General features: G+C 33.8%; 5 protein-coding genes, 1 non-coding gene and 1 pseudogene across 10 annotated transcripts; 5 read left to right on the forward strand and 2 right to left on the reverse strand.

Annotated features, from left to right (window-relative positions):
• Positions 1 to 7,444: 7,444 nt before the first annotated feature.
• LOC131593815 (small nucleolar RNA R71) lies at positions 7,445 to 7,550 on the reverse strand. Its single transcript, XR_009281194.1, has one exon. It is a non-coding gene; the product is annotated as a small nucleolar RNA R71 (small nucleolar RNA).
• Positions 7,551 to 28,413: 20,863 nt separating this feature from the next.
• On the forward strand, positions 28,414 to 29,747 carry LOC131661126 (probable indole-3-pyruvate monooxygenase YUCCA10). The gene is made up of 3 exons (XM_058930553.1): positions 28,414 to 29,025; positions 29,134 to 29,493; positions 29,571 to 29,747. Exons 1-3 carry the CDS (start codon positions 28,414 to 28,416, stop codon positions 29,745 to 29,747), a joined length of 1,149 nt encoding a protein of 382 aa, XP_058786536.1.
• A 6,139-nt stretch (positions 29,748 to 35,886) lies between these two features.
• LOC131657933 (uncharacterized) lies at positions 35,887 to 54,441 on the forward strand. The gene is made up of 6 exons (XM_058927279.1): positions 35,887 to 36,053; positions 36,287 to 36,504; positions 52,146 to 52,361; positions 52,460 to 53,052; positions 53,198 to 54,141; positions 54,204 to 54,441. The coding sequence occupies exons 1-6, from the start codon at positions 35,887 to 35,889 to the stop codon at positions 54,439 to 54,441; spliced, it is 2,376 nt and encodes a 791-aa protein (XP_058783262.1).
• A 4,142-nt stretch (positions 54,442 to 58,583) lies between these two features.
• On the forward strand, positions 58,584 to 64,692 carry LOC131661124 (O-fucosyltransferase 38). 4 transcript variants are annotated; one of them, XR_009301117.1, is made up of 12 exons: positions 58,584 to 58,902; positions 59,406 to 59,505; positions 59,708 to 59,775; positions 60,325 to 60,413; positions 60,508 to 60,685; positions 61,318 to 61,476; positions 61,576 to 61,704; positions 62,477 to 62,613; positions 62,727 to 62,940; positions 63,165 to 63,234; positions 63,706 to 63,801; positions 64,090 to 64,130. XR_009301117.1 is itself a non-coding variant. In XM_058930550.1 (12 exons), exons 1-12 carry the CDS (start codon positions 58,651 to 58,653, stop codon positions 64,226 to 64,228), a joined length of 1,746 nt encoding a protein of 581 aa, XP_058786533.1. In that variant the 5' UTR covers positions 58,591 to 58,650; the 3' UTR covers positions 64,229 to 64,692. The 4 variants fall into 4 exon arrangements, 3 of the variants coding, with proteins under 3 accessions (XP_058786533.1, XP_058786534.1, XP_058786535.1); XM_058930550.1 differs by having other exon boundaries at positions 58,591 to 58,902; positions 63,050 to 63,234; positions 64,090 to 64,692; XM_058930551.1 differs by lacking the exon at positions 61,318 to 61,476 and having other exon boundaries at positions 58,592 to 58,902; positions 63,050 to 63,234; positions 64,090 to 64,692.
• Positions 64,693 to 66,119: 1,427 nt separating this feature from the next.
• Positions 66,120 to 76,001, forward strand: LOC131661123 (probable inactive ATP-dependent zinc metalloprotease FTSHI 4, chloroplastic). Its single transcript, XM_058930549.1, has 17 exons — positions 66,120 to 66,527; positions 66,606 to 66,861; positions 67,437 to 67,815; positions 68,899 to 69,157; positions 69,807 to 69,938; positions 71,345 to 71,419; positions 71,483 to 71,608; positions 71,704 to 71,813; positions 71,891 to 71,969; positions 72,064 to 72,201; positions 72,296 to 72,407; positions 73,410 to 73,573; positions 73,690 to 73,795; positions 74,422 to 74,498; positions 74,811 to 74,954; positions 75,063 to 75,230; positions 75,345 to 76,001. The coding sequence occupies exons 1-16, from the start codon at positions 66,297 to 66,299 to the stop codon at positions 75,204 to 75,206; spliced, it is 2,532 nt and encodes an 843-aa protein (XP_058786532.1). The 5' UTR covers positions 66,120 to 66,296; the 3' UTR covers positions 75,207 to 75,230; positions 75,345 to 76,001.
• Positions 76,002 to 78,066: 2,065 nt separating this feature from the next.
• On the forward strand, positions 78,067 to 81,987 carry LOC131661127 (cell wall / vacuolar inhibitor of fructosidase 2). 2 transcript variants are annotated; one of them, XM_058930555.1, is made up of 2 exons: positions 78,067 to 78,664; positions 81,821 to 81,987. In XM_058930555.1, exon 1 carries the CDS (start codon positions 78,122 to 78,124, stop codon positions 78,662 to 78,664), a length of 543 nt encoding a protein of 180 aa, XP_058786538.1. In that variant the 5' UTR covers positions 78,067 to 78,121; the 3' UTR covers positions 81,821 to 81,987. The 2 variants fall into 2 exon arrangements, with proteins under 2 accessions (XP_058786538.1, XP_058786539.1); XM_058930556.1 differs by lacking the exon at positions 81,821 to 81,987 and adding an exon at positions 80,572 to 80,586.
• Positions 81,988 to 91,039: 9,052 nt separating this feature from the next.
• LOC131661128 (zinc finger CCCH domain-containing protein 38-like) lies at positions 91,040 to 100,063 on the reverse strand (annotated as a pseudogene).
• Positions 100,064 to 144,179: the final 44,116 nt, after the last annotated feature.

A 144,179-nucleotide genomic window follows, 5' to 3' on the forward strand; every position in this document is an offset into this window, starting at 1 on the left:
TCGCCAATTGATACGGGCGCGTCAATTTTTCATACAAGAACCTTAAATAAAAAACATAATTAACATTAGACTATTCATTGAAATGAGTAAATAAATTGTTCAATTAATAAAATAAACTTGATTGGAGTTCCTGATGTTTGTATTGGTAACACCCATGCCTAATTCAGCATGATTAAAAATTTGTTCCATATCCTCTTTAGCAATTGTTTCAGAATAATCAAAACCAAAAATACCTTCCTCCATAGGTTTATCACGAGCAGCACCATCCATCAAATTTGTTGTTCTTAGACATGGATGTTTTTTTAGGCTCGGTCTTTGCAAGATCTTTTTTTCTTCTGAACATGTTGCTAACTGCAGGCTTCTTATTCCTGCTGACTTGTTGCAACTCTTGAGCATGAATCTAAATATCATATAATTAGTTAGGAAATGTATAATATCATGAAGCTTTTGATTTCAGAGGATATAATTAACATTTTTTATGCATATATATCAATGTACCTTTTTTTTTATGCAACTGACTCGTTGTGCCTTGTAATCTTCTTATTTTTTTATTTGGATTTTATAGGAGTCTAACATTACCATGTAAATAAAATGTACATAAATGTAAGAATAACTAACATGGATCGTAAAATATTTGAATAATCAAAGGTTCATAATGTTTTTCAACATACCTCTTCATCTATGCAAATGAGATTTGACGGCCATGCAACATACGATCCTATTGCGTCTCCGACCAATGTTGCATCTGAAATATCGTCAGGTATAGGTAATAGTGCATCCCCCTATAAAGTAATGTCAATCGATATTTTCAAAAATCCAACAGGGAGTGGTTTATGGTGAAGTACATCTCCCAAAGTGTTATGCACTTTTCCCTTGCCAACCATGTGATAAGTCGGTGCCGATAAAAATAGCTGATAAGGTGAAATGCCCTAAACCAATAATACATTTGAAATTATTAATATGTATATATGTCAATTAAAAAAATTATGCTAATTTAATTTCATAATAATATATAATTACCTCGGGAATTTTTTGTTCGAAATTACAATTGATACTATCTTTGTCGCTAGTATCTTTAAACCCTGAATCTCGCCCTTCTGACATATATATATATATATATATATATATATATATATATATATATATATATATATATATATATATATATATATATATATATATATATATATATATATATATATATATATTTATTTCTCTATCTTTTTCCAATTCAGCAACTTTAGCTTTTAATTTTTCCAACTCTTCCATCACTTATTTATTGCAAAACTTTTACTCTTTGGTTGTTTACCCAAGGATGTTTGAGTGATCCCAAATCTCTCACCCCTCACATGACAAGAATACTCACGAATATTTAATACTCGGCTTATTAAGCTCCTGCAATCATGGTTTTCAGCTATATATAAAGACCTAGATAGATTCTTCTGAAATTCATATGCATATCGAAAAAGATTAGCGGTGATTAAAAAGCATAAATATTATATTTTTATAAACTTTTAATTTAATTAAAGAAATAATGTTATACTTACACATTCCTTTTTTTTAATGTTTATAATACTGCAAAGTAAGAAAAAAATAATTGTTTATAGAACTTTTTAATTTTTTTATTTTCATAATGATTTATTAATTTTTTAGTAGAATAACACTCAATAATTTTTTTTTGAAATAATGAACTTTTGATTAATTTCAAAAAAAATAAAATAAAATTACAAGTGATCCAATAGGGATCCAGCTACTAAATAATAAAAAAGTCTACAGGAAAAAGATGAAACTATCATCCTTCTATCATAAGGATAGCTATGTATTTCCTCAACTTTTTATTATTCCATCCTCTGTAAACAATGATGTCTATAATTGTCTTCCCTATACGTGTGATGTCCGCCATTTTGTTGAAAACTTTTTGATTCCTAAGATTCCAAGCTTCATAAACCGTCTCTGCTACTGCCATTTTGAGGGCAACACCTTTAGCACCTTTTCCTTTCGCCATCTGAATTAGCCATTTGATCTCCATTTTCCAATCCTCAGGCCTATGCAGAATTAGGAGCCAGTTCAAGATCTCAATCCAAATCTTCCTTGTAGTAGGACAGTCGAAGAACAGATGATTGATCATTTCCTCGCCTGAACAAAAGCAACAACTAATGTTTCTGTAATACGGTGGGAGAACTGACTTTAAATAAATGTTGCGAATAACAAGAGTCGCCACCGTAAGCAGATCCAATGGCTGAGGAAATGAAAGCACACCGTAAGCATATGAGAGAGATACATCAGATCCAGCGTCTCCTTAGTCTGCACGCGCGCCAAAGGAATTTGAACTGGGCCAATCCTGTGGCGCCACGACTCCGTCTCTTTCTTTGAAACAAAACCAGGGCTTTACCTACGGACCACCGTCGTAGCCAAAACCTACAGCAACGGTTTTAACACGTAGCTATATTCTCTTCCCCCTGAACCTGGAAATTATCAACAAAAAAACACAAACCAACAGCCCAGATCGACTAATCACAGCATTACGAACCTAATGAGACCATTAATTTGGTCTGAAATCGCCTGTAGTCAAAATTCCCAAAATTACGAACATGAACCCTAACAATGGCGTGGCACCATTCACGTGCCAAACCTTGCAATTGACAATTCAAAAACACTCCACACAATCATATGAACATGTATGTATGCTTAAAATTCATTTAAATCACATGAATTAACAGGGATGTGTTTGAGAAAAATTGTGCAAACCGTGGCTTAGAAGTGACGAGTCTTGAGGCTCCAGGCTTGGAAATTGATTTGAATCGCTTCACTACCTCCCAAGGATTGAGTTCTGATGATCAAAAGTTCCTGAATTCTCCTGCAAATGCAAAACCGATTTGGAATTTCTTAGAGAAATTTGAAGCTTTTGAGCGAGTTCTTCTGGCCACCAATCCTTGTCATCCTCCCCTTTTCTCATCTGAATGACTTGTATACTTATAATATTATGATTTAGGGTTATAAAATTGAAGAGAATCTCAATGAATCAATTATTGGAAATTTGATTGAAACATGATTTCAATCTTTCTAAATTAAGTCCAATTTCAATCCTTCTTTTATCCAATCTTCTTGCACGAAATTACATGAGAAATATGCTATTTAATTCATTGAATTTGATTGGAAATTAAATCCAAATCAACTCTTTTCTATAATTCATTGAATATTTGATTTTAATTGCTTTTTTAAATGAATAAAAATTCATATAAAATGAAATAAATCATATAATTTCGTGGCCATTGGATTTAAGGCTCTTAGATACTTGGGGAACAAGTTTGGACCTTAAAAAGTTGGGCCTCTTTGGAAGAAAATCCATTTTGAGGCCTTTTATTTCACATTTTTTCCTTTGATGTTGCCCAACTTTGACAAGGCATATCTCCCTCAATTTTTAAGATATGGAGGAGTTCTAGGACTTTTTGGAAACCTCAAGATGTCCTCTACAAGACACTTTGGAAGCTTTTTTCCATTTGAAGAATTTATCTTGATGATATAGACTTTGACAAAAAACTGCTTTTGGTTGACTTTCGAAAAGGACTTATAATCTTTTGGTCCATATCTCTCAAATGAAGCATTTTTGGACTTGACTTGTGAGAGACAAACTTGTATAGAATTCAATTTCCTTCAAAATGAGATTTGGATGGGAAATTTTTGATGTCCCATGTAGGAGTTGTGGCTGGTCAAAGTTCAATTGAGTTTCTCCTATGAAACCCTAATTTAGAAACTTTTTGAATTTGTTGATTTCTGATATTTTCTTGATGAATCATGATCAATCCTTGATCAAATGATGAATGATACTTCAAAATAAGGTTGTTGACAAAAAATCAGGAGTTTTGACTGTACTTTGACCACAGTTGACTTTTAGGTCAAACTAGTCGACTGTACTTTGACCACAGTTGACTTTTAGGTCAAACTAGTCGACTGTACTGTTGACCACAGTGGGCAAATTTTGGGGTATGACAGCTGCCCCTGTTTAATATTATTAAACCAGAGGATGTAGAGTGGTTTGTATGCAAGTCAGTATCTGAAGGTGGAAGAGGATTGAACACTAGAATACCCAATAATTTGCCCTTGCTGAGGTAGAGACCTTTTTGCCGGAGATGGGCTTAAATATGCCATCCTGATGTTGACAGAAGGCTATCGGGGATGGGCTTGAAGGTGCCATCTGGTTTTGATGATATGAGAGTCAGAATGAGTCGTACGTTAGACTGTATCTGAGCTCAGAGTCCTGAGAGGTGATTGTTGGAGATGGGCTTATAGATGCCATCTATTGATGTATTGACGTGCTTCGTACTGAGTCATACATTAGACCGTATCTGCGGTGTCAGAATTAAGTTGTGGGCCCGATTTCCCTGAGCTTCTAGGTTATATAAGTGACTCTATTGTTATGACTCCAATGTCGTGACTCAATTGTCATGTTCGTTTGAATACCAGGATTAGATTTGCGACTTAACTGTCGTGACTCCATTGTCGTGGCTCAATTGTTGTGATTCCATTATGGTAACTCAGTTGTCATGATTCCATTATCGTGACTCAGTTGTCGTAATTCCATTATCGTGACTCAATTGTCGTGATTCTATTATCGTGACTCAGTTGTCGTGATTCCATTATCATGACTCAGTTGTCGTGATTCCATTATCGTGACTCAGTTGTCGTGATTCCATTATCGTGACTCAGTTGTCGTGATTCCATTATCGTGACTCAGTTGTCGTGATTCCATTACCGTGACTCAGTTGTCATGATTCCATTATTGTGACTCAGTTGTCGTGATTCCATTATCGTGACTCAGTTGTCGTGATTCCATTATCGTGACTCTGTTGTCGTGATTCCATTATCGTGACTCAGTCGTCGTGATTCCATTATCGTGACTCAGTCGTCGTGATTCCATTATCGTGACTCATTTGTCGTGGTCTTTTCTGAATTGAGTGTCATGATTAAGTCTGTCTCTTTCTTTGATTGTGTCAGCACCGTTCATGGTGGCCGAATTAGATCTTGCAGAGATGATCGTGTCTATATCGTTCGTGATGATAGAATTAGATCTTTGAAGGTTGATCGTGTTAGTACCGTTCATAGTAACTGAATTAGATCTTGGAGAGATGATCGTGTCAGTATCGTTCGTAGTAACTGAATTAGATCCGAGATATTGTTCATCTGCTTGTTCCTGTATCCTGAAAAAGGTAAAGATAGTCTTTATGCAATGTCATGATGCATGTATTATGTGACGAGTTTCTCAAAATAAATGAGAAACTTGCATGTTATGTATGAATTTATTATGAGGTAATGTATGCAATGTATGAATATGTTTATGATATATGATGTGAGAATATGATTTATCCTGTCTTGATTGATAAAATAAATCTCTGTGTCATCGTGATTTTGTTGTCTGATTTTGTTTTGACGATGCTCCGCTGGGGATTTATGATTTCTGCTTGGGGATGCGAGCCATTTGAATGATTGACCTTGATGTACCTTGGCTGGGGATAATAGAGATGAATATCCCTGTTTGGATAAGAGAATAGTATCGGGGAAACGGTAGTGTCGAAGATATAAACTCAGTTGAGGAACTAAGTATTTGTTGGGATGAGAACATTTGAAGATATTTTCTTAATGATTACTCTGTGGGGATATGATCCTGTGAAACCGACTTTGTGGGAAGGCATGGATGTCTCGAACGTTGCCCCTAATATTATATTAATTGTCATTTCTGGACTTGTATTGATTGGGACACACCAATGAGTATTGATTAAAGTGTCGAATATGCTTTGCATAGCTTTGCCCCAGCTAGTAAGGAATTTGAAGAGATTCGCCTTGTGAGGACCTTTGGACATATACTATGGGTGATGCCCCTAGTACTCATAAACTTAGGGTGATGCCCCTGACTGATCGGGAAATAGCTTCAGACCCACTTGGGGGCATGCCCCTTGTATTCATTGACTTCTAGTCAACTGAGTCAGTTATAAGGGATGCTGCTGCTGGAATAGTTTCATCTGTCGGGACGACTTTTGATCATTAGTCGTACCCTGTGCAGATTCTTTCTGATGCTAACATTTGAAATTATGTAGCAGAATATGTTTAATAATGAATTCATGAGATGCGATGCATATACCTTGTCTTGAGTTTGTTAAAAAACATTAAAACTGGAGATGTAAAAGCGTGATGTTTATAAAAACGTGATGTTTGTAAAAAGCGAAATACCAACTCAGCGTTTGTGGTAAACCTTAAGGAGTCAGGATACCTTTTTGGTGACAGTATACTTTCGAACTAACCATGCTTCAGTTAGGACTTTCAAGGGTTGTAACGTGGCTTGGTTCACGGTTTAAGAAACAAAGGATAATGGCTCGAAAATTTATTTGTACCCATCCCAATCTTCGTGATGTTCTTCGATCCTATGCTCAGTTAATTCTGCGTTTAAGCCTTTTAACAAAGCTTGAAGTTGTAACATTGATGTTTGATGATGGTTAAAGTATCAGAGGTTTAATTTGGACAGGCAGTCATCCTTTGTTGTAATACTTTCTTTTTGTCGAGGATTTGTAGTGACCTCTTTTGAGATGTTTTCTTTTGTCGAGAATTTTTAGTAACCTCCTTTTTGACTTTGTTATCCCTAACTTTTGCCTGAACTATTTATTTTGAGATTACAGTCAGCGGGATGTTTCAATTTTTGATAAGTCTCCTTCATAGGTTTTGACTTAATAGCTTTTTTCTTTTGATAGATGTTGACTGCCTGACTTAATGGTTACAGGAACCCATCACTATTTGTGTAAGCGACGGCTAGTATAATTGAGTTAACTGAGTAACTACCCTGCCCCAGGTTATGATCAAGGGTTTTAATTTGTACAAGAAAGAAACTTCTACTCCTTAGGCTCAAAGGGGTTGACAAGGGATTAACATCCTTATGTCTCCACTGTTTAGGAATTGAAACAATGCCTGTACATCGTCAGCATAGTCTGTTCAAAAGCATACTGTATGAGGTTGCGGTATCATTTTCGTCATCCTCCCTTAAAAGGTTCACAGCTTTAGCGAGAGTTAAATATCACAAAATATATGCAAAGTAAAAATATAATTTAAAATGAGTGATAGCGAAATAATTTATTCAAGACAAACATATGCAATGCACTAATGATGATTATTAAAACAGATAATGTCTATCATAAGTCGAATGTTTAAACAAACAAAATAGAAATCAGCAAATGAAAAGTAAACTAATGATCTGAAAGTTCCTCCTTCTAGCCATCCACTAATAAGCTTAAGAGTAATGACGTCGATCCCGAAGCCATTCGACTCCACTTATTTCCATTTTCCCTTAGGGATAAAGCTAGATCATGGCTACAATCTCTCCCGTCTAATTCAATTACGACATGTAATGATATTAAGAAACTGTTCCTTGCTAGATATTTCCCGCAGAGTAAGACGACACAACTTAGGAATCAGGTTACCTGTTTTAGGCAGATAGACGGAGAACCGCTCTTCGAATCATATGAGCGATTGAAGGAGCTAATGATAGCATGCCCATATCACGAATTAGAAAAGTGGTTAATAATTCATACCTTCTACAATGGTCTGCTCTATAACACGAGAATGACCATAGATGCCGCTGCAGGATGGGTTTTCATGAATAAGTCGTTCAATGATGCCTACAAGCTTATAGAAGACATGGTCCAAAATCATTACTAATGGGGGAGCGAATGCATTCCCATTAAGAAAACTCAACCAAAAGGTAGAATGTATGAGGTTAGTAACTTCGACCACATGAAAGCAAAAATGGATGCGCTGTACCAGAAGTTAGATAACCCGAGCATCACTCTTGCGTTTTTCATAACCGTTATGACCCCAGTTGCGATATATGTGGAGCCCCTAGATGTTGTAATTTATTACAAATGTGTTCTAAAATGACAAAATGGTGAAAATGAGTAAATGCTAATAAATGCATGTGATAAAGTCCCACATTGGAAGATTCACTCATTTTCAAAGTCTTTATAAAGAGTTAATAACATTAACTCAACAAAAGGACAAAAGAGGATAAAGTGCCACATTGACATATATGGTGGTCCCAAGCATTATGCCACTTGTCCCAATCCTACAACCACTCGTCGGTGTCGCCACCGGCGAGACCGGCTCCGACTCCGGGTTCGGGGCGTGGGCGTAGAGGCGCTAGTGGCGGCTTGTAGACGGCACTTGAGCACTTAGGCACGTCGCATCGGAGCGATCGGGCTATTCGCGGTGTTAATGAGGCGGCTCCGGCGGGCGACGGCCGGCCTTCGGCAGGGTGTTACATTTTGCTCAGTGTACGTGATTTGAATTTTGAATCGGAAAGGTGGCAACTGTTCACGAAACATGCAGAAATGAAACCATGCAAATAGGTGCATGAATCTGTACAAGTGCAACAGTCATAACTTTTGAAAATATATTGTTTCATTAAGGGTCGCAACCTTTGAAACTAATATTTTCATGGCCTATAAAAGGATGGTTCCGCATTCAGAAATCACATCACAAAAATCCGAAAATCCTCTGAATAATTCCAGATCGTTCTTCGCTGCATTCGAGTTTTCGCCGGTCTTGCGCAAACTCGATAAGGCTGAATTATCCTGGGTATTCCTGCATCAAAACTCTAAGACATTTCGGGAGTGCTTGAAATACTTTAAGGAAAGTGATTCCGTTCACGATTCCAGCCTCGGTCCTCTCGATTGAAACACATATTTCTAACAATCTTAAAGTATATCAAACCATGGCCACCGACGCTTCTGTTTCAAGCATCAAACTCATGAACCAGGATCTTGTGAAACTAGATCGCTTTGATGGAACAAACTATACCCGTTGGCAGGACAAAATGACTTTTCTCCTGACTACTCTGAAAATTCAATATGTCTTGGATCCTGACTTGGAAGAAATTCCAGAACCAACTGCGGATGACACCAATGAAATAAAAAAGGAGAGAAAGAAACGTAAGGAAGATGAATTGCTTTGCCGTGGACACATTCTGAACACATTATTCGATCGTCTCTATGATCTCTACACTGATACCGCATCTGCAAAGGAAATCTGGAAGGCACTTGAATTCAAATTTAAAGCCGAAGAAGAAGGTACGAAAAAGTTCTTAATATCTAAATACTTTGACTTTAAAATGTTGGATTCCAAGCCTATTCTTGCACAAGTACACGAGTTACAGGTTCTCGTGAATAAAATAAAGGCCGTAAAAATTGATGTCCCTGAAGCTTTCCAAGTCGGTGCAATCATAGCAAAATTGCCACCTTCATGGAAAGGATACAGAAAGAAATTGTTGCATAGTTCTGAGGATCTCTCGTTGGAGAAACTTCAGAAACACCTTCGAATCGAGGAAGAAACGAAGGATCGTGAAAAGACCGAGTCCGCTGGATTTGCAAAGGCAAATACTGTTGCTGCAAAGGGAAAGAAAAAGTATGATGGCACAAAAAACCATCTTGGTCCAAAGAAAGATCATAACAAGTTCAAAAACTCTGGCGGACAAAAGGGTACTAAAAATGGATGCTATGCATGCGGCAAACCCGGACATTATGCTCGAGATTGCAGGCACAACAGGCCCAAAACTGAGGTTAATGCTGTTCATGCCAATGACGACATAATCGCTACTGTAAGCGAAATTATGGCCATCAAAGGAAAAGTCCAAGGATGGTGGTATGACACATGTGCAACTGTACATGTGTCTTATGATAAAGCGGCATTCAAAACCTATACCGAAGTCAATGATGGACAGGAAGTGCAAATGGGCAATGAAGTCCGATCAAGAGTCGTTGGAACAGGATCCGTCGAACTCAACTTCACTTCTGGAAAGAAAGTCACTCTTGTCAATGTTCTTCATGTTCCCGACATGAATAGAAACCTTGTTAGTGGGGACTTGTTGGGAAAACTGGGCATTAAATCTGTATATGAATCGGGCAAGTTAATATTGACTCATAATGGTATATTTGTAGGAAAAGGATATTCCGCTGAAGGAATGATCAAACTATGTACTACCGATAATATTATTAATGAAATTTCTAATTCTGCTTATATGCTTGAATCTATTTCATTATGGCACTCTAGATTAGCACATATTGGTATTAGTACTATGAATAGACTAATTAAATCTGGATTGATATCATGTAACATTCATGATTTTGGAAAATGCGAAATATGTGTTAAGTCTAAAATGATTAAGAAACCTTTCAAAAGTGTTGAAAGAAAAACAAATGTTCTTGATCTTGTGCACTCTGACTTGTGTGAATTCAATGGAATGTTGACCCGTGGGGGAAATCGTTATTTTATAACATTTATCGATGATTGCTCTAGGTTCACACATGTATACCTTTTAAAGCATAAAGATGATGCCTTTAATGCTTTTAAAACATATAAAGCGGAAGTCGAAAATCAATTAAGTGCTACCATAAAAGTACTTAGAAGTGATCGAGGCGGTGAATACTTCTCAGCAGAATTTGATGCATATTGTGAAGAATATGGCATAATACACGAATGTTCTGCGCCTCGCACACCGCAACAAAATGGCTTGGCCGAAAGAAAAAATAGAACATATCAAGAAATGATTAATGCTATGTTAATGCATTCAGAATTGCCATTTAATTTGTGGGGTGAAGCATTATTATCCGCATGTCACATAATGAACAGAATTCCATTAAGAACAACTGGAATATCTCCATATGAAAAATGGAAAGGAAGATCACCTAATATTGATTATTTTAGAGTGTGGGGGTGTGTGGCATATTACAAAAATATGGATCCCAAAAGAACAAAATTAGGTCCTCGAGGGATCAGATGTGCCTTCATAGGATATGCACCAAACAGTAAAACATATAGACTTTTAAATTTAGAGTCTAATGTAATTGTCGAATCTAGAGATGTGGAATTCTTTGAAAATCTTATCACCAAGAATAAAGAACCAGAGAATCCCACGATCAAAGAGTCTTGTGACAATGATTCGACTCGGATGGTTGAAACACAACCCGAACCAAGAAGAAGCAAAAGGGCACGAAAAAATAAAGGTCTAGGACCGGATGAAATCGATTCTCAACTTATTTCCGTTTTTCTAATTGAAGGAAATAACAAGAATGATGTTCATAAAATTCCAATTATTCTTCAAATTGAAGATGATCCTAAAACATATAAAGAAGCAATGACTTCTAGAGATGCTTCTTTTTGGAAGGATGTTATCCAAGATGAAATGGATTCAATTATGTCAAACCATACTTGGGAACTAGTTGATCTTCCGAAGGGATCAAGACCCATCGGATGCAAATGGGTGTTTAGGAAGAAGTATCACAGTAACGGTACATTAAACACCTACAAGGCCAGACTAGTTGCAAAAGGATTTAGACAAAAGGAAGGTATCGATTATTTTGATACATATGCACCAGTAGCAAAAACTACGATGATTAGAATCTTGTTTGCACTAGCTTCCTTGAACAACCTTATTGTACATCAAATGGACGTTAAAACAACATTCCTAAATGGCGATCTCGACGAGGAAATCTATATGGAGCAACCAGAAGGCTACACACTTCATGGAAATGAACAAAAGGTATGTAAACTTGTCAAATCTTTATACGGTTTAAAACAGGCACCAAAACAATGGCACCAAAAATTTGACACTGCCATACTTTCAAATGGGTTCATTCCAAACTCTTGTGACAAATGCTTGTACACAAAGGTGTGTGGAAATGCTATTATATTTCTATGTCTATATGTTGATGACATGTTGATTATTAGCAATGAAATGAATGGAATCTTATAAACAAAAGGTTTTCTAACTTCCACATTCAAGATGAAAGATCTTGGATTAGTTGACACTATAATAGGGATCAAAGTAAGACGAAATAGTGGGGGTTATGAACTTAATCAAACACATTATATTGAAAAAATGTTGGAAAAGTTCAAACACCTTAATTTCAAGGAAGTAACCACTCCGTTCGATCCTAGTGTCAAACTTCAAAAGAATAATGGTAGATCCATGGCACAATTGGAATATGCAAGTGCCATTGGATGTCTAATGTACTTAATGCAATGTACTAGACTAGACATAGCATTTGCTGTTAGTAAAATGAGTAGATTTACTAGCAATCCAAATGATGAACATTGGAAGGCAATAACAAGGATTTTTGGATATTTGTCAAAGACTAAAAACCTTGGCCTTCATTATGGTAAGTTTCCTGCCATACTAGAAGGATATACCGACGCAAGTTGGATATCAAGTGTTGGAGATTATAAATCTACAACTGGGTGGATATTCACATTAGCTGGAGGTGCGATTTCTTGGAAGAGCAAGAAACAAACATGCATTACTCTCTCAACCATGGAATCGGAGTTTGTGGCCCTTGCATCTGCTGGACAAGAAGCAGAATGGTTGAGGGATCTCTTATTAGAGGTTCCATTAGCTAAAGATAATGTTTCAAAGGTGTTGATACATTGTGATAGTCAAGCCACCCTGGCTAGAGCATTCAGTGAAGTATACAATGGAAAGTTTAGACACATAGGTCTTAGACATTGTCTCATGAGAAAAATGATAAAGGATGGGATCATTTCACTGACATATATACAAACAAGCTATAATTTGGCTGATCCTTTTACTAAACCATTGGCCAGAGATTTAGTAAAGTCTACCTCGAAAGGTATGGGATTAAAACTCCTTGAATGAGGGTTCCGACAATGATAGCAACCCAATCTGAAGTTAATACATCTTAACCTAAGATTCAATGGGTAACAACAAGTCATTGATTTGGAAGTTGGTGCAACATTTCGTAATAATGTTGACTATTACATAATTGAGGGTTGAGTTTTAAGGAAACTCTTAATGAAGTTCTATATCGAGGATATGTATCTAAAGAGATACTAATAAAACTTCACCTATATGAATTTCGAGATGGTGCCGTCTCAAAGTGAGAGTTGGAGTTTCTCTCATGAAAAATTCATGAAAAACAGGAAAAGCACATGGCCATAAATAGTGCTAGGCGAGATATGTAGGCGAAGAAACCTTAAAAGTGTGTGTATAGCAATGCCGGTCTGATCACATGGGATAATGGTTCAAAGCATAGCTACCTAACGTTCCGATTAGACTTTGCGTTGTCTTTACTAAGGTTAAGTTCAAATCGAAAGATACCTAACTGTATTAACACTTTTATCTTCTATATTCTGGAATTGGATTTTTCATTATTAGAACAAGTGGGGGATTGTTGTAATTTATTACAAATGTGTTCTAAAATGACAAAATGGTGAAAATGAGTAAATGCTAATAAATGCATGTGATAAAGTCCCACATTGGAAGATTCACTCATTTTCAAAGTCTTTATAAAGAGTTAATAACATTAACTCAACAAAAGGACAAAAGAGGATAAAGTGCCACATTGACAAATGTGGTGGTCCCAAGCATTATGCCACTTGTCCCAATCCTACAACCACTCGCCGGTGTCGCCACCGGCGACACCGGCTCCGGCTCCGACTCCGGGTCCGGGCCCGGGCCCGGGTCCGGGGCGTGGGCGTAGAGGCGCTAGTGGCGGCTTGTAGACGGCACTTGAGGCCTTCGGCAAGGTGTTACATTTTGCTCAGTGTACGTGATTTGAATTTTGAATCGGAAAGGTGGCAACTGTTCATGAAACATGCAGAAATGAAACCATGCAAATAGGTGCATGAATCTGTACAAGTGCAACAGTCATAACTTTTGAAAATATATTGTTTCATTAAGGGTCGCAACCTTTGAAACTAATATTTTCATGGCCTATAAAAGGATGGTTCCGCATTCAGAAATCACATCACAAAAATCCGAAAATCCTCTGAATAATTCCAGATCGTTCTTCGCTGCATTCGAGTTTTCGCCGGTTTTGCGCAAACTCGATAAGGCTGAATTATCCTGGGTATTCCTGCATCAAAACTCTAAGACATTTCGGGAGTGCTTGAAATACTTTAAGGAAAGTGATTCCGTTCACGATTCCAGCCTCGGTCCTCTCGATTGAAACACATATTTCTTACCCTAGACACATCAGTTTCGAGGTGGTTAACTACTTTAGAAAGTTAGTTTGAATGATGGTCAGAAGCTTGTGAGGGGAGAGGGGAGGTGTTGCAGTATACTAAATGTAGTATAACTACTTCACAAAATTAGTTAAAAAGGTGATTAATTACTTTGGGAAGTTAGTTAGAATAGTGGTCTGAAGTAGTTAGGAGAGTTAGTTAAAATAACTAACTCTTAATTAGCTTGTGTAATAAACTAGTAAGCTTGGAATATACTTCTATATACAATAAGATCTTGAGAAATTTCTCTTTCCATGCATCATAGTTCATTCATTACTCATGAACTATTTTATCATTTTGGATAATTAATGAAAATTTTGAACAAGATCTTTATGGGATCGATATTTATCTAATGCTATTGAATTGACTATAGATCTTTGCACATGATTTAAATTTTCATCTATTCAATCAATCTGGTAATTTAATTCATTAGAACATTTAATTTATTCTTTGATCATGTTTGAATTTCACAATAAATCTTAACACTTTTAGTAAGTAAAAATCTAGTATTAATGTGAAATAAGTTGAATTTAACAATAAAAATTAATTATTATATTTTTACATAATAATAAAATATTTTCAACACTTTATATTTATAAACAAAAAGTATTTAAAATATTTTGGAAAACATTTTAATTAATAAATTTTTATTTTTTTCTTAAAATAAACAATTTTAAAATACAATTGTCTAGAAATCGTAACTCTAAAAAAATTAGAAATCCTAACTCTAAAAAATGTTAATATTATTAGCTTGAATATTATTACATGGATTCAATCTCGAGGCCTTATATACCGACGCAAAAAATATTTTTAATTAAAATTGTTTTAAGTTTATAGACTTGCTAGTTCTTCTCACCACCATAAGATCACCTCATTTCTCATCTGCCAGATGTAATAAACTATTTTAGTGATGCATACAATGCTCAAGTGCCAGCCTAAATAATTTAGAGGTCCTGTTCTATTTTAAAATTAAGTCTTTAATAGATGAAACACGACAAATTAAAAAAAAAATCGTATTTCGTTTAAATTGTAAATAAAATTAAATATAAAAAAATATAGATGATATAGAAATATTTTATAGAAATTTGACTCATCGAAGTTTAGATTTTTCGCATTTTTCTAATCTTACCATCTTCGATTTATAGAAAAGTTCATACTATTTAATGAAAGGAAATAATTCTTTGAACAATTTCAACAATATTAATAACGAAATAATTTATTTAATAAACAACCAACAATATAAAATTACAAATTTTTAAGTCTCAAAACTACTATTTCAAATTTATTGATATGTTAATTCCTAAAAATTGAAAATATTAATATTTTCAAATTTACATTTTAAAAATTTTCATACATCTATAAAATATAATAAAAAAATTGATAAAATTAATTACACCATTAAATTTTAAATAAATAAAATTCATTTTATTTAGGCTGTGAGATAAAGATTTACTACAATATATTAATAAAAGTAAATGTTTTTGTAAAGAAATAGAAAATATACATAAAATGAAAGACTAAAGAATTGAACACAGGTCTTGCAACTCCAAAAACAATTTAATTACCGATCTGCTAGACAACAATATATTCATAAAATCGAAATTAAAGGTATATAATATATATGTTAAATTTATATTAAGCCCATTTTTCAAATTTGAGGCCCTAAAAATCGGAGGCCCTGTGCGGTAGCACTCTTTGCACCCCCACAGGGCCGGCCCTGCAATGCTCTTTTCCAGGTTTTTTTATGTTTCCAGAGCAATCCAGATCCGTTCCATATCCCAATTTCCAGCATTTCGATTGTAACTGATCCATTGTAACATCTTTTGCCAAATGTCTTTGGTATAGCTGCAGGCAAAGAAAATGTGATTCAATGTTTCATTCTGATTACAAAAGCTGCCATCTGTTGTAATGCCAATTCTCTTAAGTCGATCCATAGTAGGAATTCTGCCAAGCATTATCAACCACAGAATGAAACAGGGTCGAGGCCTAGCACAATTTTGAAAAAAAAGTTTCTTCCATGCGGTAGGGATATTGTCACCTCTGATCTCCATGTGCATGTGTTTGGTTTGATGCACCCTTTGAGTAATGTTGTCACCCCAGTACACACTATTTAGAAGCAGATTCCTATGTTTCATAATCCCTTTTATCATCCTAGATCTTGTAGGTTTAGTTTCCCACTACAAGATAGGGGTTCCTTTCATATAGTAAGCATTCAACCATCTTATCCAAAGCTTATCAGTTTTCATGTGAAGGTTCCACAAAAATTTTAGCATGGCCGCTTTGTTCCAATCCTCAAGATACTTCAAATTAAGGCCACCTGCATTCTTTGGTTGATGTTCGGAATTCTATAGTGTCACATGCAAGTATACATGTTTGAATTATAGCAAGTGATAAATAGGAGAGTATTGTACCCACAGGAAGTGCTACTACACAAACATGACTTTTGTATTAACACTCTTTTCTATTTTAAGCATAAGTAGGTAAAAATAACAATAGGTGTTGGACTTGAATCCAGTTTTCTTATATTATGGAAATAATGTAAAAAGACAACGTGTTGTAAAATTGATGATAGAGATATATTTGAGCTATGATCCGTACACATATATTAGTGTGTTCATGTGCTAATGATGTGTGAAGTTGTGACATGCAAGGTCAGAAGGATCTAAATGTGTATTTCTACAACAATCAGTAACGTACATAAAAGGGAAAGGAAAAAAATCTATAAGCTCCACTTTTAACCCTAATACATGTCTATTAAAAGTTATGAATTCCTTAATGATTATAGTTACTTATGTCTAAGCAACTAATTCAAGTGAATATATCTATTATACTCTTTCAACTATTTTTACTCATGAAGTACACTTGTTGTTGGATCTCTCACAACAACATGCTTTTAAATATTTCCAAGGTGATCAATCAAAGAAATAAATATTATAGTTATAAACACATGGTAAAGCATGTACTAGTCACACACATTTAACATAAAAACACTTATATATTAACTTCACATAACTCAACTAAAAGGAGTTTAGCTCATAGTGAGCTGAGTACAAACAATGAACAAGGTTCTCAAGAGAAACATCTTAGAACAATAAATTGCACAAAGATAATAACCTAAGAGAGACTTGAAGTTGAACTTGAGACAGCTAAGTCTTCAAGAGGTAGCTTTAGTCGCGCCAGTGTTCATCAACAAGCACAGAAGGGAATGAGGGGAGAGACTTCAGCACACTTCTGGAACACGCTTCAGGAAATTGTAACTTTGTAACAAATGTTGAACTCCTTCAAATGATTCTTCTAGCTCCTTATATAGGCCAATAAATTAGGATTTCCAATGTGTCTCGGATCATGGGCATAGGATCAAGAATATCACCCAGCCCAAAGAATCCTAAACGTCTCTTCAGTAAGGACAAAAAGGAGTTGTAGTACTAGCCGACAGTAGTGGGGAGACAAGGCGAAATGAGTAATCTGACTCAACAGGCGGCGCACAGTGTACTTTTGCACAAAATTTTGTCTTGTAGCGTTGCTTACTTCCATCTTGTGTTTGAATATTTACCACTCTCATTTTCAGCGCCCAATAAGCTTTTTCCCTCCATTATAACTCTCTCTCCACTTTTATAACAGCTTGCATTTCATTCCTTAACGAAATAGACTTTCTCCCTCAAAGCATACTTTCTGACTTGCCCAGTCATGTCTCATTATGCCTATTTGCTAACTCCTGCATACAAAATAAACATTATATTAACAAAACGGAGCACCTAATGTGCTCCACACTAATTTGATTAAAACAACAAATAAATACTAAAACTAAACACACTAAGATGAAAATATAATTAAACTAATTACTCACAAAGGATGTATTAACTCACAAAATGTGGGTTAACAGCTAACACACATCCTCCCATGCCACATGAGCTTTCTTCTTTGTGGTTTTTCCAGACCATAGAAAATTATGAAAAATGGTGTTAATGCGCTTTATGGTAGTTTTTGGCATTGAGAAGACCTGCATCCAGTATCCTAAAATGGTCATGAGAACACTCTTCACCAACTGTTGTCTTCCTGCATAAGAGAGAAGCTTTGTGGACCAGTGTTGCATCTTCCTTACCATCTTGTCAATAACAAATTGGTATTGGCTAATGGTTAACTTTCTGTTCGATAGAGGAACACCAAGGTACTCGAATGGTAGCTGTCCTTTGGTGAAATGTATTTCCTCCATAATATCATGTTGCTCTTGATCCTGTGTTCCTCCAAAATAAATTATGCATTTAGCAGGATTTGTTGTCAGTCTTGTAGCCTCAGAGAACTATTGGAAGACTACCATTAAAAGTTGTATTGATTTCACATCTCCCCTAAAGAATAAGAGCAGATCATCTGCAAAACAAACATTGGTTATTCTAAGCTTGGCACATTTTGGATGATAATTGTAATCAAGATCCTTATGCAATTTTGTCAAGCACCTTTGGAGATATTTCATTATAAGGACAAAGAGGAGGGGTGAGACAGGGTCTCCTTGTCTCATACCCCTCTTGGCTTCCAAAATACTATTCATTTGTCCATTGATCAAATATCTATAAGACACTGAGTTGATAACTATCATGATCCACCTAGTAAATTGAGCAGGGAAATTTATTTCCTCCATTACCATCCCCAAAGCATTCCACTCCATAATGTCATATGCTTTTTGTAGGTCAATTTACAAGGTGAACCTTGGTGAAATTTTATTCCTATTATAGCCTCTTAACAATTCATAAGCCATGATGATATTGTCTTGAATTGTTTTTCCAGGTATGAAAGTTGTTTGGCTATCATCCACAATAGTATTTATCACATTGCTCAACCTATTTATGAGGATTTTGGATATGTTTGTATAAGGTAGTACAATAAGCAATAGGTCTCACCTCTCATAGTCTTTGCCTCTTTGGTTTTAGGGATAAGTGTGAGCACTACATAATTTGCAGCCTTGTAAAGTCTGTTGTGCTCAAAGAAGTCTTTGACAGCCTCTACAACATTTTTTATCACACTCCAGCCAGATTTGTAGAACTTTGCATTGAAGCCATCAATGCCTGGTGCCTTGTTATCCCCGAATCCCTTAACCACACTCCAGATTTCCTCTTCAGTGACTGGTTTGGTTAGGATGTCATGTTGATCCATTTTTCAGTTGGGCTCCTTCTCTCAATGCAGTGAGATCAACATGTTTAAGGGTGGTAGAGGCTTTGCCAACCAGGTTTCTGTAAAAATCCAGAACTTCTTTCTTAATAAAAGAACTTCTTTATTAAATACTTCATAATAATAATAATAATAATAAAAAATACTAATTTGATTAATATATGAATTAAATGAATAAAAGATAATCTTGCCATAATTGAAAACAAAATATTATTTTTCTAAAATTTCTTTAGATTGCACGGGCGAAAGTCCGTACTCCCAGAATGTATGTAAAGTTTGACCATAAATTTCATTTTTCTTTTTAGATATTCTCGATAGATTTGATATTAACCACTTGGTATGCGTATGCTACACGGGTAAAATAATATTATGACACTTCATTAAAATACACGAGTAAAATAATATTATGCTACTTGAGTGAATCCGGCTCTCAACCTAACATATTAATGACCAAATCCAATGCATGGGCATGGCTCCAAAAACTCATTCTCCCAAACCAGGAGAGGTCGTCTCCACCTAGAGCTCCACACCCAAACTCCCTCTCCCAAGCATCCATAGAATCCAAAACTTATTTTTTCTACTCCAAAACAAGAAATAACCGCTCAAAAGAGACTATAATAGGGGTGATCCAACCTAGATGTTATGCCAAAAACTAATATTTTAACTAGCCCCTTCCATGTTGGCATAGAAAAAGGCAAACCAATCCGACTCCAAATCAGGAGGAGACCTAAGAAGTGAAACCCCTCTCCACCACTAAAACATTCTCCTAAGGTCTCCTACCCTACGCCCCTAATGGGGAACCGAGCCCTAGAGAACCATACCTTGCAACACAAACGTCTCTCCACAATGAAAGCATATTCAAGAGAATCATTCACCTCCACCTACTTATCAAATCAAGATTTACGATACTAAGATCCTTAACTCCTAAACCACCCGCCCTTTTGGGCTTTACTCACATCTACCCACTTACGATCCTAGATGATATAAAAGATTAGTGATTTTTCATTGTATGATTGTGTAAAAATATTTTTCATGATTAGAACATGGCCATTAAATTCTAATATATTAAATATTTTCACCCATTTCAAATTATAAATTTTTTTTTAAAATTACAAGAAAAAAATTAACTTTTATATTTTTTTTTTAGTGTTACTTGGTCTTATATTCCTAATAATTAATAACTAGTTAAAGTTGTTTTAATTTAATTATAATTTTAGTCTATTTACAAATTAGTTTTGTATTTTAAATAAATAACTCATACACCTTTTTTATTTCTAAAGCATGTGTCATTGGCTTAGGGTAATTTTGTATCTGTGCTTGTCCATACTAAATTATAAAACAGTCGCAGTCGCTACAAAATTCTCTCATACATATAATATTTCCACATAGGGTGCGTTTGATTTGTAAAATATGAAGTACTGGACAGAACAGTACTAGACAGTACATAACAGTACAAGACAACTTTTTATATTGTACTGTGTTTGATTATTACTGGACTGAACAACTGTTTTCCCGATTTTGCTTGATATGTCTAAGCACCAAACAAAATAATATAATTTCTAATATAATATTATTTATTAATATATAAAATATAATATTTATGAGTCAAAATATTAACTAATGAGTAAAAAAGATGAAGAAATAGTTTTTTTACTCTACTTTATTTAATATGTTTATGCAGCAGATAAAATAATATAATTTCTTATATAATATTTTTTATTAATATTTTTGAATCGAAATATTAAATGATAAGATGAGAAGAAAAATAATAAATTGAGATTTTTTTCTTTACTTTATTTGATATGTCAATGAACTGAATAAAAACAGTATAATTTTTATTATAACATTTTTTTATATATAAAATAGTAATATTATATTTATGAATTAAAATATTAAATAATAAGAAAGAGAGTAAAAATTAATGTTTTGATTTTTTTTTTGATAATTAGTGTTTGGGACAAAAAGTTGTCTCATGGTTTAGTGGGGGACAAGAAATTATAGTTTTGTCCAGTACCTTACCATATTTTTTGTCCAGTACCATAATTAGTTTTTGCATCAAACAGAATACAAAAAAGTTGTCCTTTCCAGTACCTCGTTTTTAGAAAATCAAACGCACCCATAGCAGATTGATTGTTGTTAATCAATTAGTTAAATTTATAAATTTTTTCTGTTTTTTAATAAAATATAAATAACTATAATAAATAAATTTAAATTAATTAATAAAAAATTATATATGAGACAAAACCTTATAATTAAAAAACTAATTAAAGTTACGGTTTTTAATATCGTGAAAATAAAAAGAAAAAAATGTAATACACTAATATTAATTTTTTCACACTTCAATTTTATTCATAATGTTTATCTACAAACAATTTACTTAGGAAGTCGTTGAAATGTACGAATCTTACCCAGGGCCGGTCCTTTGAATTTGGGTGCCTTGGGCGAATCAAAAGAGTGGTTTCCCTATGATTTTATAATAATAAATACATAAGGATAAAAGAAATAATTGGATAGAAATATTTGGATAAAAAACACATTTTCATTTGACATTATGCAAAAAGAATAGAAATATAGATCTTTTAATCAATGTTTATACTAAATCCAAACATAAACCACTATAAAGAGACTTATTCTTCTTCTTCTTCTTGATCCCGTCTTTTTTCCTATAAAAAATTGACCAAGCCTTTAAAATTATTTAAATACCATCCTCTTAGCATTTTTTGTTGCAAAATTGTTAATAATTTATTCATAATCAAGGTTCTTCAAAAAATTATTTTCAATTGAAATCAACGCAAGACTATTTAATCTATCTTGTGACATAGTAGACCTCAAATAAGATTTTAATAATTTTAATTTAGAAATACTTATTTCAACAGACGCAACACTGATAGAAATAGTCAATATTACTCTATAATCTATGCGTGCATTAGAAAAACCATTAAAAGTTTTTAAAGAACTCAATATCATATAGCTTGATTTTGATTCAACTGTTAAAACTTCTCTTTAATAACTTTCAATTCTTCAAACAAAATTTCACCGTCAAGATCAAGAGAATCGTCATGTTATAAACAAGTTTCAAGATGTTTACAACATGTTTTCAAGTTCCTATCAAATAATGATCTAAGCCTTTCAATACTAAACAAGAATCCAAAAATATTTTCATATGTGCTATATTACTCAAATCTTCTATCAAGTGAGTCAATTGTTTGATTTACAATATATAAGAAATAATGATCTCGAAAAGACTCTTCAGTAAACTCAAGATTCAGTTGTGTGGGTTGAGATGGATTTTCATCAAAGTGTTGTTTTCTACTAATTTGACGTTTTTGAATAAACACACATTCAATCTCTATTTCATTCTCAATCTTTTCAGCACTAGCCTTAACTTTTACAAATCCAGATTCTCTATATTTTTTCAAATACTTGATCAAACATTTTACTAGTTCTATAGCCACATCAATATGTCTTTTTTTTGGTAAACTTTTGCTAATTTCATTAACAACAGTTAACAATTCAAACCAAATAATCATAGCTACTAAAAATACAAAGTTTCCAATTTTATGAGTTGCTAAAGATTCGACTTCACTCTTATTTTAGGAATCATTATCTTGTTCAGCTAGTTGAAGTAGTGCTTCTTTCTTAATTTTGGGATCAATAATATAAAATATTTTTATATCATTGTTTTAATTTTACTGTCTCAATTAAACTCTTTAGTTGCTAAAGTTATGGATATATTAATTGATTTTATTTTAGAGAAATTAATTGATTTTATTCTACTATATATTTTATTTATGAGAAATTACATTCTTTTATTGAGTAGTGCCCCTATAATTTTGTTAACCAATTTTTTTAAAAAATAAAATATTTTTAGCAAGTATTTTTGTAATAGAAAATTCTCTTTTAATATATATAGGTGTAAGAATTTTTTTTTTGTGTCCCTAAAATTATGGGGCCCTGGGCTCCCGCCCCGCGAGCCCGTGCTCAGGGCCACCCCTTACCTGAAACAAATATTCGTTGCTAATCAATTAGTTAAATGTTATATAATTATTATAAATTAATTTAAGTTTAATATCGACTTAAAAAGTTGTTATTAAATTTATGACTGAACTCTTAAAGAAAAGTCTACATTTTATGAAAAAAAATTCACATCATCTAACAACAAATCGAGGTAAATTTTGCTTCTATTTAAATCGATAGGTAAACTAATTTAAGGTATATGCATCGAGTCCTCTCAAGTGCCTTTTTTTTTAAAAGGTGGTGTTTAAGATTTTATTTTATTGTTAAACATTCTATTTCCTCAGTTTTTCAAATAACCGAGGAATATAATATTCATATTTTACTATAAAAGGATTATCTCACTAAGTTTTGCCCTAAATCTAATTCACATGTTCAATTGCTCCATACTCTTAAATATCATTCTTTCGAATGGAATGTGAGAATTTTTTTTTTTGGTTCTGTGTTGTTGTTGTTCTTACACCAACATTTAAAAATTATTTTTCTGTTCTGGCAATCTATCTCACCTAATATTGTTGTTGTTTTTGTTTATTTTGTTGTTGTTGTTTCCACGTCATGTACATGTTTAATGGAATAATTTTCCAATATTATTAATCAAAGAAAGTTTTCTTCGCTTGACAACATTGAAAAATTTATTCTTAGAGTCTGTTTGGTAAAAATAGCGGCTGACTGATAAGCTAGTTGATAGCTTATAGCGGATGGCTGATAACTGATAGCTTATAACTTATGGCTGATGGTTGAGACTGATAACTGATAAGCTAATTGAAGTGTTTGGCATAATTATTTAATTTGAAATTAAAATAAACTATGAAGGATAAAAATGAGTTTATACTAAAATAATAAGGATAAAAGGGAAGAAGAAATGATAAGCTATAAGCTAAAATGTTGTTTGAAATAGCGTCTGGAAAATAAGCTATAAGCTAGTAATATAAACTATAAGTTAGGGATGAAAAGACTGTTACCAAACAGTTCTAAATTATCATATGAGCTTATAAGCTATAAAATATAAGCTCAAAATTATGTCTTACCAAACAAAGTCTGAATCATATTACAGCACACAAATATTAGTGATTGGTAAAAAAATTAAAATAGGAAATAATACATATTACTTCAATTTTTTTTCATTCACCATTATTTTTTTTCAATATAAGTAATCTATTACCTCGGGTATTTTAAAAACTGAGGTTAAAAATACCAAAATTTTTGTATTTTTTATTTATAAAAAAAAAATTTACCTCGAGTTTAAGGAAAAAATAAACGTGTTTATTGAATTTCTTCGCAGTCCTTAAATAAATTATTGGGTTCAAGATTTGTGTTTTTAAATAATCATATAATTGAATATTTATTTTATTTAGAGTGAATGTCCATTTTAGTCCCTCACAAAAATTGTAGAGGTCAGATTAGTCCATGAGAAAAAAAAAAGTCCCTATTAAACCCCTTACAAAATTTAATCGGGACATGTTAGTCCATCTACTAATATTTTTTTCAAATCGATATTTTTCTTACTTTTGAACCATGACTGGACTGCCAATGAAGATTCATTTTAATCCCTCACAAAAAAGAGACAGTCCAAATTAGTCCCTAAGAAAAAATTCCATATTTAATCCCTTACAAAATTTAAATAGCCACGTTAGTCCCTCTTTTAATTTTTTTCAAACGATATTTTTCTATCAGAATCCTATCAGCAGAATATGAGTCATCAGATTCTGATCTTTCATAAGCTGAGTCTCAAGCTTCTCTTCATATGTTTCAATCAGAGTCAGAGCCCGAAAAATTCTTTGACTAATGATCCTGCACACTTGAACATATGTTAGTATACCTAATTGTTCATTAAATACTTTGTTATCATCAAAATCTAAGGAATATGGTATAAACCAATTTTTTCCGACATATCATGTGTATTATTTTTGCCTCAAGTATTATTTACAAAAGTAAGAAATTAGCCTAAATTTATCCTAAATCACCACAGTAACAGAACTAAACATTCCTAAAAGATCATTAACAACTGAAACAATAACAACACATAATACACAAGAATACATAACAAAAAAATCGTAGTCACCCACCCATAAGACTGATAATAAAAGAACATTGTGGTATCACGATAATTTATCTACAATCCCTTCACAAATAATTTCAAATAACCGTAGTAAAATAAGAGTCTAGTCACGGTTTAGAATAGGAAAAAATCGTTTGAAAAAATATTAAAAGAGAGACTAACATAGCTCAGTTAAATTTTGTAAGGGATTAAATAGGGATTTTTTTTCTCAGGGACTAATTTGGACTCTTCCTTTTTTGTGAGGGACTAAAATGATTCTTCACTGGCAGTCCTGTCACAATTCAAAAGTAAGACAAAAACCAATTTGAAAAAAATATTAGTAGAGGGACTAACATGACGTGGTTATATTTTGTAAGGGATTTATTTGAAACTTTTTTTCTCAGGGACTAATCTGACCTCTGTAGTTTTTGTGATGGGCTAAAATGGACCTTCACTCGAGTATTTAATCAACAATCAGGTAAACTAACGTATGTTCAAGTGTGCAGGATCATTAGTTAAAGAATTTATCAGGCTCTGACTCTTATTGGAACATATGAAGAGAATCTTGAGACTCAGATTATGAAAGATCAGAATCTGATGACTCAAATTCTGATAGAAAAATATCGTTTGAAAAAATATTAAAAGAGGGTCTAACATGAATTTTTAAATTTTGTAAGAAATTAAATAGAGACTTTTTTTCTTATGGACTAATTTGGACTGTCTCTTTTTTGTGAGGGATTAAAATAAGTCTTCATTGGCAGTCCAGGCATGGTTCAAAAGTAAGAAAAATCGATTTGAAAAAAATATTAGTAGAGGGACTAACATGGCTCAGTTAAATTTTATAAGAGATTTAATAAAGACTTTTTTTTCTCATGGACTAATCTGACCTCTACAATTTTTGTAAGGGACTAAAATGGAGATTCACTCTTTTATTTATCTAACTTTTTTGGTTTTATATCATAAACAAATGCATGAAATATCAACATTTAATCTTTTCCAAGATTCAATGAAATGAGAATCTAATATTTGATCTTCCCAGAAAGTAATGACAATGAATCAAATTCAAAATTTGTTATATATTTTTAATTTAATATTCTACGTAAACAATGTAATTTATAAACAATTTAATTTATTATTATGTCTAAACAATATAATTTGTATATAAAAAATTATTTTTCTCCTCGGTTTTGATCATAAACCGAGAGATATGTGGCGTTAATTTTAAAAATATAAAAATATTGTTGGGATCAAATCAATGACCATTTCAACTATCTTCTCGATTAATCAAAAACTAAGGAGTAAAGTGTCAAATTTTCATAACGTCTTTCGTTACATCCCTAGTATCACCAAGGTAAAATTCTTTTTCGTGTCTGAGGTAACATATAATTTATAAACAATTTAATTTATTATTATTTGTAAACAATATAATTTGTATATAATTTTTTTTTGCTTTTTCTCGATTTTGATCATAAACCGAAAGGTATGTGACAGTAATTTTAAAAATATAAAAATATTGTTGGAATCAAATCAATGACCATTTCAACTATTTCAAACATTGTACTACATTTTTAAATAATATTAAATTAAAGAAATAGTTTACCACATTTCTATTTATAATGCTAAATATTATGAGGGAGACTAGCACAAATATAGACGACTGATGACTTTTATTTATTTTCACAATCTAATGAGTTAAATTAAATTTATAAAAGGTAAAATCGAAAGCACCATCATCCAACCCTTCTTGGTATTTTGTGCTTTATCTCTTTCCCAGGTTTTATTGTGTATCAACATCATATTCAACTACAACTATGTATTTTAATTGAACCAGCAATTGAAATCTACATATTGACTATATCAATAAATAAATAATTAATTTTATTTACAATGATAACCGGAAAAAATATTTCATAAAAATACAAAGGTTTTCAAAACAATAGGTAGTCAATATATTTAGAACAATGCAAGAATACTTGTATATTTGATTTAAACTAAAAGTTAAATTCAAATAATTTTTGAGAAAATAAGTTTTAATTTATAAATTAAATAATATATTTATAAATTAAAAAAAATCAAGAACGTGTTTAGGAGTATTGAAAAATATGCATGAATATTTCTAAATAATTTTAAAATATAATTTGAAAAGAATGTAATTTTGACTGACATAAAAAATATAAATTACTCAAAAAATAATAATAAAATTGATATTATTTATAGAAGGGTGTTTTATCTTAACCGATCATCGATCCGGTCAAATTATCGAATTAAAGAATTATTGGTAGGAATATTATGTCACTAGTCAAACCACATGACTGTTAATATGATTTATACTAATTAAAAATAAAAATATGGGAAATATTAACCAGTGTCCTCAGGGCTGGTTAAACCTTTAAAATAGTAACTTTATGTCGGTAATTTGCGTATTTAATTTTTTGGAAATTGAAATATTAAAATTTTTATAGAAATATTTTATTTTTTAGGAATGCTTAATCATTGCCCTGAGGCACTGGTTAGCAAGACCCTGAAAGGATTTACAAACCTTATTTTTTCTTTAGATTATTTTTACTCCCCACTCAAAATTAAATTGTTTTGACGAATTAAAACATTACCATAACATATCAACTTGGCGGTTCAAGAATTCATCGAATTATAGATTTAATCGATGAATAGGCTAAATCAATTGCAACTACGATCTTATATCTTTATCAGACTGTCGTATCCTATTCTCTGTCTAACTAGACTAACCGACTGGTTCGGTCCGTATTTTAAAACATATAAGTTTGAAATATTTTTGCCACGTATAGAGGATAAATAAACATTGTATTTAATCTTCACCTAATCTTATACCATTTTTAACATGAAGAATGCATTGCATGCATGGAGAGAAAGAGAGGAAAACGATGAATATAGACTTTTTCATATAGAAAGTTTTATAAAAGAAAATATATATAGTAATTGTCCGAATGCACGGTCAAATTCAAATATTCAAATATTATGGACAAAAAGTTTTTGTATTACATTCATGTACCAACGTACCAAAACATATTCTTAAGCTTCCATACATGCTTATAAATTCTAAAACTTTTAGTTGATTAAAAACATTGAAGATACTTAATTCTTAGATTACCAACAACAATATGCTTATGCAAGAATACACCGTTGTGATTGTTGGCGGTGGTCCTTCTGGCCTAGCAATTTCAGCTTTACTAACCCAAAACTCTATCTCTCATGTTATTCTTGAAAAAGAAGAGTGCAATGCTTCTCTTTGGAGGAAAAATGCTTATGATCGCTTAAACCTCCACTTAGCTAGTGAGTTCTGCTCTTTACCTCTCATGCCACACCCTTCCTCTGGCCCAACATACCTAACCAAAGATCAATTTCTTCAATACATAGATAAATATGTCGATCATTTTGACATAAAACCTCGTTATTATCGCGTCGTTGAGTCTGCTATGTATGATGACGTTAGAAACAAATGGACGGTTGAAGCACAAAACACCGTAGAAGGTACATTGGAAGTTTATGGGGCAAAGTTTCTTGTGGTTGCCTCAGGCGAAAATAATGAAGGTTTTATTCCTAATGTGTCTGGATTAGGGAAGTTTGAAGGAGAGGTGGTACACTCCAAATACTACAAATCTGGAAAAAATTATAAATCAAAAGATGTTTTGGTTGTTGGGTGTGGTAACTCGGGAATGGAGATTGCATACGATCTCCATAACTGGGGTGCTAACACTTCCATTGTTATTCGAAATCCGGTAAAGACATTTCTTTATGCACTTTTTCATGCAACTTAGGTCCAATATAAGTTTAATGATAAATATATTGGGTATCATGATATTAATATTTTAATGATTTTTTTGTAGCTTCATGTCTTCACCAGAGATATGATTCGTACAGGAATGCACTTGGTGCAATATTTTCCTGTTTATATTGCAGATACAATCATTACACTTCTTGCAAAATTCAAGTATGGTGATCTGTCAAAATACGGGATTTATCGTCCTAAAGAAGGACCATTATATCTCAAAAACATTACAGGCAAATCTGCTGTTATTGATGTTGGAACCATTGAAAAAATTAAGGAAGGAGCTATAAAGGTTGTTCCTTCGGGTATAAAGAAAATTGTGAAGAAGAATGTTATCTTTGAAAACAACATGGAGAAAGAGTTTGATGCCATCGTTTTTGCTACCGGCTACAAAAGCGTAGCTAATGGATGGCTTAAGGTACATTTTTTTCCCATGCCATATATTCTTTATTTTCTCATACTCCTTGAATTATAAACTGATTGATTTTTTTTAAGGATTACAAATATGCTCTTAATGAGAAAGGATTTCCTAAAAATCCTTTTCCAAAACATTGGAAGGGAGAACATGGATTGTACTGTGCGGGACTAGCAAGAAAAGGTTTGTTTGGGGTAAAAAAGGATGCTGAGGCAATTGCAGAAGATATCAACCAAACTCTTAAGTTGGAGAATTAATTAGTATTATCCACTGAATAAGCCTTTTATGCCCTTTATGTTCTACTATGGTTAATAACTATGGACCGAGAATTGAATAATGAGTAGTTGTTACTATCTAGTTATAATAAGTACTTATAATCTATAATCTATATTTATATATATGTAATGAATCTCTTCTTAGAAGACTATCATGTATCACTTTTCAAATATTGTTTCACTCATTTAATAAAGATAGTGTATTTTTTATTTCTCATATATACGAATATCATTATTCTATAGTTAATAAAATTTAACCTTCAACTGTAAAGAAGAATAAAAAACTTTAGAATTAACATATTTGAAATGTGATATGTGTTAGTTTAAATTCCATTTGAATCTTGATATTATAATTTTTATAGTTTTATGAATTTCTGTCAGACGGACATTAACAAAACGTATCCAGATTCATGATGTCAATTCTTGTTTGGTTTTTGATTATTTACTTGGATTTTTCTCTCCTCTCCTCCTTCATACATTATCTATCTTTGATTATGAAGATATATAGTGATATTTTATTTTGTGAGAAAGGAGATTCTTATGTATGCGTTCTATTCCTTTGATTCCTATTTTATAGACAAAAGTTTCAACAGTCTTATTTTCAACAATCATAAAAAGAGAGGAGAGGAGTTCGAATTTTATTTTGAATTTCAAAATAAAAACTCGATTGGATTAATTACCATTAGCCCCAAAAAATCATCACATTAGGACACCTTTCATCTAAAGTCAAACAACTAATCACATAATCCAACGGTGTCTCACTTGGCTCATGTGGCAACTTTGATGTTTCAGTCTTATATCATAATTGTGCACCATTAATTGAAAGCATAAAGTCATTATCTTTAATGAACTGAAATGATTGAATCACGGCGGTAAGAAGTTATTAATAAACTTGATTCCTTCCATCTATCACATATCATTCTAATTCAAATAACCATAAGGGATACAATAATTTTTCTTTCATGTGTCTTCAAAGACATCTTTGTCGTCACATATTAATAATAACGTATACAACATAATATGGATAACAAAACTTAGCAGAAACATACCTTTAGCATAATTATTTAAATTTAATCAATATCTTAATTAAGGAAATATCTCAAATAATTATAATCAATATTTTAATTATATATAAATAATAAAATCACTATAATAAATATTTTAATTATATATTATATGTAAGTAAAATGTATTCTTTTAAAAATAATCGTCTATTTTGTTTATATACTATTAGAATATATTATTAATTATTGAGAACAAAAATATCACTTTTAGTAAATAGTGAATATTTATAGAATATATTATTATTCCATGTGAAAATTTAGGATTATGAAATTTTTTAATACATTTTTAGCTAAGGTTTTATATGAACAATTTGTTTGTTAATAATTTATTGAATTATAAATAACATTGAAGAAATATCTCAAGGCAATTATAATAAATATTTTAATTACACATTATATATAAGTAAAATGTATTTTTTTAAATAATAAATTATTTTGTTATATTATAGTGAAGATTTTTAAATTAGGAGATTTTTGTAAGGATAACCCATTAGCATGTGATTATAATTTTATCTAAGATTGTTATCATGATAACTTTAAATTTATATTAAGTAGATAGATGATAGAAAGATTTTTCTTTTTGTCTGATTCGCCCACATTCAATATTCAATATGTTTCTATTTTGTATATACACTCGATAGTAGATTTTTTTTACCAATAACCAAGTTTTGAAATTAAAATACATCAGTATCAGGTTTCAGAATTTGTTAAAGCGTGCAAGCCAGTTGAAATGGCGCATGCACCTAATTTTGTATGTTGGCGCCAGATGAGATGGCGCATGCATTGCATGTAAGTCACGTGGGATGGCGCATGCATGCATTTTTTTATAGAGGATGCGTCATCTCATATGGCGCATGAGTGTATGTTAGTTTTCTATGAATAATTGCTCATTCCTCCACCATTATTCACACATCTACTCTCTTTCTCTCAAATTTCTTTCTTCAGACATGTGAAATAATTTTCAAAAGGGATGAATATATTATTTTTTTGGCTATTAAACCCCTGATTAAAATGAAACTTTGGAACATCCATTTGATGGACCATCTTAAGAGATCCTTGATCCGTTGGACCAGATGATGTATTACCACTAAAATATACATCTTATAAATAATTTATTTTTAGAGTTATCATTTTTATTATAATTTTTTCTATAAAGTTTATTTGGAAACTATATCTGGGTCTAAACCATCAACTCAACCCTGAGGATGCAGCAATTTGGACTACAAAAACCATGATCATTCGATTCAACAATGTGGAGATACACCATAGTAACCGTGTCAAAATGCAGTTCGACATGCATTAGGAAATCCCAGCCAAACCAACGCGTTTGTCACCATGGCATCTCCTTAGAGTTGACGCCCAATGGGCTTAAGCCATTTCAGGTAGTGGCATAACTATGGATCCATCTGAAGTAGATGCAGTGTTGCAGTGGGAAACTCCGAAATCAGTTACCAAAATTAAAATCTTTTTGGGATTGGCTGGTTAAGATAGGAGATTTATCGAAGGCTTTTCTAAGTTAGCACTTCCATTAACGCAACTGACTTGTAAAGGTAAAGCATTTGTGTGGGATGATCAGTGTGAGGAAAGTTTTACCAAACTGAAGAAGAGATTGACTACGACTCCGATTTTGATATTACCTAATCCTGGAGAACCTTTTGTGGTGTATTGTGATGCTTCTAAATTGGGCTTAGGTGGTGTGCTCATGCAGAATGACAAAGTAGTAGCATATGCATCGAGGCAACTGAGGATTCATGAAAGGAATTGTCCTACTCATGATTTAGAACTTGTTGTAGTTGTGTTTGTGCTAAAGATTTGGCGGCATTATCTTTATGGTTCTAGATTCGAAGTATTCAACGACCACAAGAGTTTGGAATATGACGCAACGAAGGTGGTTAGAATTGTTGAAGGACTATGATTTTGGATTGAATTGCCATCCAGGTAAAGCTAATGTTGTAGCTGATGCTTTAAGCCGAAAGACTTTGCATATGTCGGCAATGATGGTTAAAGAATTGGAATTAATCGAACAGTTCAGAGACATGAGTTTAGTTTGCGAGGTGACACCATAGAGTGTTATGTTGGGAATTTTGAAGATGAACAATGATTTTCTGAATAATATTAAAGAAGCCCAGAAGTTAGATGTAACGCCCCGAATTTAATTAATTATTTAATTAAATTGATCAAGGATTTATTCGTTGGAATTAGTTGAAGTCGGGATTTATCGGTATTATTCTAAAGGCATAATTAGATTAATGTGTTGATTGGAGCAGTTAAGTTATGGTCGGATTAGTCGGAGAAATACAATTGCGAGTTGGTATTATTTGCGTTATGGATCGATTGTAGTTGTGGAATATTGTTGGAAATAATGTTCGTTATGTTATGTGATTATTTATTTAGGTGTGTTATTTGGCTTAATTGAGTAATTAAAGGAATATTATGAATTGGGCCTAAGTGGAAGAAATATAACACAATGGATGGGTTATGGGTTAAGCCCATTGGTGAGATAGTAAAGGTTAGGGTTTTAGAGATTTAGTCTCATAACTTTCATTTGGGGAAAGAAGAGAAAGAAGAGAAAAAAGGGAAGAAAGAGGAAAGCTATGGCATGAAGAGGGAAGACTCCATTGAAGAAGGTGAAGATTTTGCTAAGGTAAGGGTGGGGTTCTTACTCTCTAAGGGTTGGCATGATGATGGGTATGGTAGAGATTAGACTTCATGATTGAATATCCATGTTTTTGTGAGAATTGCAATCTTGATGTTGTTAATGAACAATTTGTGGAGCATTTGGTGGAATTGATAGAGGTTTATATGATGGGGTTTTGATTGTATGTTGTTATCCATGATTGTGTGAAAATTGAATTTGAAGTTTTTAGGGTTCATACTAGATTTCTATGAAATTGTGATTCTAAGTATGTTGGATGATGTTTGTATGTGAACCCATGGTTAGGAACATGTTTAGGAACCTTATATGTGTGCTAAATTGTTGTTAATTGATGTATAAATTGTATGAGGGTTAGTAGTTGTTGTATGAGGTGAATGGGGAAGGAAAATGCTGATTTCTGGGTTTTTACGCAGCGTAGGTCGACCTACACAGAAGCATGGGTCGACCCGAGCAACCCAAAAAGGCAGAAAATCTGGTTTTCTTCAACATGCGTCGACCTATGAATTCTATGCGTCGACCTGTAGAATTATTTGCGTCGACTCATGAGTCAACCTGAGCTAACCCGAGGGGGATAGAAAGCATCCATGCGTCGACCTATGAATTCCTTGCGTCGACCTGAAGACTTCAATTTTTGACATATTTTTTGTAAAGGCCATAACTTGAGTTTCCGAACTCCGATTGATGCACCGTTCGAAGCGTTAAAAAGCTAACGCAGTGAACTATACCATGATACAATGAAATGGTTCATAGGATATAGTCTCTTATTATGTTTATTAGGATTAAGTGCTGAACTATATTGTGTTAACATATGAAGTATGCTCTTTGCTATGAATTGACATAACCATGTTGCGGTATAACTTGATGTATGTTTTTCTTATGAAGATACAATGCTATTGATATGATGATATGCAATTTCCTTATGATTATATAATTATGTATTGTGATGAAATAATAAATAAATATGCTTTTAATTAAAAAGTTGAACTAATCATATTATGTCATTACTTGAATTGTGTAATGTGATGTTTGTTGTTAACATGATGAATTTGTTGTTGTTGTTGTCGTTAACATGATGAATTTGTTGTTGTTGTTGTTAATATGATGAATTTGTTGTCGTTGTCGCTAGTATGTGGAAATTGTTGTTGTTGTCATAGACCCTATGGTCAATGTTGATAAGTTGTATTGTGATGTATTCTGAAGTGAATTAATGTTGTATGATGATATGACATAGCGACGTGATTGAGAAGTGATGTATTGTTGTATGATGATGCAACATGGTGACGTGATTGTGAAGTGATGCATTCTTATGAATGATGATGATTTTGTTGTTTTTGAAGTTTGACATTATATTGATAATGTTCGATGGTAATTTAGACGATGTTGTGACATATTTTTTATGTGGTTTGTATGGATGTTTCATTTATAGAGTCACATCCATTGCATAAAGATACGGTGGCCTTAATGGCAAAAGCGACGGTGGCCTTAATGGCAAATAGCGACGGTGTGCCGAATGGCAAATTTTTAGACGGTGGGAGTTTTACTCCAAATGGTACCACATGCATTTGCATAAGTTTGAGTCACATTTGAGTCGCATTTGAATTGCATTTGAATTGTGTTTGTATTGTTAAAATGATGAGATGTATGTCGTGATGTGTTGGAATCTTACTTGTGAATTGCATATATTTTCATGGTTGATTGTTGACATTGTTTCCATTTCATAAGTTGATTATGTGATTTGAATTGTTGAGAAGATGATATGTTTGTTGTGACGTGATGATAATATAATTGTGAATTTGAATATGTTGTCTTAATTGATTAATGACATTGTTTTCGTTTTGAAAGTTGTATTATATTGATAAGTTGTTTTGCGATGAAAATTGTTGTAAAATGTTATGTGATGCGAAGTGGTGAAATTATGTATGATTTATATCTCCTATATTATTTATCATGCATTCCTTTATATTGTAAGATATCTCACCCTTTTACTGATATTTCCCCTACCATGGGAAATGGGCAGGTACTCAAGATTAGCCATGGATGTTCGAGGTTATTTATGTGAAGTTTTTATGTTGCTTTATGGAAAGTCGAGTTGGTGTCCATTGCTCTGATATGTAGCACTCGGGGGGATTATTCGTTATTATTTAATTGTTGTATTCTATGTTGACATTTGTTTTAAGTTGAATTGAAAGATGTTTATAAGTTGAAATTGGAAGTTATTGGATAAATTTTTGTTTCTGAATGTTATGTATCTTTGTTAAATGCAATATAAGTATGTTTGTCTGGTTAGGTCGAAATGTGGCATCCCATATTTTGATGAATATTGTTAAATGCACTCTGATTTTCACTTATAATTGCAGGGTAGAAATGGGGTGTTACATTAGATGTGAAGTTAGTGGACGCAATGGTTGGAATTGATCAGTCTGAAAACAATGATTTCAAGATAGATGCGCAGGGTGTGTTGAGATTCGCCAATCGAATTTGTATTCCCGAAGACACGGAGATGAAAAAGATGATCCTTGAGGAAAGTCATAAAAGAAAGTTGAGTATTCATCCAAGAGCTACTAAAATGTATCAAGATTTGAAGAATTTGTTTCGGTGGCCTGGAATGAAACGTGAGGTAGCGTAGTTTGTGTATGCGTGTCTGACTTGTCAGGAGTCAAAGATAGAACACTAGAAGCATGCGGGGTTGATGCAACCGTTAAAAATTCCAGAATGGAAATGGGATAGCATATCGATGGATTTTGTGACGGGATTACCGAACACCTCAAAGGGCATGATACAATTTGGGTGATTGTTGATAGGCTTACGAAGTCGGCTCACTTCATTCCTATTAGCATCAGTTTCCCAGTACCAAAGTTGAAAGAGATTTATATAAGTGTAATTGTGAAGTTGCATGGTGTTCCATTTTGTATTGTTTCAGATAGAGATCTGAGGTTTACTTCTGATTTTTGGAAGAGTCTGCAAGAGGCGTTAGGTTCTAAGATGAGATTGAGTTCAGCGTATCATTCTCTGACAAAAGGTCAGACTGAGAGAACTATTCAGTCCTTGGAAGTTTTTTGAGAGCTTGTGTTCTTGAGCAGGGAGGTTTGTGGGACAGTTACCTTCCATTGATAGAGTTTACTTATAACAACAGTTTTCATTCTAGTATTGGAATGACACCTTTTTAAGCATTGTATGGTAGGAGGTGACACCTCTATGTTGGCATGAATCTGGAGAAAGTGTAGTACTTGAAGTCGAAGAAGCTCACTCCTTGATTTATTGGCCCGTATCAGATTTCGGACAGAGTTGGAAAAGTTGCTTACAGGGTGGCCTTACCACCTAATCTTGTGAATTTACCTGATGTGTTTCATGTGTCGCAACTCCGGAAGTATATTTCAGATCCATCTTATGTGATTCATATGGATGATGTGCAAGTAAGGGATAATTTGAATATAGAGACGATGCCTATACGAATAGAAGATCGTGAGATGAAAACACTAAGAGGCAAATAGATTGCTTTGGTAAAAGTAGTTTGGACAGGAGCTGCCGGAGAAAGCATGACGTGGAAATTGGATAGCAAGATGCGGGAGTCTTTTCCCGAGTTGTTTGCATGAGGTAATTTTCAAGGATGGGAATATTCTAAGTGGGGGAGAGTTGTAACGCCTGGTTATTTAATTAATTATTTTATGGTGTGTTTCCGAATTATTTAATAAAATTATGAGCTATTTAGGATTATGTTATTTGGTTAGAAGTTAATTAATTATTAATAATATAACGAGAATATGAACATCTGGGCCTATTATGGTGTTAGTAGTAGTATTAGTGGGAGTGTGAGGAGAAGCCCATTAGTAATATTGGAAATTAAAGAGAATAATAAAATAAGAGAAAATTAGGAAAAAGATGAGAATTGGGAAGTTTGGAAGAACGTAGAAAGAGAGAAGAGCAAAGAGCTAGGGCAATCCCATTGAAAGCTTAGAGCAACCTTCAATCCAAGGTAAAGGTGGGGTTCTTACTCTATAAGGGTTGGTATGATAATGGGTATGGTAGAGATTGGGTTCCATAATTTTGTATCCATGTTTGTATGAAGAATTGAAATTTTGATGTGTTTATGGTGTTATGAATGATGTGTGATTTTCTGTGAGATTGATGGAATTAGTGTATGGATATGAACAATTGCATAATGTTGGTGTTAGAATTGAAAAATTATGTTTTATAATGATTTTCTAGTATGTAAAAGATGGGTTTTTAGGGGCAAAAGTCATAGCAGGAAAATTGTAGAATTTTGGCTCTACAAAAGGAAGTAACCGGTTACATGGTTTGAGGTAACCGGTTACCTCACAGAGAATTGGGAAATTTGGCCTTTGGAACTTCAAGTAACGGGTTACTTTGTCTGAGGTAACCGGTTACCTGGGACATTTTTTGGGCAAATGGGTCACGGTTACAGTAGAGTAGCCGGTTACCAGACTTGAAGTAATCGGTTACCCTGTAGCTGATAGCACTTTTGTATAAATTTAAAAATTCGTAACTTTCGACTCGGGTGTCCGTTTGACGCGCCATTTAAACTTTTGAAAAGCTAAAATTATTTCCTATCCAATGAAATTAAATTGGAAACCTTTTGGAATTATTTTTGAAACTCGTATTTTCTGATATTTTGTGATGATGTGAAGTATGAATGTTGTTATGTGATTATGTTACCAAAATGAGGTAATTTAGATTGCAGAATTATTACGGTGATGATGATGTTGTTGTTGCCATTGATTATTGGCGATTGGGATGGAGGTTTTCCTCGTTGATGTTTGGTTGATGTTGTTGCATTTTATGAGGTCGCATTATTGAGTCGCATACATTGCATGTTTACGATGGCCTGGATTGGCAAACACGTTGACATGGATTGGCATGTTACCCTTATGTTGGTAACGTGTACGTAATCAAGAGTGAAGGCTAATTACCTTCGGTAGATTGAGTTGGTGTCGTTGCTCTGATATGTAACACTCGAGGGGATGAACGCTAATTTTTTTGCTATTTATATTGTTGCTGGATTTTTAAATTGTTTGTTGAAGTATTTTTACAGCCTGGCGCTGATTATGTAGGATTAAGATGTTATGATGTTTTTGAAAATGAATTATGTGAATTATGCTGCTTAATTAAAAGTTATTTTTGAAGACTAATTATGTTGTGTTCGGTTCATCCTAGTTAATAGTGTTATGCATCTGATTTAATTGTGGTTAACTGGCGATGTTTATGAAGAAAATGTGACATCCTATATTTACGATTAATTATACTTTGATTTTATTATTATTCGACGGGGTAAATTAGGGTGTTACAGTCCCCATGTGGATCAACGTGATCATCCTCACGTGCAGGTATATGTGTGGTAGGCGAGGTGTGCAATCCCCCAATCTATTGAAAGGATGGGGACACCTGTATCGACTGTGGAGTGTGGGATCCCTCATTCTGCTAGAAGGATAAGGGCACCTATGTGGGATGTGGAGTGCAGGATCCCCCAGTCTTCTGAAAGGATGGGGACACCTGTGTCGGCTGTGGGGTGTGGGATCCCCTAATCTTTTGGAAGGATAAGGGCACCTGGGTGAGATGTGGAGTGCGAGCTCCTCTTGTCTGCTGGAAGCCTGGGGGAAAGCTAGGTGGAAATCTAGGTCCCTCAGATGGGCTAATAAAAGATGGTGCCCTAGATGGGAACATAGAACACTCATGAGAGGAGAGTAATGGCATAAGAGGCTGAGTATTGGCCATGGACATGTGATCTAACTGACTCTGTGGGGGAGGATACAATGCCGACTAAGGTGACTGGCATACTACTATCCTTGGGCGCCGGGTCTTCTAACCCTTACCCTTCTCAGATCGGGTTGGCATTTTACCTATTTATAGAGAATACACAATTAGTCGTATATATATACATCAACACAAATTATGAATATTCAATAGATGGTTCATTAAGTAAAATTACAAAAACACATTCTCATCAATAGATTGTTCATTAAGTAAAATTACAAAACACATTCTCATCAAGATACATTTATTATTCTAAATCTGCATGTTCTTCATCCATATCATTATCATAAAGAAGAAACAATTTTGTTTCTCAACAACAAGCAAATGAGAACATTGAAAATTGGGAAGAGTGTTTATATAAGCAAAACAGCAACGTGGGAATCACGTCACAACTTTCCCACATGCTTTCCACGTCGCTAAGTCCCCAATAGTCAAAAGGTATAAAGGCGTTACCGACGTGGGAATCACGTCGCGACATTCCCACATGGAGGCCACGTCGCAAGCTCAAACGGTCCTCTGCATTCACTATGCTCCCTGCACCCATTCAACTCAACTCTGCAACTTTATTTTTGAATTTTACGAAAACGCGTTGCGACGTGCAAGACATGTCACAAACCAAAATTTTAAAATTTTAGAATATCTCCCATGTGAACACCTGAGTCTTTTATTTATTTTATTTTAATTTCTAGGTTGCGACGTATTTACCACGCCACAACGTAATTTGTTTTAAAAAATTTCTTACATCCCATGTGCTTAGGTTCTAGTTATTATTTTAATATTGAAAACACGTAGTGACGTAATAATCACGTCGCTACTGTCCTTTTTTTTGACACGTGATTATCACGTCACTAAATCACTTCACATGATTAAGTTTTTCTTGTAGTGATGGTAGTGAAGATCAAGAAGAAAATTAAAAAAATTATTCGAACAAATTTCATTCCATTTGTATAATTCTATACAATTCTAATAAGATTGATTTTAATTAATAAAAATTAGAGTCACTCATTACATTAGTTTTAACTAGATCGTCGACCAGTGCTTTGCACGAATATATTAGAAATAAAGCTATGTTTTTTTTTATATAAAATTTAATATTTAATTTTTTATTTGCATATAAAATAAAGCTATTTAAATTATGTTTGTAATTATACTATTAATTTTTTAATGCGAAAGCATATAGAATTATCTTATAAGTCATTTAAATTATGTTTGCAATTATACTATTAATTTGTTAATGTGAAAGACAATAAATTAGAAAAAAATTACTATAATAATTTAAAATGCATAAATTTAAAGAAAGAAATATTAATTAACTAAAAAATATTATTAAGGGTTAAATATGTTTTTAGTCCCTATAATTATGCAACCCTGCATTTTTAGTCCCTATAAAATTTTCCTTCAATGAATGGTCCTTATAAAATTATTATGCACCTCGTTTCCGTCTCTACTGTCAAACCAATGTGTATTTTAGAATGATTATTTTGTAGACGTGTTCATAATATTTTAAAAAGTTCCTGGAATAAAAAGAAACTCAAAATTTAATTTCTAAGTTGAAATTTTCATTACTTTTATCATTATTTTTTGAAATTTGAAAAATTCATATTTAATTTTTCTCGTTTTAAAAAATTCTAAAACTTGGTAAATAAATATTTTACAGTATTCTAAACATATATAAAAAAATTATTCAAAAATTTAAAAATTAAAGGGTAATTAAACAGTTTTTAAAATTTTAGAAAATAACAGGGGCTCAAATTGCATGCATAAAAATTTTAGAAAGACTATTTATTGAAGGAAAATTTTATAGGGACTAAAAATGCAGGGTCGCAAATTACATTATCTTCAGATTCATCATTAGTCACCAATATATCCAACCCTTAAATAGAAATAACCCTTGATATGACAATATATATAGTTGATATATCCAACATGTTTAAGTGATTGTAATAGTCGTGCAAATGAAACATCCAAAGGAAATTTGTGTCTTTGAAATTTAAACGAAATTCTTTTATCAGAAGGATAATTAAAAATATAAAAATAATTAATATATATATATATATATATATATATATATATATATATATATATATATATATATATATATATATATATATATATATATATATATATATATATATATATTAGAGTTGTTACTCAAATTTGATTGTCTCTTGGAAGTCATCATATTTATCATATACGTAGATTCTTTTGCATGTATATGTAGATGTAGATTTGTATTTTTATTTAATTTTATTATTAAAACGATCAATTACACTTCAAGACATTTGATATGTATAAGACCGTGATCCAAGACATACGAAAAAATTTATACATATATATTAATTACACCGCTTATGTAAAATATCATAAAAGAATAAATGATACTTTTTTTAGGTGATAGATGATTATGTAATTTTAGTTAATATAATAGTGTACATAATCTCTATCCAAACATAATACATGTTTCTTCAATATACACTTTTTATGATGTGATCTATAAGATGAAAAAGAAAAAAGACATAATAATATCACAAAAATTTGAGAAATCATTATACTTATTCTAAAATACTTACATCTCTGCCGAATTGAAACATTACACCCATAAAATAATAAACTAAATAAAATTATATTAATAAAATAGGATTTTTATTGATGCATATATTAGAGTTAAAGACCTTTACTTATGTGGCAACATGAACGATCATTTCACAGAACTCCCAAGCAAGCAACAATAATGCAACATAAATTTAAGACCTTCTCCTGATTCAAATCATCCAATAAAAGATAATTAGATAGAAGACAAAAAAAAAAGTTGTATCAATATAAAAGAAAATTTGAATATTTAGAATATAATAATTTGAGTCACTATTTAGTATAAGTTAAGAGAAACTAAAACTTTTACAATATAAAATTGAAGAGCACAACCAACTATTTGTATGTAGAACACATTGACAATGCAATATCAAAGATATATATATACACAATGATAATTAAACAGAATAATAATAATAATAATAATAATAATAATAATAATAATAATAATGACTAATTAAATTATTAATTAAAATTTATAATAATCATAATAATGAAAGAATATGAATTACAAAATATTAAAAAATATAATTCATAGGTTAAGAATATGAGTTACACAATATATCTATTTAATGTGTCAAAATCTTGTAGTAATAATCTAATAAACTACAAACAAAAAATACTAATGTAATAGTTTGAGTTATGTTTTTTACCTCAATAAATTATAAAATTAAAAATGTTTTAATAAATACATTTATACTATGATAAATTATGAATATAATTTTTTATTTTAATAATAATAAACTATAAAATTAAATTTATTAAATTAAAAATATTCAAGTATAGAAATGAAATTAATAAAATTTAACATTAATAGTTTAATAATATTTAAAAATATAATTGTAGATTTAATAAAATATTGTACTAATAATCTAATAAGTTTTAATAAAAATAATTTAATAAATTGCCATATAAGATTTTTCTCTATAAATTATAAAATTCAAAATGTTTTAATAAATGAATTTGTACTATAATAAAATATTAATAGAATTTTTAAAATATATATTTAACAATGAAATTATATTTGTTAAATTTTAAAAATTTGTTACTACTCATTTATGATGTAACATTGAGAAACTTAATAGTCTATTAATCTTTTGATGATGTAACTTCCATAAATTAAAGGTATTGAAAATTTTTGAAATGGATTTATATTTAATATATTTTGTATATATTTTATAATTAATTTTCTAATATAATTTATTTATATAAAGGATATTAACTCAAAAATTTATGAGTATAAAATGTGAGTACTAAAACTATATTTAATTTATAATTTAAAATTTTAATGTAATATTTAAATTTAAATCTGAAATGTAGAAGAGAGAGAGATTTAATAAAATTTTACATTAATAAATTAATAATATTTAAAAAAACAATTGTAGATTTTAATAAAATCTTATACTAATAATCTAATAAATTTTAATAAAAAATAATTTAATATATTGGAATATGTGATTTATCTTTATAAATTATAAAATTCAAAATGTTTTGAGAAATGCATTTGTACTATGATAAGCTATGAATCGAATTTTTAAAATATATATTTAACTATGAAATTTTATTTATTAAACTATAAAAAATTTCTTATAACTCATTTATAAATCATTTATCATGTAACATTCAGGAAAATAATAGCCTATTAATCGTTTTATTAAAGGTATTGTAAAGTTTTTGAAATGGATTTATATTTTGTATATATGTTTTTTTATTACTTCTCTATTATAAATTATGTATATAAAGGATCTTATCACATAAATTTATGAGTATAAAAATTTGACTACTAAAACTATATTAAATTTAAAATTTTATTTATAATTTAAAATTTTAATTTATTATTTAAATTTAAATTTGAAATGTAGAAGAGAGAGACTTAATAAAATTTTATATTAATAGTTTAATAATATTTAAAAATACAATTGTAGACTTTAATAAAATCTTGTACTAATAATCTAATAAATTTTAATAAAAAATAATTTAATATATTGACATATGTGATTTTTCATTATAAATTATAAAATTTAAAATGTTTTGATAAATGAATTTGTACTATAATAAACTATGAAGTTAGTTTTTAGGCTAAATTACAGTTTTGGTTCCCCTGCTTTAGGTTTTTCACGATTTTGGTCCCCCTATTTTTTTTAAACAGTTTTGGTCCCCATCCCAATTTTGTCCATGAACAGTACATGTCCGTACATGAACAGTGCATGAAAAGTTGCATCAAAATTTGGATGGGAGACCAAAACTGTTTAAAAAGAAAATAGGGGGACCAAAATCGTGGAAAACCCAAAACAGAGGGACCAAAACTGTAATTTAGCCTAGTTTTTAAAATATAAATTTAACTATGAAGTTATGTTTATTAAATTTTAAAAAATTCTTATAACTCATTTATAATGTAAGGTTTAGGAAATTAATAGTCCAGTAATATTTTTATTATGTAACTTCCATGAATTAAAGGTATTGAAATTTTTTGAAATGGATTTATATTTAGTATGTATATATATTTTATTACTTCTCTATTATAAATTATTTATATAAAGAATCTTAACACATAATTTTAGAAAATTTCTCACCCTACCCCATGGATCTCTTAAACACCACACGAAATTTCATTTTTGCCCCCAGCTTCCGTAGATGCACATCCGGAAGCACCCCATATTTTGAAAAAAATTTAATTCCTTCCGTAGATGCATATACAGAAGCGTATAAAACATAGTGAACCTACGGAACACTCTATTGTCAAACCCTATCAAACATTTCCGTAGATGTATCTACGGAAGATTTTTCCCAATTAATTGAGAATTTGGGATTTTCTCAATTAATCAAACCCCATCAAACCTTACGGAAGATATTTCCCAATTAATTGAAAATTTGAGATTTTCTCAATTAATTTATAATTTAGTTGGAGATTTTCCCAATTAATTGGGAAAACCCAGTTTGATGACATATACGTAATCGTTAAAACGAAAGTTGAGATTCTTTCAATTAATTGGGAAAATCCCAAATTAAGTTATGTTATGAATAATGATTAAAGTGGATGTCCATCCTTATTCTTATTTTTCATCTTCCTATTCCCCATTAATATATGTGACTTTCCATCTCACTTGGATCCTATAAATAAGACTCACATTGTGATGTAAATGATACTTTTGGAAGAAGATAATACAATATTAGTTTCTCTAAAAAAAAATTGTAATTGTGATTGAGTTCCTAAAGAACTACAAAAAAAAATGTCTTAAACTAATGTTAAGATATCTTAGAAGGCTTGCTTAAAGAATTATTTTTCTTAATCGATGTGAATATTAGTGGCATGACTTTGAAGGGTTTTTTTTTTTAGCTTCCTAGGAGGATTATGCAAATAATTGTTTCTTTTTATCACTCCAAAGATCATTTGTGATATATAATTTCTGAAGAGTTAAAGTTTTAAAATAAAGATTTCTCACACCTTAAAATGTTGTATCTATAATATTAGAAGAATTTCATCATGATATTAATGAATCCTAGAAGGATTACATCTATACTAATAACATATCCCAAAAGGATTGCATCTGTTATGTTAAAAATTTGAAAAATGATTGCATCACCTATATATTATCGAATTCTAGATGGATTGGATCAATAATAGTGAAGTATTCCAGAAGGATTTCATAAAGAAATTTGTGTGTTTCGATGTAAAAAAAACTTGTAATATACTCATAAAATATTTGTCATTCCAGAAGAATGACATGAGTGACTCTAACACATCCCAGAAGGATAACTATATTTTTTTATTATTATATTTTTCTAGCATTTGACTATGTTAAAAACTTATTTAATTTGTTAGAATATAAATTATTTCATAATTAGAATTATATATATATATATATATATATATATATATATATATATATATATATATATATATATAATCTTAGTGATACGATTTTGTATGATTTTGATAATTATATGATAATATGTTCATATGCATGTGTATAATTAAAGTGTTAAATCATGAGATATTATTAGGATGATCAATGTTTGCGGATACAATTTATTTATTCACATTATTTCTAAATATTGATATTTTAACAAGAGAATTAAAACATTGCAATCTATTAAAGAATATATCAATAGTTTAAAGTTGCTACATATTTTAAATTTGTTATAATAGTGCTTAGATTTCTCATATAAATCTTAATTATACTATTCTTTTCTTTTTACAAATATAGTGCATGGATGACATTTGTTAGTCCATCTTAAAGACACACGAAAGTAAGCTCATCTTTTATAGAGTCGAGATTCGAATGAACATTAATCCTTTATATTTCCTTTTTGTGTGTTCTCTTTATGTCTTGCCAAATATTTTCGTCATAGATAATTCACATGAATTATACTGGAGGTATTGAATATCTTTGTATTACACAAATGAATTTGGACATAAAATGTATAATAGAAAAGCTACCGGCTTTTCCCTCGGGCTTGTACTACACTTATATTAGTACAATTTAAGCACATGTCATTGTAAACCAGTAGCTTACAAATTACACTTAAATGCGTCGTTGGTAAAACCGGTTGGGTTATCTCGGATATAATATGATGCGAATAATTTGTATTGAAGAACCATAAGTTTCTTCAATCCATTAAATTTTTGTGTGTTTCTAAAGGAAAATAAAAATTTGAGAAATTGCGTTTTTATGACATTAACTATTCCATCTACTAAAATATCATGCATGTGTCTCTTCTCACAACCAGAAGTTTGTGAAATTATTTTCTCAACTAATTAGACTAAGATCTTGTTTGCTGGATTTTTTTAGAAATTCCTGTATAAGTATCACATATATTATTAAAATTGATATTTAATATCATGCAATATATGTTCATAAAAAGAAAATGGACCCGAAGATCCATTCTTTAGACGTCTAAAGTTAGTTATATGGTTGATACTTATGAGATCAACAATTCTAAATTATATATTTGAAACATCTAAAGTATGATATTAAGATATTTATTCGTATTAAGCCAACAAAATACTATATCTTAGTCCTCCCTAATTTATTCTAATATTTCTCATCTAAGTGAACATTTGGATGTGCTGTGTATATTTCAATTGCTCCAATATAATACATTAAGATGAGTCATGAAAGAATATTGAAAAAATATAATTAATATGAATCTCAATTTTGAGGATATAATTGAGAAAATAATCAAATACTTGATTGCAGCCCAGTAGGCTGATTATCACTTGATAAATTAAATTTCCCAATATTAGGGGGAGGGAATAAGCAGTTGAAATCATGAACAAGAAGTTCAAATGAACAATTTAAAATAAATTATTGTCTTGATCCTCGTACAAATCAATATGAACCAAAAGTTTAAAATATTATTCATTTGCAAAGTTTATGAAATAAATTATTAACTGATAATACTCCACTCAAAGTGGATTCTCCTATTGGATAATATAATATTGCAAATGAGTTGTTGTTGCACCTGAAGCGTGGTATAAAAGTTGGTTCCAATGTTAAAAGTCCTTTACTAAGAAAAGAAACTAAAGATGACCCAAGTGAGGATATGAAAATGATAAGAGCACTTTGACCTAATTTAATTTTCAGTTCCAGAAGAACAAATCAAGTACTTGAAATATAAAATTAAGAGATCTCGATAAATGATGTCATGGATGAAATGGAATGGAACCGAAATTGAGATAACCAAATAAAGTGAATATTGACAATGTCTTTGTATACAATATAGTGCTAAAAGTGATCAATGATAACGAGGATCATGAGTCAAAGTCTATTCAAGATTAGAGACTAAATGAGAATTGGCCAAAATAAATATATTCAATTGAAGAAGAATTAAACTCACTTTACAAGTGACTCACTTTTGGACCTATAGTCCGAACACCTCAAGGTGTGAAACTAATTGGATATAAATGAATTTTTGTGAAAAGAATAGAATGATATAAAGTTTGATTTATTGCTCAATTATTTTCACAGAGACCTAAGATTGATTTTGATAAAACATATTCACCTGTAGTGGATTCAATCGATTTTTGATGATTAATTAGCCTTGTAACACATGAAGGGCTTAATTTGAACATGATGAATGTTATGACATATTATTTATATGGTTCACTTAATAGTGACATTTACATGAAACTTCTTGAAGGGTTCAATATACTAGAGACACGTAATTGTGGATCTAGAGAAAACCACTACATCAAATTGAACAAGTCTCTCTACGGGCTGAAAGAATTTGGATGCATGTGGTATAATCGCCTCAGTGAATGTTTACTAAATAATGAATATAAAATAACTCAATTTGTACTTGTATTTTCATAAAATTATGTGGAAAAGGATTTGCAATAATAGTTGTCTATGTGGATGCATAAATATTATTGGAACTCCTGAAGAGCTTCCAAAATCTATAAATTTCTTAAATAAAAAGTTTGAGATAAAGGACCTAGAAAAGACAAAAGATGTCTAGGTTTTCAAATTGAGCATTGGACAAAGAAATATTTGTACATCGAGAAGGCTATATAGAAAAGTGTTGAAATGCTTCTAGATGGACAAATGTCACATGTTTCCTACTCCAATGATTGTTATATCATTAGATGTAGAGAAAGATCCTTTCAGGCCTCAAGAAAATGATTACAAAAATTACTTGGTCCTGAAGTACCATATCTTAGTGCAATTGGAGCACTAATATACCTTGCTAATTATACACGTCTCAATATATCGTTTGTGGTCAATCTATTTCCAAGATACAATTATTCGCCTACACGAAGACATTTGAACAGAGTCAAACATATACTTCGTTATCTTAGAGATGCTGGTTACTTGTCAGATTCTCACAATAGTAGATCAGAAACAGTTTTTTTTTTTTTACATGTGATGGTACAACCATTTCATGGAGATCTATGAAACAACTCATAGCAACAACTTCATCAAATCCTGCATAACTATTAGCACTACATGAAGTCACTTCCATTTTAAGCAACTACTACAAATAATATCGTCTCACATGTAAATGTCTGTATGAGGGGGAAAAGTACATATGTTTTGCACTCTTTTTTCATTCTTCCTTCACCTTGGTTTTTTCCCATTGGGTTTTCCTGGTAAGGTTTTTAACGAGACAATTCACATTTAAAGGATATTGTACTCTTTTTCCTTCACTAAAATTTTTCTCACTGAGTTTTTTCTAGTAAGGTTTTAACGAGGCATATCCTCAATGGACATCCAAGGGGGAGTGTTATGAATAAAGATTAAAGTGGATGTCCATCCTTATTCTTCTTTTTCATCTTCCTATTCCCCATTAATATATCTGACTTTCCATATGTTTTAAGGGGTTCCGTAGATGCATCTACGGAAAAAACCAAATTTTTTAAAAAAATGTGCTTCCGAAGATGCATCTACGGAAGCACGAGGGCAGTTTTGTCAATTCGATGGTGCGCCAAATGTCTATGAGGTGGGGTGAGAAATTTTCTAAATTTATGAGAATAAAATGTGAGTACTGAAACTATATTTAATTTAATGTTTAATTTATAATTAAAAATCTTAATGTATAATTTAAATATGTAATGTAGAAGAGAGGGATTTAAAAAAAATTTACATTAATAGTTAATACTATTTAAAAATACAATTGCAGATTTTAATAAAATCTTGTACTAATAATTTAATAATTTTTAATAAAAAATAATTTTATATATTGGCATATGTGATTTTTCTTTATAAATTATAAAATTCAAAATGCTTTGATAAATGAATTTGTACTATAATAAACTATAAATTGAATTTTTAAAATATATATATTTGACTATGAAATTTTATTTAATAAATTTTAAATAGTTTCTTATAATTGATTTATCATGCAAGGTTTTGGAAATTAATAGTCTAGTAATCTTTTTATTATGTAACTTCCATGAATTAAAGGTAATGAAATATTTTAATATTTATATTTTTAACTCATTTATATTTATATCTTGTATATTTATTTTATTTTTTATTACTTCTCAATTATAAATTATTTATATAAATGATCTTAACACATAAATTTACGAGTATAAAAATGTTACTACTGAAACTATATTAAATTAAATATTTAATTTATAATTTAAAATTATTATTTAAATATATATTTAAAATATAGAAGAGAGAGATTTTATAAATTATATTTTAGAAATTATATATATATATATATATATATATATATATATATATATATATATATATATATATATATATATATATATATATATATATATATATATATATATATATATATATATATATATATATATATATATATATATATATATATATATATATATATATATATATATATATATATATATATATATATATATATATATATATATATATATATATATATATATATATATATTGGAAACAATGATATTTTATTGTCAAAAACAGTTACTTACAAATGATCCTAGGATCCATGAGATGCATTACACATCCTATCTCCTAAAAACATCCATTAATGGATAATACTCAAAGTATTAATGTTTATGTGATGTTTGATAATCTTATGAAAACTACCTCTAACAAAAGTATCATATGTAATATCTTTCCAAATTTGAGAGTTCACACTAGCTTTGTTGAATATCACATCGTTTCGATGTTTCCATATTCCATAAACACATTCAGCAACTGCAATCTTTAGCAGGTCCCTATGCCAACCTTTTCTTCTAACTTCAACAATAATCCACTGCCTCTCCTGGTTCCAACCTAAAGCATTCCTTACATAGCCAATTTGCTGGAGTACTTGCTGCCATATACCTTTTGTCGAATTGCACTCAAACAGAAGGTGTTGCAAAGTTTCATCCATCTTGCAGAAGGTGCACCCAGGTTCAAGTATAGTACCGAACCGAATAAGTTTATCCTTAGTGGCTAGTCTTCCCAGCATTCCAAGCCAAAGGATAAATCTAGCCCGCGGTTTAGCGAAATTCTTTGTAAACAAATGACACCAATCCACGCGACCTCGGTCTCCACGAAGCTCCTGATATATTGTTGCAACTTTTTTGATTCCGGTCTATAGCACTTCTGCCCAAGCTTCTGTCTCCCTTATTTTGTCCCTGCATTTGAAAATATTAGCTAGCATCCAGGAACAGTTTCGATGCTGCCAATCCAAGGCTGAATAATTTTTCAAATAATATGTGGATATCCATTTGACCCAAAGCTTGTCAGTTTTGGCATGTTCCAAAATAGCTTACCAATTGTGGCTATGTTCCATTTTTAATGATAAATATATATTTAAATTGTATTTATATTTTTTATTTCTTTTTTATTTTAAATTATATTTATAAAAAAAAATTATGTTTTTTATTATATATTTTAAAGAAAATTTATTTATTTATTTATTTGAAAATATTTTGTTTAATTTTATTTAATTTTTATATTTTAATAAATAAGTTATTTTTTAAATATATATTATATAATAATTATTATTATTATTATTAATAATAGTGTTAGCTGAATATTATATGATTATTATTATTAATTATTAATGTAAGATTAATTTTAAAAAATGACATGTGTCTAAATAAAATTAGGGTTGATTTGGAGTAGTTATTAAGATGACATGTGTTTAGGGTTGTCATCATTATAACCTTGAATTTATATATACTAGAATGTAATCCGCGCGATGCGCGTGTATATATATATATATATATATATATATATATATATATATATATATATATATATATATATATATATATATATATATATATATATATATATATATATATATATATATATATATATATATATATATATATATATATATATAAAATAATTTTACTAATATTTTGTAAACTGTTATTAAGAAGCTTATTGTCATGTGTAATTTTTCATTGTTTATAATATCTTCAATTCTAATGGTTTAAATTCTAATATTGTAATTTATAAATTTTTTATAAAAAAATAATAAATAAATTGACAAATCTTATTAAAGCAAGTCCGATGGTTATGAGAAAAAATACATAGATAGAAGAAAATATTATGATATAATAAAAAAAAAAACATAATTAAGATGATGTATTAGTTGATAATTGTCATGTATACATTCAATCATTTATGTAGTGATAAAAATCATTTTACTTGAATTGATAGTAGAATTAGCTTTTGCAATATATGTTTAGACCTTCATATTATAGTGATAATAGATTAAAAAAACTCAAAAATTAAGTCTTATGTAGCTAGAGAAAAAAGTTCATTCAATGAAAATAATAATACTAATCTTGATAAAAGTATACTAATATATCTTTGCAAACATAACTCGTAAAATTTTATAAAATAAAAGCTATTGAAGTGAAGAATCTTGAGAGTATCACTGAAGTACCCAGCTTAGAGGGCACCAGTAATGAGACACCTGAGGAGAAGTGGACTGTGGTTAGCTCGAACAAATCAGATAAAGCAAAGAAGAAAATTTTGTTCACACCTGGAGTTGACATGTCAGTGCAGAATGTTTTCATGCCTCTTGGGATTGGAGTTGTTCCAGGGGAGGGAAGCAGTGGTTGTAAATGATAACAACATGGAATGTTAGGGGCATCAATAAAGTAGCAAGGCATAGAGAGGTTTGCTCCTACTTCTCTACTTTTAATGTTCCTATTATAGCTTTGCTTGAAACTAGGGTTAAAAAAGATAATGCTAGTAAGATTAGACAGAAGTTTGGGAAGGATTGGTCCTACTTGGACAATTATTCCCATCACAATAATGGTAGGATTTGGATAATATGGAAGAACCAGGAAGTACAAATAAAGTTGGTGTGTGAGGAGGAGCAGTTTATTCATGTGGAAGTGAGGGGCCTGGATGGGAGCTTTCAGTATTTTGCTACCATTGTATATGCCATGAATCAGCTTAATAGAAGGAAAGTGTTGTGGGAGCAAATTGATAATTTGGGCAATGCCATTAACATGCCTTGGATTGTGATGGGTGACTACAACAATGTCCTCTCTAGTAAGGATAGAATAGGAGGGAATCCTGTGCACATTTCTGAGTATTGTGACCTAGATGATATGATGCAAAGGCAGGGGTTGTATGAGGATCCTTCTAGAGGCTGTCACTATACATGGTCTAATAAGCACATTACAGGCACTATTTACTCGATGATTGATAGACTAATAGGGAATGTACAGTGGTTCCAGGTGTTTCAGGAGGCCGGTGTAGAAGTGCTTCACCCTAATATTTTTGACCACTCCCCTGTGAGGGTTAGCTTGAATACTACCTCCACCAGAAGGAAACATATGTTCAAGTTCCTGAATTATACCACAAGAAAGGAGAATTATCAGGATATTGAGTAATTCTCACCAACTTCTTTTGACTGATTTGTTTAATTGTAACATTATTGATCAGGTCAAGAGACAAACTGAGAAAGTTATGGAGCTTAGCCAAATGGAAGAAGGCAGTCTTCAGCAGAAAGCAAAGGTGGATTGGCTACAGCTAGGAGATGGTAACAATTCTTTTTTCCACACTGTTGTGAGAGAAAAAAATAAGCAAAATAACATGGTTAGTCTTACCTCTCTAACAGGAGTTGAGCTTAGCAAAAAAGAGGATATTGCTGAAGAGATCATTGGGTTTTACAAATCTCTGGTGGGGACTGCTGCACATACTCTTCAGGGTATTGATTTGCCTTGCCTTATGAGAGGTAATACCTTGTCTAGGAAGGGTGCCCTTAGCCTCATTCAACCTTTCTCTGAACAGGAGGTGTGGGATGCCCTTAGTGGCATAGGGAACACTAAGGCCCCTGGAATGGATGGCTTCAACTCCTTCTTCTTTAAAGAATCCTGGCAGGTTGTTAAGTATGACGTCATGGCAGCTATGCATGAGTTCTATCAGACTGGCAGGATGCACAAAGGCCTGAATTGCTCCTTAATTACCCTAATCCCCAAGACTAATGAAGCCAAGACTATAAAGGACTGGAGACCCGTCTCTTGTTGTAGTACCTTTTACAAGATCTTGTCTAAGGTACTCACTAGAAGGCTGAGCAGAGTTATTGGCACTGTTGTGAATGAGAATCAGTCAGCTTTCATTCCTGGCAGGATTATTCATGACAACATCATGATTACTCAAGAGCTTGTAAGAGGCTATGGTAGGAAGAATATTTCTCCTAGATGTATGATCCAAATGGACATACAAAAAGCTTATGACACTGTTAAATGGACTGCTCTACAACAGATTATGAGTGCCCTTGGTTTTCCTTACAAGTATGTCCAATGGATTATGGCTTGTGTGGAAACTGTCTCCTACAGATTTGCTCTTAATGGAGAACCTAGTGATCTACTTAAGGCAAAGAGAGGGTTAACGCAGGGGGATCCTATCTCCCCCTGCTCTTTGTCTTGATTATGGAATACCTTTATAGGGTTCTACAGAGTCTGAAGGACAATCCTGGATTCAGATTTCATCCCAAATGCAAAAAGCTGAATATTGTGAATGTTTGTTTTGCTGATGACATTATTCTGTTTTCCAAGGCTGACATGAATTCTATTAGGATCCTCATGGATAAAGTCAAAGAGTTTTCCCAGGCTACAGGGCTTCATATGAGTATCCCTAAAAGCAAGATTTATTTTGGTGGTGTGGACAGTAGTAAACAAGGCTAGATGCAACAGGTGACTGGTTTCCAAAATGGTGTTATGCCATTCAAATATTTGGGAGTACCTCTGGATAGTTGAAAAATCACAATCAACAATTGCCAACCTCTCATTGATAGGATGCTTTGCAGAGTCAGACATTGGAGTACTAGGATGTTGTCTTATGCTGGAAGGCTTCAACTGGTAAAAAGCATTATTTTTTCAATAGCTAACTATTGGTTGCAAATATTCCCTCTGCCTAAGAAAGTCCTCAAACATATTGAGAGCATCTGTAGAATATACCTATGGACTGGGAAAGAATCTAATAGTAACAAGGCTCCTATTTCTTGGGAGCATATCTGCGACCCTGTGGCAGCTGGTGAGCTAAATGTGATTGATCTTGGCATTTGGAATAGAGCCTATATTGGAAAAATGCTATGGAATCTTAATGCTAAAAAAGATAGGATGTGGATAACCTGGATAAATCACTTCTACCTGCGAAATTGTGATGCTAGTACCTATGTGTCTAAACAAACTGACTCATGGATACTGAAAGCTATGTTTAAACATAGGGATGTCTTGTTTAATTCTGCTGCTTGGAATCAGTTTGTGATTGCAGGTGCTTATAAAACTAGATTGATGTATGAAGAGCTAAGAGGTAGTAGAGAAAATGTGCCTTGGAGGAATCTGATAAGAGGCAACAGAGCTAGCCCACGAGCTATCTTCATTTTGTGGATGACTTGTCAAAGAAGAATTCAAACAAAGGATAGGCTGCTAAAGTTTGGGGTTCAAACAGATGGACTTTGCTTGTTTTGCAGAGAGCTTGAATCATGTAATCACATGTTTTTTGCTTGTGAAGAAACTCGAAGATTATGGTCAAAGTTGCTGCAGTGGATGAAACTTAATCATAGACCATATGAATGGGAGAGAGAACTGCCTTGGATCATTGCTTATGCTAGAGGTAAAAGTAAGAGAGCTAAGTTGCTTAGGGTGTGCACTGCTGAGACAATTTACCATGTTTGGATAAAGCGAAATAAGAGAGTTTTTCTCCCTTCAAAAGAGGAACAATTAGATATACAAGAAATTCATAATATAATTAAGGGTAGAATACAAAATGATAGGGCTCTGTGGCTTTATGCTAATGAGCTATAGTTTCTTGTACCTTGATTTGTCTTTTTGAAGCTTGGATCCGTTGGATCAGCATGTAATACACTGTTTTTTGGAAATATATATATTCTTTATTGCTCCAAAAAAATAGTGATAGTTTAGTTTTATTATTATTATATTATTATTATAATTATTATTATTATTTATTTAAATATAGAGTTTGTATAATTAGGGTTTGTATTTAGAATTATTACCAAATGACATATGGCGATGATTGTTACCAATATGACATGTGGCTAGGGTTGCCATCATAACTTCTTTGGATTTATATTAAATTAAATAGATTAAGATAAAGATTAAGATAAAGATAAGATTAAGATAAAATTAAGATTAAGATTAAGATTAAGAATAAGATGAGATTAAAATTATTACATCGAACAAGAATAATTTGTGTACATAGCATAAGCATAAGCAAATCAAATCAAAAAATTCAAGCCACTGAAACTATGTCTCACACAAAGCATAAGCAACCAAATGAAATCAAGTACCTACTGTGTCTCATTCAAACTAGTAACAATATATACATATAATTAACAAAACATAAAGAAGAAGTTAAATTTCATGTAAAACAACATTATACCTAAAATATGAAAATTGAAAGAATAAAATCTACCATAAACATGAAAATAAAACAATACATGTAAAAAGAAGAGAAGATATATGATGTACCTTGTTAGAATAAAAGACATATAGATATATGCTGAACAGTGGGAGAATAGAAAAATATCACGTTAATTGAAATAGATAATAGAAACGGTTAATAAAAGTGAAAAATTAGAGGACAAAGTTGTAATTGTATTTTTAATTGATTTCATTCATTGGATACACTCCAATTTGAGGAATGAAAAATTGACTGAAAGAGTGGAATTGGATGGAATGAGTTCCATCACACTCCATTCCATTTCATTCATTTTTTATAAAACCAAATAATGGAACATGACTTCACTCGCTTCCATTCCATTCCATTCCATTCCATTCCTTTCTCTCAATTCAAACTGACCCTAAGACTTTGTTTGGATTGTTGAAATCAGATGGAGTGGAGTGGAAAGGAGTTGTATGGATTCCATTCCATCACTTACCACCATATTCATTCCCCTCCGATTTGGGCGGGATGAACAATTTGTGTTATTCCGTCATAAATTTTACAAATAATAGAATGATATCTTTGTTCTGCTTTGTTCCATCCTGCTCCATCCCACTCCGCTCGATTCTGCTCCGTTCATTTCGTGATATTCAAATATAGTCTAATGTTTGCGAGTTTGGAGGGTAGGTGAGGGGAAGACTTCTGAAAACGAAATTTAAAAAAAAAATTGACATTTTTTGAAAAAATGATTTTGTTTAGAATGATAAAAGAGTCATTATCATTACTAAGTTTTTAATTTTCAAAATAGTATAACAACCTAAAAGATATTTAGAAAATTTATGTAAGCCCTCCAAAACCCTCATTCAATATAATTTTTAAGTTCCCCATTTTATGGGGTTTTTGGTGTTATGAATAAAATCAAGGGTTAATAGTAGTTTACCCCCTGTAATATGAGCGTGTTCCGGTTTACCCTCCACCGTTGCCAAAGGCAGGTTTTGACAACGATTTTTTTCAAAAAACAATTCCCAAAAGGTAGGGAGGGGGAAAAAGTAAAATTCGCTAACATTACAGGGGGTGAACTACTATTAACCCTAAAATCAAAACCTCCAAAATCCTCCTACCCAAAATCTTTTTATTCTTTTCACCTAATTTTTCCTATTTTTAAAGTTCTTCTCTATTTCTCTCCAAACTCGCAAATAAAGTCTAATGTTTGCGAGTTTGGAGGGGAGGGGAGAGGAAGGCTTCCGCAAACGAAATTTTAAAAAATTATAGGAAAATATTTAACATTTTTTTAAAAAAATAATTTTGTTTAGAATGATAAAAAAGTCATCATCATTACTAAATATTTAATTTTCAGAATAGTATAACAACCTAAAAAATATTTAGAAAATTTATGTATGCTCTCCAAAACCCTCATTCAATATAATTCCAGAGTTGCTTCATTTTATGGGGTTTTTGGTGTTATGAATAAAATCAAACCCTCCAAAATTCTCCTACCCAAAATCTTTTTATTCTTTTTTAGCTAATTCTTCCTATTTTCCCAAGATCTCCCATCCAGTGTTTTAAAAACCAGACCGGACATCAAACCGGTGAGGGTACTGGGTCACTGGTTTATTGGTCGAACCACTGAGTCACTGGTCGAACTGCGTGACTAAACCGGGTTAAACCGGATAACTCGGTTGAATAGACCGGTCCTTATAATAAAATTATATAGGTATAAAATATATCGAACCAGATGATTTAGTCTCTACAAAATATAACTAGCACTAAATTTTTTTGAAAATATCATATTATAAATAAATTCACAAGTTCATAATTTAAATTCAAATTTTACATGCAGATATCACACACAATAAAATAGTACATAATTATAAAATATAATTGTAAACAAAAGTTTAATTGCAATATAATCTAATTGAATAATTTATAATAAAATAATTTCATTGTCTACTAAATTTAATTTCAAAAAACGAAAAAATTATTTCAATGTTGGAATTTCCTTCTTCAATATTAAAATTATAGGTAACAAAATCAACCGCATCTGCAACAATTTTTTAATTTTATTTTATTTTAATTTTTCATTAAAATAGTCAAAACGACGTTGTTTTAATTTTTTAAAATTAAAAAACAATTAAAAAATGCATTTAAACCGCCGGTTCACAAAAACCGCCGATTTTCTCGATTTTAGCGGTTTACACCAGTTTTGACCGGTTCACACCGGTTCAATGATATTTTCGATCCAACTATTGAACCAAACCGATTAGCTGGCCGGTTCCCGATTCGACCGGTCAGTTCGGTCAGGTTTTTAAAACAGTGCTCCCATCTCTTTTCCTCCAAACTCGCAAGCAAAGCCTAAAAATATCGAGAGATGAATTGAGATATTTTCAAAAATTTCTCCATACTAATACTATTAAAAGTTTAATGAAAATATCGCACTTAAGATAAATCATGGGAAGAAGATTAATCAAGCATAATAATATAGCAACCGTATGCAGACCCGGGTTTATCATCAGTATCGCAGTGTGAATAATAAAGAATCGATTCCTAGAGTATCGATGGTAAACAGAAGAAGCCTAATGGCTAGAATTCACACCAGAAAACTATCTCTCAGAATCATCACTTTCTACACCATTTTCATATTCGCTTTCTTCATCTCCATCTTCTTCATCTACGTAAGAACCTTCATAGTTGACGAAGATCAATCGCATGATCCATTTTCTCATCAATCTCGATCTCACAAGGTACGCACGCCGCAATTCATCCTTTATTCTTCTTCCCGTTGTTCTTGTTGAAACCAATATTAGGGATCCGGAACGAATTCACGTGTTTCTTTGCCGATCTTTTGAATTGAATATTAGAGATCCAAATCTGATGCTCATTTTGTGTAGTTAAACATGCTTATGAAATTCTATTAACTGATTGAATTTCCATATGGAATGACCGAGGGGATTTCTGCGTACACAAGCATTTAGCAGTTATGTGGTACCGACACATCTGAAAAAAAGCGTGTCAACTGACACCGACATTTGTGATTACCTTTAATTTATTCATTTTTCAAATTATCACTGGTGGCGAAAAATGTATCCGATGAATTGTGGAGATTCCATTGTTTGAATTGGATCGGTAACAAAAAAAAAACTTGTTAGTTCTAGCTATATTAGTTAGCACTCTGCAAATTTGTGTTTCACTTGGCGTTTTTGGTCCTTCATTTGTTTACTCTCAATAACAGCTGCATTTGCTACAGGTGCCAGATTCACCTAAGAACGTTTACGACGAACAGCTCTGGGATTCTCCTCATAGTATAGGCTTTCACCCCTGCGTCAAGCCAACTGCTAAGTACAAAGGTTCACAGTTCCTACAATGACTTCTTGTTGAATTTTCTTACTTCACTTACTTTTACTCTTTGTATTCAGTGTTTTTGTGTTTCAGCTATTAAAATAAAGTCTGTAAATGTTTGTTTGTCAACCATAGTATAATCTTGCTATCATTTTTTAGTAATCTTTGTCCCTCACCCTACTCTTCTTAAATATATTTTTATTGCATCAGGTGTCCAACAATTTGATCGCTATATGTCTGTTAGAAGTAATGGTGGACTAAATCAAATGCGAACTGGTGTAAGTAGTTTCTTTCTCCCTTTCTCGCAACGTCTTATTAGCTCTAACTCTTATTCAAAAGCTAATTTCATACTCTTGTGTCTGTAATTGTATGCACAGTCATATACTCTCATTCAATTACAGTTTTAAACTATGGTACATAATAATATATAATGTTGAGTGTTACTATTTCAAATTTCTTGCATCCAAATAGGTCTTTGGTTTATTTGTTGGGCATCAAGTTATAGGAATTAAATATTCATTTTCTTGCCATTTCCCCCCTTGTCTTGCTTCTGGCAGTTATGAACATGATAACTTTTTCTCTCCATCTATGCAAAACTTCAGTGGTGCACTGCATATGGTAAACATAATACATTGTATATACTGGAATGCGATTAAGTATTGTCTCATCCCTACAGATTTTGGCTTGCATTGATGTCATCTTCCTTATAATTGGGTAGTGAGAGAGTGAGAGAGTGACTATGTGTGAAGCTAACTTCTGTTCTACTTCAACTTTTTATACATTTTTTTTTTCCTTTGTACATGAGTGATCAATCTTTTTTTCTATAGATAGCAGACATGGTGGCTGTGGCACATATAATGAATGCAACTTTGGTCATCCCTCAATTGGATAAACGTTCATTCTGGCAAGACTCGAGGTATTTCTGGCTATACTCTAATTCATCATCACTTGTCTCCTTAGATGCATATCTTTTCCTTTTCCGATGTTATCTTTATTGGGCATGTGTACAGTGTATTCTCAGACATATTCGATGAGCTTCATTTCATTGAATCCCTGAAAGGAGATATCAGGATTGTTCAGGAACTTCCTAAGAGTTTGGAAGCAGCCCCCCGGGCTAGGAAACACTTCACTTCCTGGGCTGGAGTTGGTTACTATGAAGAGATGACAAAGTTATGGAATGAGTACCAGGTACTCAAGTTATGAGCAACTTTTGTTGGTTCTTATTTTCTGCAGAAGGCTTCATTTTAAAACTGGCTAATCAATTAACATACTTTTGCTTGCTTTATCTCAAATAGCTCCCTGTGAAAATTAGTACTTCAATTTTCTTGTATATGCTTCGGAATATTTCTATTTATGAAAGTAGCAGTATGAGTGGACAATGGTCACAAGAGACACCTTTCTGCTCCAATCCTCCCCTTTATTTAGCCAATACAAAGACTTAGAGAAAAGGAAATGGGTGATAGGCTGGCTGGCAGCTCAATATAAAATGTAAATATATTTTCACATGAGTGCGAATATGGGCATTGCATGTTTATTCAATAGTTCATGCAGTTGGACCTTAGTACTTTTACCCCATCAAGAAAATTTAGTGATGTATTTTGCAAATTTTTTGTAAGATAATATGGGGAAGTTTAATCATGTTAGCAGGATATGAAATGCTCATCCTTTCCTGTGATAATATTGTCATTGCCATAATGGCAATAAAAGGTAGATGAATAACTGTATAGTGTATACCAGAATTGTTGTTTACTAGTATTTAAATTGCGTTGTTTTCTAATGCAATGCAATGTCAATAATGTTTCTAAAGATGCCCATTTTAGGTGCTGAGGACCATATTAGATTTTTCCGCTGACATTTGTGTTACTACTACGACCCCACTTAGTGGGATAAGACTTGGTTGTTGTTGTTGTTATATTGCTACTACGTGCTTCTTTCTAGGCATGTGCAAACTTAATATCCATTCTCAATGGAAGGGCTTCGTAAGTTATTGCTCAGCAAGTGATTTTCATATTTTGTCTTTCTGCTCCATATTTAGTAGTCTGAATATGTCTTAAGCAAATAATGATTTGATTTTTCAGGTGATACATGTTGCAAAATCAGATTCTCGACTTGCAAACAATGATCTTCCTCTAGACATTCAGAGGTTGAGATGTCGTGCGATGTATCATGCACTTCGATTTTCTCCTCCTATTGAGAATCTAGGAAAGGTTTGACTTTTTTTAATGCAATCTATAGACTCCTTTATATGCCATATTTATTATCTGTGCATCATATTGGAATTTAGTAACCGATAAAATGCTAGGATGGAGATTAAAGAGAAAATAATCAATTCAATTCTTGTGTACTTTTTTCTTTATTAAATTATATTGCAATTTTTTTTTGAAGCATTTTAAAGATGCAATTTAGGGAGAATGAAAAAGGTAACATGTAAAGATACAAATTTAAATAAACTGCTTTCCATTTTTGTGCCTAAATAATAACTGGAAAACCTCAAGAAAAACGGCCATTCCTTTAAAGAGAACGAATCAGATTCAGACAATTGTTGTTAGCATCTTTCAAAATGAAGTGTTTATGGTTCTTATGGGAAATACCGCACAAATAAGAAAGTTTTGATTTAAGAGAACTTTCTTGAGGAAACCTGGGATGCATCACAAAATAAATATCCGTAGTCTGAGATTTTGTGGGGCTGCCATATGCTAGTCATTTGGATCTCTCCTTTTTTTTTGGTGATTCATTTGGATCTCTTTAATTATACTTATACGGTATAAGAATTATTATTTAACAAATTTGAATTATTTAAATATTTTGAATGCTGCAAAGTTAGATTCAAACCTTGCCAGTAATAGTCCAGTATTTCAGTAAATCATGCTAGAAAATGATGCATGTGATCCCAGGATCACATTGTCCTTCACTTTTGATGCATTTAAGAGGTCTACATGGTAAAATAGGTTCTGAGCATACATGACGGTTAAAAAACAGAGGTTGGTGGATCGGCTGAGATCACGAGGGGAAAGATATATTGCTCTCCATCTGAGATATGAGAAAGATATGTTGTCTTTTACTGGTTGTGCTTACGGTCTGACAGATGCAGAATCTGAAGAGCTGAGAATTTTAAGGTTAGATTAGTTATTATATGCATGCTTAATCATTCTACCATGCATTTGAAGTATGTTGTTGCTTAGTCATTCTACTGATTTTTTTAAAGAAAAGTTTGTTTCAATTCTTCTAGGGAGACTACAAATTATTGGAAAGTAAAAAAGATAAACTCAACAGAGCAGAGAATTGGAGGATTTTGTCCACTGACTCCAAAGGAGGTTGGCATTTTCCTTCAAGCTCTTGGGTTTCCTCCATCAACACCAATATACATTGCTGCAGGGGAGATCTATGGTGGCAATACTCATCTATCAGAGCTCTCTTCCCGCTTCCCTAATCTAATCTTTAAGGTGCGCAAGCTATTCTGTTGTCTAACTGTATCGGCAAGTGGTTCAATAGCTCATAATTTTGGGTGAGGTGCAGTGTTCGCCTGATTAAGGGATTGATAAATGTTTACAGGAATCCCTTGCAACTCCTGAAGAGCTGAAAGCTTTCAACAATCATGCATCTCAAAATGCTGCAATTGATTACATAATCTCTGTAGAGAGTGATGTATTTGTTCCATCGTATTCAGGAAATATGGCACGAGCTGTTGAGGGGCACCGCAGGTTCTTAGGTCACCGCAAGACAATTGACCCAGACAGGTACTAAATACAAGAAATTATAATTGTAGAATTCTTTTAGGAATGTTGATACATTTGAATTTTGACCTACCTCTAGGAATATAATCTTGTTTTTCTTTCTTTTCTACTCACCCTGTGGTTCCGGAAATGATCATTCAAGTTTTTCTCAAGCTTGCCTGAGGATCGCATTAATCATTTCTCAAGCTTTCATTGTCTACTTTAGTTGTGAATTGTGATACAGTTTGATGGTATTCTCCATCTAAATCCTTATTTGTTTGATTCCATTGGTCTGTTTCTCTCGGACAAGATAAATTCTATATGCTATGGAAGTTGAAATAATCTACCGTCTCATTCTGTATTTCATTTGCTTCTGTCGAGAAATACTTCTTGAGTTTCTTATAGTTCAGAAACTGGACCACCAAGAGAAGTGCCCTTTTCCATTTTTGATTAGTCAATTTATCTCTTTAATTTTCTTATTCCTTTTATTTCCAGGAAAGGACTAGTTGAAATTTTTGATAAGCTGGAAACTGGAAGGCTAGTAGAAGGAACGGCACTATCACATATGGTGCAGCGGATGCACAAAAACAGGTCTTGCATAATGTTACATCATGTTAATAATTGACCATAAAACTCCACAGTTTTGTGCTCAATAGATTCCCTCTTCTTTTAGTCCTACATATGTGACCGTAGTATGTAATGACTTGATGGTTAGAAGTTAGAATTGGTATATTTTTCTGTAATATACTTTATGTTTGCCTTTGAGTCTGTATTTTTTCCTTCAGTTTCATCTGTCATTTCCCTTTCATCTCCTGTTTACTTCAGTTTGCGAATTATTCAAGTCAAAATAACTTTCTTATTTTTCTTAATCTTGTGTAGGCAAGGAGCTCCAAGGAAAAGACAAGGTCCATTGCCCGGAGTTAAGGGCCGGGCACGTTTCAGGACTGAAGAGTCCTTTTATGAAAATCCATACCCAGAGTGTATATGTGGTTCGAGAAGCAAACTGGAAAGAACGTAAAGAGAAACCAAACTGCAGTTCCAGTTCCAATCTAAAACCTTTGGAGTGTCTTGTTTACCTGTCAAGTTGTTTTAGATAGACTGTAATTGTAACTAGTCATTTCCGACACAGATGGTTTCCTCATGCCTGTTTGTGCCTTGAAGCTATGTGGTTGCAGGGTTTTTGGAAATCCATACAAACAAATCCAGTGTTGACAGCCTAACTCCTTAGCTGTATTCGAACAATTCACTTCAAGTAGTATTGAGCCATTGACCTTTATACATTAGTTCATAGAGAATAGGCCCCTCCCCGTCCTTACAGAAAAGAACTAGTCTCCAGGTGAAGCCATTGGGAAAGGCTAGCTGTTAGTTACATGTTGTAAAGTTTAATAACTTCACATGTTTGGTTGTGTTTGACAAGCTAATCTCGCATGTCAACTATAGTTGATATTTTTAATGGTCAATTTTACCGTTGTCTGCTTGGTAGATTATAACTTATTTTCAGACTGCTTGTTTTGGAGGGAAAAGAATGAGAGTTTTGGGATAAAAGTAAGGAGAAGGAAAAAAAAAGAGGAAATTCTAATCCCACCCTAAGTTAGGGGTGGCAAAACAGGCGGCTCTGTTCCACCCCGCTCCACTTTAAGTCCGTCAAAAATGAGCATAAAAATCTAGTCTGCTCAGTTGAGGTGGTGGATTGGCGCCAATTTATTTATTTTCATTTTTTAAATAGATTAATATGTTTTTTTTTACCTTCCAATTAAAATTTTCATTTATTTTTTAGAATAATTTAACAAATTTTACTTTAAAAATATTAAATATATTCACAAATAAATGTATAAAATAAAATCATCAAGAATTGAAATTATTAGAATTAACTAGGGGATTTAAGGTGGGACAGGTTGAATGAATAGGCAGAGCGGGCTTTGGCGGATGGCGGGTTGACGGATTTTGACGGGATGGACTTTGGTGGACGTCGGATCCAAAATTCTTGGCGGATGGCGGGTTGACGGATTTTGACGGGATGGACTTTGGTGGACGTCGGATCCAAAATTCTAATCCAACCTGCTATTTTTTTGCGGGTGCGTGGGTCGACCACGACCTATTTTGCCACCCCTATTCTGAGTGGTGGAAAAGTCCCATATGAAAATTTGAAATCGCCCTTCTGATTTTGGAGATCCATCTTTATTCACACCATTTGTCTCACTCAAATCATGCCCACTTGAGTTGAGCCCATATGTTAACCAAAGTTTATTTCGGAGATTCTTCGAAACAACTCAATGTACACCACATGCATTATTCAGTGTAACGCCTTTTTTTTATTTAAATTGTTTTGGAGATGCATCTTCGTACTCACACAAATAGAATTCGGAGATGCATTTTTAGAATCACACCCGACACTAATTTTTTACATTGATTTAGAAATGGTATGATGAAATTGACGATATATGATAACTATACTATCATTTTCATCAATTTTATATAAATTAAACCATACAATAGATATGATGCAAATGACATATATAAAATAATAAATCAAGAGTACACAATGAAGTCAAAATAAAATACAACTGATAATAGTGTTTCTAATACAAATACTATAAACTACTGTTGTGGGTTCGAACCCAAGATTTAACGGGACCACATAATTTCGAACCTCTCCCCGGATCGTAGATGTTGGGATCAAACCAAACCATCTATAGTTTTGGATCATGCTAACATGTAACATAAGGGCACATGTTAAATATACTATAATTAGAAAAATTTAAATGTAATTAAATGTAATAAAGTCATATTTAAAATTTTAACACATTAATGCATGTGTTCCAAGAAAATATTTATCCAAAAACTCCTGCAACATACAAAAATTTGAAATAATAAAAAAAGAAAGATAAACATCATTGGAGAAATTATTTATCCAAAAATGAAATAAAAGAAGAGAAGATAAAAATGATACTTCCGATAAACCCCAACAAGAACCCCAGAAAGCTGAAAGCAGATAATCAGAGTGAGAGTGGCATTTGGATATGACGCTGCTAATCACAATTTGAAACTCTTTCTCCCTCTTCTCATTTCTATCGCTTCTTCTAAACATGAACCCTCAAATTGCAAACAGTATCGATTATCTTCAACTCCCTAAACCCTTCTTCTTCACTCAATTCCCTCATTCTTCTCTTCCTCAACGCATTTTCAGTACCAGATTTCCATGCAACAATCCTCGCAACTGCAAACTCAGAATCACCGCTTCCAATTCATTTTCAGTTTCAGTTTCAGAAACATCCTCCTCCAACGAAGAAGACGCTGAATCTATTCAGCTACTCGAGGTTCGCTTTTCCGTTTTATTGTTTTACTTTCAATTGAAATTCTTGAAGCTGAAAATTCATGTGAGAAATTGTGTGCAGAAATTGAAGGAATCGGAAAGGAAACGGGTGAATGAGTTGGAAGAATTTGAGAGAAAGGCTAATGTTCAGTTAGATAGGCAGCTTGTTTTGGCTTCTTCGTGGAACAGAGCGTTGTTGAGTTTTCGGGGAAAATTGAAGGGAACGGAATGGGATCCCGAAGATTCGCACAAGATTGATTTTAGTGATTTTTTGAAATTGCTTGACTCAAATAATGTTCGGTTTATAGAGTACTCTGATTATGGACAGAACTTATCAGGTGGTGAATTTTTCTTTGCCAGGATCTTAAATATTAGGTTATTTGTGTTTGAAAGTTACTACATTAGATTTCATGGTCAACAATTTTGATACTGTTTGGATTGGTTTATTTGAGTTTATCTTCTGGCATAGGCACTTGTGAGAATGTTTGGAAATTGGAAGAGCGTTTGAAAACAGCTTATGATATGTCCTGGAGTTGTTTTCATCTTATTTTCACAAGTTTTCCTTTATAGCGTAGCGTATGAAAACAACTTAATAGTGTAAGTGAAAACAGTTTGAGTTTATTTTATCTTTTGTTATAGCGATAGCTTTATATAACCAGTTTTCTGATAAACTTTTATGCTATAAGTTAACTCAAACAAACTTCTGAAAGGTGTGCAATCGGGCTTTTTAGTTATTTCATATTATGGTATAATGCTTAGAAATACTTGTAATGCACTGTGTATTTATTTCTGTTTTGCACTGTTATTGTACTATCTTTGTTGCTTTTCTGTAAGATACATAGAGCGGTCGCTTGTTTGGTTTGGTGGAAATTTGATTTTCTGAGTGTTGTTGCATTTTTTTTTATTTGTGCAGTTATTTTACCACATTATAAAAATGGGAAAACATCAGGCACTGAAGGGAATCCTAAGGATATTGTTTTTCGGCGTCACGCGGTTGATCGAATGCCGATTGATTGTTGGAATGATGTTTGGGGAAAGCTGCATCAACAAATTGTAAATGTTGATGTCATTAATGTAGATGCTTTACCCGCTGAAGTATACACAACGATGGCAACTGCAGTCATATGGTCTATGCGTCTTGCATTGGCGGTTGGATTTTATGTTTGGATTGATAATAAGATGAGACCAATATATTCAAAGTTGATACCTCGTGATTTGGGAACTCCTCCTACCCCACAAGCTAAGCTGCCAGTCTTAAGAAGACACGCACTTGGTTCTATAGGCAAGAGTCGGTTAGTGCTAGTTTTCCTTGATATATCTATCCCACTTCCCCGTGGTTGACTGGAATTTCATTTTTGTGTAGTGTTAGTTTTAGTAGGTTGATATATGTCATTCTGCTTTTAGTTAAGATTTGCTAGAAAATTTATCTCTTTCTTTGGTCTTAATGGCCGATGCTGGTTCTTTGTTAGAAATTTAGAACCAATCTGCAGGGAAGGAAGATGCTTATCTTCAATTTTTCTTTCTTCCACTTGAAACTGACCAGTGATAATCGCTCATGTACCTTCAAAAGCTATCTTTGGAACTTCCCCTTTCCTGAATCCTGATCAATAGGCTGTTATGGCTTTTTAAACCATAAACCTGATGTTCATTCAATAAAACTTCTAGAAGTTGTTCCACCTTCGGAACCTAATTATGATATTTGTTTGAGATTCATTGTTTGATCTTGAAACAATCATATCTAATTTTTTATTCATTTAGAAATGACATAATACAAAACATAGCTAGTAGAAAAAAAAAACATTGTACAAAGTTACACATTCTGTACAGAAAAAGAACCCACAGAACTTTGGGGTTGGGAGAGATTACAGTTGTGTATCAAGTTTACTTTATCATATGTCATACATCATATCGTATTAAGAATAAAAGGAAATAAAGAAAAGCTAAATAGAATAAGAAACAGTCAATACTTTCTAAAAAATTTAAATTTAGTAGAACCTTTCATCAGTCTCCTCAGTCCTACTCTTACGGGTAGCTAAAGAGATGCAACATACAATTCAATTGCTGTTAGAAAACTTGTCTCAAACTGTGTCTGTTTTGTGATGTTTGAATTCAGAGTAGTCTTCACCATTATGATATTTTGTGGTATTTCAAACGGCATTTTTTTTCCCAAAATCAAGGAATCTCAATTTAAACATCTTTGCCAAAGTGGTATTTTATAAAAAATCTGGTTTAGTGGTGAGTGGTCCATTACAACTGCTTATGTGTTGAAAGTAGTTGGAAAAATTTAAGTGCAATTTCTCTAAATGAGAAGAAAATAGAAACATTTTAAAACCAATCTCTTTAGTTGGAATCTAATTGTAATGCTTTCCCCTCAGGGCTAAATTTATATCTGCAGAAGAAAGAACTGGTGTTACATTTGATGATTTTGCTGGCCAGGAATATATAAAGAAGGAATTACAAGAGATTGTCCGAATTTTAAAGAATGACGAGGAGTTTGATGACAAAGGAATTTATTGCCCAAAAGGCGTACTTCTTCACGGACCTCCCGGAACTGGTAAAACTTTACTGGCTAAAGCTATTGCAGGTGAAGCAGGGTTGCCTTTTTTCGCTGCTAGTGGCACGGATTTTGTTGAGGTGCATCCTCTTTTACAAAGATATTCATATGCATTGAATGGAAGTTAGCAAGAAGTTGAACATCAAAACAGAGTATTTGTTCTAAATCTAAATCCAAAATCATTAATTTTTTTAAAAAACGGGATTGAGATAAATTTTAGAGCAACCACCTGTTTCTTTATGCAAGTACCAGCATTTTGGTTCTGTATTAATGAATCAATCAAAATTGCTCCTTCAAAATAGACTAATTTGATGGCTGAGATTAACATGAAAGGACAATTTGATGTTCTTATTATTATTGAATCAAATTAATGGCTGAGAATAACAAAAAATTTATGTTTATTCTAAAATTTAACTAGGTTAACTGGAGACTTGAGCATGTCTTTTATAATTTTTTTCGAGACTTAAGCTTATTAATCATTATCAAATGGTACAGTATCTAATAGGTAATCCTTCTTACAATCATTGTATACTATGGAGTAATGTGCTATTTAATTATATCTAGATAATGTGCTTCACAATGTTCTTTTGTCTGAATGAATGAATTGTATGGTAACATATACCCGTGAAATATTGCATGCACAAGTGTCTTCAATTTTATAATTTATGCTCAATTAATTTGGAACACCAATTATTGTCAGATTACCTCATTCAGTTTTCCTGTTTCCAGATGTTTGTAGGGGTTGCTGCATCCCGTGTTAAAGATCTTTTTGCTAATGCAAGATCATTTGCGCCTTCTATAATCTTTATTGATGAGATTGATGCTATTGGTAGCAAGCGTGGAGGACCTGATATTGGTGGAGTAAGACACAAACAACCTTTCCTTTGTTTTTGAACTTTAAAGTCTATATAAAATTTATAGAAAAAATAAGTGAACTACTTTGCACTAATAATATATGAATTTAGCCTGTTATTGTTGAAGTTTTATGTAAAATATGATTAACTTTTCAAAGGATTTTAGTTTTTGCAATAGAAGAAATTTATTAAGGAAAAGAGAACGATAATACTCACAGAAATATCTAGAAAACTCAAACAAGAAGGAACAGAAGATACAAATGTAATAAAGCTACACAATTCCTCCACATATTTGTGTGGGCAGCCCTTTAAAAAGATTATGTGCTTTAGAGACCATATAAAAGTGTTAGAGTCAAAGAGTCAAATCCAAATATTTATTATTAGGATTTGTGTTTACTATTAGGATTAGAAGTAGCTAGTAGTATCAATTAGTACTAATTGAACTTATTCTGTATGCTATTATATTATTATAAAATAGAGGTGAGTGTAGTCTGATTTAGACACACAAAATCACAATTTAACTGGAAGAAAATCACATAACTGTAATGGGCAGCCCTTTAAAAGGTGTGTGGTTTATTCATGGGAGCAAAAGATGGGCCGTGAAGAAGAAGAATAGAAACTGGATTGGAGCGCTAAGGAGGATTGGTTGATCACAGTGTTATAAAATGAGAATGGTGCCACCCCCAAAACATAGTAGTGCTTAAAAGTGAAGGAGCAATGTATGAGCTATTTCGCCTAGATCAATTTTCCCCTCTGGTTATGCCACAGGCTTGAATTCATGATGAATGGTGTAAAATGCTCTCGGAATAGAGCACCAAAACCACTGTCGAAACACATTGGTGTGAAGAATAGCCCAGCCACTGTTCGAATCAGTCCCTTACCATTTAATAGTTATGCTTCGTGCAGTATTAATTACAAGAAAAATATCCTGAATTAGAGCAAATAAGTTCTAATTACATGGGTCAGTAACAACTAAAACTACTCATCATACGTGTGCTTAAATATCCTATTTAATTCTTACAAAAACCACAACTTTTGGGATCAATTATGTGATAAAGAAAAAAGAAACTAAAACTACAATTTCTCGTGTTCAACTTTACATTATTTTGTTATAGAAAGAAATGAGTTATGAATGTCTCAATGTTTTAGGAGGAACCAAAAACTTGTGATTAGATAGCAACTTTATGAGGTACAGTAAATGGAATTTCATCTGAGACCTGTTCTTGGCCCTTCATAGCTAAGCTATCTTGTTAACTTATGTCATGTCTGATTGTCGGTATCATCATGTTTCCTGCAAAATCTGTACTTCATTTGGCCTAAGTTAAGATATCTGTATAACTTTATACTTTTCTCGCTTATTGGTGTTCACTTTTTTCCGTCCAATTAAACTCTCATTGTCCATTAATTATATAGGGAGGTGCTGAAAGGGAACAAGGTTTACTTCAGATACTTACTGAGTTGGACGGATTCAAAGTTTCCACAGCACAGGTACGCTTTGATTGAATTCCAATATTATAAAGATGTTATTTGATAACTGAATTTGAATTTCAGGTGCTCGTGATAGGTGCTACAAATAGATTGGATATTATTGATCCTGCTCTTTTGAGGAAGGGTCGTTTTGACAAGATCATTAGAGTTGGTTTGCCTTTAAGAGATGGAAGACTTGCCATTTTGAAGGTATTTTACCTCCAAAACCTTGATTTACTGGATCAGTCTATAGTATTTCAATATTTTAAATTTCTTTTTCCCTATTCTTTTTTGGTGCAAACTAGGTGCATGCTATGAATAAGTCGTTTCGGTCGGAAGAAGAAAAAGATACTTTGCTTAACGAAATTGCAGACCTAACAGAAGATTTTACTGGGGCAGAGCTGCAAAATATACTGTAAATAATCTTCAATTGAAATTTCTGCATCCATCCATCACCAGATTATAGACTGACACATCACAAATAAATGACAGGAATGAAGCTGGAATTTTAACGGCCAGGAAGGATTTGGATTATATTGGGCGTGATGAGTTGCTTGAGGCATTAAAAAGGGTTTGTGATTTTTCGGCTTCTTTCTGACTCGGCAATTGCTTATGGCGTGTTTAATGCATTTTTACACCATCTAATGAAACTTATGGATTTGCAGCAAAAAGGAACATTTGAAACAGGGCAAGAGGACACTACAGAAATTCCTGAAGAACTGAGACTGAGATTGGCATATAGAGAAGCAGCTGTTGCTGTTCTTGCATGTTATTTTCCTGAACCACTCCGCCCTTTTGTTGAGGTAACATTATTTCTTTCATTTTTTGTTGAGTAGCTTCATTATGCGTCGAAATGTGATTGTTTCATCTGTGTCACTGTGTGTTCATTGTTTGCAGACTGATATAAGTTCTATTCACAGCCAGCCAAATATGTGTTATAATGAAGTTTCTGGAAGGGTTTTTTCTAAAAAATCAGATTACATAAACTCTATAGTGCGTTCTTGTGCTCGTAAGTTGTTTGCTTTTCAGGTCATTTTGAGAACTCTTCTCTGCATTATATCTTTATTTATTGTTTTTTCATCTTTTAGATATTGTGTTTTCGAAAATATAAAATGTTTGTTTACTGTAAAATAAATGAAAAACCAATAATATATGGATTGCATTATGATTTTTCATTGTTATGCAACTTTTTGGTATGTCCCTTTGCCTTTGGTTCGGAGAATCTTTGAAGTTATCCAATAGCACCCTACTTATAACATCAACAACCACCAATCCTTATTCCACTAACTGGAGATGACTACATGGATCAAATTCCACCATAATGTTCTATCCAATTCGTTAATCTCGAGATCTTTTTAAATAGTTTCTCTTATAATTTTTCTAGGTCTTCCTCTACTTCTAGTTGTTTGACTTCTCTCCCCATCAGATCTACTTTCCTTACAACAAAATCTACAAGTCTTCTCTCTACATGTCCAAATCACCTAAATCTATTTTCCACCATCTTTTTTATTATAGGTGCTACCCCAACACACTTTCTAATATTGTCATTTCTAATCTTATCTCGTTTAATCTTAACACAACAATCTCATCTATTCTACACTTTATTCTCATGTTAGTTTTTAACCACCCAATATTTTGTTCCGTACAACATCGCACGTCTTACCGCTGTCCGATAAAATTATTCCTTCAGCTTGAGCGGTGCTTTTGTGTCATATACAACCCTTGAGACCCTCCTTCATTTCGGCACCCTACTTGTATCCTTAAAAATTTGAACCCCCTTCTTAATTGTTTTGATGAGCACTTGTTGAGGAATTTGGATCCTAGCAATAGTGTTCAACATGTGAACTTCCAATGGTAGCAGAATAACTTTTGTTATGAAAACCAACAAAGACAACGCTCTTCAATGCAAGCTCAAATAAAATTGTATACAGAGAGCTTTTTGTAGCTAGCATCAAATTTATTGACTGGATTTGGAAATTTGGTTATTAAGCTTATTTAAATTTGTTTGTAGCAAGAGTAATTGAGGAGGAAATGTTCGGGATAGACAACTTGTGTTGGATGTCTGCAAATGCAACATCAGAAGCTTCAAGGCTTGCAGAATTTTTGATTCTGCAGACTGGTATGACTGCATTTGGGAAAGCATATTACAGAAACAAAGGCGATCTTGTGGCTAATGTATGTGTGTAGGATTTGAGTCTAACAGCTTTTGTTTCAATACACACTGCTTCCCTTGACTAAAGTATTTTATGCATATAAACAAGTCACAACTGATGTTCAAGTGTTTTGTACAGCTTGCAACAAAGGTTGAGGCACTCCGAGATGAGTATATGCGTTATGGCACAGACAAGTGTTTATCAGTGCTAAGAGAATACCATTCAGCTGTGGAGACAATCACAGGTCTGGTTCTAGTGTGATTTACATTTATTGAGAAAATCTCAAGTTCCACATTAGTTAGACCTAGAGTCTGAAAATGGTTTATATAGAGTGACACCTCTCATCTTACAAGTCAGTTTTGTAAGGTCGAGTTAGGCCAAACTCTAACTTGAATATGTAGAAAAAATATTTTCATATATTTTAGAATTGTGATATATTTCAAACTTGTGATTTACAATAGAAGATAAATTTAAACCTATTGGGTTTATTTAATAAAATGGTATTAATAAAATAATACTAATAAAATAAAATAACTATAAATGTTAGTATTTTCAACATGTTAGCAAATGAAAATTCTATTTTCATATATTTCAAACTTGTAATTTACAATTGGAAAATAAACTAGCTTAAATAGAGATAAATTAAAGCCTAATAAGGCTTACTTAATGGGCCTCATTCTAAAATAAAATAAAATAACTATAAATGTTAATATTTTCAACAACGCAAATGAAAATTTCTTCTGGAAGTTATTTAGATTAATTCATGATAGTTAAGGCTTGTTTTTAGGAAATAACTGTAATATACTAGAATACATAAACTATTATCAATATTTTCATGGCAACTTTTTTACATGCCTATTTGTTATGCAGATATTTTGCTTGAAAAGGGGAAGATCAAAGCTGAGGAGATTTGGAACATTTATAAGAGTGCTCCTCGTGTAGCTCAGGTAGATCTCAAACTAAAGTGGAGGATGCTGACCTGTTTTGTTTGTGGGCCTTTGACATTGTTAGACTTAGACATATATTATTTTGACATTTTCTAATGTCATGTTTAACTTAGTGTTTCATGCATGATTTAAAAGATTCAAGCATTTAAAGATAGTTAGTTACTTGGGAAATGTTTATGAACAGAAAAACATTTATCAGAATCTTTTAAGGGTTACTAACTCAGAATTTCAGTATGGCAACGTGTTTTTTTTTGAAAATATTTATCATCACCCTTAGTTGAACATTCACGGTCTTTTTTGGGCCCTTTTTAGCCTTCTGTGAGTCCACTTGATGAATATGGAGCACTGATTTATGCTGGACGATGGGGAATCCATGGGATCAGTCTTCCTGGGAGGGTGACATTTGCACCGGGCAATGCTGGATTTTCAACCTTTGGTGCACCACGCCCTACAAAGGTCTTTTTTTTTTGCCCAAAATTGTTTTATATGTTGCATTAATTTATTATTTGTCTTGCAATCGATCTGGATTCCTTTATTTATTATCTAAACTTCTTTTCACTGTAGACGCAAATTGTTAATGATGAAACATGGAAGCTAGTAGATAATGTCTGGGATAAAAAGGTTCAGGATATTAGAGATGATACTTTAAGGGAGATTGAAGAAGAGAAAGAAAAGCCGCAACTTTTGATGGCAAGTCATTTCCTCTGAGGGGAACTTGTATTTGACCTGCAGGTTTGTGGGCATTTTATTGTATTCGAACTAGCGGGTTTTGTTTGTACCTGTGATGAGTTATGAAATGAGTTGATAACTGGAACATGCTTTTGTTAACTTGATTGCCATGGACAGGAACTATCTACCGGGAAACAAATACAAATCATCTGTCAGTCATGTAAAAGAAATAGAAAAAGTGTTTCCTTTATGCGGAGTTCATGGATCAAACTAGTCACTCTTGTTTTTTTCCCTTTGGTTTGATATTGTAAATTTTTATCGTGCTCTTTTAGTTGGTACGCTGCTCTATCAGGATGTTTTTCCTCCCTTACCCAGTTCTTTATCAGCTGGAATATCAACTTGGAGTGTATGTTATCCAAACAAAGTTTGATCCTCTCTCGAACAATCTAGCTGAAGGTGATACCATATTATGAAAGAGGCCTTTTTCACCACAGATGGCGCATCTGGATTTCTAGTCTGAGCTGTAGAGTAAGTGAAGTGCATTACTTGTTAGTTACTTCCCATATTGTAATTCATTATAATAGGGTTGCCATGTTAAGGTAATTTTAAATTTATCAATTGACTTCAAAAGTCTCTATGTTGTTGTATTTTGAGGTCGTTGTCTTTAATGATAAATTAAAGTGTAAAGATTAAAGATTGCAATACTGCTTTCTTTACATGCTTTTTCATCACCAGCCCTGCACAGCAATTAGTCTCTCATTGAACCTCATATCTGATGATGATTTTGGGGTCATTGTCTTTAATGATAAATTAAAGTGTAAAGATTAAAGATCACTGTACTGCTTTATTTACATGCTTTTTCATCACCAACCCCGCACAGCAATTAGTCTCTCATTGAACCTCATATCTGATGATGATTTTGGGGTCGTTGTCTTTAATGATAAATTAAAGTGTAAAGATTAAAGATCGCAATACTGCTTTCTTTTACATGCTTTTTTTTATCACCAGCCCTGCACAGCAATTAGTCTCTCATTGAACCTCATATCTGATGATGATTTAAGAATGACATATTGTATGTCAAAAGTTCTCTTAATTTGACAATTATTACTTGCCGTTTTGTCAAAAGTAATTGATTTAAAGTTCTCTTAATTTTAAGTGTATGTTAGGTTTTACGATTAGAATTGATTTTGACTGCTTATCGAGTAGAATTGTTTTATGCATTTTAAAATTGATTTTACTCGGAGATAGAATTTGTAGCTTTTTTTAATTTAAATGTGATTTTAAAACTCACTTTTTCTTAAAGTTTATTTAAATATAAATCATCTTACCTTTACCGCAAAACTAAACACACACAAACTGTATGATATTCCTCGATATCATCTTATAACTCCATATATGTCAAAAGTGATATGCAATATATACTACTCTTAAATTTAATCTATTCAGTAGATTTCTATATAATAATTCCTTATATTGATTGAGTTATTTGAGTTGAGGATTTTTAATAGTTTTATTTACATTATTGATTCTTGTCCATGCATGTAGTTGTGTCATCGTCATCGGGTGTCTTTTCCTCTACAACCAAGCACTAAACTTAGGGCTGATTTTTCATTGGGTAGTATTACACCTGCTCCTTTTTGCATTGAGTTGTCATTTCTTAAACCGGGAGTAAATTACTGTTTTCCTTTACTCACCTGCTCATGCACATATTCATAGTGTTTTATTGATTATTTTTTAAACTCCACTATCAACTCATCAAACAATTAAGATATATTTAAGTTTAAATGTATTTTTTGTCCTATTTTAAATAAAAATAAAGTTTTGAGCACGAACACATCTACCAAACTGAACTCAAAATGTGGGTTGAATAAGAAGTATCCGAGTTTTGATTCCTAATTGCAATAATCGTTCACTAAACTTCACTAACTTTTTGGTTGAATTTTGAATTACCATCACTTCTTTTAACTTAGAGCCATAAGGTGAAAAAATAAGTAAATAACATTCCTAATATAGGAGATGTTGAGTAAATCTTTTTCACTGTCCAAGTACAAAAAGTAGACCAAACATAAAAGTTGTGTAACTTTTTACGCCTATATGATCTAGAAGGACCCAATAATGGGAGGTTAGGTTAATGCTCCTATTGTCTAGTATGAACTGTCCAAATAAGTATGCTGTCTTTTCCCTTTGCCATAGTCACGTTACAGAACATGTTCGATATTCTTGTTGGTTTATGACCCGTGACCCTTGTTGCCGATGTTTTTATACTAGTAGACAACCAAAGCCTAATGAGTACATGACTTGCTATCTTCCAAATAAAGCCCTGAATCGCTCACTATGTAATAAATCCAACAAGAAAAAACAACTCATTTTTTATATTTCAATTAAGTAGTCCCCTACAAAATCATATCATATAACATAAGATAATAATGTCCTTTACTTCTAGGAGTAGAGATTCTTTCATGAACAGAGTGTCACGTGAGCCTTGATCAACACGCTACTTTTCCTTACATGAATTTAAGGTCCCATCATTACCTTATAGACTAAGGTACAACATTCAATATCTTTTTATGTGTTACAACAAAGCAAATATAAATAAGATATCAATAATCTACTTTACCTTTTGATAAAAACTTAGATCTTGAATGTGTTTTTCTAGATGTCACAAGTTTAAATCCTAATAAATGTTAAATATTTTTATTTTGAGTCGGTTCATATAAAATTTTGTTATCACTTTAAATAAATCTTTTGTTAATGAACGATAGAATTGATCTCTTAAATTAGTCGATCACAGATAAAAAAAAAAAGTCAAACAAGTTCTCTAACAAAAATTAGTCATCAACAAAATCGTTAATATAAAAAATAAAATCTAAAGTAAAAAAAATCATCCCCTTCTTGACTTTATTGCCTCAACTTTCTATATACTAACTTACCCCTAAAATTTTCTTATCTTCATAATGGCTTCTAAGATCAACTTCTCACATTTTCTCCTCCTCCTCCTCTTCTTAGCACACTATACATTTGTGAATGGAGACACCACTTTAATCAAAAGCACTTGCAAGAACACCAAGTACTACAACCTATGTTTCTCTTCTCTCAAATCCAACCCTACCAGTCCAAACGCAGACACAAAGGGCTTAGCTTTGATCATGCTTGGAATTGGAATGACAAATGCCACTTCCACTTCTTCATACTTGTCTTCCAAATCTCTCACACCTACCTACAACACTACCTTACAAAGAGTCCTCAAAGAGTGTGCAGATAAGTACTCTTATGCTGGTGATTCTCTCCAAGCCTCAGTGCAAGATTTGGCTGATGAAGAATATGATTATGCTTACATACACATCACTGCAGCTAAAGATTATCCAAATGCTTGTCATAATGCATTCAAAAGGGCTCCTGATTTGGTTTACCCTTCTGAGCTTGCTAGGAGAGAAAAAGGTTTGAAGCATATATGTGATGTGGCTATGGGGATCATTGATAATCTCATTAATTTGTAGGTAGGTTCATGCACTTTTTACTACTACTATTTTGTAATGTAAAATCATGTTCTATTTTTGCATTTTTCTACTATATATTTATTTTTATGTGTTGATTGTAATTAATTAAAAATGGGGATTATGCCCATGTTTTATTAGTATAAGGCTAGTTGGAATATTTAATATTTTGTTATATGATCATTGATCAACAATGGTTCTTACTAAAGCCATGCAATGTTTGAATTTGCTGAAAGTGACAATTTTAGTAAATGTATTGTTTAACACTATGAAGTGAGAGCCACTAAGGGGTCTTCTTGTGTCCAAGCCACATGCATAGTAAAAATCCAGAAAGCCTTTAACTAGTTAAGATGATTATGATCCTTTGCAGTATACTACACACATGTTTTGAGTCCCATATGGAACTTATTGATATTTCCTTTAGGAAAGGCGTTTCAGTCGATTTCAACCCAACATAGGCGTTGCTAATCCTCTAGATAGAATCATGGTGTCGAGTGATTGGTGGAAGTTGTGGGGTATGATGTATCTGTGGGCTCTGCATAGAGATATTTTTTTTACCATTGTCATATTGTCTCCTAAATTATACCTGACACTTTCCATTTTCAATTATTTCAAAAATACTCATGAATAAATTTGGGAGGGTGTGCAAGAACGAAATTTCCTGTATAATTTTTTAAAATAAAAAATAAAGATTTATTCTACTAGAAATTTTGAAATATACTTAAATTTTCAGTAGTGTAGATTTTTTTCTGGTAATTTTAGAAAAAACCCAGTATTTCCATGAAATTTTCACTAAACACATTTTTTTTTAGAAGCATAAGAGTAATAACGCCGTTATTGGAGAATGGTAGCTTAATTCCTTCCTCCTTTCAAATTCAATAGTGATTTACTTGTGGTGGTTGAGAGAAAATTTTATTCCTTACCCCCTACATTTATTCTTCTATCCCTATATTAAAAATAATTTGACCAAAATACCCTCATATAAATAATTAATTTATTTCATTTATTTATTATTTTTCCATCATTTATGTTTTGAGATTTGATACACAAAAATGTCATACCATAACACCTTTTGAAAGTGTTCCGGTAAAGAAATTATTATACCGGAATACTTTTCCAAAGCTTGTTCCGGCGAAACTTTAAAACCGCGGCCTAAAATAAATAGGCGACGCTTTTAAACCATTTCCAAAATTGAAGTATCACTCCAAACATTTTCAAAAGAATATGGTACGAAATGTCACAATTGAACAGTTTTTTAACTTTACGCCACCGATTTGAATTGTTGCACAATTAGAATTTTTTTAATCAGAACACTTTTTGAAAGAACCTTGATATCTAGAATCTTGAATAGGATCTGAAATTTATAACCTTGAATGTGCATTTTGTGAGAGTTGAATATGGTTGGGTATTGAGAAAAAGAAATTTTTAGTGTCAAAAAGTAGCAAAAAAGTGATTATGTAGCTTAAGTAACCGGTTACCAGAATTGAAGTATCCGGTTACTTCATTAAAAAAAATGGGATTTTGGGCATGTTACTGCAAAGTAACTAGTTACTTCATTTGAAGTAGCCAGTTATCTTGAGCAGGAATTGCAAATAGTGGTGTGGTTACAGTGAAGTAACGGGTTACTTCATCTGAAGTAATCGGTTACTCTGAAACTGTTTATTTTTTGGATATCCTTAAAAATTCACATCTTGATATGCGAGTATCTGATTGACGAACCGTTTAAAGCGTTGGAAAGCTGGTGTAAAGTACTTTAACTTAAAATTAGTTTATATACTAGAATTTAACTTATTTGATGTGTGGGCATGTAATTGATGTATAGGGTGTTTATGTTATTTAGTGGAACGTGTACAAATGCATTGTTATTGCTTACTATATCATTGCGTTGTTGTTGTTGCATATATTAGCAGGTTGTTGGTGCATGGTAGCCAGTAGTGCGAGGTACATTGACTAATGGTGAAGCTCTTTGTGCGTGTGGTTGTGTCGTATGCATATATATGTTGCATGCATTCATAGTGTTGAACAGAGGTTCGTGTTTGGTGAGCCTCAATCCCATTGTGCGGATTTAGTGTAAGTAGTTAATTCTTATGGTGATGGATTAGTGAAGCATTACTCGGTAAAGATTTTGGATGGAGGTCCATTTGGTGAGCTTCGATCTTAGAGGGATCGGAGCGGTGAACTTAAGAGTTCACATATTGGTACCCCGTGCATTGAGTCAAGTGTTTGAGTCTCATTGCATGACATTTGTGCGGTGTTGTGGTGTGGAATGTATGTTGTGCTTATAATAATTTATTGCTCACTCGTTATTATGCATTCCTTTATATACTCATGACATGTCACCCCTTCTGTTTGAATGTTATCTCTACGTGGGTAACGTGCATATACTCAAGAGTAGTTCGGCGTTGAAGTGAGTGGAAGATGGAGTCTTCCTATTATGTGTAACACGAGGGAAATGGAACGTGTTTATGTTATTTATGCTTGTGAATGACTATTTGGAATCTCGTTGAATTGTTATTGTTATATGTATTTTAAAAACATGATGCTTTGAATTATCAAACTGTCACGTTATTGATGTTTTTCCGCTGCAATAAAAGTTGAAGTTTCAGACATGTTTTATTATTAGGGTTATTTTAATAATTTTTGAAATCGCAAGTGTTACATATCCGATTATATGAGCAGGTTTTGTTGAATTGTGATATCCTAAATGTTTATGTGTTAATTTTTACTTTGATAATTATTATAAAATACGCGGAGAATATTTAGGGTGTTACACATACAATAAAGTATTAGATGAGAGTCCTAATGCTCAAAGATCAAAGCTTGAAGATTATAAAAACATAACGTTTAACACACGAAGCAATATTGAAGGTGAAGCTGAAAACTTTACCATTTGATCTTAGGTATAAACCCTCTTATAAAACTTTACCTCACCAATCATAGAAAAAACTAAAGAAAAAGAAAGTAAAAATCTAAAAAATGGATGGATATCTTCAAAGAGTAGTCGTGTGCACAATTGAAGATATACGTATGAAGGATAAAACATTATGATTAATGAAGAAAGAATAGTCAAACTAATAACCTAAAATAAGTGTTAGGTGGGAGGCAACTCATTAATTTTTTTTCTTCTGATTTTATTTTTTATTTTTGTTTATTTTATAGGACACGAAGAAAAGCTGAGGAGCAATGATAATTGGACTGCAGACTCTTTTCAAACTTCCATGTCTCTAGGGGCACTTTCCTCCATGTTCATAAATATGTGGTCTCTCTCTATTTCTTTGACTTTTTACATGTTTTCTTATTTTTATTTGCATTAGATGATGTGTGTGCTATTTCATTTTGAATAAAGACTATTAAATTTTCCCAAATTTGAAATCACGCTGAATGTTGATGAATATGAATAAAGATTGTGTGTCTTTGTATGATAAAACTGACATTTTTACAGGAAAGTAAATCCTAGGGTTAGAAAAATATCTATAAATTAATGGTCGTGGAAAAGTCAAAAATACCTTATTTGATTTTTTGCCACCACATTAAAATTGTGGTTTTTTGGTCTTTGCATCATAAAATTCTTAATTTTATTATTAAAATAATACAACTCTTATATTTTATCAAACTTATTAAATCTCTCTCAATTTTCTATTTTTTTATCTTTCATCACTTTTTCACTTCTTTCTTCCACAAAAAAAAAAAATTTTATTGATTTTTTTTTATATACGAGAAATGATATTTAAGATCGAAATATTTTTTAGTCAAAAAAGATATACGGAAAAAATTTATTCAAAAAATCTATTATTAATCTAAATATTTTTATATATAAAAATTTAATATTGATCCAAATATTTTTGTAAATGATACCTAAATAAAAATAATATTTGTATATGGAAAAAATCTATTATTTATAAAAAATGGTATTTATGATCCAAATATTTTTTATTCAAAAATGATATACGGGAAAAAAATCTACTATTGATCTAAATATTTTTATATACAAAATTTACTATTGATCCAAATATTTTTGTAAATGATACCTAAACAAAAATGAAGTTTGTATATGGGAAAAAATCTATTATTGATCTAAACATTTTTATATACGAAAAATGTTATTTATGATCCAAATATTTTTTATTCATAAATGGAATAGGCCAAAAAATTCTAAATATTTTTATATACGAAAATTTGATATTGATCCAAATATTTTTGTAAATGACACCTAAACAAACATAATATTTGTATTTGGAAAAAATCTATTATTTACAAAAAAAATGGTATTTATGATCCAAATATTTTTATTCCAAAATGATATACGGGAGAAAATTTTATTATTGATCTAAATATTTTTATATACGAGAAATTGTATTTATGATCAAATATTTTTGATCCAAAAATGGTATACGGGAAAAAATCTATTATTATTCTAAATATTTTTTATACGAAAATTTAATATTGATCCAAATATTTTTGTAAATGATACCTAAATAAAAATAATATTTGTATTATTATTTACGAAAAATGTTATTTATGATCCAAATATTTTTTATTCAAAAATGGTATACGGGAAAAAATCTACTATTGATATAAATATTTTTATATACTAAATTTATTATTGATCCAAATATTTTTGTAAATGATACCTAAACAAAAATGAAGTCTGTATACGTAAAAAAATCTATTATTGACCTAAATATTTTTATATACGAAAAATGATATTTATGATCTAATATTTTTGATCCAAAAAAGGTATACGGTAAAAAATATATTATTGATCTAAAAATTTTAATATACAAAAATTTAATATTGATCCAAATATTTTTGTAAATGATACCTAAACAAAAATAATATTTGTATACGGAAAAAAAATCTATTATTTACGAGAAATGGTATTTATGACCCAAATATTTTTTATTCAAAAATGGTATACGGGAAAAAATTTATTATTGATCTAAATATTTTTATATACGAAATTTACTATTTATCCAAATATTTTTGTAAATGATACCTAAACAAAAATGAAGTCTGTATACGAAAAAAAATCTATTATTGATCTAAATATTTTTATATACGAGAAATGATATTTATGATTAAATATTTTTAATTCAAAAATAATATACGGGAAAAACTCTATTATTGATCTAAATATTTTTATATACGAAATAATCAATTATTTATCTAATTTTTTTTAAAAAAAATTTAGTTAAAATAAATTATATATCCAAATTCGTGTAACCAAACCGAACCTATGCGTATGCACGGGTTTATTACTAGTTTAGATTCAATTATTGGTTCTTATCTAACACAAAGTGTCTTTTCAATAGATTTTATTTCTTTTAGAACTTGACTTGTAATCTTCGTTTTTACAATGTCATGATTAATACATGATTGGTGTAGCTGGCATTATAAAATATAATTTATGTTGTTTTTTGTTTTGTTTTGTGTGTTTTGTTCTTAAGCTAACAAAGAAACCAACAATTATTCAAACTAACAATTGTTCTTGAGCATAGTCAGTCCGTAATGGGTATTATGGTTTGGTGGTAATGGCTCTAGTGACTCTTGCAAGATTTCGTTTTTCTGCTGTTTTGTTTATTGGTTGTTTGGTTTTCTAGCTATTATAAACTGATAAATTAGAGTCTATTTAATCACTATAAAACATGAGTTGTATCTCTCATTCATTCTCTACAATTTAGACTTGAGCAATTTTATTTTCTCTACACAACTTAACTTTTTGTTCAAAGGCTCCATTGAAGCAAAACTTTGATGTTATACTTTATTCCATAATTGAGGTTATGTTTTATTAATTCTCTATCGCTTATTCATTTTTAGTTTACTTTGTCCAAATGTCTATATACACAATAATTCTTGTTTCATTGTTATCATGTGTGAGTTGTCAAAGCAACATACCTCATGTTGACTTTTGTTTTAATTTGTTATGAGACGATTAACTGATTGCTTTAATTCTTTGGGATATTTCACCGATGCTACATAAAGAAAGAAGGAAACCTTAAGAAAGTTCATTAATTTATTCACGAAAGTGGCAATGGAGGTAGGAAGCATGGAACATTGATTGAAATGATGGATGCTCAAGAAGGGGTTAAGGCCGAATTATATGATATGGGAAAAGTTAGAGCTTGAAGGAGCATTTAATTTAAGTGATTTTTTAAATAGGGAGCAATTTTATATCAATTACAAAAAATAACTCCTTTCTAAAGAAGGAGACAAAGAACGGGGAGCAGAGAAGTGTGTCTTATATCTCGTCATTCGATCTTGGATCTTTTTTATGGTCCTTGTAAAAAGGCCCTGAACAAAATCAATAACAAAACTTAAAGATATTAAATGATCATAAGAGATTGAGACGAAGACAATGGTAGCTATTCAGTATGTGAGCTAATTGAAAGAGTCATGGAACTTGTGGAGAGTGTTGTGATCTTCCGGTTTGTATTTTTGAATATTGCATATAATTTTTTTAAAAAATATAGTGTCAGTTTGTGTCAGCTTTTTTAAAAAGATTTTTATAGTGTTGCATATTGTTATTGTTGTTTAAAAATCAAAATTTTATAAAAAAATTCAAATGAAAAATTGGCTTAAATAGTTATTCTTAAAACGTTATTTTAGTATTTCATTATTTTAGTATAACTTTTTTTTAATATCAAAATTTCAAAAAATCACTTAAATTCAAAGCTACTTCAAATAGCTTTTCATAAAAAAAATCATTTTTAAAATACTATTTTTTTAAAAGAATTATGATTTTGACTATGTTTTAGACACCTGGGTCAATAAACTAGGCTTGTTTTTCATTCTCCTCGTGTAGAGAATACCCATGATATGTGGCCATCATAGATATGGCATGAGAGTCAAAGCTTGATGACTCATGTTTGTCATTGGAAGTGCCTTAAAATTTTGTCAAATTGGATTGAGCTCGTGTAGGTGTGAAGGATTCATCAAACCTATGCCAATATTCAGCAACAACATGGCTATATTTCCCACACAATTGACAAGTAGGTATATTAACTGAAAAAGGAAAAGCCTCTACCACAACCTTTATGATAAGTCATGTGTCCCCTGCCTCGATTTCGTGCATAGCTTTCACGCGCACCTATTTATTGATTTGTGTGAACCACCTTAGCAGTCACACTAGAGATAGCCAATTATTTCCTGAACTTGTCAAGTTAGGATTCTTTAACATAGAGGAATCCTTCAACATCAAAGAGTGTTTGAATCCTCTAGTAATCCATCGAGGAAGGAATCAATCTGATATTATTTTGAGATAGAGTCTCCAAAAGAAAGTAACGAATTGGAAATGGATTTAACCCAAATCACATATTTAGTCATTGATCTATATCCTTTCTTCATAGATTTAAAATCAACACAAACTTGCCTAACTCGAACCTGTTGGACATGTTGCTTTATACACAAGAGGGGGTGAATTGTGAAGGTTTGAAAATGATTGATTTAAAACAAAATTATTTGATAAAGCAGAGTTTGAAAATATTTTATGAAAACAGTAAAAAAATGCAACAGAACATCAAACATCAAAGTAAATAACTCAAAAATAAATAAATAAATAAGATAAGAGAGATAACACCATAAATTATATAAGTTAGGCCAAGAAAACCTAATTATGTCCCCAAGACTTTTTCTTGAGAGTATCCACTGTTTTTTTGGGATTTTAGAAGGTTATGTATGGAAAGCCCCTTATACAATGAAATGAAATGAAATTTGAAGCTTACTTCTAACCAAACAATGCATAGGGGATAAAGTGGTTGTTCTTCACACCAAATAATCAACACACCTTGAAGCGGTTAGTCTTCACAACAAATAGAGATTTTGCACAGGCTGATCTCGAACTGAACTAAAGTTTTGATTTGGCTATACTCCAAACTGAATTGGAGTTTTACACTGTCTTACCATGAACCGAATCTAGATTTATACCAGGATGATCTCGAGCCTACTGGGTTTTTTTATCTGGCTAAACTCATAAACCAAGTGATATTTTACACCACGCCGATCTCGAACCAGTAAAGCTTTTAATTCGGGTTGACTTCGAGAACGGTTGTGGAGATTTTTACTGGTTGGTCTTCACAACCAAAAGAGAGATTTTTCAATGGCAGAGCTCACGAAACAAACGGAGACTAAGACTAATCCCCCAAACATAAATAAGATTTTTTTAAATGGTTTAGTTTCTAACCATAATAATAACTTCCTAAGAAAGGATTATTTACTCAAGATAAAAATATACTTTTGGTAAATTTACAATTATACCCTAACCCCGGATAATATCCTCATTCAGACTCAAGAAAACTCATAAAACATTATGGCTAAAATAAGTAAGAAAAGTATGAAAGGTTTAGAGAGGTTATGAGAGAAATGAAATGTGAGGTTTTTCACATTTTTTGAATGTTTTGAATTGATAAAGGATCTATATATTTATAGGCCAAGATATGGTGTAAATTTAGAACCAATTTATTGGCCAAATTAATGACCTAGTCAATTAGGCAAATCAATTAGGCAGTGCAAATAAATTTTTATTGTGGCCCAAAATGGAAGGTTTAGATAGAGAGTCGTTATCAATCATTAAAATATGGTTATAATCCATTATACACTCGATTAGGCATCATTTAATCGATTAGTATATAAATTTAATCGATTATACAATTTAGAAAATGTTTCCTAATCAAGCAGACACTCCCCTAATCAACTGGCTAGGCCTCAAAAACATTTTTTAGATTTTAATTAAAAATCGAGAGACTTCTCAATGTATTAGTGTGTGTGATTTAGCCATAATACTTCCGTAAATACCCTTTTGTATTTACAAGACATTAATCATTCAAACGAACACGATCAAGCGAGCTTTCACACACACACACACACACACACACACACTCTCTCTCTCTCTCTGTCTCTCTCTCTCTTTCACACTTTGAAACTTCAAGTCTTGGTGTCATTATCTTTGATTTCTGCATCACACGAGAGCCTTGATTATTCTTGATGAGACTTGAGATATCTCCATGTTAGTAACCATTATCAAAGAGCGTGAAAGACTAAATAATTGGTGATCGTAAACCCTAAATCTTCACTTGAGATTCGTTGGATGTAGTGTTGATTTTAAGCAAATGTCTAGCTTGATTCATGAGGATATCTTGACTAATCAACTTGTGCATCTTTGACCATTTGAGCTATCTTCAGCAGTTGGTTGATTTCAAGTGATGTCATCATCAAAACTGAGCAGCTACCGGTTGACTTTCATCCGCTTTTCCATCTTAGATCACATCTTGACTATAACTCCAGACAAATAGATCCACATTGTCCCCATTTTTGATTATGATAACGCATATCTAAGGTAGGTAGTAAAAGAGAAAATGAATAGATAAAAATTTGGAGTGGTTAAACTCCCTCTCACATGAGTAGAGAGTTAAGAGTATACTTTCCTACTTGTCATAATTAAAAAGGCGGGGTAAAGATGTTAGACATAATTTTTTATATGCAATCACATAGTTCACATATATCAAATGTATTTTACTAAGAAGGAAAAAATCATTACTTCATTAATCAAAATACTAACTTAAATTATATAAAGTATGAAAATGAAGGAATTGAAATAGTTTTAGAAAGTGGGAAAGACATAAATTTAAACACACTTAAAAGCTAAAGGGCACATAAGTAATACTATTCATTATCATTTATATCATCATCTCTTGAGGTGTTTCTCTTGATGATAGTCATGTCCTTTTCTAAATTATGAATGGGCGGAGCATGTCGTTGAGTGATTTCCAAAAGGGTGTTGAAAGTTGTGTCATTTATTGCAGCTAGTTGGGCTACAACTTCGTCTTCATACTTTATTAGTTTCTTAGTTGTCCTAAAAAAATGAGAATAATCATGCTACTAAGTGAGGAATAGTTGATCCTGGAGTGGATCAAACCAATGATTCTTCCATAGTGTATATTCCAACAACAAGTAATGTTTTGGTGATCAAAGCTCCATATGGTAATCTTGTTGATCGATTTTGCTTGCAATATATCATATGGAGAATCATTCTATCAACCGAATATGTTTGAAATTGTTACGTTAGTATCCATGAGAGGACCACATCTTCCCTAATGATCAACCCAAGATTGCCTTACCTTGGAAGGAGTATCCTTGTGATAAGATAGTGGGCCACACAAATCTCTGCCTTCGAGTAGATTACTTTGATAGGAAGTTTCCTATACTCCATGGGATTCATGAAAAACTATATGATGGTAGTGGAAAGTTTGAATGTTTTGAACTTTGTAAGCCCGTCGTAGGTATAGGATACCCCATAGAAGGGTAGCTCAAACATCCTTCTGAATTGATTTCTATGAATGTCAATTTCTACTCCTTTTATGGATGACTTCAAGGATAGATCTTAAATCTTTAGATAGGAGTATAAATCTATTACAATATTTGAGAACACTCAATCCAATACTTTGTGAAGAATTATCTTAGCAGCCTTTGGCAGATGTGAACATACGGTTTGAAGTTGTTGAGAAAATTTGCTTCCATGACAGCATATTAGTTTACCTAACGGTTGGAATTCCATTCTTTTCTTGAATTCTTGAGGTTAAACCTTCCACGAACAATTTTCTTGAAGAAGAATGTATAGATTTAAGGCTTCTTGTCATAGGCATAGGTAATGATATTTATGGTGCACAGTAGAACTCACACAAAACACAACAAGAAGAGAAAATGAATAAGGTTGTCTATTTATAGTGTTCCTTCTAACGGTTTGAGCATGTGAAAACTCCACAAAATTCTTGAAGATTTAGCCCAGGAAATATTTGAACCAAATATTTCCAAAGCAATTCATCTAATTAACTATTTTTATGTCTTAATCGATTAGGTAATGATGATTTTGAAGATCTTGACTGTTCTTCATCAATGCTCTATTTTTTTTTGCTTGGAGGCGAAGATATAAATCTGATTTGATTTGAAATTTGAAACGACGGGATCATCTAATCAATTAGGATAATCAATTAGCTCCTTTGATTTCAGCCTCCTTGGTTTTTTTTTTGGTCTTCGGTTGAAATTTGGCCTTAACATACTGCTTTTCACACCCTTTTTATTCAGATTTCATCTTTTTCTCTAAAAATGCTTCAAACTCATACATGAAAGGTTTAGACTAATCTATTAGGCAATGCAAATAATCATTTGTTGAGACCCAAAATGAAAGATTTAGATAGAGAGTCGTTGTTAGGACTGACAATGAACTAAGCCAACTCGAAAATAGTTCGGAACTCAGTTCGATAATTAAATTATTGAATTGAGTCCATGAATCAAATGAGTTGAATATGAGTTAAAAACTAAGTTCGTTAACTAAATGAGCTGCACTTGAACTATACATAGTTTGACTTGGTAGGTTCATGAGTCAATTTGATTATATATGAGATTTTAATAGTAGGTTTAAAGATTTGCTCCAAATCTTAGCCCTATATTTTCTTTTAATCTAACAATTTTAATTGATAATTTATATTCTCAAGTGTGCAAAATATTTCTAAAAATAATTATACAAATAAAATCAACATTGTATAAATTTCAATCTTATAACTTTATTTTTTATTTAAAAAATATAAATTTAAAATGTCAAATATATAAAAAAATAGACTTTAAAAAATTACTTTTAATCATGTCTTGTTTGATTCGAGAGAATAGCTTGATCAAACATCTTATGCATACTTGAGCTATCTTCTACAGTTGCTTGTTTTTAAGCGTTATCATCATCAAAACTAAACATTTATTGGTTGACTTGCATCCTTACTATTCATAAGCCTTGCCATCTTGGATCGCATCTTTATTATACATGGAAGCAAATAGATCCATGGTGCCTTCATATGAGCATTAAAGCACCTATGAATCTTGTCACATACTTCAACATCATGCTTGCAAGAAAGCACTCCGCGTAACACAAATGCATATATGATAGATAGAAAGCAAATTAACACAATGTGGTCCTACACAATTAAAGCTCCATACTCTTTAGACACTTTGCCATCAAAAGTAGAATTGATTCTGCTTCGAGCTAGAATTTATAATTTTTTTAATTTACGCGTGATTTTTATATTGAAATTCACCTACATCTAACACATTTTTAGCATAATCAATTATTTAAAATCAATTCTCGTCACCGCAAAATTAAGCACATACTTTATAGTGTTTGATTCTTCAAAAATAAAATTGATTCCCACCAAAATTGATTCTACTCTAGAATTTGTAATTTTTAAGTTAAAACGTGATTTTTACATTAAAATTTACTATTCAACTCACTTCTACATAAATTTGTTCAAACATAAAATGACTTTACCTTCAACTCTTTTAGCTAGAATCAATTTTACATAATCAATTCAACAGCAGAACCAAACACACTTAGAAGTATTAAACATAAAATCGTCAAATTTTAAATCAATTCTATTGTAACACGTTAAGTTTGAGTAAAATTACAACTGGACGAAATTATGGATGTAATGGTTATAAATACTAAATAGACCGACTGCCACACAACCAGACAGACAATTGACAATTAAGACTGCCGTTTGGAGGACACACAAAGCACCCAAGCTTGAAAGAATCTAAAAGCCTGGTCATCTTTTGGTGCCATGTCTTGGGAAAGAAAAACAAAAACAGGTGTCTACACTATTATTACAATGGAAACTAATTTTGAAAAGAAAAACCGCATAGAAATTGCCTAACATTAAAGCTACAAACTGATGGCGGCCCAAATACCAGACATTTATCCCACAAAAATCAGGAAAAACTAAAGCCAATACAGAAATCTCTTAGATGTTTGCAAGAGATGCAAAGATATGGAAAAGGGTAAGCGAACAAAGGGCAAAACAATTCCAGATGTGCGAAGGAAGAGTGCAAATTGAAGAGAATAAACACCAAGTAAATTTGGCAGCCAAATTCCTATAACACCGCTAACCCTTCTGAACCTTTTCCACATAGGCCTGCAATAAAAGAGATGCGGATTATATGACAAGATGGAAAGGCAACAACAAATCAATAGTCATAGTTTCAAACCGTAGACAAGAAAATTTCTGAACGCAATGTAAATGCAGAAGCTAACATGTATCTCTAATGGCAAAATACAATGAGACATTACAAATATACATATCTAAACTTTCCAAATCAATTACAGTTCTTAGAATTGTAGTTGAACTTAACATAATCTAATAAAATCGGCTTGTAATGTGAAGATTGCTCTCACGTCCAAAACTATGTGGGTGGTCCGATAATAGAACTTAATAGAAGATGGTCTAAAAAAGCTTGAATCAGACTCTGATATCATCTTAAAATTGTGATTGGGCCAAACACAACCTTATAAAACCGACTTGTAATGCAAGAATTGCTCCCACTAAACAATAATATATCAGGCATGATGTGGGACTCTTAACAGCAGTCAAACAAAGAACTAAGAAATTGGTAAATTTATTAGCAAACAGCAGCAGCAACCCCCTTTACCTGTAAGCTTGATGCATGGGTCAAACAACGCCATGTAATAAATCAAGTTTGTGTATTTGTCAATTAAATCAGTATCATTTAATGGATTGACCTATAGTTTTCTTTGGTCTCCCTCTTCTTTTAAATTTGGGTGATCCTCTATTTGGTACACCCTCCTTACTAATTCTTTTACAAGTATTTTTCACACGTTAAATTATATAAACAGGACCATATTTTTTTCAACAATATAAGATATCTAACATAAAGATTAAGCTTTCAACAAATGCAATGACTTACAGAGTTTAATCTAAATCCGCCTTCATATTTAAAAAGAAAATGGACATGACTTGGAATTCTTCAAAAACAAAACGGTAATAAGTTACCACCACTAACTGACCTGTACAAGTTTGTTAACCTTTGGCTTTGAAAATGACAAATATTGGTCAATTTTCTCTTGTGTCTGAGGAATGTTGGCCTCCTGCATGGTACTCGATACTTTATCAACAACTTTCTTCACAATTGTTTTATAATTGTCTTTATTTATTTGACCTTCTTTCCATGCTGGTTTCAAAAGCTCCTTAACAAACTCAGCCAGTGCAAATTTAAATGCACGAATCCCTTTCATATCCTTTGTTTGTTTGACATCATCAGGTTTACCATCTTGGTCCATGTTTTGTGGACCATTTTCTTTTGTAATTTTATGACCGTCTTGAGAATTTTTCCTTTCCTTAGCTACCTCTTCATTTTTATCAACCACTGTGTTATGACCAGGCTGCAAACGGGTTAGATTATCACTCTTGATAGGTTCTGAGGAGGCACCCTTAATAGAATCACCATAATTTGGTTTTCCTAAATTAGACAACTGTGAAAGAATTTCTACTTTGGCAATATTTTTACTTGGAGAAATGGTTGGGAGCACGCCACTTGCATCAGCATTCTTTTGCTCATTACTACCATTCATTGGATCATACTGCTTTGGGAGCCCAACGGCAGGATCTGGCTTGATGCATGTGACCGAAACAGGCATTGCAGGAACTTGAGTATTTGCTTGGGAAGGACTGACCTTTAATTCGTGAGAATTTAAGGCAGCGTATAGCTGCGGCAGCTGCTGACCTGATCCAAGGATATGAGCCAGAGAGGCTGAGAGATCCGTGAGTTGGGCAAGCTGTTCATTGCTTACCGCATTCTGAGTTGGAGGATTTATTGAACCAACTTGTGATAAGCCCGAATCCATGATATTTGGTTCCACAGAGTACTTTTTCAGTAGATACTTCTTGGCTGTGGGTAGCACCAACAGTTCCTTCTCTTGAAGGAAAAGTCCGAACATCCACTTGACTTTGCCCAACTGCATGGCTGATGGAAGTATGCAAGGGATTAACATTCTGTGCATTCTGGTTGACGCTTTGTCCTAGAAAAACCCCAGTAGAAAGTATTAGGTCTGTGTGAGAATCTACAAAAACTATTTTTCACATTTATCATCGCATTTCAATTAAACAACATTATACTTGTTAAATTTTGGGTTAAATTTATAAGGGCTGCACAGTTAGAGGAACATCAAGCATGTGCTTACCTGGAGCAAGTCGTATTGTGTTCTGTTCAGAGATGGCTAAATACGTATCACCCTGGCTTATACCATGCTTATTCTGTGCATCTTCTTCCATATGACTAGAAGACCCTGTCTTATAATTCCAATCAGGAGACATTTCTGCATCACCTGGCCAAATGTCCGTTGTGCCTAATGACTGGGAACCGTGCATGTTGGCACCAGTACTTCCTGCTGTAAAGCGATTGACTTCCTTTTTATCATTTGAAATTGGTGGTTTACCATGCAGCCTGCTCTTATCAAAACCCTGCCCCCATTCATCTGTCATAGGCAAAGAAGTAAATCCTGGCTCTGTGGCACCTACATTTCCACTTTTATTCTCCATCAGCTTTTCTGTATCAGAGACAGAAATTGTATCATTCCGCTTTGGACTATCCCCGACTCTATATGAATCAGCCATGTCGCCATCTGAACCCCGCCTATCATCTCTTAGCCTTCTATTTGGACTAATGGAATCGCTCAACTTTCGTCTATCCATTTGATGATCTCCACCCGCATTTCTTGCCCATCTATCATCCCTTAATCTTCTAATAGGGCTCTTAAATGCTTGCCTATCGTGAGAAAACCTACAATGTTTACCATTTCGACAATTTCCACTAGCAAAGAATTTGCAAGGAGTATCACTAGTACGGCTAGGCACATGCCCACCACTCTGCTCAAAAGAATTATCTCTGTGCCTTCTGTCAATTTCCCTTTCTCTAGTGAATTCATCCATAAATACTTTGCCATATCCATCAGAGTCGTTATCATGCACAAACTTGCAAGATGTTCCCATTCTACACCTTCCTCCTTTTGCAAAATTTATACAAACTTCATTAGATCTACCACTCTTAAGAGGACGAGAACGGTCCTCTCTCTCATGGGTAGCAAAATATCTGGGAGCTCCTCCATCTTCCCTTTCTCTAGTGAATTCATCCATAGAAACCTGACCATATCCATCAGAATCGCTATCATGCACATACTTGCAAGATGCTCCCATTCTACAGCTGCCTTTTGCAAAATTTATACAAGCTTTATTAGATCTACCATTCTTAAAAGAATGGTCGCTGCTCTCATGGGTAGAAGAGTATCGGGGGGCTCCATCTTCCCTGTGCTTAACTTCCCAACTATCCTCATGATTTTGGTTATCATGATGCAGAAAATTGCAAAGACTACCTCTTCTGCAATTACCAACAGCAAAATCTCTGCATGGTCGTGTTGATCCTCCAGCCCTCATCCTTTTTCTATCATCAATTCCTGAATCCCGTCTAAAACCACGAGGAGGGCTACGGCTCCGGCTACGGCTCCGACTGCTTCTGACAATAACCAAAATTCAAGGGAAGACAGAGTTAAAACAAAAAAAAAAAAACAGCATCAAGAAATATTATAACAATGGCCATAATATCATCAGCAATATCTTCAATAACATTCAATAGTGGAAATGATGACATCACTCGAAAACAATTAATACCTTCACAAAAATCTAAACTGAGTTCAAGAATGTACTCAAAATCAAAGCAAATACTCGTTAAGAAAAAATTTCTTTGACACAAATACAGACATGGGAAGCATCCTCCAAAATAAAGCATAACATGTTAAAATAGATAAATGGTAAATTGCGTCTTTAAAACTCCACCTTCTGATCATTGTTCCAGAAGATAAAACTGCCATTTTAGTCAAGATATAACTGTTAGACTACTAGATATGAGGTATTGGGCCCATAAGCCCATTAATATAGTATGTGTGTGTATTTCCTTGTAATCTCATTCTTTTAAAATATACACAACAAAATCGGTCTAAAGTCATGCTGGAAGAATAAATCGTCAGTAAAAAAACGAAAAAAAATGTATATAAAGCTTCCATCAATATCAATATTCAAAAAATAAAATCAGACTGACCTGTTCCAAGTATTTTTAGGAGATTGACTGTGTCTTTTTTGTTTCCATTCCTCGTAACTTCCATCATTGTCCCATTCTCTTCTTGTATCCAACATTCTATGGTCTTTAATCATAGCATCCTCCTCATTTGAACATCTATCGCCAGAAAAATATTCCTTTGATGAATATCTCATAACAGGTCTTAATTTTTCATTCCCTTCTGAATAAGCCCATTTTGAACTATTGCTACCAGCAACATCTGCAGAGGACCGCCCAGACCGTATTTGTTTGCTACTGGATGTGAATTTGGGCTCATCACTCAAATCCCACTTTGAAGAGCGCTTTCTATCACTTCCACTCATGTCAACAAAAGTGCTTGTCTTTGAATAATGCAGTGTGTTCTGAACTAACAACAACAATATAATGAATCACCAGAAACCTGAAACCCATCCTCATTCAACTAATTCTTGCATACATGACTATAAGATACAAGGAAAACTAGGAAGGAATACACCACAAGCGTCAATAAATAATTTTATTCCGTGAATTTTGTTCCTACTATGCAAGAGAATTAAAATTAGTTTTTAATGCATTGATTATCCACCTTCTCTCCGGTGTAAAAAGAGAATTAAAAATCCAACCTTTCATTTACCCTTCCTACTTTCCACCTTCACCGAAGGTCTGAAATAAAGTCTAAAATTTGGAGGTAGAAAATTTCATTCAAAGCAAGACTGAACACAACACCATAAGAGTCAAAACAGATTTATAAAGAGTCGGAACAGATTTATAAAGAGTCATCTAAAAATTCTACCATGATAAAACCAATCAATAAAGAGGATAGAATGCGTAAGGGCATATTGCCCAACAACAAAAAAGAAAAAATATAAGGTCACGCTGAAAGAGTGTTTGGTCATTGTTACGAAAATTTTAAAAAAAAAAAGTGTAGACCATAGACACAGATTTAATATTAAGCCCAAAATGCTTTTGCAAGTTTATTCTTCCAGATAGGTGGGGATTAATACTTGTTGCAAGAAAGTTTGTAAGAAAATATATTGGTGGGGAGTTTCTAAACATGATGGTTAGTCATGAGGAGGAGGGGTGTGGAATTTCTTTCACCTTTTCAGCTGAGCTTTGATCTTACTTTACTTTCTTTTTAATAAATTTTTTCGCCGACAGTGATTCAATCTCTCTTGATTTTTCTATCAAATACAAATATATTTATTATAACAAAACTGCTAATTTCGTTAGAATTAAATATATCAAGAGGATGGAGAAGGTTGCCCTCCATTCTCCATAGCAGCGGAAGAAATCCTCCTTCCACAGAAAAATGAGTCTATACTTTAGCCAAGGTAGTAAAAGAACATAAAATAACATGTCTAGGCATGACCTCCAATAAAACAGCTTAGAGTGAAACTTTATATTTCTGTCCCGTTTACCCATATTGTTGGAATTTCCGCCTTAATTGCGGTCCGCCCCTTAGTCGCCTTAATTGTGGCACTTTGGCTTGCCTTCACTGCAGCCCCTAACACCTTCATTGTGTTGACTTTGAAGGGGGGATTTAGTCTCACATTGCTTATTAGAGATATGGCATGTGTTGTGTTTATAAGTGGGGGCAATTTTCACCCTACAAGCCGATTTTGTAGGGATGAGTTAGGCTCAACCCAAATTCTGAGATGATATCAGAGTCTATCCTAGATTCATTGTTGGGCTTCCCACATCATCCACGCTTCGGGCTCTTTGAAGCCCAAGGGTGAGGGGGTGTGTTGAAATTTCCACCTTAATTGCGGGGTCCGCCTCTAGTTGCTTAATTGCGGCACTTTGGTTTGTCTTCATTGCAACCCCTAACACCTTCATGGTGTTGGCTTTGAAGGGGTGGATTTAGTCCCACATTGCTTGGAGAAATGGCTTGTGTTGTGTTTATAGGTAGGGGTGTTCATGGGTCGGTTTGGGTTGAATTTAGCCAAAACCATAACCCAACCCGTATATGGTACACTGGTTTGGGTGAGGAAAAATAACCACCCACAATATCATTGGGTTGGTTTGGGTAAACCCACAAATTTGTGGGTTGGATTGGGTTGGGTAATGGGTTACCCAATATTATTTTTCCTTATATAATTATTAATGATATGTTACATTTTTTCTTAATAAATAGTTTAACATATTACTGCTATTTTTTTAAATATCAAATGTCAAAATGTATAGTGAAATTTATTATAAACATATATTTGTAAGAACCAAAGTTACATTACAGTAAAACTTAGAATTACATAAAATACTTGCAATTTATTAGAATTAGCATCAAAATAATCAAAATGTGGCATCCTAAATAAGTAAAAATCATTACTTACTAAATAAAAGATGTTCAAAAAGTTGAAATTGAAGCAAGCAAAATTAAAAACATCAAAGTCATCACTTGTCAAATTATAAAAAAAGAGAAAAAATATAGTCACTCAATAACCCATGGGTTTTGTGGGTTGGGTGTGGGTTTACCCATAACCCAATTATTTTGAATGGGTTTTCATTTTTGAAAACCGTATTCACCCAATAACCCGACCCAACCCACTTTTTTGGATCGGTTTGGGTGGGTTTTACTGGATTTATTGGGTTTATCCAACCCATGAACACCCCTATTTATAGGTGGAGGAAATCCTCAGCCTACAAGCCGGTTTTGTAGGAATGAGTAAGGCCCAACCCAAATTCTGAGACACATCTTTCCTCATCTTTGATCCCTGGAACACGTGGAACGGTCTCTATATCACCAAGTTATCATTTTTTTCTCAACGTCCTCAAGCAAATGAAATCTCAACTGAGGTATAAAGCAATGAAAAAAACTTCCAAAGAGCCTTATTACAGCCAATGGGAGAAGTCGAGTATGTATAATTCATTGACAATACCAGATTAACATGGAAAGAGGATCTGAGTAGCACAGCAATGGCAAATGTTTGATAAACAAAAACCAAGGCTGAAAGAGTAATCCTATAAGGTCATATAATTGGCTCATGAGAAGATAGTTTTGTCAGGTTGAATTGGGATAACAAGCTTTGGTCATAATACCAAACATCTCTAATAGTGTTTGCTCTCAATCATATTTTCCTCATATGATACATCAAACTCAACCTAAGCATTTCTTAATGAATGCATAATTTAGCAGCAGAACTAGCTCGCAAGCCTGAAATCAGATAGAAACTCCTCCTAGTCATATGTAACTAGTTGATGTAGTCATATTAAGGAGAGGATATGCCAAGTCAGCAAATTGATGTCAGTTTATTTGCGCAAAGATGCTTCCAATCATCGATCAGACAAATACACAAGTCTAGATCTTCCAAAGCCTACGATTATTCTTCAAACAATGAAAGATCTATATTTGTGATGTGACAGCACTTGTTCAGCATTTGTATAACTCCTAGGATTCGAATCATCTCATACGGCCTTCAAAACATTCAACAACTGGCCACTTAAATTCATATCAAAGCTACAGCGTGTTTTGCATTGATTTCCTCCAACAATTTTCTTGATGTGTATAGGGCACTAATGTGTCTGGTAAAACTTAATAAGATAACACGACACATCATTGCCTGTCAATGTCATTGAACTAGCCAGAGTTTTATTCAGCTATCTTGGAATATATGGAAGCCTTCTCCCTTCCAAAACTATCCAATATCAAATCGACTAACGAGTTAAATATCCAATATTGCTTTTGAGGAAGATCAAATGCCATTTGAAACATTTATGTCAGCTACTTTGATCGAACTTGGTAACACCTCCACGCATTGATCACATGAAATTACTGCAGAAAAATTGTATCTCATATTAGCACTTGGAATAACGTACTCTTACTGAGATACATAGAACTAAATCACATAGGAAGGGACCCCCGACCCAACTATGGAACTAACTACCTACTAACTAATGTCTTAGCATCTGGATTACGCAGTTAGTTTTATCGATGAAAACCTAAAGAATGAAGGAGTTCTTTGGGTTAAAAAATAATGTTGATAATGTATTAAAGCACGACGGCGGATCAGAAGAAGAGAAGTTCTAAGAATTCGCAGCGGATGCAATTTCAACGGCACCTCATTTTCATGACTCCAAAATCCCCTTTCAGTAATTGCTATGGAGAAAATCGTAACTATACGCAGTAATCTTCCGCATAAATGACATAGGTAACGGTACAAATCGATACACAAGCAATAAATTCGAATAGCCATTCAAGATTCAAGCAGATACGCGTCAAAAGCAATTAACGATAAAGTAAATTAGGTTTCAAAAGAAGCTCGAAATTGAAATTAAGAGAGATACAGTAAACCCTAGATAAGACATAGAAGAGTAGAAGCATAGTAAGGTTGAGAGAAAACTCACAAGTGAGTGATGAAGAGTGGGTGGCGAGTGGAGACAGAAACCCTAGAGGTGGGCGCGGAAATTTGTCAGGTCGAAGCTTTGAGCAGAGAGAGAGCAACGTAGATTCGTTCCTGTTTCGTCCACTTTAACTTTGCTTTTTTCTTGTTTCCTCTTGTTACAATTTTTACTTACTTTATTTATTTATACTTTAAAGAATTAATTAATTGTCTATTTGTCAAAATTGTCCCTAATTATACATTGAAAAGAGAGAAAGTTAAATGAATTAATAAATAATCAAGGGTATTATAGATAAAAAATAATTAGTACTTAAAAAGAAGTTAAAATTATTAATTTTACTGATATGCGCAAAAAATTTAAGAGACAATTAAAAAGAAACGGAGAGGAGTATTATTATTATTATTATTATTATTATTATTATTATTATTATTATTATTATTATTATTAAAAGTAATAGTAATATTTAAATCCCTAGCTCTTTTACCTTTGAGAGTAACCTCCTCTAATCATATTTGATTGAATTTTGTTGGTGCGTATTAAAACAAGTTTATAGACTTAGTCTCGTTGAATATGTTAGGCTAATTTTATACAAACTTTTGCTCTTAATATAAACGCACCCCTTACAAGTAAGGGTGATAAAACGGGTCCGGCTTATTGGACATGTTTATTTTGTTTATAATTTTTTGTAGACTAAATTAGGGTTTTAGGCATGCCTACTCTAATATGTTGCATCTGTTGGACACTAGCTTTTATGGACACGAGCATTAACATAAGTTTTTAAAAAATTTAGGTTAAAATTGCGCATAGTCCGCGGGCCTTCTCCATCCACCCTCATTTTATTGGGTAGGTCAAGGTTTTAAGCCCACACACCCTACGATGTTCTCCCCACTCTGCCCTTTTTTTGCGGACTTTTACGAGGCGCACCTAAATGGATCGGGCATATCCGTTTGCCACCTATACCTACAAGTGGATAGTGGAATTTGTTGAGATTGTAATTCCTTGTGTTGAAGCAGGTTGCTCGACCGAAAGAAGGTTGTGTCGAAATAGTCTAGCCTAGTGTATGTCGAAATGGCGAAGGAGTTGCCTCGACAGGTATTTTGACTTAGGTTTAATTTTGTGGTGTTAGCAGAATTAGGTATTTTGGACTTTTGTAGTATTGAGTTTTGACTTAGGGAAAAAGCAACCAAAAATTATAAATAGAGGGAGTAAGCCCTATTTTTTTTAATACACTTGCATTCATATAATTTTGTAGTTGTAGAGTGAATAAGATTTTCCACAGTTTGTGGGCAGAGAGAAACTCTACAGAAAATATTCTTCTTCCTCCTCTCGTTTTCTTTCAAACCCTAATTCACTCTTCTTTCCAAAATTTCTTTCTTGTTTCTTTCATTGTCATTGTGTACCGAAAAGGAATTAGTCAAAGTTTTGGGTTTAATTCCAACATATGGTATCTAGAGCACTGGATGAGCGATTTTTAGGAGAAAATCACGATGGCAGTGAATCATCTGAATGATCTTTTTTTACGAGTCTTCCAATTCTAAAGGGTCAGAATAATGAGAATTGGTGCAAGCAGATGAAGGTAGTTTTCTGTTATCGAGATCCTTAGGATCTTGTGAAAGAATGAGTAACACCCCTTGCAGAAAACACAACGGATGAAGAAAAGGTTGAACACAAAAAATTGAAGAAGAAGAAGAAGAAGAGTTATAAAACACTCTTTATAATTTATCAATGTGTTGATCCCGATAATTTTAAAAAGCTGAGTGATGTAGAATCTGCAAAAGAAGTCTGGAAGATTCTTGAAAAGTTTTTTAGAGGTGCAGAAAAGGTGAAAAAGATGAGGTTACAAACTCACAAAGAGAACATATGAATTGCTTCAGATGGAAGAATGTGAAAGTATAACTGGTTTTTCCATTAGGGTTACGAAACTGGTGAATTAAATCAAGGTATGTGGAAAAGTGTTAACATCAAGATCAGTTGTTGCAAAGATCTTGAAGTCATTGGCTCCAAAGTTCGAACGCATGGTGGTAGCCATAAAAGAGTCGAAAGATTTGTAGAAATTGATAAAGGAAAAGCTTCAATGGACGCTCGAATCTCATGAACAAATAATGGCTGAAAGTGTTGCAGGCAAGTCGAGGAGTGATGTAGCTCTGTAGGCTCAATCAGCAAAAGAAAAGAAAGACAAAGGAAGTTGGAATGAAAATAAAGATAGAGGAGACTACAATAATTCGACTGGTCGAAATCAGTAAGAAGAAACTTGGTCGAATCAGAGAAAACCCTCATACCAAAGCGACCAAAGAGGTGGTGTTACAGGTAGAGGAAGAGGTGGTGGTTAAAAACCTAACAAAAGTCACATCCAGTGTTTCAATTGTCAGAAGTATGGTCATTATTCTAGAGATTGTTCAGAAAAGCATAAGAATCAAGAAAGTGATGCAATGTTTGCAAAACATAAAGAAGAAGAAATAACGTCGATGGTCACAACTAGAGATGAAGAGAGATTCAAGGACCAATGGTATTTGGACTCAAAATGCTCATCACACATGTTTGAAAGAAAATATTGGTTTGTCAACAGAAAGCCCTAAAAATGAAGAACATTGTGATATTTGCAAATGACAATACTCTAGCAGCTGAGGGTATTGGTGATGTTATGATTATAAGGAAAGATGGCAAAAGGTCAGTAGTTTCCAATTTGTTGTACATACCGGGCATTACGAGAAATTTGCTCAACATTGGGCAATTGGTCGAAAAGAACTACAAAGTATCAATTGAAGACAAGAAAACGAGAGTTGTCGACTCAAGTGGAAGGTTAATCTTGAAGGCTCCAATGTCTCAAAACAAAACCTTCAAGATTGAACTTAGTGTGATGGAGCACAAGTGCTTGCAACTGTAGCTAGCAAAGATGAATGGATACGGCACTATCAACTTGGACATCTCAACTTTAAAGACATCATAGATTTAAAAAGAAGAAATATGGTTTCAGAATTACAAGAAATTGACATTCCAAATGAGGTATGTGAGAAATGTGTGTAGGCAAAGCAGCATTAGAATAGCTTCAGCAGGGATGCAAGAAGCAAGTTGAAGACAATCCTTGAAGTCATATACTTTGATGTATGTGGTCCAATCTTGGTGGATTCAAATGGAGATAATAGATACTTTGTCACATTCATATATGATTTCAGTCAAAAACTGTGGGCTTATCTGATCAAGAAGAAAAGTGAAATAATCAATGTATTTGCCAAGTTTAAATTTATGCTCGAAAGATAAAGTGGTCAAAAACTCAAGATTTTGAGAACTGGTGGTGGTGGAGAATGTATCACCTTATCTCCCCATCAATAATTAAATAAAAATCAGAGTAATTAAAAATTTCAATCAACGTCAAATAGGACGTCACATCATCAACATCATAGAATTTGCTCAAATATTTAACAAATTGATATATAACACACTTTTCGGATGAACCGACATTACAATCATCATGGTGTTCAACTTCACTTTATCAATGAAACGGAAACAAATCAAAATATATAAGTCATCATCTCCAACAACTTTAAAACCAACATCAAAATAAATAAAAGAGAGTTTACAATACTCTCACAATCTTGCAAAACAACTCATATACTGAATATAACAAAATAAGCGTTCATTCTCGGTTTTACGTATCAAAGCAAGACCCAACTCAACTACACAATACGAGGCACACTCCATACCTCAAGCAACTCTAATCCTTGTCACCTGCGTGTTACCCACGTAGAGGCAACATTCAAACAGAAGGGGCGAGATATAATAATAATATAAACGAAAATATGATAATGAATAGATAAAGCATGGCATACATAATTATAATATTCATACTTCATACATCAACACCAATACATATCACAATTTCAACCATCACACCTAACAATCATATAAATCACATCTTATTCACCAACAACATTACAAATGCCATGAGACCGACTTCATTGACTATATGCATGTGCTATATAACACGTCGCTTTTTCCATATAAGGCCATATCACCTTTTGCCATGTAGGCCACATCGCTATTTGTCATTAAGGCTACATCGTCGCTTATGAATATGCATGCAACATTAATATTTTTCAACAACTTATGCAATAACATGACACACATCAAAAGAATACGCCAACATAGGCCTCCATTTGCACATCACTATTCATACATCGTCGCAACATCAACACATCATGAAATCTCATCAATTACATCATCATATTCACAATTCTGCATTGTATTGAAATACACGAATAATATAAACTTCCATAAAATTTACTCATAATGTTTCTAATTTATTCTGATTAGATAGAAAATATTTTTATCTTTCTGTAGGTTCGAACAGCGCGTCAAACGGAAACTCAAGTCAAAAGTTATGATTTTTCAAAGTTTTCAAAAATTATCAGTTTCAGTGGTAATCTGTTAACCTTTAGTGATAACCGGTTACACTACTGTAACCAAAGCTCACACGTCTATTTATTTTTTGTCTGCAGTAACCGATTACTCACTTATGGTAATCAATTACTACTATTTTCAGAAAACTCTATTATGCCAAGCCACTCGATACCTGGTTACCCACTTATGGTAACTGGTTACTCCCTCACAATTTTCTCCCATAAAATATTTTTTGCACGTGGTAACCGATTTCCCCCAGGTGGTAACCGCTTACCCCTGCGAATTTTCCAAAAACTCTGCAACTTGCAGGTTGCGATTCGACTATCCCAAAAAATCCCAAAACTCAACTTTTTGACATCAAAACGGTTTTTCCCATTGAATAACTTGAACCCAAAGATTACCTAAATTTTCCATTCACCAAACAATCACAATTTCATAAATTTTGTAGGAATTCACACATCATTCATCATCAATATTCATAACATCACATACACATATAAATCCAAATTCACACAAACATGAACACATGATTATGAAGCTATCCCTACCATAACCCATCATCATATAATCTTTTATAGTGTTAGAACCTCGCCCTTACCTTGGAGTTCTTGCAAAAGCCTCAACCTTAACAATGGGAATTTCCTCTTCTCCTGAACCCTAGCCTGCTCTTCACTCTTTTCTCAATTTCATGATCGTAACAATTGTGATTCTCTCTTCCCAATATTAACCCTTAGACCTCTAATATGATGATCCCATCTTACCATTCCTTATTATTCTTCTTTAATTATTTAATTTCTAAATATATTATTATTACTATTAAGATAATAATAACAATAATAATTCTAATAATATCATAATATTTATATTTTTCTACCTCTATCATTACATTCTCGTCACAATTACCGTATACTAAGGCTTTCTATCCCATAAATCATATCATAGTACACACAATACACCACATCACATATTTTTAATTATAAAAATAAATACGATAAAAACGGGGGGTTGCAGAGAATATGTGTCGAAAGACTTTGACATGTTATGTGAGAAAGAAGGGATCGTGCATGAGGTGGTGTCATCCAACACTCCACAACATAATGCAATTGCGAAAATGAAGAATCAAACCATCATGAATATGGTGAGAAGTATGTTGAAAGGCAAGCATTTACCTAAAGAATTTTGGGGTGAAGCCGTGTCGACTGCGACATACATTTTGAATAGATGTCCGACGAATAAGCTATAAGGAATTACGCTAGAAGAATGTTGATCTGGTGTGAATCCTAGCTAGATTCATTTGAAGGTATTTGGATCTATAGCACATATACTTGTGCCAGATTAGTTGAGAAGACAACTTAATGACAAGTCGAGTCAGATGATCCTAATAAGGTATCATTCAATTGGAGGATACAAGTTATTCGACTGAGTGAATAAGCAAGTTGTGATCAACAGGGACGTGATCATAGATGAACTTAGAGAATGAAATTGGACTGAGAATGTCAAGAAGTATTCAGTGAGAATATTTTTTGAAGAACCAACAAGTGAAATCGAAAGAGAAGAAGTTCGACAATAAGAAGTCAGGGGTGATGCATGTCCAAGCAGACCTCAGAGAATAAGACACATGCCTGCAACGTTGTAAGAATGTCTGATTACATCAGATGATGTGGTCGATGATGATGGTGAACCGCTACACTATGCTTTCTAGGCAGATGAAACCATTCAATGCAGGTAAGGCATTGAAGGATTCGAAGTGGGTGATAGCTATGAAAGAGGAACTGAAGTTCATCAAAGACAACGAAACTTGGTCACTTGTCAAATTGTCTCAAGGCGAGAAGGCAATTTATGTGAAGTGTGTAAGTACAAGCCTACACTCATCAAGAAGTTTTTGATTCATGGCAAACATCATAAGTGAACAAATACCAAAGCACAAGTGAATGACTCGAGGAAAAGTAGGATTTTGGCTATCTAATACACTTTAGGTCGACCCACCACATGCCCAGGTCGACCTATAAAGCTTCATTTACTCAGCATAAGGATTTGTCTCAGATAGGTCGACCCAGCTAGTCCTTAGGTCGACTCAAACTGAAGCAAATAAAGAAGATTCATTTCTGTCCCATTTAGGTCGACTCAACCAAGTGCCTAGGTCGACCTAACCTGAAGAAAAATCACAAGAACCAAAACCAACTGATCTTAGGTCGACCCAAAGCTCCAACTGGTCGACCCAACTGGCAACAATCATGACTTTGCTGAATCTGCTCCATTTAGGTCGACCCAATCAATGAAGTAGGTCGACCTATCTTCTCAAAACTTGCAAAATTATGTGTTTGCTATGCGTCAACTGTTCCAGCACCTATATATATCTTTTTCTGTTAATTATTCATTTTCAACACCAACAACTGAAAGATACACAAAGGCTTATCATCTTCGTTCTTCTTCTCAACTCCAACACAATTACACACAATCATTCTTGTGGTGAGGGTTTGTGATCAAGATCGATAGCGTCCATGGAAAGGAATTGAAGGTTCCCAGTGGGTGAAGATTTGTAGAGTTTTTGGTGAATAAAATCTGCGGATTTTGTCCTCCAAGATTGGTGAATTTTGGGGGTTTTTATCAAGAGGCTTTATCAAGGATTCAACTGGGCGTGAAGATTAAAGAACAAAGGTTCGAGCAATTCACAACACTGCAGAAAGGGAATCAACGATAAGCTCTTGGAGGATACTTGATCTGGCTCAACATCAAGGGGAAGAAGATACAAAGAATCAACATAATCGGTTTATCGTTATTGCTTTGTTATATTCTTTGTACAAACTGTTTTCAATCATAATGAAAGACATCCCAATTCCCGTTTGGAATTGGGGGCAAATGTAGTCGTAGCGAGGACGATCGACGAACTGCCTGAACAAATATCGTGTTCTTATTGCTTTTATCTTTTCGTTTTTGTTACGCTTAATTCTGGTTATAATTGCAAATTGATTAACGTATCAAGTGTTAAACTAGTGTGATAAGATTCTGCATAAATATCACAAGTCACCACACATTGATTCATAAGTCAATTTGGACATTATCACCAAGTGTTTGATATATTGCTTCTATCATAAATCAAAGGCATTGAAAAACAAGTTATCAAGCACACACTTAAACGATTTATAGCAATTGTAATTTGTTGATTCTCTAAAAGTTTTCATCATCACATTATAATAAGTTTGTGATTTAAAAACACATATAATACTTCCAGTAGCGGTTTGGAATAGACGCGAGTCAATCCCGAAACGCTTTCACCATATTTTAATAAGGAAATCCGATTAAATTATGAGGTATCTATTCACCCCCCTCTAGATACTGAAGCCTAGCATCTAACAAAGTGGGTATACAATGTGAAGTGTAATCCCAAAAGGGAAATGACTCGAAACAAGGCAAGGCTTATGGTGAAATGATTTATTAAGAAATGAAGGAATTGACTTCAATAAAGTTTTTGCACCTGTTACCAGAATCGAAAAAATAAGGTTGGTTATTGGTCTGGCGATCATGAATAATTGGCACATGTGTCAGATGGATGTTAAATCTGCATTCATGAATGGCCCCTTAGACGGAGAAATGTTGCACAATCAGTTGAGTTTGTGAAACATGGCGAAGAGAGAAAGGTGTATAGGTTGCATAAAGCCCTGTAGGGACTTAAGCAAGCTCCAAGATCTTGGAATTAGAAGATTGATAGTTTCCTAAAGAATAATGAATTAATGAAGTGCGCAACTAAGCATGGAGTATATGTAAGAAGAAGCAAAAGTGAATTGCTTATACTATGTCTCTATGTCGATGACTTGTTGATAATAGATAGATAGCTACATGAAAGAGATCGGATATTTCAAAGGTGATCTTCGCAAGGAGTTCGAAATGTCTGGTCTGGGCGATATTTCATATTTCCTTGGCATCGAATTCTACAAGAGGAGTAGAGGGTTAATGAAGCATTAAAGAAGCTATGCAAACAAAGTTATCAAGAGATTTGAGATGGAAGAATGCAACTCAACTTCGACACCTGCAAAACCAATACTGCAAATGTTGAAAGATTCAGATGAATATGATGTCGACCGAACTCAATACAGAACACTTATTAGGACATTAAGATACCTTTGTCACACAAGGCTTGACATACCATACAATGTGAATATGGTGAGTAGATTCATGGAGAAACCAAAGGTATCACACCTAGCACCGAAAAAAAGGATACTAAGGTATCTCAAAGGAACTCTCAACTATGGCATTTTGTTTCCTACAACTGATGAGGGAAAATAATGCAAACTAGTGGGTTACACCGACTCAAGTTGGTGTAGTGATGCTGAGGATCAAAAATCCACAATAGGTTATGTGTTTATGTTAGGTGGAGCACCAGTTTCTTAGAGTTATGGAAAAGAACCAGTAGTGGCATTATTGTCGTGTGAAGCAGAGTACATAGTTGCTTATCTTTGTGCATGTCAAGTAATATGGATAATGAATATGGTCGAAGAGATTATAATAAAAGATCATAGAGCAATTACCATGAAGATCGACAACATGTTAGCTATCAATCTAGCAAAGAACCCAATAGTAAATGGTCGAAGAAAACTCATCAAAATGAGGTTTCATTATCTTTGAGAACATGTAGCAAAAGGGAAGATGAACTTGGAACACTGCAGAATTGAGAATCAGGTTGCAGACATCATGACCAAGGGTGTGCAGGTCGAAGTATTTAGAAGATTAAAAGTTATGATGAATGTAGATAGCTTAGACACAGTGAATTACATGGTATGTTGAGATTGTAATTCCTTGTGTCGAAGGAGGTTGCTCGACAAAAGGAAGTTTGTTTCGAAATAGTCTAGCCTAGCGTCTATCGAAATGTCGAAGGAGTTGCCTCAACAGGTATTTTGACTTAGGCCTAGTTTTGTAGTGTTAGTAGAATTAGGTATTTTGGGCTTTTGTAGTTTTGGGCTTTTGTAGTTTTGGGCTTTGGCTTAGGGAGAAAGAAACATAAAACTATAAATAGAGAGAGTAACCCATATTTTTGTAATACCCTTACATTCACAGAATTTTGCAGTTGCAAAGTGAATAGGATTTTCTACAGTTTGTAGGCAGAGAGAAACTCTACAGACAGTATTATTCTTCCTCCTCTTATTTTCTTTCAAACCCTAATTCACCATTCTTTTCAAAATTTCTTTCTTGTTTCTTCCATTGTCATTGTGTAGCGAAAAAGAATTACTCAAAGATTCGGGTTTAATTCCAACATAATTGATTCCTTTGGATGTGTTGGGCCAAGTTCAAAGAGAATTTTGCTCTGACTTTAAACAAACTTCCGCAAAATAATAGTGGATTGGTCCCCTTAAATGTGTTGGAGCAAGTTCATGCAAAGTTTTGCTCTGCCTATAATCGCAGTCCCACAAGTAAACGATAAAATTTGTCCTTTTAAATTGGTCAGTCGCAAGGCCGAATATCAATATTTAAAAAATAGTAATAATTTTAAATGTTTAACAATTGTAATGAAGTATAAAATGGTAATTAGAATGTGTAATGTGTGGTGTATTTTTTTTCTTCAGGGGTGTGGTGTATTATATTTTTATTTATTTTATTGACTAACTAGTTGCTGACGCTTGCATCTCCATGGGCTCACGCGTTGTCGCTCGCTCGTTATGGTGATTTCAATGATTAAAATAGAAAATTTCTTTACCCACCTCCCTATGGGGGTCACCCCCAGCGAAATCCCCAACTTACCCCTGCTTCGGAGATGCATCTCCGAAGTAATTTTTTTTTAAAGATTTTTTTAGACTTCGGAAATGCATTTTCGGAAACACCAAAAAAATGGTGTTTTCGGAGATGCATTTCCGAAATGCATGAAAATTCAAAAAATACGTTGTTTTTTACAATCAGGTAATATTTCGGAAAAGTGTTCATATACCATTTTCCCTCCTTCACTATTTCATCATTTTTCTCTAAAACAAGCCCAAACCCTCTCCAAAACTTCCATCAAAATCAAACTATTTTTCGTCTCAAAATCAAGTTTCAAATAATGCAATAATAGTAATAAAATGGATTTTGGAAAAGATGATAAATATATTATTATATCAAATAAATGATAGTAAATGTAGAACGAGTTGTAATCAACCTGATTTGCAATTCGCATTGAAGTCTCTTAATTATTCACCATTACAAGACAAAAATTGTAATCGCATTGATAGTAAATTGGGAAGTCTCTTAAATGATAGTAAATGTAAAACGAGTTGTAATCAACCTGATTTGAAATTTCGAAGTGCCTTTTCTTTCTCCCCCACCACTCTCAGACGGTTACCTTCTAAGAAATGTGGTAACACTTTCCTGTGAATACAAGATTACACTCAAAGATGTTTTTGATTCATGGCAAACTCAAATAAGCATTCAAACAACAAGACGGAAGCAGAAAACTTAAAGAAAAGCAAGCATTGATCTCTCATAGGTCAACCCATTATGTTTATATGTTTATAGGTTGCCTCAACACAAGCAAAACAAGAAGAATGCAGAAAAACAGCAGTTAGGTCGACCTACCATCAACCCAGGTCGACCTAAAATGGAGAAAAATTCATATATCACTGCTAGGTCGACTCACACATCATTTAGGTCGACCTAAATTGATGAATTCTACATACCAGCCTGTTAGGTCGACCTACACATCAACTAGGTCGACCTAATCTGTGAAAATGTCTCCAGAATGCATCAGAAGAGGATTCTGGTCGACCTACTCCTTCAACAGGTCGACCTAACTGGGAGCAAAATTCTGCAAGCTCTGTTAGGTCGACCTAAGCACTACAAGTGGTCGACCCAACTGATCAAGAAAGTTCAAAAATCAGTTTTTCTTGGTTCTAACTGTTATGCAATCATATATATTGTGCAAGGGCAATTATTCATAAAAATACCAACGACTGAAAGATACACAAACGCTTCTCATCTTCGTTCTTCATCATCTCCAACACAATTACACATAATCATTCTTGCGTTGCGGGTTAGTGATGAGTTCGATAACGTCCATGGAACGGAATTGAAGATTCCTAGTGGGTGAAGGTTTGTGGGGTTTGTTGGTGAATAAAATCTGCGGGTTTTGTCCTCCACGACGGGTGGTTCTTGGGGGGTTTTTATCAAGAGGCGTTCATTGAGGATTCGGTTGAGTGTAACGATTGAGGAACGGGGAGTTCAAGTAATCAAGACACTGCAGAAGGGAATCAAAGTGAAGCTCTTGGATAACCTTGATCTGGCTCAAGATTAAGGGGGAAGAAGATTCAAAGGATCGACATAATTGGTTTATCGTTTATCGCTTTGTTATCTTCTTTGTATATACTACTTTCAACATTAATGAAAGATTACCCAATTTCAATTTGGAATTGGGGGCAGACGTAGTCGTAGCGAGGACGATCGACGAACTGCCTAAACAAATATCGTGTTCTTGTCGCTTTTACTTTCTCTTTTACTTTCTGTTCATAATTGGTTATAAGTGCAAAATTGATCAACGATTCAAGTGTTAAAATTGTGAATTAAAGTTCTGCACAAACATCACAATTCACCACAACTTGAATCACTATCAATTTGAACGTATCACCAAGTGTTTGTGTTTTTGCTTAATTCAATCTTACTGCATTGCAAATCAAAGTTGTCAATCTAGAAGTTAATTGGTTTTCAGTTGTTAAACGTATTGGTTAGCCATCATATTACTTCACCATCAATTCCACTTACTTTTTGGTTTTGAAACACATACGACCTTTGCAATAGCGGTCCGGAATAGACGCAAGTCGATTCAGAACCGCTTTCGCTCGAGTCAGTAGAAAAATCCGTAAAAACTTAGAGAGATCTATTCACCCCCCCTCTAGATCTTTAGGCCAGCGTCTAACAAGTGGCATCAAGAGCTCTGGTTTATTCCGTGCTACGTGAAACACTTATTGGAAAGATGGCTTCCGGACCTAAAGGGGCTCATAATAGAGCTCCAGTTTTCAACGGAGAAAACTACGGCTATTGGAAGGATTGTATGTGTGTCCATATCAATGCAATTGATAGGAACATCTGGACAGCTATTGTCAATGGTCCATTTCAGATCACTATGACAAATGCAGCTGGTGCAGTTGTTCCAAAACCAGAAGATACTTGGAATGCTGAAGATGAAAAGAAATATGCATACGATTGGAAAGCGAGAAACATTCTAATCTCAGCTCTAGGAGTTGATGAATACTATCGCGTTTCCCATTGTAGATCAGCTAAAGCTATGTGGGACACATTGCAAGTTGCCCACGAGGGAACGGATGATGTCAAACTAGCTAGGATCAATACGTTAACTCAAGAGTTCGAACTTTTCCACATGGAAGATGGTGAAACCATCGAAAGCATGCAGAAAAGATTCGTTCACCTGAAAAATCGATTAAATTCTCTTGATAGACCTGTTTCCAATGCAGTTGCTACTAACAAAATCTTAAGGTGTTTGAACAGGGAATGGCAGCCCAAAGTTACAGCAATTAAGGAAGCAAATGATCTCAACACTTTAGACATTACCACTCTCTTTGGTAAACTAGAGGAACATGAACAGCATCTTAAATGCCTTGACATGCATGAGAAGAGGACAAAGAAAGAAAAGAACATGGAGAAAGAGGTAGAGAAGAAGTCAATAGCTCTAAAAGCTTCGAGCTCCAAGACCTCAAAACGAGAGCCAAAGGATAGTGACACAAGTGATGACGAAGACTCCGATGATGAGGAAATGGGACTGTTTGTGCGAAGATACAACAAATATCTAAAGAAAAATGGAGCAAAACATTCCGACAAAGGATTGATCAACTATAGAAAGCAATCAAACATGTTCAAACAAGATGACGACAACAAAGGAAAGATCAAAGGTCTTTGCTTCAATTGTGGGAAAGCCGGTCACTACAAACCGGATTGTCCATACCTTAAGAAAGAAAAGGAGAAGAACCAAAGCAAAGGTCATAACAAATCTAAAAGAGCTTACATAGCATGGGAAAGTGATTCATCTAGTGAAAGCTCGTCAAGCGATGAAGAAGAATCAGCAAACCTATGTTTCATGGCTCATCAAAACAAGAAAAAGAAAGCTGTAAGTCATCTTAAACCTGAACTCGTAGATAAGGTATCTCATTCTCAACTAAAACTTGCTTTTGAAGAATTACATAGAGATGCAATTAAAGCTTTCAAACTTTTGGCCTCAAATAAGAAAATATTTTCATATCTTGAATCAAAAGTTGAGAAAACCGAAAGGGATATGGAAGCTTTAAAACAATCTATGCTAGACATTCAAAAGGACAAAGTTGAAATAGATCCTACATCATGGTTTGGTTGTGAGACATGTCACATTTGGCAAAAAGAAGTAAGAGATCTAAAAGCCAAGTTAGACAAGGCTCTACAACCAAAAGTGACTTTTGCAGTTGATCCAAACAAGTTCAAAAGATCGTATACTCCTTTATATAGTAAATACACTTTTGTACCAAAAGTATCAACTAGCAAAACTCCATATTCTCATCATATTACCTGTCATTATTGTTGCAAAAAGGGACATACCATTGAAAAATGCAAATTTAGGAGAACTTTAGTTCCTAAAGGAGTATTTCAATGGTTGCCTAAGTGCAACAAATTGTGTACTCACCATCCAGGACCCAATGAAGATTGGGGACCTTCCACTCTAATTTAATCTCGCAGGAAAAGTGTCTTGACATCGCCGAACGGTGGTAGTTCCTTGATAGCTGGTGCTCAAGACACATATAGGAAGACATACCAATTTTGGTATGTCATCTATGAAGACAGTTTGAAGAATCATACTTGGCAAAGGAAATGTAGGTGTCCTAGCCATCGCAAATGTATGAGATACATTACAAATACAGATATTCCGAAAAACACATAGGACGCAGTACTTGATGTGCAAATTGGCAAGTTGCATTGCAAAGAGATTTTAAACCTATTCTTAGCAGAATATTGTTTGGGACTATGTCCCGCATCCGGGAGAACATCGAGTAATTGATACTAGATAAGTTTTTCGCAAAAATCAACCTGTGAGACATTCCATCAAAACAATTCATTATCAAATCTAGGAGTATGGCACACTGACAAGAAGACTCCACACAATGATGACAAAACACCTACATATTGAGAAAGCGGTAACATGTTTATTGTTCACTTCCAAAAATTTTATTGATGCTATAATATGCTATCAATTAACATGCTTATAGTGACTTCATGTGCTCTTATCTACTCTTCTCAAATACTTATGTATATATGTTCATCATTTCATTCATAACATACAATGGTTGTGCATTCAAGCAAATGACAAAACAAAAATACATCATATAGAAACATTTCTAAGGCATTTTCATCATTGAAAGAAACTTAGGTCGACCTACCCTGTATTTGAGCCGACCTACATAAGAAGCTTCTTTAGGAAAACCAAAAAGGTCCAGTTGCGTCGACCTACTCACAATTTAGGTCGACCTAATTTGGTCATTTGTTTTTGTTACTTCTGTTAGGTCGACCCAGCTTCACTTTAGGTCGACCTACTGCGTAAATTTTTCCATATTTGGGTCTGTTAGGTCGACCCGACCCAATAACATTCATTCAAAACACTCCATTCTTGCATTCCCTCTCATTCTCATCTCTTTTGGTACGGCTAACCCTAATTCCTCAAACTCAAAACTGTCAAAAATCATCCCTCTCTCACTCAAAGCATCTCCAACCATGCCTCCAAAATCAAGAAAAGGAAAGGAAATTGCTTCCAGTTCATCATCTCAACCGGTAAGTGCTATTGTTCATCCTGATTGTAGAGAAAACTTTGAGAAGTGGCAGATGAAAAGGAAAATTGTTAAGCAATATACTTATGATCCAAATCTTGTCGAAAACATGCATATCCCTGATGTCGCTGCGTTAATTGAACATCAAAATATTCATCCCTTATTGCAATGTGATACCCCGTACTGTGAAAATACCGTTAGGGCTTTCTATGTAGGATTTACAAAAGGAGACGGTTGTAATTTCCGTTTCAAAATGGGATCTAGATCGCATGTTGTCGACAAACGGGTCTGGATTAGTATCTTTGGTCTGACAATCGTTGGTGATGAACTCCGTATGGTAGACGGGGATGTACCGGGAAACTATGACCATGAGGCCTACATGAAGTCAATCCTCAAAGATCCTTCCGTATTTGACAGATCAAATGAAACAATAACAGCTGGTCATTTGAAGCGAGATCCTAGGCTCTTGAACTGGGTAATCTCAAGAATCATTCGACCAAGGGCAGGAGGATATTCGAGAATTGAAAGAAATGAAGTGGTGCTCATGTATCTGCTGCAAAATAGAACGCGTTTACACTGGCCTCACTTCCTAGCTGCTAAGTTTCATGAGGTCAAACAGAAAACTACAGCCCTGTGTTATGGTTCAATCATTCAAACAATTGTCAATCACTTTGGTATGCGACTTGATCACTTACACTACACTCGCGTACATCAATCCCAGGAATTCTCACAAACCACCTTGACTCTTATGGGATATCATTGGAATCCTGTTAGGAAAACCTATTATCTCATTCAAAAAGGAACAGGGAAGGTTATCTACAACTATGATGATCCTACGGAGTTTGGAAACAATGTAGGAAATGAGGAAGAGGGAAACGATCAAGAAATAGCAAATGATGAGGATCAAACCATGGAAGACATCGCTCATGACACGGATCCAAATTGGCAATATGTTCCGTCTCAACAGGAAGAAGTTCCTTGGGGATACACTGCTCCACCTCCTCCTGATCAATCCAACATAATATCTATGCTTGAAGCTATGCAACTTCAACAACAGCAGAACTTTGAAACTCAACAGCTTCAATTTCAAACAATGCAGCAGCTTCAACAAGATAGATATGAGGAACAACAACGTCAATACCAATCTTTGTACGGCTTGGTTCAGGAACAAAGGAACGATTTTGAAACGTTTGCATCCAACTCCATATTGAGGCAGAATCAGTTTGAGGAAACGGCATTGCATCGTCATGCTAACATAAGCCAAAGCTTCAACACTCTTAACATGTCTGTGCTGGATTTGTTGGAACAGGTTGAAGAAGATCGACCTCATACATTTCAAAGAGGAAGAGGAAGAAGGGGCAGGCGTTAGGACATATTGTTTATCATATCATCATTTCATTGCATTTCATGCCATTAAGTTTTTTGTTTTGTTGTTAAAAACATTATATGATGTAGTACTCTCTGTTTTCTTTTATAAATCTCTTGAACTACTATGTATGTTGTTGGCTTTCTTTAAAAACATGATTAGCTCTTATGATTTCACCATTTACATATTATCTATCTCTATGACTACCGGTATTCTTTATTACTCTTGTTTCTCTCCTACTCTGTTCTCTTTGTTTCTCTTTTTGATGTTGTCAAAGGGGGAGATAGATACAATAGATGCTGAGTGTACGGGGGAGCTTTGTTGAGAGATTGCCCTGTTGAGAGATAGATGCTGGATGTACGGGGGAGCTCTGTTGAGTCTTTATCATTTACTACCAAAGCTTAGACGAATGGTTTGCCATCATCAAAAAGGGGGAGTATGTGAATACAAGATTACACTCAAAGATGTTTTTGATTCATGGCAAACTCAAATAAGCATTCAAACAACAAGACGGAAGCAGAAAACTTAAAGAAAAGCAAGCATTGATCTCTCATAGGTCAACCCATTATGTTTATATGTTTATAGGTTGCCTCAACACAAGCAAAACAATAAGAATGCAGAAAAACAGCAGTTAGGTCGACCTACCATCAACCCAGGTCGACCTAAAATGGAGAAAAATTCATATATCACTGCTAGGTCGACTCACACATCATTTAGGTCGACCTAAATTGATGAATTCTACATACCAGCCTGTTAGGTCGACCTACACATCAACTAGGTCGACCTAATCTGTGAAAATGTCTCCAGAATGCATCAGAAGAGGATTCTGGTCGACCTACTCCTTCAACAGGTCGACCTAACTGGGAGCAAAATTCTGCAAGCTCTGTTAGGTCGACCTAAGCACTACAAGTGGTCGACCCAACTGATCAAGAAAGTTCAAAAATCAGTTTTTCTTGGTTCTAACTGTTATGCAATCATATATATTGTGCAAGGGCAATTATTCATAAAAATACCAACGACTGAAAGATACACAAACGCTTCTCATCTTCGTTCTTCATCATCTCCAACACAATTACACATAATCATTCTTGCGTTGCGGGTTAGTGATGAGTTCGATAACGTCCATGGAACGGAATTGAAGATTCCTAGTGGGTGAAGGTTTGTGGGGTTTGTTGGTGAATAAAATCTGCGGGTTTTGTCCTCCACGACGGGTGGTTCTTGGGGGTTTTTATCAAGAGGCGTTCATTGAGGATTCGGCTGAGTGTAACGATTGAGGAACGGGGAGTTCAAGTAATCAAGACACTGCAGAAGGGAATCAAAGTGAAGCTCTTGGATAACCTTGATCTGGCTCAAGATTAAGGGGGAAGAAGATTCAAAGGATCGACATAATTGGTTTATCGTTTATCGCTTTGTTATCTTCTTTGTATATACTACTTTCAACATTAATGAAAGATTACCCAATTTCAATTTGGAATTGGGGGCAGACGTAGTCGTAGCGAGGACGATCGACGAACTGCCTAAACAAATATCGTGTTCTTGTCGCTTTTACTTTCTCTTTTACTTTCTGTTCATAATTGGTTATAAGTGCAAAATTGATCAACGATTCAAGTGTTAAAATTGTGAATTAAAGTTCTGCACAAACATCACAATTCACCACAACTTGAATCACTATCAATTTGAACGTATCACCAAGTGTTTGTGTTTTTGCTTAATTCAATCTTACTGCATTGCAAATCAAAGTTGTCAATCTAGAAGTTAATTGGTTTTCAGTTGTTAAACGTATTGGTTAGCCATCATATTACTTCACCATCAATTCCACTTACTTTTTGGTTTTGAAACACATACGACCTTTGCAATAGCGGTCCGGAATAGACGCAAGTCGATTCAGAACCGCTTTCGCTCGAGTCAGTAGAAAAATCCGTAAAAACTTAGAGAGATCTATTCACCCCCCCCTCTAGATCTTTAGGCCAGCGTCTAACATTTCCTACTTAAAAGCCTGCTCTCTCACCCATTTTTCTTCTAATCACATCCAAAATCATTTTCGATCTTTACTCTTTTTCTCTACTCAATTTCGATCATTTTCTCTCTCTCTCTCTCTTGTAACCGTTTTCATCACAATGTCTAGCCGCGGTGGAGGAAACCATCCCGAAAGACGCCGGAGTCAACCATCTCCTGCACATTCTCAACAATCATCCGTCAATACTGCAGGATCAGGCCGTGGTGGTGGTGGTCGTGGCTCTCGCGGTGGACGTACCACCGGTTCTTCTTCCTCCGGACATCCACCTCCTCCGTCAAATGCTTCGCCATCAGTCACCCCTACTCCTACTCCTCCATCTGTTGCAGCTCCGGTTGTTCGTCCACCTGTTGCATCGTCTCCTCCATCGTCTTTCTAACCTCATTCTTTTATCATCAGGATCAGGACTTTTCAAATTCCCGCTCATATGAGAATCAATCGGGTTAAACTTGATTAAAGCACGCTTCATATATATGAATGTACTAGTACTCATTGACTGTACTCATACAGTATCCTACTAGATATTGTACAAACATGTTTAAATGATAACAACTATGTTAACAAAAGGGCAACAATTTCTACACCTCTTGGAAAAAACATTGGATGAATAATCGAAACAAACCCTAAATTAGGTGTATTTTCCCATTAGGGTTTCATGATCATGAGAGTAATGTAAGTGAAATGTAAGAACAGAAAAACAATAAAAGTAAAGAAAGTGTAATTACCGGGAATATGAAAAGGAGGAGGTAGGTGAACAAGGGTTGGATTTGGTTCAGTGATGCTGAGTTCACCCCGTTGAGTTCACCCCATTCGAAGGGTCCGATCGAGTTGGATGCGAAACTTCAAAGATCGGGGGCCGACGTTATCAAAATGTTGACTCATCCTAACCTATCAGTGTTTAACAATATGTAACTTTAATCTTATGTAATGTTATCTATGTAATCTTCATCATTTAAATAAATCGAATCATTGTTGTTTGTTATTTTTCTTCTGTCCCAAACCTTATTTCGGAAGTTCATTTCCGAATTCTTCAAAGGGGGGTGAATTCAGAGATGCACTTCCGAATTCATCTATTTTCTGGAAAAAAAACAATATTTCGGATGTACATTTCCGAAGTTAATGTTTTTCATAAAAAAAACACGTTTTCGGAAGTACATCTCCGAAACCACCTTTTTTTTCATAAAATAAATGACTTCGGAAATGTATTTCCGAAACACGGGGCATTTTAAGAATTTCGCCAGGGGTGACCAAGAAAGTAAAGAGGTGGGTAAAGAAATTTCCTTAAAATAGAATTAATGATTGATAAAATTTAAGAAATAAAAAGAAATGTTAAGTAAGTAATATCTTATACTGTAATATATAAAATAAACAATAGTTAGCATTAGTTATATGGTTATGTGGGGTAAGATGGAGAAATTTTATGTACATGACGTTGTTGGTTGGATAATGATCAAGTTTGAACTTTATTATGTCTACATGCCGGAACATGTTTGATTTAAAAAGTCGTCACATTCATATTCATATGTCAATTTTGTTATGTAAGGATCTTCAATGCTCAATGCAGTAAGAAGTTTTTTTCCATTATCACCATACAATACTACACAATGATAATCATAGTCTTTAAAAATATTGCAAAGTTGACGTGTAATTTCTATATCAACAAAAAGAAGAATAAAATTAGTTAAAAATATAAATAAAACTATACATTTAAATTAAAAGCTAAGAAGTTTTAAAGAAACCTAACTTGGCAATGCATTATTTATGAAAATTTCTTCACCCACCTCCTAACCTTCTTGCCCACTCCTGGTGAATTTACCACACTACCCCTTGTTTCGGAAGTTCATTTCTGAAAAAGTACTTTTTTTGTAAAAAAAGGTGTTTTCGGAAACGTATCTCCGAAAACGTGTTTTTTTTAATATAAAATATTGATTTCGGAGATGCATCTCCGAAATAAAGTTACTTTTCAGAAAATGTGGTGTTTTCGGAAGTTCATCTCCGAACGCACCCCCTTGAGAGAATTCGGAAATGAACCTCCGAATTTATGTCTGGACAGAAGAAAAATGAAAAACAACAACGATTCGCTTTATTTAATCGGGTGAAGATTACAACGATAATATTACTGAAAATTAAAGTTACATATTGTTGAACACGGGTAGGTGGGGATGAGTCAACATTTTGATAACATCGTCCGCCGATCTTTGAAGTTTCGCGTCCAACTCGATCGGGCCTTTTGAAGAAAATCGGTCGAACGTTGTCCACAAAACCGCTAAATCTTCGTCGTTCTTGATCTCAAAAGGTGTGAACTTAATGCCTCCCTCGTCGTTAAGCGATGGCGAGCGGTACTCGAGCTTGACAACCTTTCGATTCTCGGGATAGTGCAAAAGCGTGTTAAGCGACGGTATCAACTCCGCAAACGGCGTGTCGCGTGAGAAGTGAAATTGGAACGGCATCGGATAGCCGGTTTTAAAGTAGACGAATGTTAGGTGGGGCTAGGTTTGTGTCATTTGTGTTTTGTGGTGTGAAGAGGATGAAGAAGAGTGTGTAGTATTTATAGACTTATTGGAGCATTGATGGCCCAACAAACCTTATCCTGCCTCAGGGGACCTTTCGGAAATGAACTTCCGAAAATAGGAGGCAGAGATGTATATTTCGGAAGTTCATTTCCGAATTATGCAGAAACAGACATAAATTTTGCATTTTGTTGATTGCTTAGTGTGTTGTGTAAATTGAACAAATGGAAGGTACATTAAACATAAATTAGACAAAGATGACATAAAACATACTTATATTATATATGTATTGAATCGGTCCGATTTTACATGATAAACAACAATACATACAAAAATTGTCATTACAAACCAAAAACGATCCGGAACGAACTAAAATTCACCGAACCAATCGGTGGATCCTAAGTCCAAAATAGGCACGTTCTTCGACCGCTCTCTATTTTGCTCGCGCTCTTGGCTCATCATTTCTTCAAACTCCGCCATTCTTGAAACGAAAGGATCCAGCCAAGTCTCCGCCTCATTTGAACGATGTGCGGTCCATTGACAACAAGTAGCCGGTATAGGACACCCCGGTTTCAAAAACACTTGGACGAAGTGCCGCGATCGTAGATACCCGATGCATATGATCCGGCCCGACGAGTCCAATGGCGGTCGACCATGAAGTGGAAAGAAAGTCTCACTTAGTCCAAACCTCGTCAAATCGACGCATACAATATCATATGCACTTGCTATTAGATGACCCATATCGGGGAATGACATCCACTTCGAGACCGGAGCGATACCGGTAAGTGATGGAACAAGTGAATCATGAATTTTCGCAAACTTTTCTTGATTTTCATATAGTCGGCCGTAGATGTCCCGATACGAAGTCAACTCCGCAATAAGTTCCCGTCGGACTAAAGTGTGATTATTTTCCCCTTTACCGAGCAAACCCGCAACGGCCCGATATCCACAATTGTCGTCGCCTCCAACATCAACGATGTTATCGATATATTTGTGCATAAAAAGTGGCATCTCATCAATGTAGACAATGGGTATTTTTTATCGGCGGTGTGCGAGGTGGCTTCGAAATACGGGCACCTTTGTTACCACTACACTTGGACTTAGGTGTCTCATGAATTTCCGGGAACGATGCATCAACATGTTCAAAGTAGGAAGGAGATCGTTTTGTTGACGTGTCATCTTGTGTAATTTTGGACTTTTTCGGTGCACCTTTCGTCTTAACCGGTTGAGATGGCGGTTTCAAATCGGTGGTCTCCGGAAATGCGATCTTTCGCAATTGTTCTTTTATATGCATTTTTGTTGTGTCGTCCGCTTTAGCAAACTTCTCCATTATCACTTCCAACTCGTCGGAGATGGTGATTTTGGAGTCATTTTCTTTCGGCGGGTCAAAATCATCAAAATGAAGTTTCTTCCAATGGTCGGCTACCTCATCCATGCGTATGGGTGAATTCAACTTTTTCTTTTTTGCAAGTATACAAGCACATGGAAGGCCGTATGTCTTTCTAATGGTGCACCCACATAATGAACTATCCGTCCCCGTGGTCTCCGACTGCTTAGCTTCATGAAACAAAAAATTCAAACCCGTTCGAGATATGTTGTAAATCAATTGGGAGAATAGAATTTGGCCCTTATACCGATGTTCCATAACCGTCTTGCTCCGACCGAACGATGTTTGAATTTCATTGTGTTGATTTTGGAGCATTTGGTTGACGGTGTCCCATCCCCGACACAAATCTCCCTTGCTATCACGCAACCACCTCTTGAAGACCGCATGTACGGATTCAACTCGGTTAGTCGTGGTGCAACCAAGATGTCTAACCCGATTTGTCCAAGCGCACACGACTTTTTCTCTAACTTTGTCAAGAATGGTGGATTCGACGTAATGACAAAAAGTCTTAATGGAACCACACAAAGACCTAAAGTGTACCAATTTCTCGGTATACACCTCTTCGGAGTATGCATCCAAAATTTCCCTCCATGCCGCCATTATCCTATCAACCACAACACCGGCTTTAACAACTTTACCATTTTCATCCGGCCTATCTTTTGTCCCAACCGCGGGTTTCAACTTGCTTCTCACGTTGCAAGTTATGTGATACCGACAAAGTAAAGCGGTAGATGTCGGGAAGACAGTATCGACCGCATTTATCAAAGCATTGTCCCGATCGGTGACAATGACGTTTGGCATAACCTCTTGATCAACTAACAAAGACTTGCAAATTCCCAAGGCCCACGTAAAGTTGTCTTCTTTTTCACACTCCAAAAAAGCAAACCCCACCGAATAAGTCTTGTCCGTCGAGGTCACACCGACTATCTCTAGAACCGGAAGCCTATATTTGTTTGTCTTGTACGTCGAATCCATGACTAGAACGATTGGAAATGTGTTGAATAATTTGATACTTTCGGAAGCTTGAAACATATTTGTTATCGCCTAGTAGTTTCAAAAGTTGTTGCATTTCCGACCGAGGGCCCATATTCAATACTTTGAGATTGTGCCGTTCATTGTAAACTTGCTTGATATTTGAAACGCTATCCGGATTCTTACGCTTCAAATCGGCAAGTATGTTGCGAGGCGCCACTTTGACTATCGTTAGGTCCGATATCACATCCCTCTCTTCGCGGGACAAACGACACGCCATTGGATGTCCGTGTAACTTGACATCCAAGGCATGATTATGAATTCCACAAATTACGGTTAACTGCCACAAATCATCAACACTCCGAGTAGCACGCAACTTAAACGGACACCCGCACTTTCTCGATCCCGTGTCCTCGTATTTTAGCACCCGGTTTGATTGTACATAACTACCACCCCGTTCGCAATTCAAAACAACGAAAGCTTTCCGCCAACTATTTCCGTTGTCCGACCTTAAAATAACAATTCCAAATCCATGTTTGTTAGCTTCCTTCCAAACCCAATCAATCAATTGTTCGCGACTACCGAAGCTCCGATCATTTGTAAAATGTTGCCGAACATCGACTGCATTGATCATAGGAGTAACGTCAATAACCGGATCGTTATTAACGTTGACAATTTCCGGAACTAATACTCCATCGTCTTGCACAATGTTGTCCGGATGCACCATACCTAACAAATGAATAAATTAGCAAAATTGGCCAAAACTGTTTTTTTTAACTGCCACGACATATTTCGGAAGTTCATTTCCGAAATTTATTAGGTAATATATTTCGGAAATGAACTTCCGAACCATATCAGTTTCAGCATAAAATTTATCAATCAATGTAGTGAAATAGGGGATGAAATGAGTGATGTTTACCTGAAATTGTAGCTTTCTATGCTCCCTTTAACGTGATCAACGGTTTGAAACTTGATTTTAGGGCGAAAAATGGATGGAGATTGATTGGGTTTTGGAGAGGGTTTTGAGATGTTTTGGAGAAAAATGATGAAATAGTGAAGGAGGGAAATTTGTATATGCAGGAATATTTTCGGAAATGAACTTCCGAAAATATTCACGTTTTTAAAATTTTTTAACTTCGGAGATGCATCCCCGAAAACACCACTTTTTTGGTGTTTTCGGAGATGCATTTCCGAAGTTAAAAAAAATTCAAAAAAAAAAAAACTTCGGAGATGAATCTCCGAAGCAGGGGCAGTTTTGGTTTTTCGCTGGGGGTGACCCCCATAGGGAGGTGGGTAAAGAAATTTTCTTATTTATAGGAGTTAGTGTAACATCAAATGAGAAATTTTCGTTATGACATATGCATCTGCTATGATAGCGGGGTAATTATTGTTGACATGAAATCGTCTGGAAATTTTTAATCCCAAAAGTAGTATTGTCGTAGTACCCAAGTTGTACAACAACATTATCCGAAAAATTATACTAGCATTGAACAATATGAGAACAACCACTTATTATAAGCGGAAGATCATATTTCTGACTATAAATAATGACATGATGAAATCATTAATTATTCAAGATGATCCAAAAATGATTTAATTCATTGTTATATATACATATGAACAAACTTTAGAAGAATCTCTGGCCGTGACTATAAAAGGAAGAAAAAAATATTTCAATTAAGAACAACAATATTAGAGGAAAAGAGGAAAAAAATTTAAAACACTTACTTGTGTAGAAATTTTAGCAATTGAAAAAATATATTTTAGAGTTGAATGAATCAGACGGCCAGTTGATGCCGTTATTATGGAAGAAAATCTAGCAACAGAAGTATAAAAGGATTGAGATGCAATGAAATCTTGTAAAATGAAGCATATAAAGAGTGAAATGTGTATTATGAGATAATAAATAATGGACGGAGTTAAAAGTAGTGGGTTTGAGTGTATAAGACACGGTGTAATATCTGTGATTGAAGATATATGTTTTTAAAATTTTTAAATAAAAAATGAAATATGTGCATTTGAGAAAATAGTTAGATTAAGAGAGACATAGAACTGAACGACCAGAGAAGCACCTTATCGTCCCAAAACAGACATGTCTATATTTGAACACCAACGATCAAGAATAAAACCTCAAGTGTGAAATTAATTGTCTTTTCAATTTATATTCAAGTGAGGTTTAATGGTAAATCTGGTAGTGGTGGGGAAGAGCGCGCGGTAACGGGGGTAAGGTTGCATTGATTATGGGGCCCACAAAGTAGATAGGATGTCGAGTATAAATGAAGGCGGGGTTAGTACTATGTTCAAGAAATATGAAAGGGCAGGAAATGGAAATGCTAATCCATGTGTCTCTTTCATCATTCAACAGAATGTACAATTTTCTTATTTTAATGAGTTTATTTGTCCTTATTTTAATTAGTTTGATATTTTAAAAGTATTTTTTTGTCAGTTTTGCATTTGTCATACCCCAAAATTTGCCCTCCAGATTCTTTTTAAAAGTGCAAATAGAAATGAAGTCCATTAAACTTAAATTGATCCAGGCCCATGACCTCTAAACCCACCTTGCATTAGTTACATTATTTATTTTATTTGTTTTGAATTTTATTTGTTTAAATACAAATTAAATAAAAAATAAATAAAATAAATGTCAATTAAAGAGGGAGAGAGGCGCATGATTTGATTTTTTTTTTTTAATCAAATGTTTATTGAGAGATAATTGGTAAAATTTAAGACAAATATGGAAGATTTTTATAATTTCAGGTCTCTTTCCAAATCATATCACAATCTTCACAAATTTGCAAAGATTTAAGGTGAAATTATTAACCTAATTGGTTACAATATAAAACGATAAGATGGTGAAGCCAACGGGGGATTTTTTAGGATTGGCAAAAAAGAGAATTGGTGCCAAGCTTCAAACAAACTCAAAGAAAACTTCACACTCTGCCTGCGAAATTGTAGCTGTTTCCAGACAAGGCAAGGACGCCAAACGACTCCTTGGAGGTTTCCGATCAATCCCAGCCGCTTGCAGCACGGGAACCCAGTCGAAATCGCAGCGTCACGGTTCCGTTTTCACGCCTCTTTTATTTTTCGATCTCATTCATATATGCATCATAAACCATGTTTAAATATAGCACTGTGTTTATAATCATGTGGGGAAACTTTCTGGGTAATTTAATTTAGGTTTCGTTGCAAAATCAAGAAACCACCATGGCTAGGTTAGTAAGCTCCGGTTTGGGGTTTCTTAACACAGATTTAATTGGGATAAAAGAATGGTTCTACTGTGTTCAAGAGACAATTTCGAACCGATATGTACTCTTAATTCTAATTAATATTGTGTGATTGCCAAGGTTGATATTTGCAGGTCTTATTACCACACACTAAAATCATGGCTGTGAGTTTGTGTTACTCGTGAAGAAGAAGAGAATGGCGCTGTATTTTTTTTTAGTTTTGTCGTTTTCTAATCTAACATATTCAACATGCTGCGGTTATTATTCATCATGTTAACATAACAGGGATGGCAAATCGTGTATGGTGGTTACCCCAGAGACTGGGGTTCGAACCCCACATTGATGTTTTTACTATGTTATTAGTTGCTTCTAAATCCAATGCTCCTATTCGCGTGCGGCCTACGGTGAACCATCGGTTCACTCCCATCAGATCTCATCCAAGTCAACATCCAACGCTTCAGGACATACAAGCCTACCATGAACCTTCATAAGCCAGTAACACCCAATCGCAGCTAAGTTTTTTTCTATTTTTATTTTTTATTTTTAATGGCATAACATTTTATTTAATTTGTTTTCCTTTTGTTTTTGTTTATTAAAATATTTATCTTTTTTAAATCTTTTTATTGTGCTAAAAATTTATATTTTTATACTATTGACTATTTTATTTCTTTTTTTATCGAAAGTTCGAGTTTTTTACAATTTTATCCATAATTGTTATTTAAAATTCAATTTATTTTCAAATGAACTTTTTATCGATTAAATAATTAGGATCATATCCAATAATTATTTAATCGATATATTGATCCGAACTCTCGATTTTTCTCCATAACTTTGGTTTTATTTCAGTTAGTTTGTTATTTTATTAACTATGGTTAACTTGTGCCCTAAATCAGGGTTTGGGGGGTTTGTCGTTAGAACATTCATGCACTAAAATATTTTATTTTCTATGCCTTTTCAGGGTTACTTTTCAAACACTCCGACTACGCGCCTCGCCTTATACGAAGCTAAGTATTCTATTTATTTTAATTGAAAAGTTTATTTGGTTTTCTTTTAAAAATTAGGGTTGCTTTGCCTTCATCCCTTTTCTGCCTTGCCTTTCAGGGTCAACCCCAAAAGCAACCTCCGACTCTAACCATATCAGATCAAATCCAAATCAAAGCTAAGTATTATTTATTATTCATTATTAATTTATTTATCTTTTATTTTATTAGGGTTAACCCTAATTGTCCCCGAACCGATAATGCACTCACCCTCTTTTGTTTGCCATTTTTCTGTCCTTCAGGGTTTGTCAAATGCCAAAGCTTCGTCATTGGTAACCCTAAACCTCATTTTATTTTATGCTTTTTATTATTATTACTTATGCCAAACCCTATTAAGGGATCCGCTGGTTACAATTCCCCTCTCCTCCGCTGGTTTCATTTTCCCCCTTCCCTTTATTGCTTTATATATTGCTGGTTAGTAATCTTAGGGAGTGCAAGCCTTAAATCAATGTAGATAATTAATTAAAAGATAAATATCTGAATATAATCACGTGATTGGTGCACACACGCACGCTTTTGGGTAACCCTCTCTGCTGCCTTGTTGCCTTGTTGCCTGTTGCCTTTGTGTTTTTGCAGAATAAGCCACGTCCCTCGAATTCGAAGATACCTCAGCCATGTTGCCTCGAATAAAGGTTATGAGACCCTAAAAACGATGCTGCCTTCGGTACACTAACATGACCTCGACCCTCGGATGTTGCCTACGGAAAAAGGCTGAGGTATCTTCTGGCTGCCTACGAAATGGCTTATTTTGATCCTTGCCTTAGACTACCTGCCCTTCTATGGCATGGGACAGTCTTATGGCAAAGGATGCTTCGACGACCCTTCAACCTCCAAATCAAAGGACTTCCTTACCCTCCTATGGTATGGATAGCCCTGAAAGGCTAAAAGAACATTTTTTATCTAACCAGGTAATTTGCCCTTAATTGCATGCTCTGGTTTAAAATCTTTTTCTACCCTTTTCTCAAAAATCTTCAAAAAGCTACGCTTATTTACAAGCTAAAGTCTTATTTCTTTTCTACACTTTTTCTTTCAAAAAGAGCAAAGCAATTAAGAGCCCATGGAAAACCATGGATGCAAAGGGTGCCTTACACCTTCCCTTTGCATAAATTACCCCCCGAACTCAGTTTTTATTTAAAAGGTTTTTCCTGTTCTTTTAGCCTTTCTGATATTTGGATAAAATAAAAGTCGGTGGCGACTCATGCTTAACCGCGACATTTCGATCGATAAAAAGTCAGTTCACCGTGTTACAGAACTGGCGACTCTGCTGGGGATTTTTCGATAAAAGAGGGGTTACCTTAAAAGTTTAGGATCACTTAATTGTATTCCATTGTTTGCTTTGTTTGTTTTATTTTTCAGGGGCGTTTTCGGGAATTAACTGAAGGACGAATCCTATTCCCGGATTCAAGAACACTTAAGATTAGGAGTGGCATAGTCATGGCGACCTCTTTCACATATGTGGGAGATGAGTCAATATGAAGTTCACGCTTGAGTTAGGACTCCATAGCATATGCACACCTTTCTCAAATGAGGGGGGTCTATGTATGTGTCTATGGGTGCGCCGGAGCTCAAGGACCTTTAGTTACCCTTAACCCATCCTGGCCTTTAGGAACGTAGTGGGGGGACTACTCTTGACAAATGTTAAGAACTAGTCGCTACCCGATGCTACAATTCAGATAGGTTCTTTCTCAAAGTATCATTGCATGGTGCAAATGCATCATGTCCGAGGGTGCTTTAGAAGGGCTGACAATTCTGGATAACTTTTAGAACCCGTTGCTGAAATCTCCTTATCCATAGAAATACCCTTGGGAAGGACACCTGATCAGACTCCATGCAAGCCCTAAGCCAAAAATTGTGTGACTTGTGTGACTTGTTTGTGTTTACTACTAACCTTCATTTCCTTGCAGGTTTTGTTGAAAGGACCTGTTTGTCCTTACAATCTCACACTATGCCTAACAAACTTCATTCGCATAACATCATGACATCATGACATCATAAGCATAACATGATTAACTAACCCTTTCAAGGATCTTAGGAATTTATGGCGCACAAATTCAGGTGCTCTTATCAAGGACTGAATTCCTATCTAGGGGCAAGAGGATTTATTTTCCTCTGGCCACGTACCTTCCAATTCAAAGACTCAGTACCTATCAAGGGGCAAGAGGATTTATTTTCCTCTAGCCATGTGCCTTCAAATTTAAGAGTATCCCGAATCAGAGGCTATGACCCACTTGATATGGTGAGCTCGATTCTCAAAAGAAGGATGTTCAAAGACAAAGTTCATATTTCTTCAAACGAAGATGCGACCAAATCATTTCTAATGTTGCTAACTAAATTCCCAAGGATCCTTGAAAACATTTCATTTGCATTCATAACATCGCATAACAGGTTTCCTATGATGGGTTTCTCATCCTTGCTCGCTGTTTATTTCAGCATCATGGATCTCGAACAATCAGTTAAGGATCTCCAAGCTCAAAACACTGAGTTCCAAGCCTTAATTCTGAATTTGTCCAAGGGGCAAGAAGAGCTGAAAGCCATGCTGACTAAAAAGAAGGAGAAGAAGGGTAAGAAGACTAAGGTGAAAAAGCTTAGACCAATCTTGCAACTTAGGGATGCTGAAACCTCTGAAGACAGTGATGAGGATGAGCAAGATGATGATGCTAGTATCAAAACCGATGCAAAAAGTAACCACGATTCTGCCAAACTCTCTGAAGAAGAAGAGGACTATTACCATGAGGACGAACATCCCGATGACAAATACAAGATGTTAGAAGAGCGTCTGAAAAGTGTGGAAATTCAGAAGGTACCTGGGCTGGATTTTGAAGAGCTTGGACTTGTGCCTGGGGTCGTTATTCCTCCAAAATTCAAAACTCCCGCCTTTGCTAAGTATGATGGAGTCTCTTGTCCTAAACTACACTTGAGGTCTTATGTAAGGAAGATTCAGCCTCACACTGCTGATAAGAGGCTCTGGATCCATTTCTTTCAGGAAAGCTTATCTGGAACTCAACTCGAATGGTACTATCAACTGGAAAGTACCAACATCCATACCTGGGAAGATTTAGTTGTTGCCTTCTATAAGCAATACCAATATAATTCCGATCTCGCACCAACTCGCATGCAACTACAAAGCATGTCTATGGGACCTAAGGAAAGTTTCAAGGAGTATGCTCAGAAATGGAGAGATCTAGCTGGAAGAGTCAAACCTTCCTTGGCCGACAGAGAGATGGTAGATATGTTCATGAATACACTGACTGGTCCTTTCTATAGTCATTTGCTGGGGAGTTCATCATCTGGATTCACTGAGCTTATACTGACCGGAGAACGTGTTGAAAATGGTATCCGAAGCGGAAAAATTCAGGAGGCTACTTCTTCCGGTACTATAAAAAAGTCATACAATGGGAGGAATGAATCTGACATTGTTGGGGCAATTTTGGTCTCTAATCAAGCATCGATACAACAACAAAACAACCAACGTAAACAAAGCGCATCCAAAAGACAATTCACAAAGATCAACATGTCTTTGACTCAAGCGCTGCAACACTTGTTGAAAGCAGAATTACTTATACAGATAGCTCCTCATCCAAATCCCAACACTTCCTCCCCTCGCTATAATCCCAACGCGAGGTGTGCATATCACTCCAATAGTCCTGGACATGACACTGACAACTGCTGGACATTGAAGAATAAAATCCAAGACATGATCGACGCCGGGGAAATCAAGTTCGATCCTCCTCCAACTCCTAACGTGATCACTGCTCCCATGCCTAATCACAACAAGAGTGCTAATACTGTGGATGGCTAGAAGGATGAACTTTTTAGATCATTAGATTTACTTTCATTTGCGATTTCTTTTCCTGTTTGTTTAAACATTGAAATTATGATAGACATTATCTGTTTTAATAATCATTATCAGTGCATTGCATATGTTTGTCTTGAATAAATTATTTCGTTATCACTCATTTTAAATTATGTTTTTACTTTGCATGTGTTTTGTGATATTCAACTCCTGCTAAAGCTGTAAGCCTTTTAAGGGAGGATGACGAAAACGATGCCGCGACCTCATACAGTATGCTTTTGAACGGACTATGCTGACGATGTACAGGCATTTGTTCAATTCCTAAACAATGGAGATATAAGGATGTTAATCCCTCGTCAACCCCTTTGAGCCTAAGAAGTAGAAGTTTCTTTCTTGTAATAATTAAAACCCTTGATCATAACCTGGGGCAGGGTAGTTCTCAGTTAATTTGGCTGTGCATTCTATTTTAAGAGAATCAGTCAGTACACCTTTCAGCAAAGGTTTCAATCACAAGCGTTCATCCGCACACATCAAAGAAGTGTCGGAAATGACAACCAAAAGCCAATAATGGTTCATCAATCATTAAGCAAGGCAGTCAATATCTTTCAAAAAAAAAATGAAAAACATATATACAAAGAAAAGCCTGCTAAGTCAAAAATCAAAAAGATGACTTAGGCAAGAATCAAGGCATCCCGCTGACTGTAAGCTCAAAAGAGGCAGTTCAGGCAAAAGTTCGGGATATCAAAAAGATGAAAAAAGAGAAGTCAATAAATTCCTGAACAACACAATGTTGTGACTACCCAAAAGGAAGAAGTGACTGCCATCTCAAAAAGTTCTCTCTGCTGATGAACCATCATCATTATCAAAGGTGCAAATCCAAAGTCTCTTGGAATCTGAATGCGTAAGTTGAATTAACTAAGCTTAGGGCTGAAGAACATCACGAAGAAGGGGATGGGTATAAATAAATTTTGAGCCTTTATCCTTTGTTTCTTAAACCGTTAACCAAGCCACGTTACAACCCTTGAAAGTCCTAACTGAAGCATGGTTAGTTCGAAAGCATACTGTCACCAAAAGGTATCCCGACTCCTTAAGGTTTGCCAAAAACGCTGAGTTGATACTTCATTTTTACAAACGTCACGTTGTTATAAATAGCATGTTTTACAAATATCACGATTTTACATCTTTTGTTACTATTTTCAAAAAAAAAAAAATCAAGACAGACGTATGCATTGCATCTCATGAATTTATTATTAAACAAATTCTGCTACATAATTTCAAACGTTAGCAACAGAAAGAATTTGCACAGGGTACAACTAATGACTGAAAGATATCCCGACAGACAAAATTACTCCAAGAAGCAATGTCTCCTATGTATACAAGGGGGCATGGCACGCTTTGCCCAATCAATCTGGGGCAATCAAGTCAAGATTCGAAGAATCTCTCAAAGGCAAAAAGGTCAAAGGCATACATCCCAAATGGTTACAACTATTCCCCGGTCAATCTGGGACAATCAAATCAAGATTCAGAGAATCTCTCAAGGACGCCGAGTGTTCAATCATCATCCTAAGTTTGTGATTACTGGGGGCATGTCGCTCATGGTAAAGTCCTCGCGAGGCGAATCTTTCCAAAGTTCCTACTAACTGGGGCAAATCTATGCAAGTCCAATTTTTACATCTTTACCAAATACTCAGTGGCGTGTTCTAATCAAATCCAGGAACGGTAGTACTATAATACTGGGGGCAATGTTCAAGGCAATCCATGTGTTCCCGTAATTCCAATTTCATAAGATCACATACCCACAGAGTAATCATTAAGAAGATATCTTCAAACACTCTCGACAATGAAATGGCTCCCCAACAAAGTTTACATCTTCAAAACTACTGGTTCTCCAACACTTTGTTCTTCTCCAACATGGTTTACTAATATCTTTTATCCCCAGTCAGGGTACATTAAGTTACTGATCATCCCCAAGCAGAAATCATAAATCCCCAGCTAAACATCTTCAAGACAAGATCAAACATCAAAATCACAATAATACAGAGACTTATTTTCTCAAAACACTCCAAAAGCATCAGTCATACATCATATATTCATACATTGCATACATTACCTCATAATAAATTCATACATAACATACAAGTTTCTCATTTATTTTGAGAGACTCGTCACATAAATACATGCATCATGGCATTGCATGCTGCTAACTTTGTCTTTCAGGTAAATTCCCAAGCAGACGAGTATCATCAACAAAAATTCCAATCAGATGAACATTCTGGAAGCGTGACCCCCAGACTTCTGAAACATTCCAATCAGATATACATTCCGGAAGCTCGAACCCCGGACATTCTGAAAATTCCAATCAGATGAACATTCTGGAAGCGTGACCCCCAGACTTCTGAAACATTCCAATCAGATATACATTCCGGAAGCTCGAACCCCGGACATTCTGAAAATTCCAATCAGATGAACATTCTGGAAGCATGACCCCCAGACTTCTGAAACATTCTTATAACTCCCATCTTTTGACACTCATTCAAAACACAATTCAGAAACAATCCAAGATCTAATTCAGTTACTACAAACGGTGCTGACACGACCAATCTCCAACAAATACTTCCCAGTGGATTCAGTCTAACGTACGACTCATCCTAAGTATATTCTTCAGATACGGTCTAAACTACGACGTATTCTAATTCTCAAGTCTATCAAGCCGGATGGCATCTTGAAGCCCATCTCCGACAAAAGTCCCTACTTCAGCTAGGGCAAATTTCTTGGTATTCTAGTGTTCAATCATCTTCCACCTTCAGATACCGATTGGCATACAGACCACTCTACATCTTCAGGTTTAAGATAATTGAACAGGGGCAGCTGTCATACCCCAAAATTTGCCCTCCAGATTCTTTTTAAAAGTGCAAATAGAAATGAAGTCCATTAAACTTAAATTGATCCAGGCCCATGACCTCTAAACCCACCTTGCATTAGTTACATTATTTATTTTATTTGTTTTGAATTTTATTTGTTTAAATACAAATTAAATAAAAAATAAATAAAATAAATGTCAATTAAAGAGGGAGAGAGGCGCATGATTTGATTTTTTTTTTAATCAAATGTTTATTGAGAGATAATTGGTAAAATTTAAGACAAATATGGAAGATTTTTATAATTTCAGGTCTCTTTCCAAATCATATCACAATCTTCACAAATTTGCAAAGATTTAAGGTGAAATTATTAACCTAATTGGTTACAATATAAAACGATAAGATGGTGAAGCCAACGGGGGATTTTTTAGGATTGGCAAAAAAGAGAATTGGTGCCAAGCTTCAAACAAACTCAAAGAAAACTTCACACTCTGCCTGCGAAATTGTAGCTGTTTCCAGACAAGGCAAGGACGCCAAACGACTCCTTGGAGGTTTCCGATCAATCCCAGCCGCTTGCAGCACGGGAACCCAGTCGAAATCGCAGCGTCACGGTTCCGTTTTCACGCCTCTTTTATTTTTCGATCTCATTCATATATGCATCATAAACCATGTTTAAATATAGCACTGTGTTTATAATCATGTGGGGAAACTTTCTGGGTAATTTAATTTAGGTTTCGTCGCAAAATCAAGAAACCACCATGGCTAGGTTAGTAAGCTCCGGTTTGGGGTTTCTTAACACAGATTTAATTGGGATAAAAGAATGGTTCTACTGTGTTCAAGAGACAATTTCGAACCGATATGTACTCTTAATTCTAATTAATATTGTGTGATTGCCAAGGTTGATATTTGCAGGTCTTATTACCACACACTAAAATCATGGCTGTGAGTTTGTGTTACTCGTGAAGAAGAAGAGAATGGCGCTGTATTTTTTTTTTAGTTTTGTCGTTTTCTAATCTAACATATTCAACATGCTGCGGTTATTATTCATCATGTTAACATAACAGGGATGGCAAATCGTGTATGGTGGTTACCCCAGAGACTGGGGTTCGAACCCCACATTGATGTTTTTACTATGTTATTAGTTGCTTCTAAATCCAATGCTCCTATTCGCGTGCGGCCTACGGTGAACCATCGGTTCACTCCCATCAGATCTCATCCAAGTCAACATCCAACGCTTCAGGACATACAAGCCTACCATGAACCTTCATAAGCCAGTAACACCCAATCGCAGCTAAGTTTTTTTCTATTTTTATTTTTTATTTTTTATTTTTAATGGCATAACATTTTATTTAATTTGTTTTCCTTTTGTTTTTGTTTATTACAATATTTATCTTTTTTAAATCTTTTTATTGTGCTAAAAATTTATATTTTTATACTATTGACTATTTTATTTCTTTTTTTATCGAAAGTTCGAGTTTTTTACAATTTTATCCATAATTGTTATTTAAAATTCAATTTATTTTCAAATGAACTTTTTATCGATTAAATAATTAGGATCATATCCAATAATTATTTAATCGATATATTGATCCGAACTCTCGATTTTTCTCCATAACTTTGGTTTTATTTCAGTTAGTTTGTTATTTTATTAACTATGGTTAACTTGTGCCCTAAATCAGGGTTTGGGGGGTTTGTCGTTAGAACATTCATGCACTAAAATATTTTATTTTCTATGCCTTTTCAGGGTTACTTTTCAAACACTCCGACTACGCGCCTCGCCTTATACGAAGCTAAGTATTCTATTTATTTTAATTGAAAAGTTTATTTGGTTTTCTTTTAAAAATTAGGGTTGCTTTGCCTTCATCCCTTTTCTGCCTTGCCTTTCAGGGTCAACCCCAAAAGCAACCTCCGACTCTAACCATATCAGATCAAATCCAAATCAAAGCTAAGTATTATTTATTATTCATTATTAATTTATTTATCTTTTATTTTATTAGGGTTAACCCTAATTGTCCCCGAACCGATAATGCACTCACCCTCTTTTGTTTGCCATTTTTCTGTCCTTCAGGGTTTGTCAAATGCCAAAGCTTCGTCATTGGTAACCCTAAACCTCATTTTATTTTATGCTTTTTATTATTATTACTTATGCCAAACCCTATTAAGGGATCCGCTGGTTACAATTCCCCTCTCCTCCGCTGGTTTCATTTTCCCCCTTCCCTTTATTGCTTTATATATTGCTGGTTAGTAATCTTAGGGAGTGCAAGCCTTAAATCAATGTAGATAATTAATTAAAAGATAAATATCTGAATATAATCACGTGATTGGTGCACACACGCACGCTTTTGGGTAACCCTCTCTGCTGCCTTGTTGCCTTGTTGCCTGTTGCCTTTGTGTTTTTGCAGAATAAGCCACGTCCCTCGAATTCGAAGATACCTCAGCCATGTTGCCTCGAATAAAGGTTATGAGACCCTAAAAACGATGCTGCCTTCGGTACACTAACATGACCTCGACCCTCGGATGTTGCCTACGGAAAAAGGCTGAGGTATCTTCTGGCTGCCTACGAAATGGCTTATTTTGATCCTTGCCTTAGACTACCTGCCCTTCTATGGCATGGGACAGTCTTATGGCAAAGGATGCTTCGACGACCCTTCAACCTCCAAATCAAAGGTCTTCCTTACCCTCCTATGGTATGGATAGCCCTGAAAGGCTAAAAGAACATTTTTTATCTAACCAGGTAATTTGCCCTTAATTGCATGCTCTGGTTTAAAATCTTTTTCTACCCTTTTCTCAAAAATCTTCAAAAAGCTACGCTTATTTACAAGCTAAAGTCTTATTTCTTTTCTACACTTTTTCTTTCAAAAAGAGCAAAGCAATTAAGAGCCCATGGAAAACCATGGATGCAAAGGGTGCCTTACACCTTCCCTTTGCATAAATTACCCCCCGAACTCAGTTTTTATTTAAAAGGTTTTTCCTGTTCTTTTAGCCTTTCTGATATTTGGATAAAATAAAAGTCGGTGGCGACTCATGCTTAACCGCGACATTTCGATCGATAAAAAGTCAGTTCACCGTGTTACAGCATTAAAATGTCGTGATATTTTTATTTAGTTTATGAAGTGACTCTGATATCAACATGGAAGAGGTCATGACGACAATTGGTTTTCTTCGTCACCGAATTGAGGAACCGGTTGACGACGTAGTACATGAGCAACCCCTAGCACATGTTATAGTTGAGAAATTCCCAACATAGGTTGTAGCAGAGCAACTTCCAACCATAGAAGTACTTGAAGAAGCTCAACCTCTTAAACCTGCCGAACAGGGCTTCAACGGACATGCTCATGATGCAGTACTCCATATAGAAATATACTTACAGTAAGTTAGAATTCAAATGCAATTTGAAATCTCAACTAAACAGTACTGGGGTATTATGTTCGACGAGGTGATGGATTTAGACGATGAAATATTGGCTGTCTTAGATGTTTTGATACAACAAAAGGAACGAGTGGCCAAATCATACGATAAAAAGGTTAAATACAAAAGCTTCGTCTAGGAAGACTTAGTTTGAAAATTCATTTTACCCATGAACAGAAAAGATAGAGCCTTGGCCAAATGGTCCCCAAATTGGGAAGGACATTTTCAAATCATACAAGCATTTCTCAACAATGCATATTAATTTGAAGAGCTGACCCCTAAGGTTTGAATTATGCAAATAAACGATAAGTATTTGAAAGAATATAGGCCTATGTTGCAGAAAATAAAAATACATGAAGAATGAAGTTAAAACTTCCATGAAACGAAACTAATGGTCTGTAGTCCGAGGTCAAGATACCACAAGTGGCATATAAAGTAAAGTTCAAATTATTTAGAGATAAAAACAGACAATTAAAGGAACATAATCTTCAAAAGGAAATAGAGGCTTTAATCTTTTCATATTGAACTTTCGACGTTGCAAGTCGGCACTTAGTCAGTGAGACGATGGAAGTAAGACCTTTAATCTCTGCATCTAAGTTTTAAACTTTTTCTCAATGTTGAACTCTGACCAAAGCTTTGTCCTCCATCTGCTGTAGACTTAGGCTTCATATTTTAATTTTCCCTTCTTGATCTTTTTTCACTTTTAGCTGTAACTCCTCGATTTGTTGTTTCCACTTTAGGATGTTGGCGCCACAAACCTCGAACTCCGCATCCTTTTTATGGAAAGACTTGTCCAAATCTTCGACTCGGTTTTTGGACTTGTTAACCAGGTCCCATTCTTTGGACCTAGCCTATTGTTTGGACAACAACTTCTTTTACGCATCACTTTTGCGAGTGAGATTTTGAGTAACTTGATCAAGCCAATGCCCAAACTCAACCACAAAACCAACACTGGCGGAAAGGGCACTAAGAATGTCGATCTTCTTTAGTAAACTCTTAATTCCACAGTGATACACGAGGTCCTGCTCCATAGCCGTGATCAAATAACAACCAAGGATTTTGGTCTTTAATTGACGATGAACATCCTCAATAAGTTCAACAGAAGAATCCCTACCAAACATTATCGAAGAGTTTGAACATTTTTCAATAGAACTACTTTGAGTAGTCGTTATTAGCTTCAATAAACTAGAGGGCTCTGTCTTTTTCAATTTCTCCAGTTCTTCTTGAGACAAAGAGTTAGTATCTGCTAGTGGAGGTTTATCCGTCAAAGTTGTCCCAAAAGTTCGTCGATGTTCGTCACAGTCTTAAGATTGGTGTCGTCACCTTTTGATGCATCTTTATCCTTCATCTTTTCAGAAGAGTCGAAGATTCTTTGTCCTCGTGAATGTTTTTTCCATGATCAAAATTTTTAGGAGAAAAGTCTTTATGGGGTTCCTTTTGTTCAAGTATTTATTCTTTAAGAATCTCCATTTTATCATGGTTTAAATCACCACTATCAGTATCTGAGAGGGAACCAGGGGAGTGTTGATGCCCACCATCTGGACTAGGAGTTTCTTTTTGGGCCCCTGGGGGCTGGTCGACTTTACAAGTAGAACCTTTGTTCGACTTGGGATGGACATATGGAGGATTAGTAGTAACAAGGAGTGTGTATTTGATACTTGATATGGCGTTTCCAGAAGGACCCCCTGCAAAAAACCAATTGGTTAGTATTAGGAAATATTTCCCAAAGGTAGAAAATTGAGTTAATGAAAAGTTAATTAGCACACTAATGTCAGGGCTAGAGTTGGTACTCTAAGAGTTTCCAGGAACAATTTTCTTCCCTTTTTTGACTTCCTCTTCAACAATTTAAGAGTTGGTGGTTTTTTCTTTCTTTATCTTAGCCTTGGGGGAAACATTTGATTTGGAGTATGATGGACCTTTCAAGAGCCACCCTCAAAGATCTTTGATTTCTTCTTTCTTTTTGGCTTGGGTGTCTCAGGAGAAGAATTCTCGATAACGACCATATTTTATTAGTCCTTGCTTGTTTCACCTTTCTTACGCTTTGGAGGGGTGGCCTGACCTACACCTTCAATTTGAAGCCATGACAAAGATGTTAGAATAAAGAAGGGAAATTAATTGAGGTACATATGTGAAAGAGGTTAAATATTACATGAAGTCGAACTTGTACATATTTCCCTTCGACTAGACATTTGTCTTCTCGAGCCCTCTTATGAGAAGCAGCAACGACCACACTAGCAACATCCCTGGTTTGTTTCCTGCGTTTAACCACTGCATAAAACAAATTGATACACAAGGTATAAGAATAACACAATGGAAACAATAAGATAAAATGGTCAAAAGACATTTTTCCCTTCTTACCTTCATGTATAAGAGAAATAACTTGGACATGCTTTATGGCGACATGAAGGTGACCTTTGAAACTGTCTATATCATACTTAGTCGAAACTATCCATTTAGCAGGTTTTAAACATTCAGGACATTTAAATGAGACCCACACATGAACCACCATGGAAATGGAGGTCGAAAAGCCAAATTCAGTTCACTACTGGGCAAAGGGGGAAACTTGAGAGTATGAAACTTAAAGCAAAATGATAATTGTCCTCCATGTAGTGGGGAATTTTTAAATCAGGAAGTTTTGCTAACAACTTCTCCCTCATAATGAGTGTTGCTTCACAGATAGTTCGACTAAGATCGTCTGGCCTATAAACATTTTCAAAATAGTGTTGGAAAGCTCGAACCTCTTTTATGTGTTTGTCTCTACCTTTCTTAAACTTCATCGGCACATAAGAAAAAACATCTATTAGGTGTTTTGACAGTACGAAGACTCTATAAAATTCTTTGGCATACTAAGATCTCCACCAAGTATCAAATGCTTTGGTACAGTATAAGGAGGGTCAACAGAAGAAGGGTGTAAGTTTAGCAGCCTCAATAGAATGTCGATCAAGACGTTCTGTATACTCATCCTTTAAGAAGTTGACGTTCAAAGAAAAATCTCCTCTTTTGACTAAAGAAGGATTTGGGCAGAAGTTGGTTGAGTCCAAATTATCGAGATACGAGGTTGGGTTGGTAACATAGTATCTTTACATGTTCTTAGAAACCTCCAACCTGGTCGAGAGTAATTTTGGGAAGAGAAACGCCTCCCATAGGGCAAGAAATTCTGCTTCTTGATCAGCACAAAGAGTAGGGAATTCTAGAATGAACCACTTAGGACCTTGAGTTTGATTGGCGAAAGGAGCCATGGACGAAATAAAATTATGGCACTTTGCAAACATCATGACGTATCATGTGAAGGCCTTTTGTAAGGTACACCCATGATTAGTGGGAGTCATTAGGGCCAAGCGAGTGACTTCGACCCTTCTTTTCTTGATTTCTTCATCATCGTATTTTGGTTTGTCGATTGGTAGGGATAGTTCAAACATGGCATTTATCAATAACTAGAGTAACCAGTAAGGGCCAACCACCAGAAAACTGGTCCCAGATTTGTAGGTTTTGAGAGAATCAATAGCTAACCACAAGGCATCATACAAAGCACATAATATTAATTGGCTCAAACAAATGTTCCAACCTTCATGCAACTAATTAGCCAAGGTCAAGAATCTCTTTGCCACTTTCAAGGATTTACAACAAAAACTACAACGTGACAGCCACAATGCTAAGAAAGCAATATGTTCTTCATCAGATACCTCGATAGTGGCAATATTGTTGGTATCCTCATTTCTTTCAATTGGTTCGAAGATATTCCCAGTTAGTCGAAGGGCAATAATGGCTACTATATCGAAGAGGGTAGGCGTGATCATATCGCAAGGGAGTTAAAAGGTATTAGTAGTACTCTTCCTGAAATATAAGGAAACGACTAATATGTTTTGACAATAAGAGGGACCTGCTTTCGACAACTAAATCAGGTCGTAAATCCCTATTTCCTTCCAGGTTTGGGCTTTCTTATTTTTGACTTTGCCTAGCTAAGAGATATAATCTTCAACATTCTTGATTGAAGGAGCAGAGCGAAACACACGTAAGGTGTTACTCATATAGGCTAAATTTGTAGGGCTCGTTGCATCAACAACAGGTTTGTTCTTAGGATCCATTAACAAAGTGCCTACTTTGGCTATAGTATATATGGTTTGTGTTGCTATAGAAAAAAATATAAGAAGTATGAAGTTGTAATGGAAACTTCATCCACCTTGTATTTATTTTTCATAGCATCACAAACTAGATGAACTTCATAATTTATTACAGTTCCACGATTATTTTCAATAACAGGTGCATTCTTGAAAAAATTTAATATATTTTGTGATGTTGTATGTTGTTAGTGTTTTTTTTGCTAAAATGTATGCTTTTTTATTTTGTTACATGTATTTGTTTTGTTGTTTTATATTGTTGTTGTTGATAAATGTTCTCAAAACAAGAACAAAACATTGCTAAGTCACAAGAAAGATGCTTCTTGTGACTTAACAATGTTTTGTTCTTTAAATTCTTATACATATTAACAGTAGATGGAGTTTAGTTTATTATATATTATGTAGATTGTTTGTATCATCAAACTTTCACCGATAATACATTCATTTAAATTGACATAGAAGCTTATAGTTTGAAAATTAAGTTGTATTTGAAAACTAACTTATATCAATCAATATTTTCCGAATTACATGCGTTTCATCATTCATCTAACGCTCTTTAGCATTTAGAATGTAATTCAATGATCTGATTCCTTCATTACATCGATATCTCCTCTTATAGTTTAATTTGAATAAAATATAATTATTGGCTAGGTCTACCTCATTGTCCTCACTTATCATCGTAATTGTTACGATGATAAGTCATCTTAACAATCACGATGATAAACGATGATGATGAGGTAGACATAGTCAATAAATTGATGTTATTCAAATTAAATTAGAATAAAAGGAATTGATGCAATGAAGGAATCATACCATGAACCATATTTTATGTGTTAAAGAGCAAGAAATGAATGATGAGAGATATGCAATTCGGAAAATAGTGGTTTGTTTAAGTTGGTTTTCAAGAATAGTTTAATTTTCAAATTATATACTTCTTCATCAATTTGAATGGTTGTATTTCTTAAATAAGGTGTATGGGAAAACAAGCAACCTTTTATGTTCCAAAATGTCGCTGTTGAGAATAGAACCTAGGACCTTTAGGTGTATCACAATGGTTGGATTAACTAACCATTGTGATTTCGCGCGCGCTTTCCAGTATTCCACAACGGTCTCAGGACCGTGATTGTAAGTAACACATTTACAACAACACTCTACATAACAACACCAGGACCCACATGATTATATATCTTTTCCAACTGTTGTTAAATGTCTTTTTCGTAATAGTGGTAGCAATCAGGACTTAGTAATTTTTAGAGTAACAAAAGGGACAGTTTGACAAGGATGGTTGAGACCTTCAACAATGGCAAGTAACTGTTTTTTGTTCTTATCCGCATTGGGAGATACACGTGGAAGGCGAAATGGATACATAATACATGCTGAAATAAGGTGTCGAAATCCTTTACATTCCCAGCAAATTTATCTTTATCTGCTTTACTTTTTACACTAAGGTTTCGACCACGTCGGAATTCCTCACAGTATTACAAACTTACATAACATTGTGGAAATTTTTATGCAATATGTTATAGAATTTACTAGTCGATCATGCAAATAAAACTTTTTTTACAAAAGACTACTAAGTATTTACCAAATTTTGCGGTAAACACTTTATTTATGTTAAATAGTAAAATCCTTACTATTTAAATGATTATGGATTTATTTGTAAAATATATTTCGTATCATGTATAATATTGTCCCACAAATCTTTTTAATCCGTCTCTAACAAGAATAGTCATGTTCAATAAATATTTAATTAATTACTCCCTCCGATTTTGTATATAAGCAAAAAAAAAATTGGCGGTCCCAAATATAAGCAAAAATTAATTACAATGGTTATAATAAAGTCCATCATTCCAATTTTACCCTTAAATTAAATATGTTTAGTTTTCCAATTACTTATAGATTTCTACTTTAATAATGCCACTTTTTACGCTTTCCAAAGGAACATTTACTACGAGTGTCGTTTGAAAAGCCATATTCATACTATAAATGTTCCATATCTTCATATTTTGTCTATCATTAGTCTTGTTCTTCTATTTTGTATTCTCTAAACATGGCAAAACCCTCAATTACTTACTAAATTTCCACCTTTTGATCTAGGCATTGAAGAGTCTGAGAATTTATCTAATCTCATTGTTGAAGACTCTCTGAAAAAAATATGGGGATAATGACATTGTTGAAGATGTTGAGGTCACATTCAATGGAGTTGATGGTAAGATTTCAGAAAAAATATGCAAGCATCATTTGGATTTGAACAAAGTTCCTGAAGATATTCTAACTCCAGCAAATGAAAGTGCAGAAAATCTCACTCCAAAGAATGAGAGTGAAGATGCTATAACTCCAACAAATGAAAGCACCATTGTTGAATTAGACGAAAGTGAATTTGATCTGAACAAATTACCACTATTGGACTTT

This window comes from Vicia villosa, linkage group LG3, assembly GCF_029867415.1.
Source record: "Vicia villosa cultivar HV-30 ecotype Madison, WI linkage group LG3, Vvil1.0, whole genome shotgun sequence".
NCBI lineage: Eukaryota > Viridiplantae > Streptophyta > Magnoliopsida > Fabales > Fabaceae > Vicia > Vicia villosa.

Coding starts and splice junctions, on each gene's coding strand:
- LOC131661126 (XM_058930553.1), top strand. CDS start 28,414: ATGCAAGAATACACCGTTGTGATTGTTGGCGGTGGTCCTTCTGGCCTA. Junction 29,026..29,133: donor CCATTGTTATTCGAAATCCG/GTAAAGACATTT, acceptor ATTTTTTTGTAG/CTTCATGTCTTCACCAGAGA. Junction 29,494..29,570: donor TAGCTAATGGATGGCTTAAG/GTACATTTTTTT, acceptor ATTTTTTTTAAG/GATTACAAATATGCTCTTAA.
- LOC131661124 (XM_058930550.1), top strand. CDS start 58,651: ATGCAGACCCGGGTTTATCATCAGTATCGCAGTGTGAATAATAAAGAA. Junction 62,941..63,049: donor TCCCTAATCTAATCTTTAAG/GTGCGCAAGCTA, acceptor AAATGTTTACAG/GAATCCCTTGCAACTCCTGA. Junction 63,802..64,089: donor CAGCGGATGCACAAAAACAG/GTCTTGCATAAT, acceptor AATCTTGTGTAG/GCAAGGAGCTCCAAGGAAAA.
- LOC131657933 (XM_058927279.1), top strand. CDS start 35,887: ATGGTTGGAATTGATCAGTCTGAAAACAATGATTTCAAGATAGATGCG. Junction 52,362..52,459: donor AGGGGAGGGAAGCAGTGGTT/GTAAATGATAAC, acceptor TTCCTATTATAG/CTTTGCTTGAAACTAGGGTT. Junction 54,142..54,203: donor CTACTTAAGGCAAAGAGAGG/GTTAACGCAGGG, acceptor ATACCTTTATAG/GGTTCTACAGAGTCTGAAGG.
- LOC131661127 (XM_058930555.1), top strand. CDS start 78,122: ATGGCTTCTAAGATCAACTTCTCACATTTTCTCCTCCTCCTCCTCTTC.
- LOC131661123 (XM_058930549.1), top strand. CDS start 66,297: ATGAACCCTCAAATTGCAAACAGTATCGATTATCTTCAACTCCCTAAA. Junction 66,528..66,605: donor AATCTATTCAGCTACTCGAG/GTTCGCTTTTCC, acceptor AATTGTGTGCAG/AAATTGAAGGAATCGGAAAG. Junction 71,420..71,482: donor TCAAAGTTTCCACAGCACAG/GTACGCTTTGAT, acceptor TTTGAATTTCAG/GTGCTCGTGATAGGTGCTAC.